This window comes from Pleurodeles waltl, chromosome 3_1, assembly GCF_031143425.1.
Source record: "Pleurodeles waltl isolate 20211129_DDA chromosome 3_1, aPleWal1.hap1.20221129, whole genome shotgun sequence".
Lineage (NCBI taxonomy): Eukaryota > Metazoa > Chordata > Amphibia > Caudata > Salamandridae > Pleurodeles > Pleurodeles waltl.
In genome coordinates, this window is record NC_090440.1 from 1830506456 (window position 1) to 1830650634 (window position 144179).

The 144179-nt window shown below is 44.4% G+C and overlaps 1 protein-coding gene across 1 annotated transcript; it reads right to left on the reverse strand.

Annotated features, from left to right (window-relative positions):
* Nucleotides 1-27061: 27061 nt before the first annotated feature.
* On the reverse strand, nt 27062-96660 carry NAB1 (NGFI-A binding protein 1). The gene is made up of 8 exons (XM_069225889.1): nt 96404-96660; nt 83800-84638; nt 74487-74620; nt 63194-63245; nt 43865-43984; nt 36250-36415; nt 33808-33957; nt 27062-32665 (listed from the first exon to the last, which is right to left on the reverse strand). Exons 2-8 carry the CDS (start codon nt 84616-84618, stop codon nt 32574-32576), a joined length of 1533 nt encoding a protein of 510 aa, XP_069081990.1. The 5' UTR covers nt 84619-84638; nt 96404-96660; the 3' UTR covers nt 27062-32573.
* Between the last annotated feature and the right edge of the window lie 47519 nt (nt 96661-144179).

Below are 144179 nucleotides of genomic sequence, written 5' to 3' on the forward strand. Positions count from 1 at the left end.
CGATGGCGGTCGGCAGCCTCAGTGACAGTGATTGAACAGTGAATGTCTGTCCTTTTGGTGCTCCTGTTTGGTGGTTGCTGCAGCGGTCACTTTATTGTGCTGCCCAGCTGGCTGTTGGTCCTCAAACTCTTTCTTTTTCCCTCTGACCACTCATTCCTCTAATGGAATTGGATGCTACCAGGCTATCCTCGGACCACTGGGATGAGTTAACGGACACCTGAATGCTCCCACCTTCTGGGAGCCGTTGTAGGGTATTGGATGGGTGTGATCCTGAAGTCTGACCCGTTTGAGAGGTCGACATAGGAGGTATATTGTGTTTTAGTATGTTGACTGTTGTCGATACAGCTTTAAGTTCCCTCACGTGTCACTACACCGCACTCTCATCTTCTGTCCATGCTTGATGTTACAGATTCGCATCTACATGCCACATGCAAGACTCTAAATCATCACATGCCATCAGCAATAAACTGTCTTGATACACTTGTGGGTTAAATGGTGCACATAAAATGCGCCAGACATCTGCTTACTAGCGGCGTCACACTATTCTCCAAGAGATTTACCTCACTGCTGATTCTAAGTCTCGACTGAACGCGGGGTGGATTGGGGAAAGTCACCTTGCTCACTATTCCCCTTATGCTCGTGGGGTTGCAATCCTAATCCATAAAGGGCTCCCATTGCGCACAAGGGAAGCAATTTGTGACCCATTGGCTATCTGGGGTGTTGTTTGATCACCGCTTCAGGTTACTGTCAGTTTGTAGCCCCAATGTTGTTAGTCCGAAATTTTTCACCAACGCGTGGCGACTGGTGGGTAGGCTTGGGACAGGCACTTTACTCTGGGAGGGCGATTTCAATGTTGTGCTTGACCCAACGATTGCCCGCCAATAGTGACATGCGACCTCCACACCCTTCTGCAGCGAGAGTGCTCGACAACATCCTTACGTACGATAAGCTGCAAGGTTTATGGTGCACTAAGCATGATGGCCACAGGAAAGGCATGTGTTTCAACACCACACACAACAGCTGGTCCTGCATAGATATGTGGATAGACACCAAAGATGCAGACCACTGGACCAGCGCAATAAAGCACCACCCGCACACACTCTTTGATCATTCACCTGTGTTTTATGTGTATACCTGGAGGCAGTCATTCACCTGGCGCCTTCCAGGAGGAGCCCTGCAAGACCAGGTATTTAGAGATGAAGTACGGGGGGCTATATTTGACTGCTTTGCCAAAAATAAGTCTCCTGGAACTCGTTAGGAGGCATTCAAAGTGGTTATCAGGGGGGTTTGTCTAGCAAAACAACATGGTATCCTCCAGGTGTTGCGCCGGGACCTGGCTAATCTGGAGCAGCAGCTTAGGGTCCTAGAAGAGCAGTGTTACGTGTTTGGGGATGTAACGCTTCTTGCTGAGGCTAGGGATATACTCAGTCAGGTTGATGAAGCAGCGCAATGTGAAGTATGTTATTTGGGGAAGGCTATGAGAACTAGACGATATGGGGAGGGGGACAGTGCTGGGAGATGATGGGATGTGCCTTCTACACCTCATTATACTCCTCCACTGACTCAACGGATGCAGAGACATACACATACTATTTTGAGACGCTCTGCCTTCTATGGCTAGAGGGTGAACATAGACAATATTTAGACTCCCTCTTTACAGAGGAAGATATTATTCAAGTCATTAATCTCCCAGGTGATAATGTGGCGGATCTAGATAAACTGACGACCGTTTTTATAAGCAATTCACAAACTTTCTGGCACAGCATCTCTTTGAAATGTGTTCGGCATCCATTGAGAGCGGCCTGCTGCACCCCAAGCAAAAATTGTCAATGTGTTCAAACCTGGTAAAGACCCCAGCAAATGTGACTCATATTGACCACTGTCCCTGATTAATATTGATAATAAAAGTTTAGCAAAATTGACTGCCTCTAGACTGCTCCCCTTGCTGCCAACTGTCGTCCTGCCAGACCAATCTGGATTTGTCCCTGGCAGATCCACTTCATATAACCTGCGGACATATTTCACAATGGCGCAATCAATTGATTCTTATTGTCATGCAGTGGCAATTTTCTTAGATGCTATTAAAGCGTTTGACTCCCTAGAGTGGTCCTTCCTCTTCACGCTCCTGGCCCATCTTGACCTTAGTCCCAAATGTATTTTCCTAATTAGGCTCCTATACACAGAGCCCTCAGCTAGGCTGGGTATCAGTGGCTCCATCACCGAACCCTTTCCAATATCTAGAGGCACCCCACAAGGTTGCCCTATTTTGCTGCTCCCGTTTGCGGTGGCGATGGAGCTCTGAGAGGTGCGACTTAGACAACATCATCATCACCGGGGCCTCCGTTTTAGATCGCTTGCGAGCCTGGTATCTATGTATGCGGAGAACTTGACACTATCTTTGCGAGCTGCAAATTAATTTGGAACCCATCATACAAAAATTCCTCCGCTTTGAGAGGCTGCTAAAAAGAATTACAATAATCAAGGTGGCTAAGAACAGTGGCCTGATCCAATGAGTTTGGGGGTGGGGGTGTGTGGATAGCCAAATAATTTTTCTAAGCAGCCTTATTAGGAAAAAGTAATAAGAGGGAGAGTATTAGCTTTATAAATCATGTAGCCGCTCCTCAATCTCACAAACCTTAGGTTAAGTATTTGTGCTAAGAGTGGTACACTGTTGCCTGTACCAAACCTTTAAATTATCTCTGTGTTTGCAATGTTCCATGTGCTTGTAATTATCCCTAGGTTTGACTAAAAGGCCTCATGTTTTTGTTCCACATGTTTGTTCAAGTGTTGCTTCAATGATGACCTTTTTTCTGTTATTGTAATTATTCACTTGCTCGATAATTATCCATATGCCTGGAGACAGGGAGGTTCCAATCAGGTAGTTTCCAGAGTGATTCATGTTCCACCAATATGGGGACTTTCCCGAGACTTTCCAGAGTGATTCACCCTTCTAGAAAGTACTATCTATCTATAAATACCCTAGTCAGACGTTTGGCTTTATTTCCCGATAAAGAACCCTTATCCTCCCACCTTTCCACTCTCCTAGATCAATGCCTCCTCTTCTCCCTGATGCAAGTCTACTAGTCTGACCCAGTGACATCTGCGCCCCCGCAGACATCTCTGAGCAGGTCATCGACTTCTCTGATCCTCACATTCCAGACAAGACCTACAGTAAGCAACATTGGGGAATCCTCTTCGCCGCAGCAGCCGTTCAGGAACCGGCCTGTTGATCATTCCCTCATGTGAGGGTGTAATCTGCAATGAAAGGAAGGACAAAGCAAAAGAAGAGAAAACAAGGTTAGTACACTATTCTTTGTTTCTTGTTCGCAACAATTCTACAAAAATAAAAACTTCAAGACTTGTGAATAATCTTGGCATAAGACTCCCACGCTGTCTGGTGGGAGTTCAGGAGACAATTTGCAAACTTTGAAAGAGAAAAAGAGAATTCAAAATAAGAAAAGGAAGAGCAGTCACAGAACGAGAGCATATGACGTAATATGCTGCCAGGAAAAAAAAAGAACTATTATCCAAAGCTCACGAAAGGAGTGGGAACTTCTATCCCACAAGAACTAAAGCAGTACATATTTTCTGTGTTGGTATAGGCATCCCTGAGTGTATGTAATTGCATTGCTCAAATGTTATTTGAACTAACTATGTAAATGAGTGCTAATGCTAATATAGTGTATGTGTTCCGTTAGCTGACTGTCCTGCACACCCCGAAAGAAGACACTTGAGGCCTTCCTGAACAGGTTAGCGAGCTAGACGCCACTCAGAGGGCACAAGCCTTTGTTTATTTTGTTTTGTCCCGACCGACCCCCTTCCCTCCTAGGACAGTGCCTTATTTGAAGTTATCATTCCTTGTTTGGGCATTGTATTGGGATAGTAGGGTCCAATATCGTCTCTGCGGACAAGTTCTCCAGGTGAGTGGCTTGATACCAGGTTCTTCACAGATTTAGCAGGTGAAGGAGGTTCAAGCCAGGAGGAAAGCAAGAATGAATGGGGGGGGGTGAGGGGGGTTACCTAGAGAGGACTAAGAGAGTCCGAGTAACTCCGTCTTGTTGAAATTAAACTTTCAAGTGTTGAGTTTCAGCCAAGAAGCAAAGGAGGACATACACTGAAGGAAATTGTCCAAGGGGGCAGGCCCTGTTTTGTCCAGGGCTATAATAAGCTATGTGCCATCAGCATAATTCATGCAAGTGAACCTGAAGGACAATCATATGGGACAAATGGGGGATGTCAGCGTTAGACAGAGTCGACTAAAAGAAGACCCATGTAGGAAGCCCTGTGCTACCAGTTTATAAGTCACACATAAGAAGGAAGGAACACAGCTTTATACCCATCTTTAAGGTAGGTTTTGCATGACTGTAATACAGATCACCCAATCCTGACTTCCACCAAGTTAAAGATGGAATGGGAAACAGCATCAATAGCTACAGACAAATCAAGATGAACTAAGTCAGTGCGATTGGACTTGCCCACTAGCGTCCTTAGATGATTCAAACCCGAAACCAGGGCAGTTTCAGTACTGTGTTGAGTCTAGAACCAGACTGAATAGGGTCTAATAGGTGGTTCTGTTCCCAGAAGCTGGAAATCTGTTGAGTAATATACTTCCCTAAGATTAGGATGAAAATTAGAAATGTCGGATTGGTCAGCATTAGGTTTCTTTAACAGTGGAACAATGAGAGCCTTTTCCATTTGCTAGAGACAAAGGCATTAATGAGTGAGCTGTTACACACCTCCAACAAAGATTGTAACAGTGCAAATGTTTCCAATTTCCAATATTCAAGAGGAATTGGATCAAATGGAAAGCCGGTTTTAATAGACCAAGCGAGAGAGTCAAACAGTTCCACAGTTATGCATGCAAGGTGATCCAGGGAAGAGGTAGACTCAGCTATAGCTTCTGAAGAAACTGGAAGATGGTCAGAAAGTTTAGCACCAAGCAAAGAACGAGAAAGTGACAAACAACCATTTGCACAAGTCAGCCTTACGACCAGAATGGCTGACAGAGTCACATATGGAATTAACATTCTCCTCAATATAACTGGAGAATTTGTCAGTGAGGGACTGGGAATGGACAAAAGCGGAGGGTGCACAATTGGAAGAAGGCTAGGACTTTACCATTGTAAAGATTTTCTATGTGATGTTTTCAGCTGCCAAAATTGTATTAGCTTGAGCAGTAAATACTAATTTTTTTATAGTTGGGAAGGGTCCATTCAAATTTAGCTTCAGCTTTAGAAGAACAATCTCAACACCAAATGAGCTCCAATATTTTGCAGCCTCTTTTAGCGGTCATTAGATTCTCAGTGTACCGGGGGCGGAAGGCTTTAGGAGCTTCCAGATATGCTTCTTTAAAGGTAGGAAGGTATTTAGGGCCATATCGACCCACTGAGAGTAATGATGGTAGTCATTCATCATAATTCAAGATTTTGTGGTTTCGCCATCTCAATGAGATTACAGGCTAACTCAGTACTTTGAAATTTGCTTTAAGGGTGTTAAACTTGTAGAATCTTAGCTGTGAATGATCCACATGGTGGCTACCCTCTGTAATAAAATTAGCTGAGCTAATGGCTTCTACATTTTTGTTCACTTTTTTCCTGCACTTTTCAACAACACAAACAGACATGTATTTATTTAACCATGATGAAATCACTATCCAACAATATTAATTTTGTCTTTGTGCTCCCACTCTGTAAAGCACAGCTCACGATAGATAATGACCTCTTGCTGCTGTTGGGACAACAAATTAGCTTATAGTACATTAACAGCTGAACCTAAATTACTTACTTTTGGTTGAGTTCAGTACACCACTATTTTCAAAGCATAGATTTTCAAACTATGATTCGTTCTGCAGTAACAAATCAGACAGACAGCTGTAATTTAGGCAATGGATAGACTAAGCAGAGTAGGCTAAGTGGACATCTCAGCCTGGATTGAATTACATAGCTTGGTACAAACATAAGCTCCAGGAGTATTTCCCCTGACACTCAAGCTATCATGATGCCCCACACCATGAATTTTGACTGAAACAATGGGATAGCACCCACAACGAAAGATAATTATTCATCAGGTATGTAAAATAAAGATTGCAAGATGCCTGCTCTGTTCCCTCTCAAATAACGCAAAAAATACACATATCAGCAGCAACAGCTTCACCGCTACATGATCAGATTGAGCAGGACAGCGTCACATCCAGGTGTTCCCACATTGGACATACTGCAACCCCCCACTTCCCCACCAACCAGACATAATTGTCCACCTGTAATTATTGACAATTTATCTGCTACAATGTCCCACTTGCGGCATTTGTGGGCTATATAAAATTAGATAATATGACATCTTAATGATGAATACATTTGAGTTTTTCCTCACATCTCTGGTGAGTGAGATGCAGTGTTGAAACCAACCTTTCTGTTCATACAACTGCAAAAAATGTCATAATATTGAGGTTTAGACTATCGACTTCCACCTATATATAATCCACAATATTGAGTACAAACATATTGTCAAGGTAGGCATATATGGGGCTAGACATAGCTGAGTTACAGTGTTAGATGTGGGAAGACACTAGACCCCTCCCCCCCCCACACACACACACACATCCAACTCTCAGCCCAAGTTTAGTGTGGCCAAACACTTTCACTATCTTGAAAACGCTCAAAGTGCATAGGGTTGGACCAGAGAACTTTTACCCCATTAAGACGTGTCCAGGAGCCATTTATACCCATTAGCTCATGCTAGTGTTCTGCTTTCCCTCTTATCTCATAACCGAGCTTACAGAACCTCTCTGGAATGCACTTCTGAGTTTAAAGAAGACATTTATTGTTATTAATTCCCCACCCACCAGGTTCCTCAGAGATGAAATTAGTAGATTGGAAGCACACGTTCAAAAGTAGTCGCAGCAGTGAAAGCAAAATATATCAAAGTACTTCTCAGTTGCAATGCACACAGCAAATATAGGTGATTATATCATAGCATAACTTCAAAGCAAAGCATAAAAGTCAAAATTCATCACCATATGGGCAAGGCGGTAGGGCCTATATTCAGCTTCATCTTTCTGGGGTCTGCAAGTTGATGACTCCGGTCAACTGCGAGAAAGAGAATTTCTACCCAAACGGGAAACAGGCAACTGACGTCTAGTTCCTGTCTGAAGTCAAGCAGATTCAATCTACCTCTCTGTAGCCCAAAGTCATCCTTAAAAGCAAACTCAGTGTGAGAACCGAAAAAACCTGGAGAGTGGCCAATTCTCCCGAGCCCCCGCTCTCAGACTGGATTGCGAGGTAAACACAAAATCTATGTGCTCTTATCAGCTAAGGTCTGGTGTGAAGAAAACAGCTTGGTCCATCTTGTGGAAAAACACAGCTTGGAAAAACACAGCTCATCTGCAATGTCTCAACTGCAATGTCTAACCCCACGTTAAAGCCCATAGGCAGCTAATCTAAATATCAAATGTAATATCTAATGTCATGTCAAATCCAATAGGCAGCTAAACTGAATACAGAATGTAATGGCTAATGTCATGTCAAAGCCAATAGGCAGATAAACTGAATATCTAATGCCATGTCAAAGCCAATAGGCAACTAAACTGAATACAGAATGTAATGCCTAATGCCATGTCAAAGCCAATAGGCAGCTAAACTGAACAAAACATAGGCCCTCATTACAACATTGGTGGTAAAAGCCGCTTACCGCCGTGCAGAAGACCGCCAACACACCGCCGCGGCCGCGGAATTCCGCCACAGCTCTTATGACCCACAGCACGAAATCCGCCAAAATTCAGACACCCACACAAGTACGCCACACCAAAGGTCAGTGATAAACTGGCGAAAACAAATCCTCCACCGTCACGCCAACAGAAATACGCCCACACTATCACGACACACGAATCCACGCAGCGGTCTTTCAACCGTGGTATTCCATTGGCGGGACACACCGCTGCGCTCAAAATACACACACTCTTACAAAACACAGCCACGTTGGACAATTCCAAATACACACACCTGATACACATACACACACCACTCCCACACACCCATTACAATATAAAACACACACCCACATCACCCACAAACCCCCATGACAACAAATTTCGAAAGAAGGCCAGAGAAAGAGCACCAGCAAGAACAACAGCATCCACAGGCACACAACACCATCACCCACACAACTTCCATGCACCTTACACAACACACCACTACATATCACCCCACATATCACCACACACTCCACCCCACACATCACCTACACCACCCCATGGCACAGCAAAGACACCCCAGGTTCTCAGAGGAGGAGCTCAGGGTCATGGTGGAGGAAATCGTCCGGGTAGAGCCACAGCTATTCGGAGCACAGGTGCAGCACACCTCCATTGCAAGGAAGATGGAGCTATGGCGAACAATAGTGGACAGGGTCAACGCAGTGGGACAGCACCCAAGAAATCGGGAGGACATCAGGAAGCGGTGGAACGACCTATGGGGGAAGGTGCATTCTGTGGTCTCAAGACACCACCTGGCGGTTCAGAGGACTGGCGGCGGACCCCCGCCTCCTCCCCCACAACTAACAACATGGGAGGAGCAGGCCTTGGCGATTCTGCATCCTGAGGGCCTCTCAGGAGTAGCTGGAGGAATGGACTCTGGTAAGACTAATCTTAACTATTACAACCCCCACCCTACCGGCATGCTATCACAGACCCCCACCCTCACCCTCACCCACAGCACCCCAACTCCTCACATATGTCCCATCATCACAAACCACCCATCCCAACACCAAGCCCTGCATGCAACAACAAAGCATGGACACACATCACTAAAGCATGCCCACTGCACATACCCATACAACCCTCTAAACCATACTCATACAAGGTCCCACACAGGAATGCAAACACTGGGGTACACGGTCACCCATCCATTGCACACCATGACACACACAGATGTAATAACCATCCTTTTATACCCCTGCAGGACCCCTACCCCACGTCACCCGACAGGAGGGTCCACACATGTCCACACCACCAACAGAAGAGGCCCACAGTGATGACAGCAGCTCTGTCCAGCTGCATCTAGATGACCAGCCCGGACCATCGGGGACCTCAGGACAGTCGGTTCCCATCACACAGTCACAGGCCACTACAGAGGTTCCACCCTCTGGAAACACCAGCACAGCACCCACCCAACGGGCCCATACCTCGGTCCCCAGGACACGTCAATCAGCAGTGTGTCCACCACTACAGGGAACCCAGGATAACCCACCACCCCAACAACAACAGGGACTTGGGGGCAGTGGTAGTGGGCACACGGTCCAGGGGACGGAGGCCCAGGAACACAGGGGAACTGGGAGGGCTGCTGTGCAACAGGGGGCGGACAGGCCAACGGAACCCACTCTCCACGAGGCCCTCTCCTCCATCATGGGAGCATACCACCACTCCCAGGACACGATGGCAACGGTACTGGCCAAGTTTCAGGAGACCCAGCGCCTGCAGGAGGAACAGTATATGGGCTTCAGGGAGGAACTCATAACCATCAGCTCCACCCTGGGCACCATCGTAGGGGTGCTGAAGGAGCTCGTGAACACCAGGAGGGACACTGTGGCACTACAAGGAGCCCCTGACACGAGCATGGACGATGAACTGCCCACCACCTCTGCCGGTGCTAGTGGACAGGATGCCCCACCACAGGACCACCACACCAGCACCCCACCCCCTGCACAGGGAGAACCACCCGCAAACGGTCCCTGAGATCCAGGACAAAGACAGAGCACGATGCCAAGACCCCCGCCAAGAAATTAGGCCACCCTGATTGTCATCCTACTGTCCCAGTTTGTCACCCTGTCCATACTTAAACTGCCCCAGCTCCACTTCCTATGCCCATTTGGGCAATGCACCTGTGAGACTAATAGACTGGACTCTGCATGGACATTCCTCAGCCATCACACCTCACCATTTCACTACCCCCTCCAATATTGAGCACTTAAATAAACACCCTTAAAGCACATAACAATCTGGAGTCTGTCTGTGAATTCAAAATAGTGTATTAGCAATTACAGTGACAAAATGGTCTTTCAAGTTTAATGTCAACATACCTATGTCACACAGCTCTAGTACATGAGGAATCTAAGCAGATGTCACACAGTGGGACCCACATCTGTGAAATCGTAAGGGAAAGTGACAACTCAGTGACCATACAATGGGTGAAAAGGACAGACAGTAGAGAGGTAGTAGTGTTAAAGTACATGTAGTAGGCAGGTCTGTACTCTTACCTGTGTCTCACTGGAAATACTGCTGGATCACTGAGTCCCTGTTGTGCATGTCTTCTTCCTCTGCTTCCTCGTCTTCACTGTCCACAGGCTCCACAGCTGCAACAACACCGCCATCTGGACCATCCTCCTGCAGAAAAGGCACCTGTTGTCGCAAAGCCAAGTTATGAAGCATACAGCAGGCCACGATGATCTGGCACACCTTCTTTGGTGAGTGGAATAGGTATCCACCTGTCATATGGAGGCACCTGAACCTGGCATTCAGGAGGCCGAAGGTCCGCTCGATCACCCTCCTAGTTCGCCATGGGCCTCATTGTAGCGTTCTTCTGCCCTTGTCCTGGGATTCCTCACTGGGGTCAGTAGCCATGACAGGTTGGGGTAACCAGAGTCACCTGCAAATGGTGATGGACAACTGTTAGACACGCACTAACCTAGAGGGATATCCCCAGACCCAGACAACCATTCCCACTGACTTGCTTCCAGGTGCTCACCTAATAGCCACACACGGTGCCTCTGGAGTTGACCCATCACATAAGGGATGCTGCTATTCCGCAGGATGTAGGCGTCATGCACTGAGCCAGGGAACTTGGCATTCACATGAGAGATGTACTGGTCTGCCAAACATACCATCTGTACATTCATAGAATGATAACTCTTCCGGTTTCTGTACACCTGTTCACTCCTGTGGGGGGGTACCAAAGCCACATGTGTCCCATCAATGACACCTGTGATGTTGGGGATGTGTCCCAGGCCATAGAAATCCCCTTTCACTGTAGGCAAATCTTCCACCTGAGGGAAAACGATGTAGCTCCGCATGTGTTTCAGAAGGGCAGACAACACTCTGGACAATACGTTTGAAAACATTGGCTGGGACATCCCTGATGCTATGGCCACTGTTGTTTGAAATGACCCACTTGCAAGGAAATGGAGCACTGAGAGCACCTGCACTTGAGGGGGGATTCCTGTGAAATGGCGGATTGCTGACATCAGGTCTGGCTCCAACTGGGTACAGAGTTCATGGATTGTGGCACGGTCAAGCCTGTATGTGATAATCAAATGTCGCTCCTCCATTGTCCACTCCATTCTGGGTGCCATGCCCCCTCCAGAACCAGTGGAGACTGTCATCCACTACCTCTGTCCTTAACAGGATGAAACACTCTGGGCACCATGCCCCCTCCAGAACCAGTGGAGACTGTCATCCACTTGTGAGACTGTGGCTTTGCACTCCCCAGGATGGAACAGTGGGCAACCCACCCACTGTAGAGACTTGAGAGACTGTGGCTTTGCACTCCCCAGGATGGAACAGTGGGGAAACCACCCACTGTAGAGACTTGCGAGACTGTGGCTTTGCACTCCCCAGGATGGAACAGTGGGCAACCCACCCACTGTAGAGACTTGAGAGACTGTTGCTTTGCACTCCCCAGGATGGAACAGTGGGCATGTGGCCCCCTCATGGATTTGGCGTCGTGCACTCTAGCGGCTGAGGTGCCCCCCCTTTCCCTCCCCCTGAGGTGCCTGTTTTATTGGTATCTGATGCCCCTGCAGTGTTCTCACCGTCATGGTCGGGGATCTTGTGTGGGCCTCGCCCATACCGTGTGATCCCAGTGTTCCACGGACTTTCTTAGTGCACTACCTGGACTACTATGCTTGGTATATATTTTGTACATGGTGTGTATATATATTTTTGCCTACTTGATTTTAATATATTACAATGCTTACGCTAATTTTCTATTGTCTTTGCATTCTTCCGGGGGGTTTAGGGGGTGTAACTGTGATGTATTGATATGCTTTTGTGTGTGTTGTAGTGGATGAGGGTGGGTGTGTTGCGTGTGTATGTCCCTGTTTTTTCCCTCCCCCCTCCCCTGTGTCGTAGGTGCAGTACTCACTGTGGTCTTCGCCGCCGGTGTTCATGCTCCTGGTAGAGGAGCAGGAAGACTATTGCAGGGAGAATTTGGAGTTCCGGGTCCATGGTGTCCTCGTTCCTCGCGGGGTGTGTAGAGGTGAGCGTTTTCCCTACGAAATTCATGTTTCCGCCGTGTTTTTATGCGCGTTGAATCCGCCCTAGAAAAGGTGGCGGATTGGCCTGTCATAATAGTGTGGGTGGTACATTGTCTCCCGCCTGTCTGTTGGCGGTGACCGCCGCGCTGTTTGTTTGTACCGCCGTGGCGGTCGGAGTGTTAAAGTGGCTGTCTTTGTTGGCGGTTTCCGCCACAGTCGTAATTGCAATTTTTTTTACCGCCGGCCTGTTGGCAGTCTTCCCGCCGCTTTAACACCGACCGCCAGGGTTGTAATGACCACCATAATGTGCTACTGGTGAACATTAAGCAACTAATATGCGCAGTGGTGAAACACAAAGTCATTGGTCAAACACAATTATTAGCATCAGAGCTAGGCATACATTTGCCATCTCCAGACACTCACATCAGAGCACTCCTGGACCTAAGGAAGATCAGAAGAGGACTGGACCTTCTGTATGCAACCTAAGAAGATCCCTGAAGGACTGGATCTGTTCTTGTCTGTATCCAGGATAAAGATGTGGACTTCAGGGGCTCATAAGGCATATGATTCACACTACAGGGATACAACAATATACAAACAACATTTCTTCCAACTGCCCATCTGATCAGTGGCAAGTGGACCTGGACTGGACCCTACTGTTGGCCTCTAACTGAGATCCTGCGAGTCAAAGAGCCTCCCCTGAAGTCCTGAGGGCTTCAGAAGTGTACCAGAGTGGTGGACTGAGATTTAAAAATCAAGTCAGAAAGTAAAATCTTTGACTAAGATGAACCTGGTTGGTTTATCGAACCACACTCCATTGCAGTTAGTGTCAAATTTTGCCTAGGTCCTGGTACATAGAGACCACTGATTATCGTTGGCACTTTATGTTTCTTGGCGCTATTCCTATGTAAAAGTTTAAGAATGCATATCTCTGGCTCCCTTACTGGACTTTTGTCATTTTATCAAATTTTACTTTATTTCTCTAATTTGGTGCAGTATTTTTATTATTTTGCATCTCTATTATTGTTTTTGAACTACATAAATGCTTTACATAATGGCCTAAATTAGGCATGATTGATCGGTGCCCCAGCTACCAAGAGGTTGAGCTCAGGTTAATTTAGAGACTTTGAGGGCTCACCCTGACAAGGTGTGGTTATAGATTTATAGCCCAATTTAGAGGGCTATATGGCCAGTAAAGGCCAGCTTCGGTGTTTTTTGTCTCCGTCCTTTAACAAGGGAGTGTTGTGTAGGCTCTCATTATTCTAATGAGGCTACTGGATTTGAGCAGGACAATCGCCTGCTGAGTGGAAGACTGAGTCTTACCCACTACAGTTGACGCCTGTCACCCCAATCCGGGTTTTGCTCCAGCTAACTAGCAGTGCTTCATCTCTACCCGAGAGCAGGGATGACTGGGCAGCTGAGCGCATGACACAATTGACTTCTCAAGGAAATCGTGGTTACTCAGGTCTCTTCCGTTTCTCTCTGTTACATTAGTCTCACATACACAATGTCAAACAGAGGCAGTATGTTTCAATAGGGTTTAAATGAAGCAACTGCATCTTAGATAACAAAGTATGTACTGCAATAACCAGGACGATACAGCAAGACAGAATTAGAATTGTGACAAGGAGAGTGAAACATAGAAATAACGCTACCATATTGTCACTAGAGTCAATAGACTAATCCCTAGCTAGGCTATAATAGAGCACAGCATGTTAAGCTCTAGTTCTGCCATTCAGGTTCCCCTGGGAAGACATCATCCCCCATACCTGAGCAAAGGACTGAAGTCTGCATAAGAAGCTGTAGCGAGGCGTTCAGCAATCAGCATACAGTTGTGGTCCTCTGGCTGGAATCTCCCTCTAACGTGTAAGGGACAGGGAAGTGTTTATATAATAAAACAGCTGATGTTCTGAGAAAATGTCTCTACATAAGGATATGTATTTTTCTATGAATATCAGAGACAAAACTTTTACCACGTTCACCTTACTACAGCCTTGAAAGAAGCACAGAGTGAACTAGAATGTCTTGTTTGAGAATGTAGTGCTGGCCTAAGCAAGAACAGCTAGATATAGAGAAATAAAACAAGACCGCAAAAGTGGCTATTGTTAAAATAATAAACAAAGCTGAATAAAATATATCTAGGTTAAAGTGCAAAGCGGCAGGCCTAGTGTGCTAAAATAACGTGCATGGAGCTATAACTAAAATGGCTACACAACACCCTCCCCTTGCCGGTCGAAGGTGGTTCAAAGCCTAAGTATATATAAAAGCTACTAAAACTCAACTTTAGATATATATAAAGAATGTTAATATTGACAAGTTAAAAGGACACTTGAGCATATATAAAAGGACAATTTAAAATGTTAACATGTGGCATAAAGAGGCCGAATTTCAAGAGTCAAAGTCATGTTGAAAGTTGCCAATCGAGTCCAAGACAATTGAAAACAGGAGATAGTCCACTTCGGCAGGAGTTAAAGGAGGAAAAGCATCGCCGAGAAGGACCAAGGAGCACTCGTGTTCCATAGCCTGAGCCTCAGCCAAGGCGGCAGCGCTCCGTGGTGTGCCCAGTAATGAGTTCAGAGCCGCATCCTCCAGGAAGAGCAACTCATAAGCAGCTTCCCGGAGCAAACGCACCCTCAATGCGCATGTCCGGTAATGAACCCTCAGCAAGAACATCAACAAATCAGAGTCCAATGAAAGCAAGCGCTGCGTAGAAAGACAAACTTTCAGTGCATGTTCGAACAAGCACCAGAGGCATTGAAACACAGGCTGCACACAATGTAAAACTGGTCTGAATGACAGAGACCAGTCACACTCCAATTCCTCCAGGAGTGTTGCTCTAAAGTACTGCATCATGTGTTCACGACACAGCTGCGCTGGTGGGAGCACTTTCATTCCTCCCTGTTTCGGCGGGACAGCCATTGCGCAGAAAAAGTAGCAATAGCAAAAGGCCACCTATTATATCAAAAGGTATTAGAAATCCCCCGAAAATACTGGAGAATATTGAGTGGACGGCTGATGGTATTAAACCAAATATGGAGAAGATGTGAACAAAACCAGAACCAACAGCCTTAAGGAAATTTCCGATTCCAGTAGTACTGGTCGCATTAAATATTCGTCCCATGAGTTCACCAAAGTGTCTCGGAAAGTTGCCACTTAAAAGGGACTGTATCTCAGCGGATGATCTTGCCACCTGAAGTGTGTAGGTCTCACATGCAGATGTGAGCGCCACATGCTTTTGGAACAATAAAGCCTTGAGTCTGCTCAACTTGTCAAAATTCACATGATAAGTAGCAATATGGTGCCGAATGTCAGCTACCTCTTTTAATCTAGTGGGAGGAAAAAGTACATTCCCACAGCATGTTACAATCCTAGAGACCGAAGCAACATAAACTATTCCGGCTCGCATCCCACAAGTCTTCACCACTGAGGAGAACATAGCTACCATTTGAAAGCACCTGGAATGTAGGTCTAATCAAGGGGACTGGAACTCCCTTCAGATAACAAGCCAGGTTTGCTGCTGACGCCTTACAAGCCCTGTGCAAGGACAGCTGTTTAAAAACCATTGAATGGCTGATAGAAGTCTTGCCTTCACCACCGCTAAGAAAGACCTCTTTCATGCCACTGAGACATTTATACGAGAAGGGCAGCTCCCACACGTCATGGATGTAACTATTTCCCAGCCTTTCATATCTGCCTACCGGAATGTGTTTTAGACAGGACGTGAATTGTAATGTTGAAATAGGCAGATTAATTACCTCATGTATTAACCATTCAGCATATGGTATTTCAGCCACAGTAAAGTACATTTCGTATTTGTCAATAATATGCGTAGATTTTCTATCGATGGCAATTTAAAATATGACTCAGCATTTTTAACATTGTGCCCAGAAAATTATGGAAACTTTTCAGAGTATGTTTTAGAACTCCCTTGTGGTGGTGTTGGACAATGTTCCCATTGTATGTAATTAAAAACAGTCTTTGGGGTACTTTCTTTGTGAATGAAATGGTGCCCATAATAATTATAGCAAAACATATCACCATAATTCTCTTTAGATTGGTAAACATCTTTGTTTTCAAATTCAGTGTAATACTGCAATTCAGTCATCATAGAATCAACTGTTTTCACATCCCAATCATCAGAAACTACTCTGGGTATTATCACATTGTTCACTGAAAGTTTAAACACATTTGGTATTTGAATGACCTTTGTCGGGCCTATATATCAAATATTACTTTATCCCAAACAATCCCATCAGGAATCGGTATAGCGGAAATGTTCACAAAAGACAAGTCTCTGCGGACCTTATGAGAAGAAAAATGTGGTTTTAAGACCTCATCCACCAGTTCAACTGTTGATCTTTCAGGAATAAAATGACCATGTATTAATAAAAAGAATGTTATGACAAACCCAGTCCAAAGGAGGAAAGCTAGTACAGCTAAAGAAAGCCACAGATAGTTCCATGGAAGAATAAAGTATTTTTTTAAGCCAGTTTATCAGCTTACGTGGGCTTGATAGTTCAGATGTAGTAGAGGCTAATGAGTCCGAAACGGTGTTGTTGATGTCAGCAAAGTATCCAGAAGCAGTTCCTGCAAAGGCTGGAGCCGTGTTTGTGGGTGGAGAACTGGTGGGTTTTTTCCACAGTGGTTCAGAATAAATGAAGCCATTTGTCTGTGTTGAAGTTCTGTCAAATCGATCAATTATTTCTTTATTGTTTGATGTCAGTGGAACCAAGGCAAGATCATTTTCCACCCTCCCCATGCTCAGAGAGATGTCAGTGTTGCTGCTTACAACTTGTAAAGGACCATCTTGACTAGTAGTGAGAGGGATTCGGGAACTACTGGCTGTTCCTCTTAGTCTGTTGCGCAGGATCGTCCACATGGTTTAACTTAACATTGTCGATAGATACAAAGCGGTTTTCTTTAGCACCAGCCAACGGTGGTAGAATGACAATTCTGGTACCGTGTGTTCCCAAAACTGGGACCGGTACACGATAAGGACCAAACTCTTTTTTCACAGCAACTTTTTCACGTACTAGATCCCCAACTATAGGAATCCAGCCAGTAGGCTTTACAGGTACATCCTTAATTCCTGTGGAGGCAGCACTGGCAGAAGCGTTGTAGTCATGGAACTGTTGCAATTCCTGTAAGACAGTGACACGTTCATTTATGTCAAAGGGTGTTTCTGCAGCCTCCACGCCAGGACCATCAAGATCTGGAACATACATTCAAGTTCTGAACAGGCACTCATATGAAGTACGACCCCAACAAGGAACTTTTAGGCAGATTGTTAAGTGCTCTCTGGACTCCATACAGGTGATTAAGCCAACTACGACTGTACCTAAAACTCTAGGTGTTAAGGACTGCTTTAAATCACGGTTTAGTCACTCCACTACACTATTTCCCTCTGGATGAAATGGAGGCGAGTACTGGAGTTGGACCCCTAATGAAGCCATAGTGTTTCTGAAAGTCCTTGAGGCGAAAGCAGGGCCCTGGTCCAAGTGGAAAGCTGCTACTGCATAAGTACTGATAGAGACTCGCAAATCTTTAATAACAGTCCGACCGTCGGCCAAGCGTTGTGGCCTCACCCATAGAAATCTGGAGCAAGAGTCAACAGCAACTAAAATGTATTTGCATGCACTATCCGGTGTTAGGGGACCACAGTGGTCCAAGTACACACATTGTAATGGTTTGTTTGAAATTAGACGGGGTGTCTGCGGTGGGCATTTAGCAGAGGAAACCTTAATTTGTTGGAAGATGTCACAATACAGGACATACTGCTTGGCCTCTTTGTACAGACCTGGCCACCAATAACGTGCTTGTAACAATGATATTGTAGCTGCCACACCAGCATGAGCAGATGCTACCCCCTCATGCGCTGCTTTAATCAATGCTGATCTTATGTCTTTGTTGGGAATTTCTCGAACCCCTACGTGTGGTATCTTAACCTCAGTGTTTAGGCAGCCTCCCATTCGGTAGGAACATTTAGCAGGAAATGCTTTTGGGTAGGGCGTACCTTCATCCGCAGCTTTCACTGCAGCCCATAGGTTATCGTCCGGTTTCGCACCTAAGCGGGTTACTGCATTAATAGTGGCCGTGGCTACTGCTGACTTTGCGGCTTCATCAGACAATGTTTTTCTAGCAACGTGTATTCCAACGCGCTGGTGTACAACTGTATGTACAACATGGACATTTGGTAGCGTTTCCTTCAGATCTGCTACTTTCCCCCACAGAAGTCTGTGTTTAATGGTGTTGCCTTTAGAATCTCTGAACCATTCTGGTGCCAGTAATGCAGGTATTAATTGAAGGACTGAACACAGTAGTACGAATCACAAACAATCAGTGTTAGCTACGCAAGATCTGTATGTTCCAGTCCCATCACCAGAGCCGTTAGCTCTGCTAATTGTGCTGTGCAATCCCCTAGGGTGTGCGTGAATGTATTGTTGGGGACAGAATTTACTATCCTCCATGTAGTCACTTACAACTGCGCAAGCATTGGAGTACTGATGCTTTGTGCCAATTGCAGGTTGCGCTGAGCCATCGGTATACATGACTCTTTGATACTGATCAATAGGCAGTGTGTTTGCTGGAACAGGGTATTCTAGTTCATATTGCAAAAATTCTTGAGTTTGTATTTTTGGGTCAAAAATATAGTCTACATCAGTGGCTGTCAAAGACGTTGCCCATTGAATCCAATGTGGAAGTAATGCTTTAGCGTTTGAAACGCTGGTTTTTGTGACAGCCTCAAGGGCCAGAATTGGGGAGACAGCAATAATTTGTTTGCCTTGGGCCAGAGGTCTTTCTTTAATGACAGCCATCTTTGGAAGTTGGGATTTTCTCAGTGGGAGCAAAGCGTTGTTCTGCTGCAGAGTACAAATGTGATTTGTATGCAATCGGGACTGTCTCACCCGCATTGAAAGTTACATAGGTGAAACCAATGGCACCAGCAATTACTCTGATCACCAAATGCGTTTTGTTGTCCCTCGTGTGTAAGTGTTGTACTGCAAGCATGTCTGTTTGCAAAGCTCTGAGAATGTGTGTGTTCAATTATCTAAATGTTACTTGAAAAGTCAGGATGTATTAAGTAATATAAAGGTTTTAAGCGTGATGCATAATCTGGAATATAAATTCTGTCAAGATTTAGGCAACCCAATAGAAACTGGAGTTTTTTAATGGTATTTGGAGGTTGTAATTGTGTGCATTTTTTCAAGAATTGTGGCGCTAGGCTCTTTCCTTCACTTGATAGCTCATATCCCAAAAACAGTAGGCTAAGGAAGGCTACTTTCTTTTTTTTTTTATTGAATTTGTAGCCAAACTTGGCTAATCCCACAACAATGCGGGTTACCCATCTTAAATATTGCAGTAATTCATCATCCGTGAGATCGATATCATCTACGTAGGACAATGCTTCAGGGTCATTGTCGTGCAGGATAGAAGTCACAAGAGCCACAAACAGTCCTGGACTGTTCTTGTGCCCCTGGGGTAAATGACAGAATTTTTTCGGGGCGCCTAGTGCGCTGAAACTTGTTAAGTCTCTACTCTCAGGCGCTATATTTTGGCAGAAGAAACCAGTGGAAATGTCCAGTGTTGTTTTATATTTTTTACGCACTATGTTGTTCATGAGTGCTGTGCTATGTGAGTTTTGTATAACATATGTCCGTGTATGACTGTTTAGGTGTCTGTAGTCTAAGACTATTCTGTATGAATGGTCTGGTTTAGCTACTGGGAATGAAGTATTTTTCACTGGTGAGGCGCAGTGTTCGATTACGCCCTGGTACTCAAGTTGTTTGAGGATTTCCCTCACTGGTGCTTTAGTATCATGTTTAATAGGATACTGAGGTTGAGGTTGGGGCTGGTTTTTAATAGGGATTACATGGCAGGGGGAATCTTTGTCCCATCCTACGTGGTTGCGACATAACGCGGGTGCCTGCGCCAATTCCCAATCAATGGTGTAGGATTCTGCGAGCTCCTCTGGAACAAGGGGCAAGAAAGAAGGTTTAATGACATCTTCCCCATATGGGCATGTATGGACAAATTCAGGTGGCCAATTCTATTCGTCCAACAAAATATCATATATATTCACAACGTGGTTCCAAATGATTGCGTCTAATGTATGTTTGCTGTCTCCTAACTGTAACGTTACTTTGTACACCCTGTCTGGCTTGGAGACACACATGTCCGCAGTTTCTACTTGTAGGAAGTCATCAGTTGCTTTCACCTCCAGATGCTCTAGAAGATTCCGGCGAACTATTATGACCTCTACCGCACTGTCTAGTAGCGCTAATGCCCACTTCTTGTTCTTCAATAGAGCCCTCTTCTTGAGTGGCATGTCGAACTGCAACTGCTGCCACTTTTTTCTTTTTAAATTGGGGAGGTTTCTCTTCCTTTTTAACAGAAACCTCTGCTGAGCGTTGTGATTCCTGTCTCAGTTTCACATATTCAGTTCTTTACTCTGACCGCCCACCTCTTTCACTGCGTTTTTCCGATGATGAGTCCTACAGGAATGAGATTGGCGTGCATCAGTATACTGATATCTGTCAGGCTTTTTTATATTATCTCTATTCCTGAGATTATATCCATTCTGTGAGGTCTCAGTATGTGGAGATTCTCCCTTTCTTTTTTAGGAGTTTGTTGTTTTTTGTCCCAGCGTTTCTTATTACCCTCAGGAGCTTGCTTGGTAAAATCTTTATTAGATTTACCCTGGAACTGTGGTGTTGTTGGCCTGGCCCCCAGACTATCTCGACCAACACTAGAGTAGGTCTCTGCGATAATCTTTGGCAGCTCACGTTCTTGAACCTGTGGAGGAACATCCCGGAGCCTCATGCGCACAGCTAATGCGACCGCTTCCCCTTTAAGGTTACTTAATATTATTGAGGATACCGTGGCAAAGTTGCCCTTTAATTGCATCCCCAAGTCCAGGGCCGGGGCAGCCCCGTATTCATCTTGAATTTGTTTCAACACGTCCGGTAAATTGGCAAGTGTCGGTGTACCGTGTGCCGTTGTATAGAGCATGGCAAATACTGTGCCCCATGTATTACAGTTATCTATTGTGGGAACCATCCCAAATGGCAAGCACATAGTTAGTATTCTGTGATTATCCTGAGGTTCCGTATGGGGAAATACTGCTACCAGCGTATTGATTTTTTGAGCTAACCAAAACTGAATTTCTTTGCGTTTAGCGGGTACCTTACCCATGATCGAACGTACAGTTGCAGGGTTAATGCCAGGTGTCACTGCATGTGGCTGCGCTGGTGCAGCACATGCTGGGTTTGTGTTTTATGTTTGTATTACAAACTGTACTAACCATCTGTATATTGCCATCAGCTCAGCATATAAGCGACAGACTTCGGCTGCTGTTAGATTCGCTGCAGCCGGGTGTGGTGAATAAGTGGCCAGAAAAAGCCAGGTAGGACCTAACCTAACGGGTGTGGGGTAGGGCGCCATCAAGGAAATTATTATGTTCTTCGTAAGATAATGGTATTTCTAAATATGCATATGCTCTGTATTGTGCAGGTACGTTTGCAAGTGTATAGTGATGAAATGTATTTGTGTTCCCATCAACTGCTGGAAATGAATAAAACAGTTCTGTTCTATAAGCTGCATGTGCATCAACAACAAATGTGACTGGACCCCCCTGGGCCGTTAGGCCATATGCCAGTAAATGTGCAGTAAGGGATGGTCTCATATTGACTGTAATTGCTACCTGTTGTGGATTTGCCATGTTAAATGGTCAATTAGTTTAGAGAGGGCACACCAAATGGAGATTATCCTTTTAGAGTTCAAGCTTGAACAACCTCCAGCGTCAGATAGGTGTTCCCTACTTAGCTGAGGAGGAAATCCTCAATACCACAGACGTCTCCGTATATAGTACTGAGGTATCATTGTATATAGTGAGACAGAGATACTCAGGAGGATCCTGAAAATTAGAGCATGACCAAACTTTGGCGGCGCCATGTCGCGTAGGCTCTCATTATTCTAATGAGACCACTGGATTTGAGTGGTAGAATCGCCTGCGTTGCGGGAGACTGAGTCTAACCCACTACAGGTGAAGCCTGTTGCCCCATTCCGGGTTTTGCTCCAGCTAACCAGCAGTGCCTCATCTCTACCCGAGAGCAGGGATGATTGGGCAGCTGAGCGCATGACACAATTGACTTCTCAAGGAAATCGTGGTTACTCAGGTCTCATCTGTTTCTCTCAGTTACATTAGTCTCACATACACAATGACAAACAGAGGCAGTATACGTTTCAATAGAGTTTTAATGAAGCGTCTGCACCTTAGATAACAAAGCATGTACTGCAATAACCAGGACGATACAGCAAGACAGAATTAGAATTGTGACAAGGAGAGTGAAGCATAGAAATAACGCTACCATATTGTCACTAGAGTCAATAGACCAGTGGTCTTCAAACTTTTTAATGCCGCGCCCCCCCCAGTTGAAAAATAAAAATCATTGGGCCCTCCTTCAGAATTTTTCACAATTATTTTAGAAAGATGCCAATGTTTAAATATGTCTAAATGTATTTAAACATTGCAGCTAAGTACTGTTACCTTTTTAAAACTGCAATAACATGCTTCTGCTCAAAACAAAGGCATGTTATCTGTATAATATTTATTTTGGCCAGAGTTTGGCGCCCCCCCTGGGATCACTTGAGGCCCCCCAAGGGGGGCCCGCCCCCCAGTTTGAAGACCTCTGCAATAGACTAATCCCTACCTAGGCTATAATAGAGCACATCATGTTAAGCTCTAGTTCTGCCCTTCAGGTTCCCCTGAGAAGACATAATCCCCCATACTTGAGCAAAGGCCTGAAGTCTGCATAAGCAGCTGTAGCAAGGCGTTCAGCAATCAGCATACAGTCGTGGTCCTCTGGCTGGAATCTCCCTCTAACATGTAAGGGACAGGGAAGTGTTTATATAATAAAACAGCTGATGTTCTGAGAAAATGTCCCAACATAAGGATGTGTGTTTTTCTATGAATACCAGAGACAAAACTTTTACCACGTTCACCGGTAATGTATCTTTCTGTAGCCTTGAAAGAAGCACAGAGTGAACAAGAATGTCTTGTTTGAGAACGTAGTGCTGGTCTAAGCAAGAAAAGCTAGAGAGAAATGAAACAAGACAGCAGAAGTGGCTATTGTTAAAATAATAAACAAAGCTGAATAAAATATATCTAGGTTAAAGTGCACACCGACAGGCCTAGTGTGCGAAAATAACGTACATGGAGCTTTAACTAAAATGGCTACACACGGTAGAAGGCCTTTAATGACCAATATAGCCTGCAATGATAGGCTATAAGAACATTCGGTCTCATGAGGGAAGAATTCTGTAATTAAAAAAACAACAAAGGCCTCTCGGAGTCCGATGGGGCTGAAAAGCCGTTGTTTTGAAGCCTTTGTTTCACAGCTGCTGCTGTGATTTTGAAACAGAGAACAGCTGCGCACAAGGCCATGGCTGCAAGTTGTTGAACATTAACAGGCTTTCTTTCAGCCGAGCCAGAGAGATAAGGGAAAGAGATAGGCAGGGGCTGTGTAATAGGACATTGTAATGTTGAGAGCAGCAGCCTACACCAGTTTATATAGGATATAGCTCCTTTGTCTTTAATGGAGCTCTCAACATTCCAGTCTTCTAATATTCCTTGAGGTGGGAAGTCATCCACCTCAAATGATAATCCTGTTTCCTACAGTGAAAGTATACTGGTAGTCAAAATTGTGGATTATATATATGTGAACGATATTATGGAAGAATACCATGAAAAAACAAATTACTGCAATGTTCTTACAACGTTAGTGTTAGACGTGACATGCCTTAGGGTGGTCACCCCTAACTTTTTGCCTGCCTCCCTCCACTTTTTGGACACTGTTTTTGCTGGCTTTTAGACTCTGCGCACTATACCACTGCTAACCAGTGCTAAAGTGCATATGCTCTCTCCCTTTTAACATGGTAACCTTGGATCATACCTGATTGGACTATTTAATTTACTTATAAGTCCCTAGTAATATGTACTATATGTGCCTAGGGCCTGTAGATTAAATGCTACTAGTGGGCCTGCAGCACTGGTTGTGCGACCCACTTAAGTAGCCCCTTTACCTTGTCTCAGGCCTGCCATTACAAGGCCTGTGTGTGCAGTTTCACTGTCACCTCGACTTGGCATTTAAAAGTACTTGCCAAGCCTAAACCTCCCCTTTCTCTACATATAAGTCACCTCTAATGTGTGCCCTAGGTAACCCCTACAGCCGGGTGCTGTGTGGGTGAAAGGCAGGACATGTACCTGTGTAGTTTACATGTCCTGGTAGTGTAAAACTCCTGAATTCGTTTTTATACTACTGTGAGGCCTGCTCCCTTCATAGGCTAACATTGGGGCTGCCCTCATACATTATTGAAGTGGTAGCTGCTGATCTGAAAGGAGTAGGAAGGTCATATTTAGTATGGCCAGAATGGTAATACAAAATCCTGCTGACTGGTGAAGTTGGATTTAATATTACTATTCTAGAAATGCCACTTTTAGAAAGTGGGCATTTCTTTGCACTTAAATCTTTCTGTGCCTTACAATCCACGTCTGGCTAGTATTAGTTGACAGCTCCTTGTGCATTCACTCAGACACACCCCAAACACAGGGTACTCAGCCTCACTTGCATACATCTGCATTTTGAATGGGTCTTCCTGGGCTGGGAGGGCTGAGGGCCTGCTCTCAAACAAAGGACTGCCACACCCCCTACTGGGACCCTGGCAGACAGGATTGAACTGAAAGGGGACCTGATGCACTTCTTAGCCACTCTTTGACGTCTCCCCCACTTCAAAGGCACATTTGGGTATAAAACCGGGCCTCTGCCCTACCACCTCATACACTTGCTGGAGAAGAAACCTAAACCAGAACCTTCATCCTGCCAAGAAGAACTGCCTGGCTGCCCAAAGGACTTACCTGACTGCTTTCTACAAAGGACTGCTGCCTTGCTGTTGGCCTGCTGCCGTGCTGAACTCTTGCTTTGCTGCTGAAGTGCTCTCCAAGGGCTTGGATAGAGCTTGCTTCCTGTTCCCTGAAGTCTCAGGACCAAAAAGACTTCCATCTTTCAACTGGACTCCTTGTGCGCCGAAAAATTTGACGCACTGCTTGCTCCGTGGTGAAAAATTCACTGCACGCCGATCCGGAAAGAAGCCGCTCGACCCCGCAAGGAAAAGATCGACGCAATGCCTGCAGTGCGACCGGAACTTCGACGCACGGCCAGCCTGGACAACGCCGCCCGACTTCCAGAGAGGAAATCGACTCGACGCCAGCCGTGAGGGAGAAAATTCCACGCACAGCCCACCGGAATGACGCGCAGCCGGATAACAAGCCCAGGATTCCAGGCACAGACCCAGGGACATCTGGGAATCCTGCGACCCACAGAGGAGACCTGTCTGCGCGCCGGAAGACGACGCACGTCTTCCCTGCGTGAAAAATAACGACGCAAGTCCGTGTGTGAAGGGGCGAAACCGACACACACACCATTTTTCCACGCATCTCCTCCTCTGCGGCCCTTTGCAGAGATTTTCCACTCCAACCCAGGTACTTTGTGCTTGAAAGAGACTTTGTTTGATTTTTAAAGACTTAAGACACTTTATATCGCTTTTCAGTGATATCTCTACAAATTCATATTGCATCTTTTATCGTTTTGACCTGCAAATATCCAGATAAATATTATATATTTTTTCTAAACACTGTGTGGTGTTTTTTTGTGGTGCTTTATTGTGTTATTGTATGATTTATTGCAAAAATACTTTATACATTGCCTTCTAAGTTAGGCCTGACTCCTCAGTGCCAAGCTACCAGAGGGTGGGCACATGATAATTTGGATTGTGTGTGACTTACCCTGACTAGAGTGAGGGTCCTTGCTTGGACAGGGGGTAACCTGACTGCCAACCAAAGACCCCATTTCTAACAGTTAGTATTAAAAAATGACCACCAAATGATTTAAAGGTTGTTCTGGAGGAATATGGTCATCACTCTGGTACCACAATCCAGGCCATCTTGACAGACTACAGGGGAGACGTAGGCTACACAGAGAATATCGAGGCAGAGGTTATCTATTTTATGCAAGCATTCAGTGATGCATTCTACAAGGAGTATGTATAAGATTAAAGAGAAATTGTGCAAAGAGTAAGAGAGAAATTACCAACAAGTGCACGCCTCAGCAAATCAATTCCTCGCAGCAAATAAAACAAGCATTTGCAATGCAGTGGGTCTCGCATTTGCTCCAGTTGGAGATATTAGCCTAACCGGACTTTTCTTGCCACATAAATTGAAAATGAAAAGTAATACAGTTTTACATAAGCATGCCGATTTAAAGTGCCACACCATGAGCATGAGCGTGAAGGAGCACACAAATGGAAACAGAAGTTCGCTTGCAGTCAAACGTATCAGCAAAAGTGCAATTATCCATGTAACAGGGTCGATGTTATGCAAAGCGCTCGACTACTGCGCAGTGAGATCAAGTTGCGTAGGAAATGAAAAGAAAAAGTAGTCCAGAAGCCATACGGAAAACATGGAGCCTTGTATGTTTTCAGTAGTTTACCGGTGCTCTCGAGGAGGGCTAAACACCGGAAAAGCCATGACGTATGCATGCCTTTCACAAATAAAATCAAGCAAATTTTAAAAGGCAAGTCCCCGAACCAATGAAAGTGATGGTCGTGACATGGGCATGGTTAAAAGCCCACAGAGAGATTACAATAGGGGCTAGAGTGCTTGCGCGCTCGACCTGAAAGAAATGTAAGAAAATGCAATCAGAGAAGCCGCTTGTTGAAGATTTTTAAAATCCATTTGTGTTTAGAATATTGACCACAAAACACACTATTCGAAAATATACATGTTGTACAATTTAATGTAAAACAAGTGCAATACATTAGTGTTTACAAAATAAATTCGACTGGATTTGTGAAGTTATTACTTTGAATATTTCTACACCCATAACAATTCTGTGAATGCTTTGAATATTTGGTCATCCCAGATTGAAAGAAGTGCCAGTATTGTCAATGACTAATCTCCTCATGTAGTTTCAAACTATCTACAGTACTAGGAGGGTTACATTCTGATTCTGTCTAACATATAGTTTTACAAAGCTGAACGTCTTCAATGCAAAGACATAGGAGGCTATCCATAGACTGTGATAAACAATTATAGTCAAAGAAAGATCTAACCTTCATCTGGAAATGATGACAGCACATCACAGCAGACATACACGCTCATCCAGTCTCTGTTACTACCAGAGATTCGTGAACCTGACTAGCTAGATCGTTCGTGAACAACACAACAATTCAATGAATTAACTATCAAAAAGGAATTTAATAGTATAAAAATTGTATTTCCTCGATAAGGCTTTCTTTCACAAGTCAGTACTAACTGTCAAATGTTTACAGTGATCTGAGACTACAGTGTATACATTTATTCTCACATTTGGACACCAATTGAAGTGTTTCACACACTATTACAAAAAATATATACAGCCACATGACAAGACTGGAAGCCTGCATGCCAACACAGTAAGCTGATTTACAATGAAGTTACAGTGAATAGAAGGGCGCAGGGTGGATTCTTTCATAGGCATGAAATCCAATGATATTGGAGTATGGTTTATTCTATGTAAAGAATTTTGTGGTGTTGTATTTTTCACAATTGATGATCTGTGTGAAAAATTCACACTTCTTTTAATTAAAAGGTGATGCACACCATGTCAGAACAACTGGTCAGTGAACACAGACATGGCACGAGACCACAGACACACTATACACAAACGGAAAAGGAAAAAAAAGCTAAGTTGGCATTTATGGTCTGTTTAAAACATGTTTTCCTTAACATCAAATGAACATTGAAAAACGTACTTCAAATATTATTTTTACTTAAAAAAATATTTAGTATATAACTCTACCGAGGAATCTACCCAACGTTACTATCCAAAATGTTTATTCAGATAACATGGTATCTGCAAGTGTGGAACATAAACTAAATACTAATTATTACAGAATAAACAGAAAACTTTGCAAAGTAAAGTGCATTTACTGTTTTGTACTTATGAGCATTTTTAACAATACCTGGCTACATAGCTTTGTAAAATTATGATGTACAGTTTGCAGCGTTCCAATCTGTTTCCTGTATTTCCAACAATAACCAATGATTCCTGTCTGTGCCTACATTTTGTTAGAATATACCACACAAGTATTCTTTCCATTCAGCAGTACAAACCCTTTCTTGTTACCCTCCACATTTTGTTCTGGTGGTTCGTGTAGATCAGTCGGGTTGCCTTCAGTTTTGTTTTTTGGTTCATGTAGTTATTCTGGCTCTTGGTGTTGCAGCCTGAAAGTATGCATTCACCCATACTACACTGCAACAACTAAAAACGAAGGCAAGAAAAAATTGGAAAAAGCACATCCATACTATTATGTATGCTCTGAGAAAATCTCAAGAACCCTCCACTAATCTGTTTATCCAGATTTAACTCCAGAATTTAGGCACAAGATGAGACTGGTGGTACACTAACTGGAGAAAAGAAAATCACATTTTAGTTTCCACAGAAGACTAGCATCACCGGACTCTTAAACCAGTACGCATTCTGATGACCTTTAGCGACAGGGGCCTCCGTCTGCACAAAATCATTTAAACGGTAAATACTTGCTGTAGCAAAAGTTGCCTTTTACCTAAAAATATGTGCTCTTTTATATTTGGACTATGCAGGTGGAAAGAGACAAAAAATGTAATCTCTAGAAAATGTATACACAAATAGTAATACTAATGCAGATGATTAGGATTTAGGCAACTGAACATATAGTTTAAAAATCCCCCTAAAAAATTAAAATATTTCAGTGTTTCTTCAGATTGAGCCAAGGAAAAGACATATCTAAACTTGAAAAAATATATTTTAAAATAAAATGCGCAGCCTTAATGAGCACAAGAAAAAAAGGAAGTCACATAGTTGCTGAAATAAATTGTATGGCAACAATTTTGTTTGAACTTTAGTATTATTGCTTTAGTTTCATAAAACGTAAAGATATTGCACACAAGTCCGCCAAATCCCCTGCATTAATAACTGGAGGCGTGGAATTAAGACAATGAACATGAAATACCCCTGAAAGTTTGTTCGACCAGACACAGGGCACCATGTTTTGTTTGCACCTTTTGGTTGAACGTACATCGAGGAAATCAATGTAAACCAGTGTTAAAAGGTTTGACCCTTGAACTCTGAAAAGTAATGAAATTAAATTGGAAGAGTAGTCAAAAAAATATGTCAGCGCTGGGTAATAACTCTTTTATGGTGAGATTCAAGTTTCTGGAAGGATAAAGAAAGATGTACCAAGTCACTGCAAGGTAAACATGATAAACCCTGAATATCTTCGATTATAATTCAAATTTGATGTTTCGTCCTCTAACTCTTTACTCAAAAAAATGCCATTATAAAGATAGCGACCCAGTTTTCAGGTATGTTCGTCCAAACTGTAATCTTAATTCCAAAAAAGAGAGAACATTCTTTGTTGCCATTCCACTTGCAAATTATATTCAATGTCAGATTAACAAGTACAACACATTCTAAATAGTAAACCTTGTGATCTGATAACTTTCAGGGCAGTGTTGAAATGTGTCTTAGATATTATGAAGATGTGAAGAAACGACTAAAGTTATTTTCCCAAGTACTCCCAACTATTGAGTCTTACAATGTCACGTTAGGGTTATGTTAAAGTTGTTTTGTAAAGTACAAGCACACCAGCGGACGTTTCTTTAACACTGTACTCACAAAGTTGATGTTTTGTTCATGGTTGGAGTGATGGAAGTTGCTAACTGGGAAATAGATATATTTTAATGAACCTTTTGAAAGAGATATGATCATTTGTGGCTTGACACAATATGGGGGTCCCGGGCAAATGTGTACTAAAGTATGAAAAAGCCCTGTTCGGTTCACAGTATTTAAATTAATGTGCAGTGATTAGAAGGCCTGCACCCTAGTTGGGAAAACAGGCAATGCATAATGGTTTCAAGACAATTAAGAGGAAAAATGGAAGCCGGTTAAAGATTGTGAGATCCTGTGGAAACTTGTCTCTTATTTCTCAGGCGCAATGAAAAATGGACAGTCTGGTTTTGAAGAGTCTATGACTGCTAAACAAGGAACTGAATACATCTTAAGTCAATGATGACTGTGTAATCTATAAGTAACATCAAGGGTAAAATGCACTAGACTTTGTGTGAATAAGAGTAATGGAAATGTGCTTCACATAGCGTACAAATTAAGACACATATTGGTCAGCTTGACAATTTAAAAATGAACTTCACCAGTGGTACCATTGTTACTAACTTCCACAGTGATTTAGAAAACATTGTCTTAGGCCTCACATCAGGTCATGAGTGGCAACGACGCAGAGAAAGGTACGCAGTCACGTCGTTGAGTGACGATGTGGTCTGGAACAGGGCTTCTGAGGACTTAAAACACTTGGGTCCAAGGCTGAATGTACCAGGTCTACTAATTCATATTGGATTGTTCAGTAGCATCAGTTATTTACCTGTATGGAGGGAAGAGTCATTGCCGCTCATGACCTGATATGAGGAGTTAATTTCATTTTCCTTTTCTTGCATTCATTCTGTCCTTGAAGATGATATTGAAATAGGAGGGGTGTAGAGGAGGGGTAGAGCGTCCCTGCCACGTTAAATAAACCTAATATATACCAGTGCAAGTTTGCAGAGTATATAAGAGATTCTTGCCTCCCTTGTTTCACCGCTTTGAAGTAATCACATTGTAGTGTGGTCCTGAAGAAGGTGACTGGACTATTAATTCCTTTTACACCGAAGCGTGTGTTGACCAATGCTTGGAGGGATTCCAGCTCACAACAGTGAAGCGGCTACAAATCAAAATTGTTTTTTTCTGTTGTATGATGTTTTGTATGCGTAGAATGGCTGGAATGGGATATGAATGGTGAGTATGAGAGGGAATGGTTTTGTATTTGTAGGAGTGAATTAATTTGAAATTGTATTTAGGGATTTTTTCTTTTGTTTGTTGTCTATTATATGTGGGTTGCTTCATAGTCTGTTTGTAAATAGTTTTACAGAGAAACATATTCAGTGAAATTATGTGAGATATTTTCAGTTTACATGTTATGGATATTGTTGGATCAGGTTATGTTAAAATGAAGTAAATAAATTAGTTTTCATAAATGAGGTTGCTCAAGATATCATTGCCCATTGGGGCTCAGAACTGATAGCATTTGTTTAGGCACATTAGAAGTAAAACAGGTCACGTGGGCCTTTGTTTTTAGTTAGTTTGGGGCGATTATTTGAAAATAACAACTACAACAAATGAATTTAATATTGCTCTAGATGGTATAATAAAATTTAAAGGCTCAATTCATGCACTGATCTCAGGACTCTAAAATATGCTGAAAGCACTGTCTTCAACAAAGAACACCAACTCCCCACTAAATTCTTACATAGGTGGAATGTAAAGAATATGGTCTCCTTTCTATCTGGAAGAAGACTAACATCACAGGTCAATATTGCACATGGGGAGAAGGTTATTTTCATGCACATAAGAGATTGACTATGAATAGTGATCTGTGGTTACATCCGTCCAATTATAAAGACTGATATAGACTCCACACGACATTGATGAGGCTTATTATGTTAATAAACACAGAATCTCAATAATATTGACCCCGAAATTGTAAATGAGAAATGAGATGGATGTGCTAGGTTCAATTTCTTTCTGCACAATTTCCTGAGGCAAAAAAACATCAGCAGAGGCCAGAAAAAATACATGTGCTTTACAGCTCCCTCAAAGTGAGAAGAGCAGATTTTAAATTATATTTTCAGGTTTATTTTACCATAATATGTACTAATCTTTGCTCACTGCAATACTATTGCAAACTAGGGTGTTAAGTCTGCCACATCAAGATCATCTTTCACACAGTCCCATTGACTTTTAGCTTAAAAATATGACATTATCCTCTACCCTAGACACATTTAAATTAGACACATAAATTTCAAGTAAAGTGAACTGTATCCACATCAGCTCAACCACTGAATACATGTCCCAACAGCAAAGTTTATATAAGTTACATAAAACATAATACATTCTTCAAATAATTAGAGGCTCACAATATTAATTTGTGAACCTTCCTAGATCACTAAAAAAAGACATATTAGGAATGCATAGCCATCAGCACCACTGTTCATCTTTTTTCAGCTGATAGCTAGGACAGTCTTGAGGCTTTGGCTACAAATTCTGTTTCACCTGAACGAGGCAACACTGGTCATTAAGGCTTGCAAGTTTGTTTTCGGTTTGGTGGTGAGGCCTGATGGCATTGATCAAAGCATAAGTATGCATTTATGGCTAGCTTCCATCTTCTGGCTCAGTCTTTATGACTGTCTTTTCAGTGATGTTAAAAGCGGAGTGTGGGTAATCTTTTAAAATCCCAAGGCATTCTGCAGAAAGATAAGAAAAAGAACAATTAATCCACTTGTGAGGTTTCAAAATAAATGCCATTGTTCCTGCTGCCCTGTTGGAACGGCTTTTGAAAACATACCCTGGCTCACTGGGCCCAATTCAGATACTGCATTTTGTCATTCGTAAAGCAGTACTACTCACATACTACAAAATGTAATTCACAAGCCAAGATGGAAAACTCAACATCGCATAGCTTAAATGCAGAGATCTCCGCCGCGATCTCTGCACATATAAGTATACTACTTTCTGGTAAATATGGGCAAGGCAGAGGGAGTGGTAAGAAAATGTGGAATAATTACTCAAAAAATAGGTGGGATTTATGGAACTTTACGGAGTTGTGTGGGAGGGAAATGCTAATACAGAACACATGCATGGGAGAGTAAGTCTATTATAATTCACACAATACACTTATAAAGTTACTACAGTCCTAAAAGAGTCATAACAGGCACATATGTAATGCAGTCTAGCCTTGCAGTAAGTTAAGCACCACACATGGCCAATACATGGTACTTTAACAAAAATGTTGTTAATTAAAAAGTATTTAAATTCATTAAATACCTAGTTTTTAATCAGGTTTCCTTAAACGTAAAGGAAAACAAAAATGTTAGTGTGGGTAATTTATTTTACATTTTTGTTTAAAAAATGGTATGTATTTATAAACCAACAGTATTTATATTATTTGATTAATTAACAAACATTTGATTTGATGGGGTAATGAGCTGCAACATTTTAGTGTATTAGTTTAATATGAATAATAAATAATCTTAAATTCATGGGACAGGTTTAGCTGGGGCTGGAGCTGCTAGCTAATATAGTGGAAAGTAGATTTTGGCAACTGGAAATTGGGCAATACCGTTTTCTGTTTCTATTTTAACAAAAACAGTCTATTAGAGGAAATCTCTAGGTGACCATCGGTACATGCTGGAAGGGCACACTGAAAGAGGGGATCATGCTATGTATTGATCACTGCAATTATTAGCAACAACACTATTAATAGCTATTGTTTTAACATTGTGTCTTTCACTGCGGTACTAAGGTTTGGCAGGTAGCAACTATTAAGGTATTGATCCTACTCAATTCAAATGCACTCAATATATGTATCGCATGTAATAACTCTCACCTGAGGATTGAGAGTTTGTCTCACTGCTGGAAAAAAACATGGTCAACTCATTGCATAATTGCTTCCCTAAGTGCTGCTCGCCATCTGACGGAATCTGTTGCAATTGTCTATTGTGATGATTTGTCACCCGCAGGTTCAGTGGCCTTTCACCTAAAAGCAATGTACGAGAAGAAAGTCAGATCACACTATTGACTGCTGTTCTTCAACAATTTTATAAGGTGTCCCATTTGGCCGGCATTTGTTTGTTTGCTAAGTGGTTTCCACGCCCTAGCTGCTGCTGGTTTACTGATTAAAAATTGACAGTTGGCCCTCCATGTAAAAGGGGACAACTCAGCATTTATTTTATTTTTTTAGGACAAATCCTCAAATCATGGGTGGGAAGGAAAGGTTGCTTTGCAAAAATAAAAATAAAAAGGCAATGCCCCTGATACATGGAGGGCATTTTAGAACTTGTCCTGCTCAGGACTATCTTTCTGGCAGTAACAGGCAAGAAAACAGAGAGAGGGTATGGCTAGGCTCCCGCATCACAAAAAGTGCAGACTTCGGCTTATACATAAAGCAAGGAAAGCAGACGGTGAGCGGAAGAGGCAATCACAAACTGTGGCTGTTCCATTATAACCCACCCCAAATGTGCCCATTTTCTTAACACATAGTTTTAAATAAGTAGCATCTATAGGCATTTTGTACACCAACGAACATTAGTGAATTAGTTTGGCCATGATGAGATGGCACCTTCACACGGTACTTTATTTTAATTAAAGCACGCCAATAATATTTATGGCACATTAAATAGTGAGCATGAGTAAATTATGATACCCAGGTGTGCAGTATTTATTGGGTGTGCTGAATATCTAATTTCCAATTTATGAACCCAGGAACTGAGGCATAATATGCAGAGGTAGCATTTGCTGCACTATAATCTTCATGATTTACATCTTTCCCAGTCACTGCCCTCAATAACTGCCATCATTTGCCAGAGAAAAACTGAAGAAGGTGCAGGTACTATCATGTGCAGTAAAAACTGCACCTGCCATAACTACCACATTATTCACAGTTCCAATTTCTTAACAAATTCCTGTTTGTTCAAGGATCACAATTTAGGGCCATATGTACAAACTACAGGAATTGCGATTTCCTAATTGCGATTCTTACCAAATCTCAGTCATAAAATCGCAATTCCCAATGTACAAAATAAAGATTTCCCAAATAGCTATTCCTAAATGGTTCGCACATAGACCTAGCCCATGAATATTAATGAGGTAGGTAGCAATTTGCTACCCATTAGGAATCAATGGCATCAGAGATGTTCAACAGACCACCATCACTGTGACTGCTTTTTAATACACTAACTTTTTTTTATTTTTTTTATGCAGCTCGTTTTTCTTAAATGAAAACAGGATGCATTTAAAAAAAAGGAAATTAAACTTTTGGGGCAGGCTCTGAAACTAAAACTTAAGGCGCAGGCATAGTGGTCTCTACTCCTTAGGAACCTTGATACACATTTAAAGTCTAAGCACAAAAGGAGCACCATAAATTCCCGAATGGCCACAAAAAGTAAACCCAGACAACATCTACCCTGGAAACAGGAGGAGCAGAAATTTTCCTCAAGATATTCTGCAGGACAATGAGGAAAATAATCCCCACCTATGCTTCTTAGCTTCCTTGTTTATATGTGTCTATTGTCTACTACAGATTATATAAATAGTAAAAACATCTTCAAAACTCCCCCTCGCTCCTGCCCCCAATAAACAATAACATCATCCTCCCATAAAAGGTTCTTTGAGAAGCACCAAAAAACTCAATAAAACAGCTTGTCTATATTAAACCTAGGCCCTGCATGGCCTCCCGGTCTGACATACACTCCCTGAGGCTAGCTGGTGGTACGAGCAGCCAAAGGCAAGGACCCGTACTGCGACCAAACCTACGGCGAATGGCTTAAGACTATGATCAGTGGGAGCTGGCCCTCCGTGGCTGATTAAGGGCAGGGCCTGGGAAATATTTTGCATGAATATATTACATGAATTTGACTAAAGGATACATTGCATTTAAAAATATACTGGAGGCTTGCACACGGACTATGTAAATTCTGAACTTGTTCCTCTAAATTGCATTTCCACAATTGCTCTCCTTCAACAGAAACACCTTAAGAAAAAAATAGAACGCTATTTTGCTCAGTATTCAGAACATTACATAGTGACGTTGTTTACCATCTACCACAATATCGAATCAGCCACTAGAACAAAAACAACTATTGTCCGGTACACAATTGAAAATTAACTACAAAGTACTGTTGGCCATGTCGACTTATCTGATATTTTCGACATTGTCAGATTTTATTACAAAAAGGATTACCCCTTCATGTCTTACTGAAACCAACCACTAGACATCATGAATCTTTTAAAAAAATATAATTAGACTTGAGTGACTAGCTTGCTTGAATACCTTGCCCATCTGAAGCGTCGGATGTCTGGCCACTGGGGCTGTGCTCTTCTGAGTTTTGGCCATAGATCCCTGCGGACTGGCGTCTTTCAGAGAACTGAAGCTTCTCCACTACAGAGGCATTCCGAAAAAACTCTATCTGCTTGGACATGAGTTTCTCAAGCTGTGCCTAGGAACAGACAAAAAACTTGTTTATGAGAGTGAACAAACGAAAACTGTGATAAATGATATGTCTAATGTACAAATATATTGGTTTTCCAAAAACAAAATATACCAACAAATAATGCATTTTCTGTCTTATATCTATGAATGGACAGAACTAGTTGGGAAAAGGTGGGTCTTCCACGACAATTATAATGCAAGGGGTATGTCGCTGAGATGCGTCAATATTCAGTGAATCATAACATTTCTATTTTACAGCAAATGTCCATTTAACCGGAACATCTAAGTAAAAAAGGAATCCCACATGTGCGCGCAAATGAGCAAATACCAATTTAATTAAAAACATAAACACCTGTTACACGTTATAATTCTTTCTATATTATTTCTAACAACATCCGTGAGAAATCCACCTTTCTACTGAAGCAGAAGTGGTTTATAAAGATAGGTAGTTTTGCACCTGAAATAGCTTAACACTCTGTCACTCTCGCCCATTGACAATGCCTAAAAAAAACTACCAAATGCATGCATAACATGTTTAATGCAACTGCCCCGTTTATTCAACAGCTTGTCCAAGGATAATATTTGTGCATCTTAATTTCTACTCTGTGTATGTTAGGAAGAAGGAGGCCTGAAATGTATCTATTAAAAGTATTTTGTTTAAATCTGGAAGACACCTCAAAAGCTACAGCGACAAAGATCAACAAACTCGAGGAGCGTTCAGTCAAATAACTTTTTTGTTAAAAGAGCAGGACATTACTGTGACTACCTGCAAATTGTAAGTTTTAACCCAGAAAATTTCTCACCTGGGTGTAGAATTACAATCCAGGAATGCATGGGACTCAAAACGGTCCGTTCACACTTGAGGCAGAACTTATGCAATGGTAAAAAACACAAACTATTGCCCGGTCTAACCAGTAGATGGCACAATTCTCCTTAGCATGCAAAGATATTTATTACACAGTTATGCTTCCGACGTTTAATTATGTTCTGTATAATAGTTGTTGAAAGTAGGAATCTCGAAGAGCAATACTTCTACTCTAGACGTTAGTTGCAGTTTTAACATCTGAGAATAGATGTATGTTTCTGTCTCGCAAGGCCTGGCCATGGGAATATCCAAAGCTGGGAGAATGGACGGGGTTGGGATACTATGGCCACATCAACGAAATAAATCATGACTGAAACTTTACTCAAAAACTATTCAACAGGCCACAGCTGCCTCCTGCAGAGTGCACGGAACAATTATTGTGGTTCTCGGCAACGTCCAGGCTGTTCCTAGTTTATAATTTTTCACAAAGTAGAATTCAGTTGAATCCGTAGGAGTCAGTCATTCTATCACACCCTGGGTGTCAGGCTCAGCTCTTCCCTGATTGGTGTGTTCCCTTGCCGAGGTTCACTCTTACTATGCTGTCCCTACTGGCACTTTCAGGGAGCCATTGATGGGGAACTTGATTCCTTAAATCTCTAGGTTGCTGCAGCTCTCTGCCTCAGTAACGACCTGGTCCTTCACTCTTGATCCAACCCGCACCCTTCCAGCGCCATTAAAATGTACACAGAAAGTGAAGGAAGCATCTCACTGCTGCACTTGCCATTCAAATGAATCACACTGCAAATATACACAACATAAGAGGGGCGTGAATTAGGGTGGGCGCAATGGTTGGAAAATAAAGTCAAGTGCGACTGCTTCCACCAATGAAATATAACTTGCTCCTGTACCACAGACATTATCTACCCAAAAGAGGCTGCCTGGGAAAGGAGCCATGATGTACCTTTATATATGAACACTCACTGGCCCAGACGACATCCTCCACCATCCACGACATTTTAAAAGGATGCATCAAAAAAGAAAACAAGAGCAAATGCATTTGCTAGAGTACTAACATGTAGTAACAAAAGGAATACAATTCTGGCCAACAAGGGCTGACTTGGTTGATATTAGGATACGTGTTAAATTTTGTGTGCAATTTTACATTTATTTTTTTGCACTTTTTATTGCTTTATAGATTGCAGTGGTGAAAGTTATGCCATAAAATTAAAATATAAAAGAAACTGAAACGATGTATTCGTCAAACCTCACTGAATAATGAAGTGCTCGGGAAATAAACATTGTTTATATTTTTACTTTGTGTTCTGATTTTGTATTCTGTGTAAATAAAATGACTTGACATGAGATGTCTTTGGATGCTGCGGTTTTTATTTCTGTTTGAGGTGCACAGGGTTTATTAAAGGTTGCTAGAGGGTGTTAGGTCATATGGGAAGAGATAAAGTAATGTAGTTTCTCATGTGCTCTTCCATCACAACACAAAACTACTTCTGCCCACCTCTCCAAAAGAACATTTATATAGAGTACCTACTGTCTCATCTACTAGGAAGAAAAATTAGCCTATTAAAATGTCTCAGTGTCAGCCTAACTATTCTCACCTATTATAGGCCTGGAATTAATTATTATTTCAGATCCGATCCTGGACTATCAGCCTTGACGGTGGTGAACAGGTGCATGTTCACATTTTTTGAACGTTGACATTTATGCATTATCTTTATTTCTGCAGTCTATATTTTTCACAATTTGTTTTAAGGGGGTCTCTATTTTCTACGTCGTATTTTCATATAGCACAAGAAAACATTTTACGAACTACCGAGAAACTTTAAAGAATTGGTTTTGTGCAATTAGGAGATCGTGGGATTTCAGCCGGTGCAGGCGCAATATTGCAGTCTCCTTTACCGTCAACTGGGACAATGAAAGGGAATGCACGACATATATATATATATACATATATATAACTGCTATCTGCTCAATCGCAGACATGCAGTTGGCTCAAACTCATTTGCATCTTGTAACGTTTCAAAACTATAACATGATTGGGGCATATAAAACAAACACATTGTTTTAAAAATGCAAATCCAGGCTGAAGTGTAACTTTACTTAAACAGATTGTTAATAATTATTGTTTTCTGGTGTAAATAAAATGCTGTCACGCACTTGTTTGCAAGAACCGGAAAGTAAGAAGACCACCGGGGACATAGAAGCATCAGACAGCTCGGTGCTACTCTAGGTGGGTAGAGTTGCAAGGTAATAAAGCCTATCAGTTGCAGATATTTATACCAACAAAGACATGGCAAGGCAGAAGAGGTAATGGCTGCGTGGGTTCAGCAAAGCTTTGATTTTTCATTGAATTATTAAAGGTGACCTAAAATACAGAATCTATGATTTTGCTATAAGTCAGGCAGGCGTCCACAGTGCTTGCAAACAGATCACAGCATAACGACTCCCATAAAATGCTGGCAGGCTCCATAAACAAGAAGCAAGTGCGGAGAGATCAGTAAATTCTCATGACCGAAAAAATGGCGGATGGGGGGGGAGGAGGAGGCGGCGTGGGGGGAAGGGTTTGGATACGAGGTTAAGAAAAAACATAGACTGACACTAAATCCAAGTTCATATTTATTGTAGATTAGTAAAATTTGTAATATACATAAACTGATTTCATTGTAAAATGGAAAACAAAAATACAAAAAATAAAAACACGAAAGACCACTGATTAGAGCAAAAACTAGAAGTGATTTAAACATGGGGAAAAATACCTGTCGGGAGACAAATCAATTAGCCTATTTCTAATTATCATAGTTATGAACTAAGTTCACAATATTCGGCATACTAAACAGCCTTTGTTGAGTCTAGTGATGTGTCAAATAAAAAAAAACGACAAAACAGCTAACAAGCTGTTCATCGACCCATTCAAAGCACCGCTGCAACACTGCACCTTTTTATGGTCCTTACAGAAAGGCGAAGGAAGCAAAATGTTAACCTTTCTTGCTTAGGAGGGTGCAAATGCAAATTCTGTGGGCTTTTGAGTCTAATTTTGCTCTGCAATCTACAGCATCTGCAGCAACATTACTCAGCGACTCTCCACCCGTCTTTCAATGCGGCAGTCGGGAGGAGCTGAAAGCGAAACTGCATATCTTTAGTTCAAGGGCTACTTTTTAAAGGATTTTGAAGTTAGAGCTGTAGGATTAAGCTGCAAAAGGAGTTGGCCAAAATGCAATCCCTTTTCAATTTCAGTACGTGTTTTATATTCTTCCTCTTTTCTTCTCGATTTAAACACAGTATATTCAAATTTTTGACTTCAGTCATTTCTACATATGCTAAAGTTCTATCAAGATTTTTTTAATCATGCCGCCTCACCCTGTATGCACCTGATGTCTGTTCTCAGAAGGTAACGGTGTCGCATCTGGTTAGTGCCTGGGTGGGAGACAACAGATAAATATTTATGTTCTGGAATTCCCCCCCCCCCCTGAACATGAGTTGATGATCTGAGGTGTATCATCTTTGCTTTCCAGTTCACTACTACACCGCATTTAAGTTCCGCTGCAAATAAGTAGCCTAATATGGGAATTGAGACTCAACCAATTTGACTTTATGAATATATTACACAGAAGAAGCAGACGGCCATAGAAAACCGCACCTGACCCAAAAATCCAAGATAAGTAATTTTTCAACCATCAGATATTACTTTTGTGTGTACTCACTCCTGGCACATGCTGCCAAGGTGCCACCCCTGAAACAGGGGATACAAATGCAAAATCAATTGGAGAGGTGCACCACGTCAAAATAACAGTCCAAACGTTCCATATGCATACGAATTTGTTGAAATTTCTCTTTATTTCCTTTTCTTAAAATCATTTCGTCCTGTATATGGGGTTTCTTCAGGGCAAAGTAATTCATTTAGTTTGCAATCCGTTAAGTCTTCTCCTATATGATCGCACCCCACATCAAGCAATAGCTGTGTGGTAGGTGCCAGACTGTATGCCCGATATTAGCACTCCCATTGGTGCTGGAAGCCACGGACATCCATCTCCCTCTTTTTCCGTTCAGCTAGAAATCAGAAAAAGAGGCAATTTGACAATATGCTCGTGTCATACTCGGAAAAGATGTGTAATGCTACAGTGAGCTATGCAGGGACTGTTACGGTTCTTTTGCCTAAAACACACTGTCTATTGTTAACTTTTTGGAAAACTATTTTTTTAAATGCATAGATTTACATTTTTTTTGTTTGCATGTAACAGGCCTCAAAGCACAGTCACTGTTAACAGGCAGACCAGTAGGAAGGAAGACAACGGGAGCCCCAACAGAAGTCTGGATTTATATCTGCTTTCAGTAGATAATGGATGTGAGTACCAATGAAAAAGGCGTACTTCTACTTGACCAAGGAAATGGAGAGTTTGTTGTGGGTGCCCGGCCTTAGGTTTCTAATTGGCCAGCATTAAACCAAGAGACAGCAAGGGTAGGAAGATGCCTGTTCATGGGGTGCGCCAGGAACTAGGTTAAACGTTTTTGTATCAAGCCCTTTGTTTAATTACGAGACACCAGAGAGACTTGAGAATATGGGAAAAGATGCGGTTATTACTTTTGAGGTCAAGAATAAGACGCGCCGCACAGATGTACGGTCTTTGGAAATGCTCTTTAAAAAGGCCACATATTGTTTTTCTGAAATCAATTCTAGAGGTCACCACGGCTGACCAGTCGGCTTCGGCAGCATTTGTGCTTGTGACCTGCCTATGGAAAAGACAACCAGACAGCAGGAACAGAAAAAGTGAAGGGAATGACACTGTTATACTGAAACAGTCTGAACTCTTCAATACAACTTAATTTTCTTGTGGGAAACTTTCCTGCAAATTGTAGGGAGGAGTGTAGAACATAAGTAGAACTTTAGGTTCACCGGCAAACTCTGGTATTCTGCCCCGACTAAGAACGTGAGTATCCAAATCTATTTTGCCCCATCGTGGTCCCTCCATTTCAGAGTGCAGCTTAAGTTGTGATTTCATTTCAAAATTACTTTGTGGTTTAATGAAAAGTTAGGGAATGCATAAAGCTTATTTCACAATCAATGCAGTAAAAAAGCATCACATACAAAGTCCAAGCAAAGAAAGACACACTATTCTTTCTGAGTTAAATATATTGCTAGACAGAAACGACGAGCTGAGGCATAATTAACATGAATATCAACTCTTGAACAGCAGACCTCAGATTCCAGTCGGGTGGCACACAACATATTCTGCTGTTTCTTTTTGAAGCCATAAACTTTTACCCTTCAAGAAGGACGGCGGTGTGGGAGATGACGACTCCAAAGAACTACTTTCAGAGCTCTACTGTCATCCAGTGAAGGATTTTTCAAAGAATCCTCTAACTGGCATTAACCTCTCACTTCTATCAACTCTCATACTACCACAACTGTGGTCCCAAAAAAAGAAATATTGCTGAAGGCCCGGTCCTATGTGGTCAACGGAAGTGAAGGGCGTGTCATAAAAATAAACTAAATTGTCCAAACATAAAAAGCAATTTTGACACTAGGCTCCAACAAACAAAGGAAATGTCAGAGTAGGGTTGATACAATGGCCATTCCCTTTAAATATTTCCCAGTAGAGTCAGAATCATTTGCTATAATTTTTTATTGTAACATAACTTCTTAAGTTGATTCTTGTCATTTTTGATAATATCAATTTACCAAAATTCTTTATCATTGCATAGCCTTTCTTCTTTGTCCAAATAGCCTTGCAAAGTTGAAAACCATTAGTTAGCAATGCTGTATAGTCTTTATTTAACTAATTTGGAAATGTTTTAAGAAACCACAGCGAGAAAAGGCAGAAGAACAAATGAATACCAGACAGCACTCAATCAAAACAACCGATCAGTGAAGAATTAATGAGTATCTTTAAATAGCAGAGCAGTTTTTCAAAATAAAAAGAATGAAAAAAGTTATCTCCTGTCGTGCTGTATTTTAAAGTTGCCACCCTGCCACACCTGTTTTAAAAAAAAAGGAAATTGTTTGGGTATTATAATACTACAATCGTTTTGATGTCACTGTGTGAAGGTAGGGAAACCATCTTTTGCATATATTTCTATATAAAGTTTCAACCGAGGTTGTAACATTTGCCATATTCAGAATGTTTCAAATCCTTCTCCTCTGCAGATCAATTTGTTGTGGGGTATCAATGTATGTGCAAAGGTCATACAACCTATTAACTGAATTCAGGCTACATTCTTTCTCGCCGTCAGTATCTCATGATCCAGGGGGGTTTCATCGCTCCATTAATGTCAAGCAACCAGACTGTCAGTGATGTGTCCTGAAAATGTACAAAATCTTCAGCACACTCTAATCAGAGCTACAATGTGATACCTTTTATGAAGAATACGTGCATTGTTTACCTACATAGCTGTGGATTTTACTCATTGCAGTTAAAAAATGAAATTTTAAAAGTTGTGTGTGTATGCATGAATAAAACACCCTGCGAATTAGGCCGAGTTTGACTAAATTTCAAGGCAGTGAAACTAATCTTTTCAATGACGGAAAAGGAAGTCACAAAAAACTGAGCCTGTATTAATCACACTGCTTAATCTTGCAAACATCACAGTCAGTGTCTTGAAATATATACTGTAAATATTTTCTTTTTTTTTTTCTTTTACCTGATAATTGTGAGCTGCAAGATCCTCCCCTTTCGCCTTTGCTAGGGCAAGTTGCTCTCGCAGCGCTTCATGTCGCTGTTGAAATGCTTGCAGTGCCTCTTGATAATCGGAAAATCCTTCCTGTTTATCAAAAGAATACCAGCTGATGTAATGCAACAGATTAGCATTAAAAATAAAAAATAAAATACTGAAAATTAAAATAATGCATAATATTTTAGTATCCGATTTATCCGTGAATATTTATTCCATGATTTTGAATAATTTCCCAAATTAATCAAGAAATGAAGTCTATCTAATCCAAATTTCCTTGCAGTTAGGCACCCCGATTAGGATGAAGATAGTCAGCTAGGAGAACACTATAGGCACAGATCCACAATGTTAAAAACAACTGTTTTGAAAAAAAACAAAAAAAAACAAAGCTAGAGTATCAATGCTTTCCCATATCATCACTGCTCTTTTGCCTTCCCAGGGCTCACATCATTCCTCCGTGCTGGGATGATGATCAGGAAGCCAAGCGATGCGAAATTATTTCAATAGGATCAGTGGGGCAACTTCCATTGTTATAAATTATAAATACACTTTTTAGAAGTTAGTGTGGGGAAAAAAAACTTTGCCCTATCCACATCACGCACGTTTACATGTGGGTAAATTGCTAGGGACAATACTGTTTACTTGCTTAGGGAAACGTGGGCACTCTGGCTTAATGGCCTTGAAACTCGCATCATGAAACCTTCCATCCACACAATGCCTCCTGTGCGCGTGGGTGAAGCACAAGCAACAGCAACTTTCAACTGCCCTGTTATTGCTGCTTCTTTGACTCCCACTGAGATGCTGATGCACTGCGCATAACGTTTTACAAAACCATAAAAGATAAAAGAGCACCTTTATGCACATTTGCAAAGAGAGTGTCTTGAAAGCTCTTTGTCAAGGTGCAATCTAGCTCGTGTTTCTTTTGTTTTTGGTGCTTTCACTTGCAAGGTTCTGGTTACCGGGATTTTGTGGAGCTGCTCTTTTGGGCAGATTCCTATGTGCATGATTCTGCTTGTCACTTGACTCCCATTAGTGCTTGCCCCTAAGGGGTAACCTGTATAAAGACCGCATAAATGCTGCTGTGTCTCCCCGAGGTAGGCCCTTGGCCCTCATGCTCCTCTTTTAAGGCATAAAGCCACAGGGCAAGGCCAGTTCGCTGTCCTTCATAGGAAGGAACTCAGAGTTGCTATGGGAGTTACAGGGTATTGGTGTGGAAAGCCTTCTCAATTGGTAAACTTATTCGGGGCAACTAACCCATACCAAATCTTTCAGGTACATTTAAGGGTAATTCAGACAGACATTCATATACATATGTCGCGCCGCGGCAGCACGTGGTCTGAAGACGCGCCGCATCCCCAGCCTGCTGTGCACATTACGAGGCCCCAAATTGGGCATGGGGCCTCATTCTTTCTTAGCGCGACGCGCTTCCAGGCAGGTCTGACCTCCCCCACTCACCTGTTATTCTTCTCTTCTTCTTTTCCTGTCTTTCATTGTGCCTTCCTTAATGTTTTTTTCCCTTTTCCCATATTACCCGTCTCTTCCCAGCATGCCTTTGTTCCCTACTCTCTATGGCTCCTATTCCACTATGTGTTTTTCCCTATTTAAGATGGTGTCCTTGTACTTCCTGTTGGTCGCTTCTTGTTTGTTGGTATTTAAGGGCTGTGATTCTTTCTCTCCTTGCACTGCAACACTTTCTGTTTGGGTGGTGTCTTTGCTCCTGCTTCCTCGTATTCGATACTGGCTAACGTCTGTTCCAATGTTTTTTCCTGTAGTTTTGCTCTTGTATTTACCTATTAATTTGCTCCATTTGCAGGAACCTTACATTTTTGGAGGTTTTTTCCCCTTTCAGGGTTTTTTTCCCTCTGGCACTACTTCTAAAGGACACGGCCTGCTCTTGGCGTTTCCATTGCCTGTAGCACCGTGGCTACCAGAAAGAGTCGCCCCTACCTGGGCCAAGGCCGAACATTCAGGAACAAGATCCTCGCCACTCGTTCTACGGACTCCAGGTTAAAGCAGCGTGTAAGTCGTGACAACATAGGCCTATTGGCTCCAACATTATAGAGATATGGGATAGTATGGTAAAAATGTTACCTGTGCTCCCTAGGGTTGTTTCTCTTGTGAAGGAGCCTTACCTTGTAGCTCTTGTGTCATTCTTAACTCTGGGTGCACCAATCAGCAAAGGAAATGAGGCAAGCAGTGCACACCTTGCATGTCCAAGGATCACAAAATACAATTCCCCCTTGTTAGAAATGGGGTCTTAGGTTGACAGTCAGGTTACCCTCTGTTCAAGCAAGAACCCTCACTCTAGTCAGGGTAAAAGAGAATCACCTTCAGCTAACCCCTGCTTACCTCCTTGGTAGCTTGGCAGAGCAGTAGGCTTAACTTCAGAGTGCTAGGTGTAAAGTATTTGTACCAACACACAGAGTAACTTAATGAAACCACTACAAAATGACACACCAGTTTAGAAAAAGATAAAATATTTATCTTAACAAAACAAGACCAAAACGACAAAAATCCACAAGTCAAGTTATCAATTAAAAAGCAAAAAGAGTCTTTATGTAGTTTAAAAACACACTAACACTGTTAGCATGAAAATGTACCTTGGGTGCTTCAAAAATAACCCAGCACGGGCGAGTGTGTGTCAAAAAGGGCTTGCGATGCTTTGATTTCACTCACGAGCAAGACTTTGCGTTGTTTCTTCTTTCGTCGGGTCGGGGCGCGTCGGTTCTTCTCCCCACAGGAGAGCGATGCGTCGATCCAGTCAGCACTGTCGGTCCGGGCAGGCCTTGCGTTGTTTTTACATGCCCAGCGGTGTTTGCATCAGAAATCCAGCCGCACGATGATCTGAAAACCACGCAGCGCGGGTTGCGATCTCCCAGCCTGTCAGCGATGCTGCGCATCGTTTCTTCAGCTCTGTGCGTTGATTCTTCAGTCGCGTTTCCGGCAAGCGTCGATGTTCAGCCACGGAGCTGGTGGCGAGTCGTTTCTTCAGCTGCAGATCGGAGTTGTGTCGATCTTTTCCCAGCACGGCGCTCTGTGCGTGGGATTTCTTCCTGTTAGGTTGCCAGCCTCTCCTTTCAGGGTCCCAGAAACTGGATGGGCACCACAGGGCAGAGTAGGAGTCTCTCCAGAGACTCCAGGTGCTGGCAGAGAGAAGTCTTTGCTGTCCCTGAGATTTCAAACAGGAGGCAAGCTCTAAATCAAGCCCTTGGAGATCTTCACAAGATGAAAGGCACACAAAGTCCAGTCTTTGCCCTCTTACTCTGGCACAAGCAGCAACTGCAGGATAGCTCCACAAAGCACAGTCACAGACAAGGCAGCTCTTCTTCCTCAGCTCTTCTCCAGGCAGAAGCTCTTCTTGGTTCCAGAAGGGTTCTAAAGTCTGTGGTTTTGGGTGCCCTTCTTCTACCCAATTTCTCCTTTGAAGTAGGCCTACTTCAAAGTAAAGTCTTCTTTGAATGTGAAATCCTGCCTTGCCCAGGTCAGGCCCCAGACACTCACCAGGGGGTTGGAGACTGCATTGTGTGAGGGCAGGCACAGCCCTTTCAGGTGTGAGTGACCACTCCTCCCCTTCCTCCTAGCACAGATGGCTCATCAGGAAATGCAGACTACACCACAGCTCCCTTTGTGTCACTGTCTAGTGTGAGGTGCAACCAGCCCAACTATCAAACTGACCCAGACAGGGAAAACACAAACAGGCAGAGTCACAGAGACGGTATAAGCAAGAAAATGCTCATTTTCTAAAAGTGCCATTTTAAAACACACAATCTCAAAATCAACTTTACTAAAAGATGTATTTTTAAATTGTGAGCTCAGAGACCCCAAACTTCACATGTCCATCTGCTCCCAAAGGGAATCTACACTTTAATCAGATTTAAAGGTAGCCCCCATGTTAACCTACGAGAGGGACAAGCCTTGCAACAGTGAAAAACGAATTTAGCAATATCACTGTCAGGACATGAAAACTCATTACTATGGGGGTCATTACAACATTGGCGGTAAAAGGTGCTTACCGCCGTACAGAAGACCGCCAATACACTGCCGCGGCTGCGGAATCCCACCACAGCTATTAGGACACACATCTCGGAATCCGCCGAAATACAGACACCCACACAACTCCGCCACACCAAAGGTCAGTGTTCAACAGGCGAAAACAAATCCTCCACCTCCACGCCAACAGAAACACGCCCATGCTATTACGACCCACGAATCCACGCGGCGGTCTTTCAACCGCGGTATTCCATTGGCGGTACACACCGCCGCGCTCAAAATGCACACACATCTCCAAAACACTGCCACATTGGACAATTCAAAATACACACACCTGATACACATACAAACAACACACACCCAATACAATATAAAACACACACCCACATCACCCACAAACCCCTACGACCAGAAATTTAGACGAAGGCCAGAGAGACAGCACAGCAAAGACAACCCCACCATACAGAGGCACACAACACCATCACCCACACAACATCCACGCACAAAACACCACCCACCACTACACATCACCACACACATCAACACTCACACCGCCCCACACATCACACACACCACCCCATGGCACGCCAAAGACACCCCTGCTTTTCCGAGGAGGAGCTCCGGGTCATGGTGGAGGAAATTGTCCGGGTAGAGCCACAGCTATTTGGCTCACAGGTGCAGCACACATCCATAGCCAGGAAGATGGAGCTATGGCGAAGAATAGTGGACAGGGTCAACGCTGTGGGACAGCACCCAAGAAATCGGGAGGACATCAGGAAGAGGTGGAACGACCTTCAGGGGAAGGTGCGTTCAACGGTCTCCAGGCACAACATCGCGGTTCAGCGGACTGGCGGCGGACCCCCACTTTCTCCCCCACAACTAACAACATGGGAGGAGCAAGTCTTGACCATCATGCATCCTGAGGGCCTCGGAGGAGTCGGTGGAGGAATGGACACTGGTAAGTCAAATATTAACTATCAGATCCCCCACCCTACCTGCATGCTATCACACACCCCCACCCTCACCTATCACCCCAACTCCTCACTAATATACTAATAACACAAACTACACATCCCAACACCAAGCCCTGCATGACACAACTAAGCATGGACACCCATCACCAAAGCATGGCCACTGCACATACCCATACAACCCCCTAACCATCATCACACAAGCCCCCACACAGGAATGCTTGCACTGGGGTACACGCACACCCACCCATTGCACACCATCACACACACACATGCAATAATCATGCTCTTATGCCCCTGCAGAATCACGAAGGACCGTCACCACACCGGAGGGTCCAGACAACTCCACTCCACCCACAGAGGAGGCCCACAGTGACGATAGCAGCTCTGGCCTACTGGAGCCTGATGACCAGCCCAGACCATCGTGGGCTTCGGGACAGTCGGTACCCCTTGCACAGGCACAGCCCAACACTGACCTTCCACCCTCTGGTAACACCAGCACAGCACCCACTCAGCGGGCCCAAATCTCCGTACCCAGGACAGGTCAATCAGCGGTGTGTCCACCACTACAGGGAACCCAGGATAACCCACCACCCCAACAACAACAGGGACCTGGGGGCAGTGGTAGTGGGCACACGGTCCAGGGGACGGAGGCACAGGAACACAGGGGAACTGGGAGGGCTGCTGTGCGACAGGGGGCGGACAGGCCAAGGGAACCTACTCTCCACGAGGCCCTATCCTCCATCATGGGAGCATACCACCACTCCCAGGAGACGATGGCGATGGTCCTGGTCAAGTTTCAGGAGACCCAGCGCCTGCAGGAGGACCAGTATTTGGGGTTCAGGGAGGAGCTCAGGACCATCAGCTCCACCTTGGGCACCATCGTAGGGGTGCTGAAGGACATACAGCAGATCATGAGGGACACCGTGGCACTCCAAGGGGCCCCTGACACTAGCATGGACGATGAACTGCCCACCACCTCCGCCGGCGCTAGTGGACAGGACGCCCGCCACAGGACCACCACACCAGCACCCCACCCCCTGCAGATGGACAACCACCACACAAGCGGTCCCTGAGAGCCAGGAACAGGACAGAGCAAGATGGCAAGACCCCCGCCAGGAAATGAGACCACCCTGATTGTCCCCCCACTGTCCCACTTTGTTACCCTGTCCATACTTAAACTGCCCCAGCTCCACTTCCTATGCCCATATGGGCAGTGCACCTGTGAGACTAATAGACTGGACTCTGCCATGGACATTCCTCCGCCATCACCCATCACCGTTTTACAACCCCCCTCCATTTTTGAGCACTTCAATAAACACCCTTGAAACACAAAACAATCTGGAGTCAGTCTATGATTTGGTAAAATGTAATATCTATGACAGTGTCAAAATGCGTTGTTAGATGTAAAGACAACATACCAATGTCACACATCAGAAGTCCTTGAAGGATGCAAGCAGATGACACATGTTGGTAACCACACCTGTAAAACAGTAATGGAAAGAAACAACTCAGTTACCAAATAATCCCATGAAATTACACACAGGATAGAGGAGGACGTGTGACAGTGAATGTAATGGTAAAAATGAAAATGTTCTCACCTGTGTGTCACTGGAAATATGGCTGTATGACTGACTCCCTGTTGTCGTTGTCTTATTCCTCAGCTTCCTCCTCATCACTGTCCACAGGCTCCACAGCTGCCACAACACCGTCATCTGGACCATCCTCCTGCAGAAAAGGCACCTGGCGTCGCAAAGCAAGATTGTGAAGCATCGAGCAGGCGATGATGATCTGGCACACCTTCTTCGGTGAGTAGAATAGGGAACCACCTGTCATATGGAGGCACCTGAACCTGGCCTTAAGGAGGCCGAAGATGCGTTCGATCACCCTCCTAGTCCGCCCATGGGCCTCATTGTAGCGTTCCTCTGCCCTGGTCCAGGGATTCCTCACTGGGGTCAATAGCTAGGACAGGTTGGGGTAACCAGAGTCCCCTAATAGCCACACATGGTGCCTCTGGAGTTGACCCATCATATCAGGGATGCTGCTATTCTGCAGGATGTAGGCGTCATGCACTGAGCCAGGGAACATAGCATTAACCTGGGAGATGTACTGGTCTGCCAAACATACCATCTGTACATTCATCGAATGAGAACTCTTCCTGTTCCTGTACACCTGTTCACTCCTGTGGGGGGGGACCAGAGCTACATGGGTCCCATCAATGGCACCTATGACGTTGCGGATATGTCCAAGGGCATAGAAGTCACCTTTCACTGTAGCCAAATCTTCCAACTCAGGGAAAATGATGTATCTCCTTACGTGTTTCAGCAGGGCAGACAACACTCTGGACAATACGTTGGAAAACATAGGCTGGGACATCCCTGATGCCATTGCCACTGTTGTCTGAAATGACCCACTTGCAAGGAAATGGAGCACTGACAGCACCTGCACGTCAGGGGGGATTCCAGTGGGATGGCGGATTGGTGACATCAGGTCTGGCTCCAACTGGGTACATAGTTCCTGGAATGTGGCACGGTCAAAACTGTAGGTGACGATTACATGTCGCTCCTCCATTGTCAACAGGTCCACCAGCGGTCGGTACACCGGAGGATTCCGCCATCTTCTCAAATGTCCCAGCTGACGGCGCCTAGGAAGGACAACAGCGACGTCAATTTTTTTCCAGGTATGTACCCACAGTTACACAGAAGAGTACACCAAACACAAAACCCTTCCTGTATGTGTGTTGAGTGTAGGCCTAGCTATGTGTGACGCAGAAGTAAATGAAGCCATGTGGGCCCCTGAAATGGCGGCTGCCTGACCTCTAAACTGGGACAATGGGATTGTGGGGTAACTGCGTTGGCGTTGCACACTGTCGCGGTAGGCGGTCGTAGACCGCGGCGCAATGCTGCATTGGCTAACATGGGACCCTATGGGTCCCAGGAGCCAATGAACAGGTGCGCCGGAGGTGATGATACGCACCACCGCGGACGTCACTGCCGCAGACGTGACCGCCATTTTCTATCTGTTCAATCACTAGATACCTGATCTTCGACAGGAGAGGACCTACACTGCAAGTGCTGCTGTGACCTCGGTCTGGAAGAGACAATGGCTGCTGCGTCTGGGGAAAGGGCCCCTGCCTTCACTGCTCAGGAGTTGGAGAAACTGGTAGACGGGGTCCTCCCCCAGTACACGCTACTCTACGGTCCTCCAGACCAACAGGTTAGTACACAGGGAGCACGTTGTATGGGCTAAGCCTGGGAGGAGAGGGCTGGTTGTAAGAGGGAAGGGGGCAGAGTTCAGGGAACATTAATGCATGTGAATGAATGGGCCACATGGCTAGAGTAGGGAGGGGGGCCACTCACATCGACGGAGCAGTTGGTAATGACTTCTCGTCTTCCCTTGTGCATGTCATGTAGGTCAGCGCCCACCAGAAGAAGGACATTTGGCGTGCCATCGCCAAGGACGTATGGACCCTGGGGGTCCACCAGAGACGGAGCACCCACTGCCGGAAAAGATGGGCGGACATTCGCCGCTGGAGCAAGAAGACGGCGGAGGCTCAGCTGGGGATGACCTCCCAACGTGGGAGGGGTGCCCGTCGCACCATGACCCCCCTGATGTTCAGGATCCTGGCGGTGGCATACCCGGAGTTGGATGGGCGCTTGAGGGCATAACAGCAGACACAAGGGGGTGAGTACACTCTAAAGCTGCGGACTTTGCGCGCAGTGGAGGGGTCTGGGTGGGGGAGGAGGCCTGTGGGTGTACCTAGGGCAGGCAGAAAAACGTAGACTAGGCCTCTCCGTAATGCAGGCCATGTGGCAACTCCACCCCACCGCAGTAGAGTGCAAAGTACAGGTATAGATGCCCCTGTGGCATCCATGTGTGCAGATGTCCACCATGGCCATGTAGGCCAGATCCCAGAAATTGCATCTGCAGAGGCCAGGAGCACAGCGTAGTGCAGGGGGCTGCTGTGTCGGTATTCTCCGCCAACGGTAGTGGTATTCCATGCACTCAACCTGTCTATCTTCTGTCTCCCCCCCCCTTATTGTGGTCTCCCTGTTCTTTTGTGCATCAGCATCATCAGGCGGAGGTACAGTTGCACCGGAGCACGAGGGAGCTGCATCCCACATGGCCATGGAGGGCCACACCACGGATCAGAATGCACCAGTGGGACGGAGGGCGAGGGGAGCTTCACGTCGGCCACCGGATCACCAACCAGCGACACGGACTCGTCCGCCGATGGGAGCTCCCTTGTGGTGGCGGCACCATCTGTGCGCCCCACTTCTACAGGTACAGCCGCCACCTCCCCTACCAGCACCGCCCTCCCAGCAGCCCCTCTGCGTTCGCCCTGTGCCCGCTCACCCAGGAGGGTGGGCATCACCTTCGCCCCAGGCACCTCAGGCCCTGCCCCAGTCACCCCTGCTGCCCTCAGTGAGGACGCCATTGACCTCCTCAGGTCACTCACTGTTGGGCAGTCTACCATTGTGAATGCCATCCAGGGTGTAGAAAGGGAATTGCAACACGGTAATGCATTCCTGGAGAGCATTCATTCTGGTCAGGCTGTCCTTCAGCGACCCCCCTGCAATCTCTGGCCTCAGCACTGATGGCAGCCATTGTCCCTGTGTCTAGCCTCCCCCCTCCAACCTCCTCCACCCAGACCCAATCCCCTGTACCCCAGCCCATCCCAAGCACACCTATAGACCAGCATGCACACAAGTCAACAAACAAGGGAAGCTCAGGCAAACATAGGCACCACACAACCCACAGGCACACACACAAGCATCACCCACATGCAGACACAGCAACATCCACTGCCTCCACTGTGTCCCCCCCCTCCTCTTCTCCTTCCTCCCTCCCAGTCTCGTCTACACTCTCACCTGCATGCACTACATCTACAGGCACCAGGACTTGCAACAGAACACCCAGCACCACACCCCGCTCACCTGCACTCACCACCTCCACTCCCATTTACACGTCCCCTGTGTCCTCTCCCAGTGTGTCTGTGACACCCCCTCCCAAAGTACACAAACGCATGCACCCACACACCATCCACCTCACGACAGCCTCCAGTACCTGCACCCAAAACACCTAAAGTGACACCTCCTACAACCACCTCCTCTTCCTCCACTCCCAGGCCCCCTCAAACTACCCATCCCAGTGTTCGTCAGAAACTGTCCCTCTGTAAAGTTTACCCCCCACTCCAATTCATCAGTCCCGTCGTGGCGCCTCAGCCAAAAAGCCTCCAATGCCAGTGGTGCCTGTTCAAGGTGTGTGGAGTGCACCGGCCACCAGGGCAGGCAGTATGACCCGGAGCCAAGGCACTGGCAACCCACCCCCTGTAAAGGCTCTGAAATTGGAAAGTGGCCGACGGGACCCTGTGAAGACTCCTGGAGGCAAAACAACTCACAGGGGTCCCAGGGGGATTGCAGAGTCAGCTGTGACTCCTCCAAAGGTGGGGAAGGGCCAGAGGAAGTCTGCACAGCCTGTTGTGAGCATCACGGCGGAGAAGGGCGGCATCCTTCCCGGCGGTCGGGATGCCACCGCCAGCACCGTCGTCACTGGTCCGGAGACCACCGCCAGAGTCAGTGCCCAGGAGGGCCCAAGTATCGTCACTGGTCAGGAGACCACCGCCGGAGTCAGTGCCCAGGAGGGCCCAAGGAGCGTCATTGGTCAGGAGACCACCGCCGGAGTCATTGCCCAGGAGGGCCCAAGTATCGTCACTGGTCAGGAGACCACCGCCAGAGTCATTGCCCAGGAGGGCCCAAGTATCGTCACTGGTCAGGAGACCACCGCCGGAGTCCGTGCCCAGGAGGGCCCAAGTATCGTCACTGGTCAGGAGACCACCGCCGGAGTCAGTGCCCAGGAGGGCCCAAGTATCGTCACTGATCAGGAGACCACTGCCAGAGTCAGTGCCCAGGGGGGCCCAAGTATCGTCACTGGTCAGGAGACCACCGCCACCGCCGGAGTCAGTGCCCAGGAGGGCCCAAGAATCGTCACTGGTCAGGAGACCACCGCCAGAGTCAGGGCCCAGGAGGGCCCAAGTATCGTCACTGGTCAGGAGACCACCGCCGGAGTCAGGGCCCAGGAGGGCCCAAGTATCGTCACTGGTCAGGAGACCACCGCCGGAGTCAGTGCCCAGGAGGGCCCCGGCTGCCACAGCCCCGCTGGGCAATGACGGAACGTCATGCCACACACCAATGCCCAGTCCAGGGAACGTCATGCCACACACCAATGCCCGTTCAAGAACCGCCATGGCAAAGCACCGCTGAACAGTCCAGAGACCACCATGGCAAAGCTCGGCTGAACAGTCCTGAACCGCCATGGCAAAGCACCGCTGAACAGTCCAGAGACCGCCATGGCAAAGCTCGGCTGAACAGTCCTGAACCGCCATGGCAAAGCACCGCTGAACAGTCCAGAGACCGCCATGGCAAAGCACCGTTGAACAGTCCAGAGACCGCCATGGCAAAGCACCGCTGAACAGGGCATGCACCAGGGAAGAATGAAAAGACCACCACATCAAGCATCGTCATCCCATGTGCAGCTGGGACAGTGACGGGACAGGAACTTTCACGGGTAGACTAATCCAGACTGGGCACCAGTCCCCCTCCAGAGCCAGTGGAGGCTGTTATCTACTTGAGAAACTGTGGCTTTGCACTTCCCAGGATGGAACAGTGGGCAAACCACCCACTGTAGAGACTTGAGAGACTGTGGCTTTGCACTCCCCAGGATGGAAGAGTGGGCAACCCACCCACTGTAGAGACTTGAGAGACTGTGGCTTTGCACTCCCCAGGATGGAAGAGTGGGCAACCCACCCACTGTAGAGACTTGAGAGACTGTGGCTTTGCACTCCCCAGGATACATCAATGGGCATGGAGCCCCGTCGTGGATCTGCCTTTGCACTCATCCGGCTGAGGTGCCCCCCCTTCCCTTCCCCCTGAGGTGCCTGTAGTATTTGTATCTGATGCCCCGGCAGTGTTCTCTCCGATTGTGGACAGGTATCTTTTGTGGGCCTCGCCCATGCATTTTTGGACTAGTGGTGCACGGACATTGATATGTGCATATCTGCACTACTTCTCGTAATGTATATATTTATGAATGATTTTATAATATATCTGTATATTTTTGAAACATGTATATTGATACATTACAATGTTTGAACTGATTTTGTTTTATCTTTGCATTCTTCCGGGGGGATTGTGGGTTGTTACTGTGATTTTTGTAAATGCATTGGTGTGTGTGTTGAAATATGCGAGGGTGGGGGTGTTTCGTGTGTGTCCCCCTAACTTTTGCCTCCCCCCCCCCCTATGTCGTAGGTGCAGTACTCACCGTTGTCTTCACCCGCGCCGGCGTTGCTCTTCGTAGATGAGTAGGAATACAAGGGCCGGTAGAATGTGTAATTCCGGCTCCATGGAGTCCTCCTTCCTCGTGGGATGTGTTCAGGTGAGCGTTTTCCCATTGCAGTAACTGTTTCTGCCGTGTTTTTATCCACGGTGAATCCGCTCCGGAAAAGGTGGCGGATTGGTAGGTTGTGATACTATGGGCGGTACATTGTCTTCCGCCTGTCTGTTGGCGGTGACCACCGCGCTGCTTGTCTGTACCGCCGTGGCGGGCGGTGTGTTCCAGTGGCTGTCTTTGTTGGCGGTTTCCACCAGGGTCATAATTCCCTTTTTTAGTCCGCCGGCCTTTTTGCGGTATTGCCGCACCTTTAACACCATCCGCGAGGGTTGTAATGACCCCCTATATGTCCTACTTTAACCATACACTGCACCCTGCCCTTGGGGCTACCTAGGGCCTACCTTAGGGGTGTCTGACATGTAATGAAAAGGGAAGGTTTAGGCCTGGCAAGTGGGTACACTTGCCAAGTCGAATTTACAGTTAAAACTGCACACACAGACACTGCAGTGGCAGGTCTGAGACAAGATTACAGAGCTACTTGTGTGGGTGGCACAACCAGTGCTGCAGGCCCACTAGTAGCATTTGATTTGCCCTGCAGGCCCTGGGCACCTCTGGTGCACTGTACTAGGGATTTACTAATAAATCAAATATGTCAATCATGGATAAGCCAATTACATACACATTTTGTAAAGGAGCACTTGCACTTTAGCACTGGTTAGCAGTGGTAAAGTGCCCAGAGTAACAAAAACAGCAAAATCCGAGTCCAGCATACATCTACAACCTGGGGAACAGAGGCAAAAAGTTAAGGGAGACCATTCCAAGGATGAAAAGTCTAACACCCCTAATGTCCAATTTGCAGTGTTCTGACAGAATTACCTACCTATGATGCCTACATCCAGTGTATCTGGGATAGTGTGGTAGGTCTGAAGTATGAAATCTTTAAGGGGGGACAGCACCGACCATAAAGAGCAGGGCACCGCCCACGCGCCCAATCCACTCACAGTGGCAATAATGTCACCAGCATGTTTTACTTATTCGCAGTTCTGTTGGGGGGGAGGAGGGTGGGCGGCGGGGGAGCTTTAATACCACCTGCCTGGATTGAGGCTATTATACCCTGAAGAATGGTAAAAGTATGGGGTAAGCCCAAGTAATCACTCACCCTTTGAGTAATCACTCAAAGGCTTGACCTTCTCCCAGTGCTCACTTAACTAGCGAGTGAGATCATCCTAAAATTCTGCCAAATCAAGCTAGGTCCTTCCAGGCTGGGCATTCCTTGGGAATGCAAAAACATTCCCTCTAGTTCAGTATTGACTGTCTTAACTCTGTAGACCATGAAGCCCTAGACACACCACCTGCTTAGCCAGTCACTGACAACAGATATACTGGCATTTGGTTGCTGCCATTTCTGCTCACAAGAATAACCTCACATTGACAGAAGATACCAGTCTGCAACTGCACCATCACAGAAGTGTCAACAGCACCGCCACCCTAAGGGGTCAACATGAGCATGCACACCTTGTGATTGCCTCTGTGTCAACAGCACCGCAACCCAAAGGGATCAACATGAGCGTGCACACCCTGTTGTTGTGTCTGTACACTGCAAGTTCCGCTAGGGAAACCGACAACCTCTATAGCCCTTTAAATAAATAAAAAAACATTGTTTTTTGCTAAAAACGCTCTTCGCAGGTAGCTCAACACTTCTCTACATTTATCTAAGTTCCCTTTCTTTTTTTGTATTACTTTTCCTTTTTTTGAGATCAACTACGCAAATTTGGTTTCTTTATTCATTCATCAGTATGTCCATACATACGTGCACAGTGGAGCTGGAGCTGTGGCATTTCTTTGGAATGGTTCAAAAGAAACACTGGTCCTAGAGTTTCCTTTTATGTGTTATGCAATTTGGGAGTTGAGTACCAGCCCCAGGTCCTCCAGTAATATTATTTATTGCTCCAACGTTTCCATAGAATTGTTTAATGTATGGCATAAAAATGACAAAGTGCAGAGAAATATGTCTCCAAATTATAACCATACATCTGGGTCATACTAAATCCTTCCTCAGGATTGATCAAACCTGTTGGGGCACTCTCTACATTCCCTACCTCTCAAAGTCTCTTCGCAGCTTTGGCTACAGTCCATGTCTGGTGGATCCAGACCTAGAATCGGCTGAACTTCTCAGGGATTCATTTTAAGTGCAAAAAGCCAATGTGACAAAGGAAAAGAAATCGGACACAAATGTTACATTTTCTACCATTCTGGATTTAGTAGACATTCAACATGCACGTTTAGCGACCAGAATATTCGTCCTTCAAAGCTGCACCAGTGTAATCAGAAGCTACACCAGAATGACCACTGCTTACCAGAACAGGACCAATCTGTTTTCCAACCCACACTTGAAGACTGTAGGCTATCCCAGCTTGCGGCTTTGTTTGCTGTGTGATGATTCTACTTCTTGAGTATCTGAAGGTGCACACGTAGCAAATAGAACTCCGAGGATGAAAAATGTAGAAGGGTACTCTTGCTAAGCTAAAGCTAAAGCAAGATACCATTCCACCGCCCAGAAAACATATAGGTGCAGGCTATGGAAGCAATTCTGTTGTTGCACTGATCTGGTGCCCAAGATATAATGGCTGATGAGACCTCTTAAGCCAGTGCCTAACTCCAACCCAGCTTCTATGAAGTCCTGCGTCAAAACATTCCCTGCTGCAGGATAAATTAGTTTGCTGTTGCCAACTATGCCCCTTATAACAAATAGATAAATCCTGTGGTGTTGAAAGCACAGGATCTGTCTGCATCCTAGCTGCACCTGCCCATCTTCTCCCTGCAGAAACGAGACACGCTCCGGGACAAATCTTCATTTAGTAGTCTTGCTTGCTTCAGCAGTTCCTAGAGTCAACTGAATAATTGGCAAATTAATATATGGATAGACAGACATTGGGCTGCCCTGAGATTACCCATTCACTACCTGAGACAGCTATCGGATCTTCCACAGGAAAATGGTTTCACATAATTTCTGAGAGAATTTGTAAGGGCAGGCATAGCAGACCCCGTTAACGTCATCCATATTGCCATAGGTTGCCTGTCATTTTATCTGTTTATATATTTAAAATTATAAAAGTAGAAAAATAATCACAAAGCCTTGTTCATGACTGGAAAGAAAGTTTGATATCAGTTGAGGGTGTGGAACATAGGAGACACTGGTGAAAAGGGAACATCTTGGGAACCTCAAGTCTTACTGATTTAACAGCTTTGTAGGGTGTCCCACATTGTCTTCCACGACTACAGAGCTGTACATCTTGAGCTACGATCCTGGTGAGGTGATGGGATTTATTCAGTACAAAGCTGACCTAAACAAAACAGTGGAGGAGGGAATACTGACACTACTACCAGTACAATCATTAAAGAAAACAGATCTGTAATGTTGGCTTCAGAGCTGCTTTTTAACCCTTCGACTCTTGAATCTGGATGATGTCAAAGCCCTGATTCTTGGTCTACCAGAATCCACACATCATACAGGCCACAGCACATATCATCCATGACATGAAGAAATATGATTGTGTCAGATTCATCCTTAGTGAACACCACTGACGCCCTCTGAGGGTTCATGGCATCTCCAAAATTAGCTATATCATTTGCAAAGCCATTACGACCAGCACTTCTGCCTATCTGACTAAAAAGTTCATAATCTCCAGTGGCTCTTTGCATTCCTGTAGCCATGTCACTATCAGACAGAGGCAAAGAAGTGTGCATATATGCAGCCAGGACAGTTTCAGACTGGATGAACAAACGTTTCAAAATGAAATGAAAACTATACAACATGCTTCTCCATCCATGCATCCATGGTCAGGGACCACATTCCAATCTCGCTAAGGACTGCCCCAGCTGTACTTCAATTTCCGAAAAAGCTGAGGATGTACCTTTTTAAAGAGCACTATGTTAAAATGCAGTAAAAGAATACTTCTGCTCCCAGAACCCAGATGTTTCTCTTGTCAATCGTTGACTATATCTTTGACCATGTACAGCACTCCTTGCGCTATACAAACACAACATACATATATTCATACATGCAACAGGAAGTCTGTTTTGAGTAAGGTATCTAGAGGAAAGGCAATCCTGATTTATGGCATATTTACCGAGAATGTATTTTTGTATCTTTTGCAAGACGTAAAGTACAAAGGTATGCTTGCTTTGAGGGATCTGTATATCCTACAATGGAAAATCTGGAAATCAGGTGTTATGGACAGTTACGTAACAGCAATTCAGAAGTTTTGAATTAGAGTCAGACAGATCCGGCTACAGAGAAAGTAAATACGTATTGGAGCTGTCATTTTATTTCCGTGCTCTGGACACAAGTCATGCAGAAGAAAGCAGGATAGCTGAAGGAAGTTACACGGCAGGTGTGCTAAAGTCAGAGTTAGGGCAGTTTTCTCAATTGACTCGTGGCAGAAAAAGAAACTGGGCCATAGTCAAGGAGTCAGACAGAGGGAGGAGATTGCCTAAGGGCTCGAGCTGCCACCTTTGGAACTCGGGGACCCAGGTTTGAATTACCAGACTCAACACTGTGATTCTGGGCAAATCACTTAATATCCGTGTACCAAAATATGTGTAAAATGTATTTGTGCTATCCCCACTTGACCTACGTGATCTTGTAAATCGTCTCCCGATCCCTCCTGTAATGTACAGTATTCCGCTGCTTCACGGGCATTATATTACTACCAATCCATACATACATTGATGTCTCTGAGGAGCCTGACATTGAAAGTCAAGACTGTCAACATTAGTTTAGATGGGAAGGTTGAGTTGAGAGTTTAAGCTTAAGTCTTTGGCAAACGAAACAAATTTTTGGTTGAAGTTTGAAGAAGAGAGTTAAGAGACACGCTGAAAAGAAGATTTCACCACGATGCGATGTATGGGTAGTTACACATCATGTCCATGTTAGTTTGGGTATTAATGAGTTAATCAAGTTCATTGAATAAGTACTTCTTATGTACGTTTTTCCTATCAAATTGTTACTATCTGGTGTTTTATTATAATCCTATTTCCAGTATCACATTGGAAAGTCCCTACCTACGTTCTCTTTTGACATTATCTCAGTTCTAAATTAATAAACAAAAGTCTTATGAGGAAGCAATAAGCATAGTACGTTGTTTCTAACAAAAGGGTAGTTATCTGCAGTCCCCTCTCAACATAGGAGATTGAATTACATACTCTAGCAAGGAGGCCTGATGTTACTTCTTCCTCTCCAGCCTATATAAAATTAGATATTCTATTTCAAGAAGAAGTCGCTTTTCTGTTTCAGCCTTTCTGAAAGGGCACCTCTCAAAGTGAATAGCAATTTAAAAGGTTCCATCTTACCTGTGAATGTGCTAATAATTCCATTTAGAAATGCCAATCGTGAAGAGGCAATTAGTGACATAGAGCAGACAGTTACTTTTCTTCAGACCACACAATATTAGTCAATGTACTCTAACAGGTCTAAAAAGAAGTACAGGCATATAAGGTCTGAAATTATGTCACATGGAAATTCGTGATTGCAGATGAAATTCTTAAGTAGTTGAAAGCATTCCACACGGTAACATCACCATAAACCGCTTCTTTAATGAATTCGAAGTAAGGTCAAGATGTAGGTAGGTTTCCTTTTGCGAGTTGCAAATTGCGAGTCCCAGCGACTCGCAATTTGCAAAGCGCAAAAGGAAATGCAGAAAGGTGTCTCAGACACCTTCTGCAACTCGCTATGGGGTCGCAAAGACCCACCTCATAAATATTTATGAGGTGGGTCTCAGTTTGCGACCCCATATCGAGTCTGGGCACTCACGGGGATGGTGGCCTGCTGGAGACAGCAGACCACCATGTCCGGGACTGCTTTTAAATAAAGCAGTTTTTTTTTCTCTTTGCAGCCCGTTTTCCTTAAAGGAAAACGAGCTGCAAATAGAAAAAATACCGAAACCTTTTTGTTTCGGTTTTTTTCAGAGTAGGCAGTGGTCCATAGGACCACTGCCTGCTCTGAAAAAATATTTTTGTGAGCATTCACAAAGGGGAAGGGGTCCCACGGGGACCCCTTCCCTTTTGTGAATGAGTTACCATCCACTTCAAGTGGATGGTAACTGCGAGTTGATTTGCGACCGCTTTCGTGGTCACAAATCAACTCTACATCGTGATGCGGTCGCAAATAGGAAGGGAACACCCCTTCCTATTTGCGAGTCGGAATCACATTTTGCGAGTCGGTACCGACTCGCAAAATGTGATTCTGCATCGCGGAAGGCCTTTTGCGCCTCGCAAACGGCGTTTTTCGCCAACGCCGTTTGCGAGGCACAAAAGGCTACCTACATCTGGCCCTAAATCTTTTAAAATAGTATACTCTAAACAAATAAATCCCATTTATATTTTTTGCCACGTGGAAACGACCTGAAAAGTATGGTAGAAAAATGCATTAATGGAGATTCACATTGGCAGAGCTCAAAGAGAGGCACACTATAGAACGTGCAAAGAATAAGTGTATATTCACAATGAATTACAGAAAAAAATCGGAGCCGACATCATTTCGTATATGTCTGCACAGCAACTGCGAGAGTACGTTAGCTGTCTTTGTGACTTATAAGGTAAGAGAGCTCTCCTTCGGTCCCTCCCTTAGTGTTGACTTTGCTTCCTCCCCATATCTCTCACATTCTCTTTTTGTGCACGCACTTTTTAAACATTTATGGCTTTTTCTGTACTCAAAAAGGCCACTGCCTATAAGAAAAGCGCTAACATTTGTATGTATTCCTTTTCCTAGGCATTTCAGGCTGAAGAAAATATGTAATATCTGCTGAATTACACAAAATGTGCTTTCAACCTCAGAACTCAGTTATAAACGGTGTGTTGAACTTGATAGGCAACTGATTTAGGCACTGTATTTTTGTCTCTAATGTATTCTGTAGATACTCGTAAGTTAACAATTTTTATAGCACATTACCTCCATTTTAATGCGCTTGGGAGACAGCTCCTCTCTTTCACCGCACTTAGACCTACAATTGAAAAATACATTGAGTCATAAAATTAGGTAGGACTAACGTGTAAACTTACGAATAAAGTTTGTAATAACGAGAAAGAGAAACAAAACAAGCCTTAATGCACCCAAATTATATTTATTGAGCCTGGAATGTTTTTTTTTATAAAACCAATGTTTATCGAATTAGACAATCATTTAAATCGTTGCATTTGAATATCTGTGGAGAGGTTCATGTCATTAAATCCTTCAGACTACGGACGTAAAGTTACAAAATTGTAAAAATTCCAAGGATGCAGTTTCATAAAAGACACCAACAGGTTACTCAGTCGGTAGTTCTACCCGTCCACAACGTTACTCAAGTCTGTAGTTCTACCCATCAGTTCCTACTACATGGATTCACCGTCAGACCTATATTAATCCACATAACCCTAGGACCCAATTTCATTGGACAGTGAAAGCTCAGATCTCATTTGTTTCCACTGTCATTACATGGACCTGAGGTCTCAGTTTCAACCACTCCCTCCTACCGATGCATATTTGTCCATAAGGACTATAGTGACTGGCAAGTAACTAGACTTTTCCCATTGCAGGTGGCATGCTGCGCTAACAGAACATGCTATGGGTGAACTAGATCAATTAGGTAGATCCTCCTAATAGGAACAGACCTCAATGGTGCCACTCAGTCACCTCAAAAAACCAATTCTATTGATTGTTGTCACATGATCAATTGAATCATTACACTGATCTGTCCGAATTGCTACTACCAGAGCTATAGTAGTAATTTGCCAGGTTGAAGTCATAGCAGGTCGAGGGTAATGACCAGGATGATATAATAGCTGCTGATGAGATGACATAAAGTGATGTCATCAACTACAGCTCCAGCCTTGCCATGAGCAGAATAAAGTCAAGTCAAAACCCAACAAAACAGGCGACGAGCAAGTTTTTAACCATACAGCTCTTGCCCATTACACATAGCATAGTATGAACGTCTGTTGCAAGGATTTTATGTGGCCCAAACTTGAGCTAATCTCTACAACTTTTCTTGCAAAAAGCATCCTGATGCTCAGTGTCAATTACATTAATACTGTGAAAATTGTACTCAAAGAATTGTAGTCAGGGTCCTATCTTTCAGGCCCTAGCCCGCAGAGAAGAATTCAAAGCCTCCTTTAGGCTACATTTAAGATATGTACCTTCCTAGCTAAATTAACATGCCATTGACAAGCAGTCAGCAGGGCATCTAATAGCTTGATCTTAAGTGGCCAAATGGTGGTCACATGCATGTTATCTGCTTATTTAGGTAGATACACAGAGTAACAGAGGAATAGTCAAAGCTATTAGAGGGGTCCATTAACGTAGCAAAAATTGAGGCAACTATAAAGGAACTCAACACCTGTAAGACACTGGCACCTGATGATCTCTGAGCGGAATGGTACTAGACATTCCCAGAATTATTACCAGATAGATTACTACAAGTGTACCAAGAAGTGCTCCACTGGATAACGTCATAATGGACAATGATACGTTGCATCACCTGGATATATATAATAACGAAATGCAAATAAAAATGTATTCAAAAAAGTGTACCAAGAAGTGCTTGATAGAGAGGCACTATCTTAAACGACGAGAGAAGCTATTATTGCACTTTTGAAACTGTGGAAAGTAAAATATTGAGAACGATCTTGGAGCAGCTACTAAAAATAGTAATTAAGGAATTAGTGTAGGTAGATCAAAACGGTTATATACCAGTCAGAAGAACCACAGTGAATATCAAACGGCTGTCAAAAGTGATTGAAGAAGTGGAGAGCAGTGAGACAGAGAATGGCCGTGTGACACTAAATACGGAGAAGATTTTTGTTATGGTAGTGTGGTGGTATCTGTTTAAAGCCCTCAAGGTAATTAATTTCAAACCCTGACAAATTCAATAAATATCATCCCTGTATGCAAAGCCACTCGCCAGGGCTAGGACTAATGATTAGTGTTTGAAATGGCCCTTCTGCAGGGTTATCCCCAGACTTTTTGCCTTCCTCCTTTTCTTTTTCTGACCTAATTTTTGCTGGTTTCTAGACTCTGCGCACTTTACCACTGCTAACCAGTGCTAAAGTGCATATGCTCTCTCCCTTTAAACATGGTAACATTGGAACATACCCAATTGGACTATTTAATTTACCTATAAGTCCCTAGTAATGTGCACTGTATGTGCCTAGGGCCTGTAGATTAAATGCTACTAGTGGGCCTGCAGCACTGGTTGTGCCACACACTTAAGTAGCCACTTCCCCTTGTCTCAGGCCTGCCACTGCAAGGCCTGTGTGTGCAGTTTCACTGCCACTTCGACTTGGCATTTAAAAGTACTTGCCAAGCCTAAAACTCCCCTTTTTCTACACATAAGTCACCCCTAATGTGTGCCCTAGGTAAACCCTAGAGCAGGGTGCTGTGTGGGTAAAAGGCAGGACATGTACCTGTGTAGTTTATATGTCCTGTTAAATTCATTTTTACACTACTGTGAGGCCTGCTCCCTTCATAGGCTAACATTGGGGCTGCCCTCCTACATTGTTGAGGTGGCAGCTGCTGATCTGAAAGGAGCAGGAAGGTCATATTTAGTATGGCCAGAATGGTAATATAAAATCCAGCTGACTGGTGAAGTCGGATTTAATATTACTATTCTAGAAAGGCCACTTTTAGAAAGTGAGCATTTCTTTGCACTTAAATCTAACTGTGCCTTACAATCCACGTCTGGCTACGTTTAGTTGACAGCTCCTTGTGCATTCACTCAGACTCACCCCAAACACAGGGTACTCAGCCTCACTTGCATACATCTGCATTTTGAATGGGTCTTCCTGGGCTGGGAGGGTGGAGGGCCTGCCCTCACACAAAGGACTGCCACACCCCCTACTGGGACCATGGCAGACAGGATTGAACTGAGTGGGGACCTGGTGCTCTTCTTAGCCACTCTTTGAAGTCTCCCCCACTTCAAAGGCACATTTGGGTATAAAACAGGGCCTCTGCCCTACCACCTCAGACACGTGCTGGAGAAGAAACCTGAACCAGAACCTGCATCCTGCCAAGAAGAACTGCCTGGCTGCCTAAAGGACTCATCTGACTGCTTTGTACAAAGGACTGCTGCCTTGCTGTTGCCCTGCTGCCTTGCTGAACTCTTGTCTGGCTGTAAAGGTGCTTGGATAGAGCTTGCCTCCTGTTCCTTGAAGTCTTAGGACCAAAAATACTTCTCTTTTTCATTTGGACTCTTCGTGCGCCGAAAATGTCGACGCACAGCTTGCTTCGCAGCGAGAAAATCGCCGCACACCGATGCTGATCGACGCGACACCTCCAGGGCGACCGGAACTTCGACGCACGGCCTCGCAAGGACAACGTCGCCCGACTTCCAGAGGGGAAATCGACGCGACGCCTGCTGTGAGACCGAGAATTCCACGCACAGCCTCCCGGAACGACTCGCAGCCGGAAAACAAGCCGAAGAATCCACGCACAGACCCCGGGACATCTGGTAATCCCGCGACCCACAGAAAGAGACTGTCCGCGCGCCGGAAAACGACGCACGACTTCCCCAAGTGAAAAATAACGACGCAAGTCCGTGTGTGCAGAGGAGAAATCGACGCACACACCATTTTTCCACGTATCTCTACTTCTGCGGCCCTTTGCAGAGATTTTCCACTTTAAACCAGGTACTTTGTGCTTGAAAGAGACTTTGTTTGCTTTTTAAAGACTTAAGACACTTCATATCACTTTTCAGTGATATCTCTACAATTTCACATTGCATCTTTATTCGTTTTGACCTACAATTATCCTGATAAATATTATATATTTTTCTAAACACTGTGTGGTGTATTTTTGTGGTGCTATATTGTGTTATTGTATGATTTATTGCACAAATACTTTACACATTGCCTTCTAAGTTAAGCCTGACTGCTCGTGCCAAGCTACCAGAGGGTGGGCACAGGATAATTTTGGATTGTCTGTGACTTACCATGACTAGAGTGGGGGTTCTTGCTTGGACAGAGGGTAACCTGACTGCCAACCAAAAACCCAATTTCTAACAATTAGGTATTGAAAGAGTGGGAGTTATAGCGGGACACAAAACAGGGGTGCCAACTGGGTCGTCACTTTTGTTTCCACTAGTCATGGAGGCTTAGGTCTGTGGACTACGTCAGTCACTAGATACTAGGACGATCAGGAGTTGGACCCAAAAGTACGTAGCGTTGCGATATGCAGACGACCTAACTGAACCAACCAGTAAACACCTTGAGAATACTAATGAGCATACTGGAGCAATTTAGAGAGCAGACGGGTTTATGCATAAACAAGGAAAAATCTGTGTTATTACTGCATCAAGTGCCGAAAGATAGGCTACCGAATGTTGACATTACAGAAGAAACAGATTAATTCGGGTGATTGGGCATTATGGTAACAAACTTTAAGTATACATGGTTTGAACTGAACTCAAATAAGTTGCTAGCAGGCATGCAGACAAAATATAGCTTACTGGTCATCAGTGACCTTGTCAACAACAGTAAGAACTGCAATACCAAAAATGCCTGTGCTTCCAAGATTCTTGTACCTATTTCAATGAAAAACGTACTCTATACCAGATATTACTCTTACAAACATGAAATCAGTCCTGATAAATGTAACATGGGGCAAGAAAAGAAGCAGCGTGTGTGTGCAAATACTACAGCGCCACTACGAAATAGGAGGCCAGAAAATTATTGAATAGGGCACCTATTATCAGGGAAACTTAGCTACAATTCACAGTAGACTGGTATGACATGGATAGTAGCAGTGCCTGTATGAGAGCAGGCAAACTAAGGTCCACTACTAATACAGGTGACACTGTGCCAGGGAGATGTTTTTGTCTAGATGGGGCAGGCTACTCCACTACCCCAAAGACAGCCATAGCAGACTTCAGATGGAGTGAAAGAGATTTAGGTATGAGCAGATGGAAGGACGGGGGACGTAAGGAGGCAGTGAACCTGTACAAGACAGGGATACTGATTACACTAGAGCAGGCTACGGAGTTTTTTCAGCTGGAAGTGGGACATCTCCTACATTCTAATGTTATGCAGAGCATAGCAAAGAAACTATAGGGAAAGGTATAGAGGTTCCGCCCAGATCACACACAAGTTACTGCTAAAAAAAAGACCAGGGCAAGAGAGTTATATTACAGTTGACTGTAGAATAGGCTTCTTAGATAAAAGCTGGGAGGAGGTACTTAAACTTAGACACACAGCTACCAGCAATGCCTGGTTTCGACTAATACAATTCCATTTTGTAAGTAGGACACATACTACCCCAGCAATGTTGTACAAAAACCGTCCAAAAAACGGTGGTGTCCCAAATGCTAACAATGGGAGGCCACTTATATTCACTTGACTTGAGATTATCCACAAAATATACATTTAGTGAGAGCAGGCGGTGGGTTGCTACTGTGAAGGGATACGAATAGGATTGCAGACAAGTCCACAGTTGTTTTTTCTGGGCATGGATGCCAGCTGCACCAACAGCAAAATAAAGATAAAAGTTAAGAAATTTCACTTTGTTATTAGTAAGGAAGCGACTGGCACTACACTGTTTAAGCCCCAAATCCTTGAGTATAGCTAACTGGTTCAGAGAAGTGAGGGAATGGTGCATGGCTGAAAAAACTCTAATGAAATTAATAAAGAGGAAAACATGGCTGCTATTTGGAAATGTGGTAATCGATAACCATTTCCACCGGATGACTGCTCACCCTGATCGCACAATGACAGTTGGGAGAATCCAACCGAAAGGACAAGAAATGAAATGATAAGGTGCGCCAAATACAAAAGAGCCCATATGTAATGTTGTAATAGCAGGGGTGTGGAATTTAATAAAGTATCTACTTGTCCATGGGACAGGTTGCTTCGTAAATCTACTTGTCCTGTGAATAAATCTACTTGACCCTTTGGTGCCATGTAGTGCGGCAACAAATTATGGCAGAAATCTCATTACAGAAGAGCTCTAATAGCCTCTCTGGCAATACCAGGCCTAGTACCATACTAGGGCTTGAATATTAGCAATTTCCTTATTTTCCCACCTTCCTGTAAATCTAGATACTGGGGCTGGAGGAAGCAGTGAGCAATAGTTTCAGGGTTGCAATGTCTTTGACTTTGTTCAAACCTACTAACTTGCACGTTTTAAGGATCTTCACCAGCTCTTCTCTAATCTTTTCCCATACTGAGAAAGGTTGGAAATTTACTCCTGACAAGGACAGAAGTAGAAGTTTTGTGTGGCTGGGAACAAGGTGGTTCTAAGGAAAGTGAACTTTTAAGCGCTCAAATGATTTTCGTTTGAGCAAATCTATACATGCATATTTGCTCCTGCTAAAATACAATTCATAAATATTTTCTCTGAGTACAATTTCCTCGTCTAATTCTGTAAATTCTTGTGAATTCATGAAAGCCTTAATTCTGCACTAATGCAAAGACATATACCGTGGGTGAACTTTTGTGACTTTAAGAATTGGGCCTTTATTAAGGTATGGCATTAACCTAGACCTTTTGTTTTGTTTTTCTATTTCTCCCTCTGTCCATCTACCGGCTGGCTTTACTGTGAGTTACAGCATTCTGCTCTTTCACAAGGAGCATATTAACACACAAAGTAGTTTTGTTCACTGCCAGGAACTACTGTGGCAGTGGGTGCTTTTTGAGACCAAAAAATATTTTAGCTTTTCACCAATGTTTGTTACAATTGTGAGAGCCAGGCAGCTCCCACAACAATAAAGTTTTACAAAAGCCAAGTAAAAACAAGACACATATTGACAAAAACAAAAGAGTGACCCCATTTTCAGATCAGTTGGCTTTGCCAATGCTGGTATATGGTATGTTTCCCATAATGTTGTTGAAATTGGTTACAATGATTTTCTTTTATGAATATTGTTTTGAAATACTAGCATGCATTAACATAATTTACTAAATGATGCTTCAAAGAAATGGTACCTAAAATTTCACAGTAATTTAGCAAAACATTTTTTCCTAGTTGCATTGTTTTTCTGAACATTTTATTTTGAATGCAAAGATTCATCAGTCCTGCGTACAGGCTTCTGCAAACATTTTTATCTAATCAGAGCATTCTGGGAGCACTATACATTGCCTCATTTTACTAAACCTTTTAAATGTGTCTGTAGATATTTTTTTTACTGGAACCACTGTCAGAGGTTGTAGTCCGAAAAAATACAAATTTGAACAGCATTAACATAGGAACACAAATATTACCTCAACTGGAAACAGTTTGCCCTCCCTGTAAACTGGCAGACAAAGGGTTTGGGCTACAGGGGGGTGGATCCAAAGGACAAAATAAATATGAAAAATTGTTGTTTTTGATCTCAAGCAACATGTCCTGGGTATTGGCCTATAGGAATTTCCCACCCCTGAAATAGGATGAATGTTTAGACGAATTGTTTGAAGGCATAATTATATGGAATGCTGGATGTATAAAACTATAGCAAGAGTTAATAAACAAAATGGGCAAGAAATACAAAAAAATCAATAAGGGGAACTAGAGATATGATTTTTTTTTTTTTAAGTTTAAAGTAGAAAAGGGCCAAGAGGCATAAAGTGACAACGACAGTCAATGGGCACGGTACACCAGAAATTAGATGCAATTTGATACTGACCATGATGGAGTGGATACACTAACCATGTTCGTCCTGGTCTAAGATTTTACCTTCTGACTTTAGTTCTTTAAATCCCAATCCACCACACCTGTACACTTCAAAAGAGCCCTATATGTCAGGGGAGGCGCTTTGAAACTCACAGGTATCAGGCACTGGGCAACAGCAGGGTGTAGTCCAGGACCAATTTCCACTGGTCAGCCGGGTGCTTGCAGGAAAAGGCATATTTGTACGTTGTTGTGTACCTGTATCTTTAACAGTAGACCAGCCTTATGAACCTTGGAATCCACTCTGGTCCTGGGTAGAGAGCATGCCCATTCCTACAGGGATTTTCGTGAGTCTTTTCTTCCTCAGGCCCAGAAGTGCTCTGTAGTGGATGCTTGGAAATTACACATTTATGTCAGATATAAATAGTGGATGGGCACACCTTAGCCAATGGGAAAACGTTATGGGGACAACCCTACCCACTTTAAGCACTTCTAAGATGGGAAACACATTTGGCCACACTAACCATATGCTTGGGCTTAGAGGGTTGGGGGTATGTGTGAGGAGCCACTGTAAGTCAAATGAAACCAGAAACAGAAGTCTGGGAGAACTAAAGTGGGGTTTCCAGCAACCAGACAGTAGATACACAAAAACTGGTTAGAAATCCTGTTTCCCTTCCTTTCATGTGTACCCCCAATCAATGTTATATGTAAACCCAAGCATGACTAGATTAAAGAGTAGTGGGGCGTCAACAAGTCGATGCCTGTGAACGTCTCTACTGCACATCATCTGCCTGGAAAGGCAACACATCGTTTTCTACTGTGGATCGGAACCTTATTGGAGGATTGAACGCTTGCACGTGATCATTTTCAGGATTCTAGCTAACACAGATGGCTGCGGTAGCCAGAACATACATGTGCTCTTTCTAAAGGAGATTAGCATCACCTCTAACATTTGACACTGATCTATATACTTTCCGTTTAATGTACTGACTGATGCTGAGAGTTTGAGATGTTCTCTACCCGTTATTTTCAAAATGTCATGGCTACAAGACCATAAGCCGGGTGTGCAGACTGAGATATTCTACCCTATACTGAATGTTAATTTTTGTTTTCATTGGGCGCTTTTAATTTTTATATAATATGACAGGGGCCACAAACAAGAGAGGGTGCACATTTAGCTGTGCTAGCAAAAGGAATGAAACATGAATTAGTACGGTGGTGAACTCACTGCACCTAGATAAGGCACATTTGCACTAATCAACAGTTTAACAGTAAAACTTGATTGGATTTAAAGATCCATTTAGTGCAGGTGTGGGTTCGCCAAGGAATGTTTGACAAATAACAGCAAATGATGAAGTTTAAATAGAAACTAGTTAATAATTCAAGGGTTAAAAGAGCACTCAGCAAGGGAGATGGCGATTTGGCCCTGTGGATGTTTGAGAAATTAGTGACAAATGATAGATTTTGCAGTACATTTGGCTAGTGATATTGGCACTTACATTTTGGAATATGAATGCAATTTAACAAGGTGGGATGGGGCATTTCTCCACTATTAACCCTTCTGATATTTAGGCACACATTTATGCAAGTTCTGCACAGGCTGCAGACCTCCTTAACAGCATGCAGCCCCTCAACCTCAAATATGTGTTGTGTGACTCAAAACAATAAACAGGGCACAGGCTAAATCTCTTTTTCAAATACAGTCTTTAAACTTCTAACAGGACTTTATAACCATATGCATGGCTTGACCATCCCTTCATCTTCACAAATTACTGAAACTTAATCCATTAGGCAACCACTTGAATTATTTTAAGGCATGTCTTAAATTCACCAACAAGTAGATCCATTGCAAACTACCACAAAGCCATCAAAAGAGCTTTTTTCACCAAACACATTTCCAGGCATCCAGGCAAATGAAAGAAATCTTTAGTGAACAGCCATGATGCCCTCAAAAACAACATATGAACATCTCAGCAACACTGTGAAGACCTAGTAGTGTATGTGAGTTCATAGCCCAGAAGAGTCTCACTACATATATCCCTTCTCAGCTACAATCAGCCTTCACTCTATTACCACATCCAAAAACTACTGAGGTCCTACATGTCACGACTCAATCTTGTGCCTTATGCATATGGGTATTACTGGTAGGCCTCATGTCATTCCTTCCACTCTGGCACCTTTCCATCTAGAAAACTCTATGACTCCCCCTCCCTTTTGGCCTGAACCATTGACCCTCCTGAGTGTGTTGCTATGCAGGATTTATAAAGTTTGCACTTGTAGATATTACCTGCCCTTTTAGGATAGGCATGTTTCCTCTGTAAACCATTAGGATGTACCATCATGCACTTGGGTTCCACTGTACTTGTTGTCAATTACCATTTGCACGTGCTGTCTGTTAAGCCATTCTCGTTTGTATGCATTACGTGATACTTCCCAGGTTCCTTTGGATGCTTCCACATGAGACACATGCCCTTCTAGAACACTCTTAGCTTCCGGTATAAATAGCCTCTCTGAATTTGCAATGGGGCTTGGCCTCGTACCTGTATCCAGACCCACACGAGTCTCCATCAAGTCCTGCTCAACTCACCTCCCAAGTCACCTGGATCTCCTGTGCTCATGTTCAGCGCAAGCTTTGTCCCGGCACTCATCTCCCAAGCCGCCCACATCATCCTCGCTTCGTTTCTGCACCATCTGCCAAGTCTTCCAGAAACCACCTGACATTCCAGTCTTCCAGATCCATTCTGATAACGCCAACATCCTGACTCTTGAGATCCCTCAGAGTCTCTCCTCCATGAGCTACGATTCCACCTCTTCTTAACTTCTTGCAACGACCCACCTGAGGCCTCCGAACCCCTGTATAGTGCTTACCAGGTTAAGTACCTGTTCCCAGGTTAGTGCACACTAATCTTTAGTAGCCTTTGCAGGCTTGTCTCTGTGCTTCTGCCTCTGGACTCTTTCTCTAAATCTTGATTTTCTGAATTGTTGCCCATGGAGTAGAGGCTATCTCCTGAATCAGCCTGTACCTAAAATTTTGACCTGACCATTATCATGTTTTCGGACATACCCTGGGAGTGTTTAGTACTCCAACTTTGTTTGCCCAAGAAGATCCTTGTCAAGCTCTAAAATCTGCAGAAACAAGTAGCCGGGCACCGCCCCAGTTCTGTTAGCCGGAACACATACATTCAGTCTTTTTCCGGCACCAAAATAGGGCAACGATTAAATTCAAGATCTTGTGCACTGTACCTGAAGCATACGTGGACAACGACCCAGCATACCTGCATAAAATGACATCTCACTCCCAGCCAAAGACGTTTGCTCAAGATCTGCAGATCAGATCAATAAGCCATCCACGCTGAGGGTGTGACTAAGGGGTAGATATTAGTAGCTACGAACTGAAAAATACCTGAAATGCTGCAAAGATGACTGAATTTCAACCCCAATGTGGCACAATGATTAGAATATAAGTTACAACACACTTCTCAGCAAATATTTGCTGTTGCATCAGTTTGCAACTAGAAGGCAGAAAAGATTACTTGACTGTGAACGAAGAACATTATTGGTGTAGCTAGAAATACAATAACAGACATGCTGGGAAGACAACATTGTTTTTCCCCCCTTCAAATCAGCTTACTTGGTAGCCCTGTATGTGTACTTGTAGGTGACATCGCGTGAGATCTGCCGCGCTAGTGCGAAAAGCTCATCTCTTCTCGTCAGCAGCGCATTGTCTTTCACACACAGCTGAGCTGCTGCCTCATTAACTGTTAACTGAAAGTTAAACAAAAACATACCTTACTGGTTTCTCACGGACGGCACAGGTTTTGCATTCAATAAGCCAATTCTGGCTTCTTCAAAACTGAATTGAAAAATAAACTAGTGCTTACCTTTGTTAACAGCCATCCTCGTGGAGTCATCTCTCCACAGAACCAATATGGCAGTTCAAACTGGTTGTTTGAGGTCTGAGTCCTTCAGAACGTACTCAATAATCAGTTCACTGCAGGCTGTGATACAAAATGTACCATTTCTAGACAGTCTGCTGGAATACAGTTTCCTTCCCTACCAGTTTAGACACCGTTTTCATCCCAGACCCATAAACATTTACCGCTCTGTTCAGATCTAGCCAGCACAGCAGGGTGTGTAGAATCCACCCAAACTGTGAGGAGAGATGCCTTCTCTGCAGCAACACGTACTATAAGAGACAGAGATGCCATCACACCACAAGATCTGGTTGAGGCCATGTACTGCTAACTCAATTGGGAACAATGAGAATCACAGTTGCCCTGCACCCTTCAATTTGCCCAAGAAGATCAAAATTAGCTAAACAAAGGCACCCGGAACAGTGAATTCCAATTAATGATCAATGTGAATCCAAGAACAGTTCTTGTGGATACAGCACCATTAGAGAGCAGACAGGATTTCCTGGTACCAGCTGGTCGCAAAGTGCTCCACGAATGGAGACTACGAATACAAGACAATTGCACCCACCATCTCCTGAACTTCCAATCTGGCCTACGTTGTCTTCATTCGATCACTGCTGAGGGTCTGAACAAAGGCAGGAGAATACCATGTGGCAGTCTGTCAGCCACCCCATGAGAAAATCCACTGTGATCTTGGGGCTCACTGTAGTGAGTGCAACCCAAATCTGGCCTGGACATGATGAAGATGCAGGAATTCATGAACTTCAGAGGCATTAAGAAAGAAACAGATAGTCGATAGGGATCTAGCCTGAAAGTAACACTCCCTCAATGTCCCAGTCTCCTCTCTAGCGAGTTGAATGCTTTCAGCAAGTGCAAGAAAATCATATGCTCCCCGTATGTGACCTACTATCACTCCAATAATCTGAATCCAGAGAAGAGAACACAGTAGGACCTATTGAAGGTAGATTACAATCCTCCTCTAGTAGTACTTGCACAATTTCAACCAGGATCACCAACTAACATTTTACCTTCTGTAAAACGTTTATGAGCAGGATGATGTGATGGATGGGCCCTTCAGGACAGCAGCAATGTAGAGGGTACTTTAATGTCCTTTATTCCCATAAATGGTCGTTCTCTATAGATACATTCAGAAGGAACGCTGACAATTTGTTAGTCAAAATGGTGTTGTGTAAAGAGGGAGGAGTGAAGAGGAAGAGTGATTGTAGAAGCAATACAATCCAATTGGAGGCAACACCCCTCCAAAAATTACCAGAACCTCCTGGGGCAGGCATCCCAGGAGCCTGCCTCCAGGTGAGGTGGACTGAAAGGAGTCCTTATCAAATAGCTTTTGAACCTGTTTTGCAGAACATATTGCAGTCTCAATTGTGATGCAAACTCCGGAGGCCCTGTTATCACTGGTTATTTATGTAATTAATTATTTATTTATTTATAACTCCCACTGTCATACAAGACTTTTATGGCACTATGAGAAGCCACTTGCAAAGAGCAGAGTAAAGAATCAATCAATGGAAAAGGAGAGTCTTAAAAAAGAGTGGTGGCCGGTTACTTTCCAGAAGACAAGAGAGACTGTTTTAGCACTTAGGGACTAGGCGATCTAAGGAATGCCCTCCATACAAGTTTGTACTTGGGGATCTGAAGAAGCCGTAGAGAGCAAATATGCTGGGTGCATGTGGGCCTGTAATAATAGAATGTGTCTCAGAGAACATCCTAGGAAGATCTTATGTAGGTAAATGATGTTCAACTGGGCCCTACCTTTTAATGGGAGCCCCAACTGTAGAGTTGTGAATACAATGTAAGTGGTAGACTTAGAGACCTCTGCAGTAATCTAGGTGAGCTAGATAACAGAGAGATACACTGGCATGGATGGATCTGACAAAAACGGCAGCACCTTACTCAGAATTTTAAGAGGAAGCACCAGGATTTGGTCTGTCAATGACAGATTTGATTTCAACAAAGCTCCCAGCAACTTACCTTTGGGGGAAGGATGTAGACCTGCCCAGCAAAGGGGGCCAGATGGAACCTTGCCAACAGGATTTGTTTGGCACTAAAAGCTGCTCGTTAATGATCTAGAGGCATACTGATCAAGTATAACAAGGATGTATCATCTCCATACATTAATCATTGAGGTACTGCCTTGATGTTTATGTAGGCATAGCAGCATACTCATTAACACATTAAACAAGTGCAGTGAAAGAGAACATCCCTGTTGGCTTTAAAACAATGTGGGTGATGCTGAATGCCTCCCATGTAAATTTGGACCTTTTAAACTGGGAAGTCATGGTTTGTCTACAATTGATAGCCTGAAGCCTTTAGCTGTGGCCACAAAGATCTATAATTTCTTAATGCAAATACAGTGATTTTACTCTAAACATGTGATCCCCATCAAACAGTGTAGTTTAACAGTTCACTCTAGATTTTGTCTGAAATGTCCAAGAGCAAGCAATCGAGTCCCCTGTGTCAAAGTTAGTCCTGTGTATGTGCCTAACAGTGAACTTTGCACCAAGACTCCCCTGGCTGAAAGCAGGGATGTATCTGGTGGTCCCAGCCTGGTAGCACCCAAGATTTTATATCCCACGGCAAGAATATGGAAAAGGTTTAAATCCTCTATTGGGAGGTACCCTATTGCGGTAGGTCCGGACATCTAAGTGTCCAATGACTGCCACGAAAGGGAGCTTTGTCCCATACAGCACAACAATACTTTGACAGTACTTCACAAAATGGAATAACTCCCTCCTTGTATCGTACTCAAGTATATGAAGGAGTCAATCAGCTTTCTACTGGATAGCAGGCCCAGAAACATTTTGTGGCTCACTGACCTCACATGAACTGTCACAATCAAAGCAAGCTCATTTTACTCGACAGAGAACTCAAACTCAGGTGAGGTATCATAGTAGCTGGCATTTAGAAAATCTATGTAATTCTCAACTGAGAACTGGCATAAAAATGTGCATCTCATTCTCTTTGTCATCACCAGGGTTATCTCAGTGTATGAGCTGTGTAGCGTACCTTGGAAAACAGACTCAAAACTGTGATTAAATAGATGTCCCAGGGTTTTCCCCCCAAACAGTATCTCAAGTAGTAACTAGTCCCCAATGAAGGAGCAAGCAATTCGTTATGATCGATGTATAACCAGACAAAGTTTGTTTTCTTGTATTTTAATTCAATGCCCGGGGGGGCGGGTGTCTTCAGTTTCATAAAGTTTATGCTGCATGCTGTGCGATTGCGCTCAAAATCTTTTTTATCTAGATAGTGCGGTTTGGTGGCATAGTTTCAGACTAAGACACTAAAAATTAAAAGTACATTCAACTCTGCAGAGATGTTTCAATGTTTCTAGTGATGTGAAAACTCGACTTCATCTGACGTGCAAGAAAAGTCAGGTACCTTGATGTGCTTATGCACAACAGTAGATTCATTAGATTAATTCATGAATTTGAGCTAAGTCTACACACACACACACACACACAAACACACATACTAAATAAATGTTTGTTGTTAAAAAAAAAAACTGCTTTCACATAGGAAACTGTGCGTACCTAATGATAGTATACTACACATGTATTTTGTCACTGCAGACATCAGGACACAGACAATTACATGTTCTGTGAACACTGTGACTAAACTAGACCAGTACTTTGCAACGTACCTGAATATAGTTTAATGAAGACTGATGAAAAGCACACCAAACAATAAAAACAGGTGCACCACAGTTTTAGAACGCCTAAAAGGACATATTCAGCCTTTGTTCCACACTATTCTATCCTTGCAATATTAAGCAAAAATGTTTTAAAGGCCCTGCATTATATGCAAACTGTTAGAATTGATTTTTTCTTTTTAATACTCGATATTTTCACTTCTGAAGTAATCTGTTTATAAAATCCAATTTGAGGGGCTTTCCAGACTCCAAGATGGCTGCCCCTCAGGGGAGCTCTGGACCGTTTCCCAATGCCAGGATTCGGGTCTAATGAAGAGAGACCTCAGCCAGGAGAAGTAGCCCCTACCCCAACTCCCACTTTGAGAGTTTGGCCGGTCTCAGTCTGCTGCATGAGTGACACCAAACACCAGAGGAATGCATTAGGCCAAACCTCAAAACAGTAGTGGGTGAAGTACGATGCTATAGTGAGTAAAGTACGTAGCTGCTGCCCATAGGGACAAAAGCAGATGCTCCGGACGGAATAGAGCGCTGGAGGCTCTTGGTTGAAATCCCTAGGAGAAAAGATGCTATGGGGAGTTCTAGTGACTGGAAGCAACGAAGGCATCGAAGAGTGGAGATGAACCAAACACTGGGAACTAGGCAAATGTGCTCACTGAGCATACAACCCTGGCAATCTAGGCCTAACAGCATGTAGAGCGGTAAGAAGAAGTGTGTGCATGTTGAAGAGGCACAAGAACAGGTGCTGAGCACATATTGACTGAAGATATTTGCCACTGAGCACAAGCAACACGTTACGGAGAGGTTGGACCTGTGTTCTCCAACGAGTAGCTTAGATTCTACTAATAGCTCCCCAGCTACTGGTGAGTAGCTCCCAAATGTGTAATTCAATCTAGTAAATGAAAAGCTCTTGTTTGGTTAATTTAGGTACGCTTTTAAAATTGAAAATAACTATTTAAAAGTAAAATGTGTGTATCTGCAGAACTGATAGGCTGATGTTTGCAGGAAAAAATATATTTAAGACGGATATTCAAATAGTAATTCATGCTGTGTTGTGGAGTCTCATTACTAATGTTCTTTCTTATGTACCTTATTGCAGATATCACTGCTATGAATAGAAGAGGTTTTCAAAATTGAACTTGATAAACTTTTTTTCTAAAAATGTATTTATGGTGACCTTGCCTGATACAGCAAAGCGCCCACTGCTAGTAATCCTTCATGTAATTGCCAGTAATTACATTTTGTCTGAAGTGGTCATCTTTTTAAGAGTGACATTTTGTGTTCATAGCCTGGGGTGAATTTTATTGAAAATACGTAGCTCTTTGCTGGAAATGGTCCTCTCTACAGGGTCACCCCCAAACTTTTTTTTACTTCATCCTCATTCTTTTTGCTGGATCTTTGCGTGTTGGCCCTAGGACTCTGTGCACTTAACCACTGCTAATCAGTGCTAACGTGCATGTGCTCATTCTCCTAAACATTGTTTGATTGGCATATACCCGATTGACATATTTAATTTATTTGTTAAGTCCCTTGTAGAGTGGTAAACCACAGACCAACGGCCTGCACATTAAATTCTACCAGTGGGCCTGCATCACTTGTTGTGCCACCCACTTAAGTAGGACCTTAAAACTTGTCTCAGGCCTGCCACTGCAGCCTGAAGTCAGTGTCTCATTTCCATGTTGACTTGGCATTTAAAACCCCTTGCCAAGCCTTAACTTCCCCTTTTATTTCATATAGGTCACCCCTAAGGTAGGCCATTGGTAGCCCATAGGGCAGGGTGTTGTGTAATTAAAAGGGAGGACATGCACCTTTTTTGTGAAAAACTCCCAAATTCATTTTCTTACTACTGTGAGGCCTACCCCTCCCATAGGATTCCTTATTAAAATTAATACGTTGTAATTCCTAAACCAGAGGAGGTAGATATCTCATGTTTGGAATCTATGAACTTGTAATGATAAACCCTTTTAATGGAAAAATCTGATTCATCCTTACAAGTATGAAAATCCCACTTTTAGAAAGTTGGCACTCTGTGCCTGCAGCCTGCCTTAGGTCACATGACTGGGTGTAACTGACATTACTTTGTGACTTCACCCCAGATAGTCACACAATAGTGGGATTAGCAGAGTCTGAATGGGCCATTAACTGATTTGATGGGGGTGCAGAGCTAAGCGCATCCCCACTAACACAAGAATAGGCTGGACTTCACACAATAGGCTTAACAACCCAGTATTATCGGTGCAGCCAGTTAGAAGCTAGGTCAGGGGAGGCAGGAAACTCCTGGAATGTCAGAGAACCCTTCTGGAAACTTCTACCAACTTCTAGGAGCAGGGCACCAGGGTATAAAAGTAGGGCGCTCAAACCTGCTCCTCAGTTCACTACTGGACCTACAGAAGGACTCTCAGAGGGCTGCCTGCTGCTGTGACCTGCTGTTGTATCTGGAAGGACTGCTTTGTTGCCTGGAGCCTGTATGAACCTTCAGAGGCTAGCCCTGCTGCAGAGCCTTCGTCTCCACCTGCACCCAGGACTTCATGACTCCAAGGGCTAGTTTAGCCAGTCTCCTGCTCAAAGCCACAGAGATCTACCAGGCTCCCACCATCTTTAACTTTAGCCCCCTCCTGGACCCAGCCTTTGTGAGTCCTAAACCCCCCAACAGGTCTCCAATCAATCCTGGACCTTTGATTGGGGTGTTATAGATTCCCAGATGACCAATTTCCAAAAGTGAGGACTAACTTTTGCCAAAAATTGCTCTGAGAACCAGTAGGAGACCAGGACTATCCTGCTCACCTATCCGTCAGAGGTGCATCGCCGGTCGAATTGACTTCAGGGCTTCACCCACTACATTCTTCCCCACAGCAGCAAATGCTCTTCAGAGGTCCTCCGCAAAAAAAGGGGCATCCAACCTTGTGGAACTGTCTTCAGCTACAGCCTCCTGCTTCGTCCAGCTGGAGATTTTCAACTTCCATCTCGACAGCTAAGTCTGAAGGTAAAAATCTTCCCCTCGACTTCGCTCCATGGCTATCCGACGATGACACCCCCTCCTCAGACACTCCTGAAGCCTAGTCCAGTTGAACTTCTATCTTCTCAGAGACTTTTTCTTCAAAAATGTTTTATTTTACGTCCGAAGGTAAGCGCTGGCCCAATCCACTCCGTGTATCCAACCCGCGCTCCATCACGGTCAGCCTTAACTTTTGACTTTGCCCTGGTCTTGCGCGACCAAATATACCAGGTTGGTGCTTTTTGTCTTTAAGCTCTATTTTACACTTAAAACTTTCAAAATTCATAACTATGGTTCTACTAATTGGATTTAGATGGTTTTGGTGTCAAATAATTTATTAAAATGCATTTTCACTGTGTTGCTTTTTATGTGCTGCATACATACTTAAGACATTGCCTCTAGGTTTAGCCTGAAGCTACCCAAGGTTAAGCACAGGGTAAATCAGTGACTTTTTGTGGTTCATCCTTCAAGGGATTATGGCTTGACCAGATCTCACAACCCAGTCAAAGAACAACCCAATTTCCCATACTCTAATTATAGAAAAGGTTGGAAAATCCTGAGTTGCACTTTTCCTCACCAATCAAGCAAGATATTAAGAAGTTGGACTTTTCCTCACCAATGTCTTCCACCTTTAGAAAGGTTCATGGAGATGATGCAAAACCATTTGTCAGGTGTAGCCTATCCGTATCCAGGAAAGAGCTGCCGGGTGCCTCCAAAAGGAGCACGCATAGGATGTATGTGATGGACGTGGGCACTGGATTCCAGGATGCCCTTGACTGTCAGGTAGGTGAACAGAAGAGGCTGACACTGGCCATCCTGGGATAGTGCATACATGTCAGACGTGCACTGGCGAAGGTGAAGGAGTCAAAGTGCTTACACACCAGTGGCACTTGAAATGGAAACACTGGTCTAGAAGCAATAGTGGCTGAAGTGAGGAGTCTGGAAAAACGAAGGGTAATGGCTAGCATAAAAGGAATAAAAAGTATACGACTCTAAAGTGCACATTGTACCAGAGCTCAACCTGGGATATCTGCCAAATAAGTAAGACTAACAAACAGCTGATAATCAAAGGATTCATTGAGCTGTGCTTGCCAGACTCTTTGTTTTTCCCAGCAAAGCTCAGGATCCAAGAAGGGTAGGTCCTTGGGTTTACACAGCCATAAATGACTAGTGTTAAAAGGCAGTTTGCATTCATGATGAAGAGGGTGAAGTAACCCTCCAAGTTCCCCTCAGGTCTAGGGGTCAATACTTTTATTGCTGTGACCTCAAATCCTGACTGTAGATCTGGAAGGATAGTGGGACCTGTTCTGTGACAGAGAATCTGTAGTGAGGCCCACTGTGGCGTTCATAAGGATAACAGGGGATTAATAAGTGACATTCATCCCTGCAACACCCCACTGACCCACAACACACACCGATCCCTCCTTCATCATTTTACTCACCATCTGGCATTTCATCTTGACAGGAGCAGTTTACCTACCTATTATGTTACCAAAATGTTAACATGAAAATAATTATGTCTTTGCTGTCAAAAAGATACTTTAACAGATTAACTGATTACTGATCAGTGACTTTCTTATGGTGCATTGAAACTGCTATTTTGTGCTATCTGAATAATAAAAAGAATTAAACTGTAAATACATTACCATTAAATGAGAATACAACATTCATGAAAATAAAATAACACACAGTTCAAAATACTTCCCTAGAGTAAACTTGTATAAGGGCTACTGATGATCAATTTACAGGCCGAAATGGTCAATAATGTAGTTTGTACACATTCATAGAAATGAGTGTCAACAAAACATTAGACTGTGACAATTAATATGGGAAAAGACACATCTAGTGCACTTTTGAACCTATGATGCATCACTGGGTCTAGCATATTTGACTTTTCCTTTCAAGTTTAGTTTCTTCTCCTCCTCCATCCAGTGGAAGAGTCCATCGTATGGTCCACTTCAATGCTCTAAGTGGAGAGTGGGGGTGTGACAAGTGTTTTACTATTTGTATTAGCTAACATGCAAGAATCAGCTAAAAGAGCAGATCACTGACAGAATATCAGAAACAAAAATATTGTGTGGACAAAATATAGAGAACCAAAATATCGAGAAGGTAATTGCAAATAGGTAAGTATAAGATTTACTATTCATAACTTCACATCTACTTACCTTGAAGATAAATATATTGTCAAGATCTAGATGTTGAATTATATACAGTAAAACTTTGACTACCTATAGAAGCTTACATTCACACTATTTTCGTGCTCAATATTCTTGGCACAATATTTGGTCCAACAATATTTTTGTTTCTGATATTCTGTCAAACACTTAAAAGAGTGGAAAAAGAAAGAAAATCTCATTTTTACCTCATGAAGGGTAAGGTGTTTTCCATCCTTTCTCTTGGAGTCAAACCGTCCATATATTGCACTGTACTTCCGGATCTCCTCTTCCTTGTGAGGGTCGTCCTCGCTCATCTCAAAGATATGACCAATCATTTTTGCCAATTTCTTGTTGGTCTTTAAGAGTTCCTTGACCTCATTCATGTCACTTTTTGGTAAGGTGGGTGCTAAGCGCTCCACACATTCTGAAACTGAAAGGGCAGCAGCGGCATCCAGGGCTTCATTGTTTTCTTTGGGTGAAGCGGGGGATCCCAGGTCGGCGGGTGAGAGGCTGTGCTCACTCTCTGTTGTGTGGTGCCCTTGCCAAAGTCTCCCCTCGCTGCCACTCTGCAGAGGGGAGTTACCCACCCCATCAGATTTTCCTGAACCAACACTTTGCACACAGGTTGTGGCAGCACACTTCGGCATCTTTAAATGAGGTTCTCTGGAACTGCTGTTCCTCTCATAGCTACTACAAGGTATTCCCAACAAAGAAGGGGAGGTCTCTGGCAGTTTATATATTGGAATGCTGCTGACAGGTAGGGAAGTGAGAGGCTGGTTGAAGAGACCGGGATTCGTAACCCAGTCCCTCAAGGCCTTCTGCAATCTGCGGACGTGCAGAGGCTTGCTGGCCATGCCCACAAGTGCCATTATCTCCAAGAATTCCTCTTCTCCTGCTTCACAGAGCTGTTGGACATCATCGCCTCCTTGCTGAATGAAGGCTTCAAAGTAGGACAGGAGATTGGCTCGCTGTAGTATTCGGTAGAGCTGCAACTCACCTAAGGTTCTAGGTAGACAAGACGCCATTGTGGACCTCCTGAAGCAAACTGCAATTACAAGAGTAGAAAGGTTAAACCATGTAATCAATGCGATGGACAGCATTAGTCAACTTACCAAAAAATTAATCCAATACTACACTCTACAGCCACTGTTATAAGAGTACCTCCATGTGTGTGCAATTTCTTAGCACCCGGGCATGGCAGTTTCACAAATGCTGCTAGTCAAAACAACAAATTCACTACATGTGTAATGCCAGATACAACTATTCATTATGATATTTTTTAGTGTAACACTCTCTCTAAACTGCTTCTCTTTTTAATTTCTTTTGTTAAATAAAATTCCAATTAAAACAAGAATTGCACTCTTAGTTTTGCTGCCTATCTACTTACATGAATGGCAAAAATGAGAATAAAAGTGGGTGCACAGCTCCATGTCTGTAGGTCAAAAGTGCAAGAAAGCAAACTAAAGACCAATAAGAGCACATGGCTTATAGTGATCACCCTGCAAGCCACCATTATTTAATAAACTGGATCTAAAATTGTTTCCGAGACAGTATAAACGTCTCTCGTCTTTTCGGGTATGGACGTTTCCTGTAAAAATGTAACAATTACATGATTATATGTTGTCCTTTCTTGTGGCAAAATTGTTACATGGACATGGGTTTTTGCAATTTTAATTGTTACACTACACATACATAGCAATAATGGTTCTTAACCTTTTGACTTCTGTAGACCCCTATGGAATCACTAATGGATGATAGGGATCAGGTGTAAGCAAAGTAATTTTCATAATTTGAACCTCAAAACAATACACAAAAATAAAAGAAACAAGCATACTTTAAATAGACAAAATATTAAATATTTTATTTACAAACTAAAAACATACAAAAAATAGAAATTTAAATGGCAAAGTTGGAGCTTTTAGTTTTATATCTAAAAGACACATTAATGAGATGAAACTTCAGCATACTCCTTTGTCTTTGTTGCTCCTAATGCATGGTCTCTTTTTGTTGGTGCATTCCAACGAATTACTTGAGGCCCCAATTATCCATACTACACTCTCTAATGCTGTTCCTGCACTGCTCTCATGCTAAGGATACCAACTTAATTTTCAGCCTGCAATTTCAAATCGTAACACATTTACAAAGTGTTTTAAAATTTTAATTTTGCTTTCACCTCTTTACATATTTTATTAATCTGCTAATATTATATAGTTTTCTGAACAGTGGTGGATCCCTGAGCAGGCGTCCCAAACCCCAGGTTAAGAACCAATGACCTAAAGAAAATGTAAATTAACCACTGAATTAGAATTACAATAACAGTATATTGTAAATCACACAATAAGTAGAGTTTATATAAATGTATCTGCTCACTATTCCATGAATACCTGTAAAGGTATGGCAAGACATGAAGTCTGATTTAGATATTGGCAGACAAGTTACTCAGTCACAACGGTGACGGATATCCTGTCTGCTGAAGTCTAAGTCCTGTAGGATACAATGGGATTTAGATTTTGGCGAACCAGAAATCCGTCAATGTTGTGATGGAGTAACTCATCTGCCAATACCTACATCAGGCCCTTATTCTGTATGAAAGTATTTCTAAGCTGATAATGTGTTAGTGTTTGTACTTTGCTTGGTCAAGGAATGTGAATTTACATTTACAAACCCCCCTTTCATCTCCCATAAAAAATGGTAACTGTCTGTAAAAGTATCTTAAGTAGAATTTTCTTCCTTTGGGGGAGTTAGCAAGACAGTTTTGAAACTCATAAAATTAGCATAATTTGATCGTATTCCTACAGATAACTTGGGTTCTTCTCGCCGTAGAAACAGCTATTTGGACAGTCAGGAAGGAAGGAAGCTGGCATTCAGGAATACTATTCTCTTGTGACTTCCTGTTGCTCTGGACCTGTCTAAGAAGCTTTGAAGGAACCCTTCCCAGAATAAGAAAATAATGTCACATCAGTGGGAATGATGCCTCCAACATGAGTCAAGCTTTTAAGTGGGGTAATGATCAAGGGATGCGTCTTCTTACCCTACCATCTACCTCAAAAAGACTTGGACGGACTGTATTTTATCAAGGTATACAATAATTAATCCAAAGAAGGTTATAACATAGATACATGTCTGCTTCTCAGAGAATACAGCAGCCATAGCATTACAAGCAATAGTTTGTTTGCACTTAACTCTGTCTGAACTGTACTGATAGTGAAGATGTGTTGATGGGTCCTTTCCAGCCATAGGAGAACAAGTATTTTTCTGAATTGACAAAGAATATTCAGATCGCCTCAGAAAGTGGGGTAAAATGAATAAATAGGCTGTAACAACCTGAAAAACATTTAACAAGAAAAAGGCAATAGCACCAGAGACTCCTCTATCATTGGCTTTGAATGTTATGGTTGAGTCGACTGGTGGGAATAAAAAGGATATATATGGCTGACCTCCATTTAGCAGCTCTAACTTTCCTAACTGCACTGCTCCAAGCAAAATGGGAAAGTTTGTGAAAATACCATCTTGTCTGCCAGGTTTGCCAACTTCAAGGGGAAAATACTGCATTCAACAGCCTTGGGAAACTGCAGTTAATTCGCATTTTGCGTGAAGTCGAGCAAGCATCACATTGCTCATTGATTAACCACATGCAACGTTTTAAGAAACGTGAAACCTGTAGAGGAACCACTTTTCTATCACCATGATTCCTATCACAGTGGATCTTTCAGCATAACTTCCCCTGCTGTTATTTTACAGTTTACCAAAACATTTCAGGAAGTTCTGCTGTTCGCCCATGACCATATTCTACTCATCTGGCAGTGCCCAAAGACAAAATGAAAACCTTCCTAATCAAGGAGGCATTTCTAGCCCTCTACAAAACTTACAGAACTTCTTCACTCCCATCCAAGTAAAAAGTCCTCGAAAATTTTAAAGCCCCTCACAGGTCACCAGGGCCTGTCAGGCTCTGTTCATCCTGTGCGGAAGTAGGGGTTTTGATTACACCTCAAATGTACACCTAGCCTCAATAACCACGACAGCACTACAAAGTGGCCACCACCACAGGCCAGTGCCGAACAAATCACTTAAATAAATAAAGTAAGAGAAATCTGCTTAAGCTCAGCAACAGATGTCGGGATAAGAGCACCACTGGTCATCATGCACGACACCAAACCACTACCCACATTGGCCACACAAATTCAGCAGGCTTCCAAACACTCCATACTTTGTGCCGTGCCACACCTGCCAAAGCACTTCGGGGCCTTGTCAGGGATGTGAAGTGCTATACAAAAGCCAACTACAACATTACAAAGGGTTATTAGACAAGGCGTAGACCTTCCCTGGTGAAGTTTCATTTATAATGTGTACTTTTAAAAAGGTAATTTCAGTTGTCAAAAACAATAAAACAAAATCATAATTAAAGATGCTGTGACAAACCATCTTTCACACACTTTGCACACCGATCTTGGCTAGATGCGCCATCCTTAGTATTGCATTTTATTCTTTCCCGCTCCATTCAGCTCACTGTAGCCGGAAGTGACAGCTACAAATGTGGGGCAATTGTGCTGTGCTGGAGGAGTCATAGCCACATATGCCAGCTAATAAAAGCAGAACAGCAACTGACGCACGCAGATTGTGTGGGCGTGGAGGGAAAGCTGTGCTGCACGTAGGGGAAAGACTAGCTGCCTTTGCACAAATCGATCTATTAGTAGCAACCTATTATACAGTACCAAACAAGAAAGCTTCATCACGAAACAGCAAGCCCAGAGCCAATCTAAGTTCATGCATTCCTGTCAAATGTAGGGATCCTCAGCAAAGCTAATCAGCTGTACTTTTGTTTTCATGGGGAATTATATTCAAAAGCAGAAGAATAAAGTTATATGATCAACAATTTTTTATTTACATAACTTCAACAGTCAATTTAAATGAGAATATTTTACAAAATAGATAGAACGTCCATTAACACAGCGATGTGACAGTGTATGGGGCCAGTAAACGTTTACTGACTCACAAACAAATAATGAATCACAATTTGAAAGGAACATGTTAAGGGTGTCTCTTCCAAATTGAAATTCTGATCTGTAGGCATCAATAGTTTGCAACTGGGATTCTGGTTGCAAAAACAAATTATAAGTTGCTGACTCCCAAGTTTGGGGGGAAGAGGGGCTGTAAGGGGATGCAACTCGTTCGCAAATGGAAAGGTCTCTCTTTGGACCCCTTCGCATTTGTGAGTTGGGGTGGCAGCTTCAGAGGGGATAGGCAGTAGTACAATTGTTCATTGTGAACTCTTACTGATTTTTTTTTTTTAATTAGCTCTATTTTTAAAGAAATTGAGATGTTGGTTGTCTGCTGGCCCTTGAAGCCAACTGGCTTGATGATTATAGAATTGTGATCTGCCTAATTAATATGTACTAGACAGGTACGTATGTGACCCACTACAATTCAGCACTTTGTAAATCGACCTATTACAGGTTAGTTTACAAAAAAGATACTGGTCACAAAAAGAAGTCTCATAACTAAAGGCCATTTTTTGCAAACAGTACCTTAATACATCTTGCCTAAGTGCACAATCCTCAAAACGTGGAAACGCATTCATTGTTCTGTATAAAAACTGATCTGATACATCCTTTTTTACATTATGGAAAGAAACATGAGCATTGTAACTACAAAAATAGATTATCTTGTGGCGACCAAAATGTATCTGACATAAAATTCGGATTCAGTGTTTAATACATTTTGTTTCAACATATGTAAAGAATTGAAAATGAGATTTTTGGCAAATCCAGTTTTACTCTGGTTTGTACCTGATTTTTTTTGTAATTCCCCTTCAAATGATCTGGGTCCTCTGGAGGGTATTGGCCCACAAAAACCCATTACTGTTGAACAAGGTAGGTGTGTCAAAAACTCTTTCCGCTCTCTGTCGTAGCAGCAAAGGTTGCAGAGGTGGTTGGAGGGGAACAAACTTAATTCACCCTCTCATTGGAGAGTGGAGATGGGCAAAATAACTCTCCCGACTAAGACACACCCATTCACCGCCTTTAGGTAAGGCACACAATTATCCTTGATCAAATTGTTTGGGTCATATGTGCAATTATTGTAATGCTAACACTATTTTCCTGAATCTGACTGGTCATAGCATGGGTTTAATACATCAGATCAACCTCGTGAGTCAATCTACTGCTCCTATTGCTTCTGATTCTTTGCCAGGAGGCTCATTAGCCATCCTTCAATGAATACGTTTTTTGGATGCTACCACACCAGTACTACTTCATCTTCTCTGTGCCTGGTAATGATTATAAATATGTTAGCCTTCATTTTTGAAGGTGTACAGCAAAAATGTATTTTTAGTTTTCATAAAATTATGTTTTAGAACTTCTAGGTGGGAAATAATACACGGATATTGGAAGAACAGTGGGGATAGGGCAGAAAGGGAAACACTTCAATTTCCTATCCTGCCCTGCAAAACACGGATTCCACCTGTTGAATGATAGAGGAGTGCAAGTTAGTGTAAGCATGGCGCATTGACCTTCTACTATTGGTGCGCCAGAGCTAAGGACCTGAAAGGGGGAATCCCTGTCCCTAGAAATCAGTTCGCAAGCGGGGAGGATGGGTGGGCGTTAAGGAATCTGCAACTAGAATATGTCTCTACCAGATATTTCGTTACCGAAGGTAAGTAACTTGTACATCTGATAGAGACTTCTAGTTGCAGATTCCTTACCTTACAATAGATACACAAGCAATGCCATCCTCGGTGGTGGGCTCGGAACTAAGATCATACTAGAAAGTCCTGCAGGACCGAACGACCAAAGTAGCCGTCCAGACGGACCTGACTGTCCAGGCAGTAATGTTTAGCAAACGTGTGCAGGGATGCCCACGTAGCTGCCTGACAGATATCCAGGACAGGAACTGCGCGTGCTAATGCAGTGGATGCAGCAGTGGCCCTGGTAGAATGAGCCTGCAAGCCTTCAGGAGGTTGCTTTTTCGCCAAGCATAGCACATTTTGATGCACAGAAGCACCCATCGAGAGATGGTACGTTTCTGCACCACTTGCCCTTTCTTCGCACCCACATAGCCAACAAAGAGTTGATCGTCCACCAGGAAGTCTTCAGTACCATTGAGGTAGAACCCAAACACTCTTTTTGGGTCCAGACGGTGGAGTCTCTCCTCCTCATGGGAAGGATGAGGGGGTGCATAGAAGGTAGGCAAAGTGATGGGCTGGCCTACATGAAACGGTGTAACCACCTCAGGAAGGAAGGAAGCTCTAGTACGTAACACCACTTTGTCAGGGTGTACGGACAAGTACGGAGGCTTTGAAGAAAGGGCCTGAAGCTCACTCACCCTGCGAGCAGAGGTGATGGCAATAAGAAAGACAGTTTTGAATGTGAGGAGCCGTAAGGGACAATTATGCATAGGCTCAAAGGGAGTACACATCAAGAAAGTAAGCACAAGATTAAGATCCCACTGAGGCATGATGAAGGGACTGGGAGGAAATAAGTGGGTGAGCCCCTTTAAGAACCTACTCACAAGAGGAGATTTAAAGAGTGAGGGCTGATCAGGAAGCCTAAGAAAGGCGGAAATGGCAGACAGATACCCCTTAAGAGTGCCCAATGCAGAGCCATGCTGGGCTAAGGAAAGAATGAATAGAAGAACCTCTGAAAGAGGGGCAGATAGGGGGTCAACAGATTTGTTGGTGCATCATGCCACGACAGGTGTATACAGTTTTAGTCGAGGGACGCCTGGCTGCCAAGATAGCATTGCGTACTTTGGGTGGAAGGGCAAATGCCGACAACCGTTGCCGCTCAATCTCCACGCATGAAGGCGGAGGTTGGACAGGTTCAGGTGGAGGACCGTCCCCTGCTGCTGCGACAGAAGATCCGCCCGAAGGGGCAGTCTGAGTGGAGGATCAATGAACATGCTCAGTAGCTCGGGATACCACACTCTTCGAGCCCAGTCCGGAGCCACCAAGATAACTTGGGCCCAGTCACTCTTGATCTTCTTGAGAACTCTAGGCAGAAGAGGGATAGGCGGAAAGGCGGAAACAAGGCCGGAGTTCCACTCAGGACGAAAAGCGTCTCCGAGCGAGTACCGCCTTGGAAACTCCAACGTGCAAAATAGCTGACATTGCGTGTTCTCTGCGGAGGCGAACAGATCTAACCAAGGCTCTCCCCACATGAGAAAGAGACCTTGCGCCACCTCCGGATGGAGACGACATTCGTGATCGACAGTGAGTCGGAGGCTAAGTTAGTCTGCTCTGGCGTTGAGAGAGCCCGCCAGATGTTGAACCATCAGGGTAATGCCCTGATGTTCCAGCCATGTCCAGAGGCATAGTGCCTCCTGACATAGGGTCCAGGTGCCTCCTGACATAGGGTCCAGGAACCTACCCCGCCTTGTTTGTTGGAGTACCACATGGCGGTAGTGTTGTCCGTGAACACCTGTACCACTTTCCCTTTGAGAGAAGGAAGGAATGCTTTCAACGCAAGTCTGATCACTCGGAGCTCCGCGAGGGCGGCGTCTATGTACTACTCCCGACGTCATCACAGCGACCATGCCGCCTATGACGCCTGTGGAGTCGACCAACGCCACCTACCGGCACACAAGGGTATTGCTGGAAGAAAAAATCTCCGGATCCAGTCTGACGCCTGGGGGAAAATTCTAAGGTAAGGAATCTGCAACTAGAAGTCTTTCTCAGATATGATCTCAAATGATAGATTCCAAACATACAGTAGCTGTCCCAGCCAACGGCTGCAGTAGGTGAGGAGCGGGGACAGACGCGCGGATGAGGTTTTCGCAGGGCGTATATGTACGTATGTGCCATTGTCTTCAAAACTAGAAAAGAGACTTAGAAATTGTAATATGCTGAGATGAGACTACTGCATGAAAGAATATATTAAGTACTTTGCACATGGTTACTTCAGAGGAAAGTGCACAAAAGCCAGATACCACAAGATCAAGTAACGAGTGGGGTTAAGGTAGCCAATAGGCAGAGAGGGGCTACTGGGACCCATAGTGCCCATAGACCCACCAGTGCCATATCACGTATTGTACTGGTAATAGGTTTATCACACATTTAGTATATGTAACATGCATGATAGAGCTCTTCAATACTTTCGGACGAGGCTAGAGGTCCTCTCTCATGGTAGCACTATCTCAAAACAGTAAAGTATATAGTCATGCCCTTTCTTGGTCTTGCCAGCAACTATGGTTTAGTTTAATTCTGATTGTATATATTTTCGAGAGGTTTAGTACATTGTGCTTTTTCCTCTTCTAGGGGCCTTCTGTTATTTTGTTTGTGTAATGTTCCTTCCTTCTCCTCCATTTCTTTGGCACATTACTATCAGCCCATTTGTTTCTTCTTAAGGCAAATTAGAAAAGGTAAGGGTGCATTGAGAAAAGACTACCCTCACCATCCATCCCTCAGAGAAGCAACATAAGTAAGAGCTATAACTGACACCAATGGGCTGACCTAAGTATGACACATTTTAGGAGAGGGTCAGTCTCAGGAATCACCTGATTTGATTTCTAGGTCGAGAAGTCACCCTCAGTTGAGACGGAAGCACCAAAACCCACATCACATCAAATACACAGCTTTGGAGGTTTCCTGTACGGGTTTGCCTTAAGACCTCACTCTAGTACAGGTTCAATGGCAAGCCATTAAGTTAATTCAGTGAGTTAAGGAGTCACTGTGAGATTTGTGTGAAACCCTAGATCCTAGTTTACATTTTGACAAATTTTCTCAGATTTCTATCCTTTCAAGGTCAACAAAATAAGTTAAAATTAGTAATAGGAAAACGTGTAATTAGCACTCGTAACTGGGTAAATTGTGGAAACACGCCAGTATAAAGCACACATTATTGCTGGTATTAATACATCAGGGTACATACTTTATCAAAAGTCTTGCTAGGCCAAATCTTGTAAATAACGTAATGACTTGATTAACCAAACAAAAACACTGGTCTCTTTTCTGGTCCCGGTATTTTATGTTTCTCAAAACAAAAACACATCTAACTGATGAGTCAATAAAATGTAATGAGATGTGCACGACAGAAATAACTACGTTGACACCAATATAACCAAACATAAAATGAAAAAATCAAAGAAGTGCACAATATATTTTCTAGAGCCGTTTCTCAGGCTAACCACTTTAAACACAGGTTTATATACCTTTAACAGTTGTTCTGAAGTGCAACTCCATCAAATGTAAACTTGCAAGTGTCACGTGCATTTTTCCATATGCCTGCAGAGGTTTTAAGTGCAGACGTTCAACACTACCCACTAAATTAATTTCAGGAAAACGGTTCCTCATACAATAAATTAAAAAACAATATCAGGTCTGAAATAAGTCATTCTATGATACTCGAGACAGAAAGTGTATCTAGCACCCAAACTAGGTCACCTCTACTCAGGGGTAAGATCATACACACACTTCTGTGCAACATTTTCATAAGCAAAGCAAACAATGGAATGATGTATGGTTACTTTCCAACTGCAGCTGAAGCACGCCTACTCCCAAATCCCTCTTGCTGTGGAGTTCTCTGGGAATCACCCACGCACCAGGCACGGATCCACCACCCTCTCCCGGAGGGCAAAAGGCAGGAAGAAACTCATCAGTCCAGAAACACACACACACAAAGCAGCTAGACTCCTCTCACTTAAAAAAATAATCAGATTTCCACACAACCATGCACAACTGTATCCGACTGCTTAAGTATCAGTGCACTATTTTTACAGAGGTACCACATATTCTAGCGCTAGTCATAAGGCCATCATTACAGAACTCCAACTAGACAATCAGGGGACACGTCCTGATTATGTTGCAGCTTATTACTGAAGTCTGTAGTGCACAAAAATAGCAACAATCTTCACTGGAGGGCTGACCTTCCTGTTATGGATAAATTTAAGCGAGTGCCTGTCCTTGGTGAAATACAAAGAGTAAGGAAGCTACCACAGTGCTTGAGAACAAACACTAAGAACAAGCACTGACAAAGCCAATAGGTGCGAGCATGCCAATATGGTGCAATGGTTAATTTGTTATTGCAGACATGCAACAAAAATATAAAGAAGAAAAAAAAAAAAGAACTGTGCCGATGTCTAAACTGTCAGTCGAGTGCTTCTGACAAAAGTTAAACTGTAAAAATTAAGCATCACATATAATTTAATAGAATAGTGAGGCGTTTAATACTGACCGTACTTACCGTGCAGCGTTCATAGTATCATCTGAATATGACTGCATCCCCAAATGTGCCAGCGCCAAATTCAAAACGGAGGCAGCATTTTGTGTAGAATGCTCTCTCCAGTTTGCCTTCCGAGCCCCCACCCTACTCCTCCAGAATAGGTCCTTAACGTTGACACGTTCGCAGCACAAAATCGAGAGAAATACCAACAATACTTCACACACCACAAAAAGCGGAAATAACTAAAAACAAATGAACTGTTACTAAGTTACTGCATCAGTCACGTGGACAGTCTTGGTTACATGTGAATTTGAAGTATGGTACGTCAGAATTAAAAAAAAGGAGCGCAACACTATTCATTCCGATGAGGAATCGCTCTTTCAAGTCCTAGCCTTTCATTTCGCGCCAGAGCGCACGATGGTACTTGTAGTTAAATGAATTCGCTGGTCTTTCTTATAAAATTGAAAGGTGAGTACAAGAATGGAACACTTATGTCTTCGAGACATGGAGTCATGTGGTACCCCAAAAAGACGCGTGACAACAGCACGTCAAGGGTACTGCACGCTTGGCACATTACTATTTGTACGCAATGGCGTGCTCCATTTAGTAATGCGTCTGATGGTTACGTTTAAAGTACCTTATCTCTTGTAAACTTTTAAACAATATTGTGTAGTCAGGTGCACAATCCAAATACGTATGTGTATGACAAACTGAAACTGTACAATGCGCTGTACAATGCTATGCAACACCGTGAAGTACAGAAGTATATAAATAGTACTTTGAAGTGTGCGCTGCAGAGTACATGCAGGTGCATAGTGCTTTGAAATGCGCAGCAAAGACTGCACGCAGGTGTAAACTGATGTGAAGCGCTTTCGCCGGAACAGTACATGATGACAGCGGAATAAAGCGTACGCATCATGCGACTGTACAGTGTTACGAAGCCTTTCCTGCAGAACAATGGATGTGCAACGGACGTGAAGCGGACAGTGCAAAAACAAATAGTTATATTAAGTGTGCAATGTCAAGGACCTAAACGTATACAGAACCAAGAGCTGGAAGAGCGCATGCAGTCACGTAGCAGTATTAAGTCGAATATGAATGTATGTCGTGTTGGGAAGTGTACAGCGCAGAATTCAAGCTGGTGCGATAAATCGTGAAGCACATCAAATAAAGTGTGTTTTAAATGAACAGTGTGCAGTACGCTCCTTACATATTAAACTGTGAAAGAAATCATGCATTGCACATGAGGGTGCACCCGGTTGTGAAAAGTACAATTCAAAACACATGCAGTTGTCACGTGCACTCTGCAGAGCAGTGCAGTTGCGAGAACATGAGCGTTATACAGTTTAAGTTGTACAGTGCGAAGTTACCAGATAGTGAGGTGAAGCTTTTAGAGTAGGCCAACGCATAAGTGCACAGCAGAACAATGCAGTCACTCGTAATTGAACTGTAGAGTGCACAGTTCTGCTGCCCCGTGAACAGTAGGATGCCCTATAATTTCTTTGCATTATGGTGAAGCGTACAATATTTCTTTTACGCCTGAAGGAATGATACATTGACAAAAACAAAAGTTCAGAAGTCCCCTAAAGTACCAAACATGAGTGAGAGCCATATACCGGAGCCGTGAAGTGGCCAGCACTGAGGGGGTGCAACTTACCCCAAGCGGCGGTGGCTGCCTTGTTCGTTCACTCAGTGCCAACAGCACCCCCTGACAGCAGGGCAGACACTCTACCCATCCGGTGCCCAGAGGGGTGGGCACTCTTGGCGGCCAGGAACTCCTGTCCCCTTCGGCCCAGGACCCGCCTGTGCTGGAGCCGGGCAGCCTTGCAGCTGTGGGTGGGAGTGTGGTACTGCTGGGTGCGGACGGCAGCTTCTCTCCCTCCCTTCCTCCTCCTCCGCACCCACCCGCCCTCCTCCCTCTGCCGCTCGGATTGGGATCTTCCGCTCCGAGCGCGGCTGTCTCCCTCCCACCCTCCCACACATAGGCCTGTGACGCAGATCCTGCGTGGGAGGGCGGCTGGGCGTGGGCGACAGGCAGCGGCCTGGAATACCGAGCCCGGCGCTCACAGGCGCACCGGGGAGAGGGAGGGGGCGAACGAGGGCAGGGCAGGCTACCAGGGGAGGGAGCGGGAGGAGATGAGATCTGGGAGGACCGGCAACCAAGGGAGGGAGCGAGCAGGGGTGAGACATTGCTGGTCTTGAGTCTGACAGGCAGGGAATGGTAGACGCGAGGGAGGGCCGGGTAAGAGTCTGACAGGAAGGGAAGAGCGGCAGATGAGAGGGAGAGGAACGGGTTTACAGAAGGGAAATAGAAGTAGGTAGACGAAAGAAAGAACAGAGGGTGGGAACACGTTGCAGGAGGTGAAGGAGGGAAGAACTAGGTGGATGCTAAAGAAGATGAAAAACAAATTAAAGGAGGTGGGGAAGGACAGACTGAGAGGTAAAGTGGAGAGAAAAGGAGACGAATTAATAGATGAGGGTGAGCGGGAAAGACAGGAGGAAAAGAGGATGAAGACTAAACAAGCTTTTACAATGCAATGGGTCTCGCGTTTGCTCGAGTTAGAGCTGTTAGCGTTGTAAATTCCTAACTGGACTTTTCTTGCCACATAAATTGAAAATGAAAAGTAAAAGAGTTGACAGAAGCAAGCCGATTCAAAGCGCCACGGCCGCCATGAGCATTAGCGCAAGAGTTATTGGCTCCCTGCATGAAAGTCTAGAAAGTATAGTGGCAGGGATCAAAGGCAAACTGGAGGAGGGGCCATCACACACTGTAACAGGAGGAAGCATGACTTAGTGTGATGGCCAACAAAAAAGTTCACTTAGTGAAATCGCCTGGAAGGGAACTCAGCACACAAAGGAGGGACGTTTCACAAAATGCACCAATAAAAATGAAGCATTTGCAAGCACAACAAAGAATGAATAGCAAGAGTTGCTGTGGTTAAAACCCACACTGAGATTAGAACAGGCCAGAGCGCTTGCACGCTCGACCCTAAAAATTACAGCCTTGTTATCAATAGTGCAGCGGGTGTAGTGGTAATAAAGACCATGATTTAAAGGGCCCCACTGCAACTTAGGTATGGCTACTATTTAATTATTTACTATCCATCTGTCCAAGGTGGGAGTGGGGTGTTAGTGAGGCCATTTTTTTCATGCTTGCTTTGGAACCCAGGGCCCCGTTACTAAGTAACTTCAGCCATGGTATTCAGGGCCGTGTATTGTAAGAGAAGCTAATAATGTGCTGATGTTATATGCAAATTCATGTCATTTGGAATGGCGTCTGATTTGTGATGTGTGTTTCCTGGTTTCATTCAGCTTCCATGGAACTGTAACATCGAGTAAGTGCCCGCATCTAGTTCTGGGGGAGGTTGTGTGCACGGACACTCCTGTGAGTAATCTGCACCTATGTAGAAGATCACCTGTACCAGTTTTACCAATCTAAGGAGGGGGGATGCATTGGTACAATGCATATGTCAAAAGAACAGCTATGGGTACGTTTGCATCCACTATTGGTCATGTGTTGTGTTTAATGCAAGGTAAATATGGAGCCTGTAGCCAATCATAAAGATTGTTTTTAGCTTGCGATTGATGAGTCTGTCTACCTGTGCTTTTGGTGTTTCCTAACAAGCTTCCACATGAGAGGGGCATTTCAGAAACTAACTGGGCCTAAGGATTTCCACCTGCTCATCAGAAGTGGGCGCAGAACAGATATTGAGCAGCCCGCGGTCCCTCTGTATCTGTCAAATTCCACTGCCAGGTTCTTCGGATTCTGCTGCAAAAGACGGCAGAACAACCTGGACAAAAGGAGAAAACGCAATACAAGCTGTAGAAGTGATTCGGCTAAGTTAAGTTTGTAAGGTTCGTTCAGGCTGACCATTACTTAGCCAACATTTTTTCCCATATAAATTTTGCGCACGTGCCCGTGTGTTTTCTCTTCTTTTATCCTTTGCACAGACATTAATCAAAGTGTCACTCGAAGCCGCATTCTCTGTGTACCATTCTGGTGCAGCGTGCAAGGGCAGATGGGCTGTGGTTCAAAGAAAAGCAGCTTTCGCTCGCGTTACTACAGTAGTAGCCAGAACCACAAAATCTTTTGGAAAGCGCAATATACGCATGGGTTCTTTGTAGCAAAAGCCTCTTGCGGGAAGCACAAAAGCTTAGAGGTGAAACATTTGCTCGCACAAAGACAGTTTTCAGCGTGGCTGCTGCAAACACACTTCTGGTTCAGGTTTGTGAACACTGAGTATCGACTTCTATGGAGAGAAACAGTAGCCCCAGCTCGCTGCAGTGGGTTGGGGGGATTATTCAGGTCGAGGGTTGGAGTGGGGATTACTTTTTCGGGGATGAGAGAGGGGTAGTGGGGACCCGGCTCGCCTCCGGGTGTGGCCTAGACGAGGCTACACACGACAGACGGGAGATCCATTCAGAGGATTGTGGTGATGGACAGGGGTGCCCCCCGACACCAGAGTGGCATGTGGGGAAGTGAAGGGAGAGCACTGCTCGGTGTGAGGTGACATGGCGTATGGGAGTACCATTTTAGTGGAAGAATGAGTATGGGAGACAGAATGATCGTGGTCGTTTTGGATTATTTGAGGACACTGTGATGATGGGGTTCCCTTGCTCTTGGGGTTAGTGGGAGCTCAGCCATACAAACGGTCACACGGTGTTATCCAGCTGGCCTGCTCCTTTTGCCGTGCATTCTTTGATTGGCATGGCAGTCCTGGCCCCAAATCCCGTGGGTGAACGGGGGCTGGGAGCACCACTGGGGTCCAGAGCATGAACAGCTGGATGGGACGCTTGGGTAAAGAAGGCAAAAAAATAAATTATTAACAAGCCAAAGTCGTAGACAACATTTTGCTAAGAAATTGGAATATTTGCTACTGAAATTATTAGGTCTAGTGTAAGGGATTTTTCCCTCTGGTTCAAACAGTCAAGTTAAAAAAAGACATACGTCAATGGATATATTATTGTATAATATTTCTAATATGTTTATATTGTTAGACCACTTTTGTTGTTTTTTTAGTTACTACGGTTTTTATTTTAAAGCTGTGCATGGTTAATGTTGCATGTGTGCGTGCTGTGCATTTTTTCTACCATGCGAGTATCATTTATTAGTGAACTGTTTTAGTTATAATACTGGCAGCAGTGTTATAAAGGTTACACATGTTGCAGTTACGATTTAAAAACCTCACCGATAATCGTCCTGGACGTCGGTCCCTCAAAACATTCGATTTCTCTGGAAAAAATACGCCAGCGATGTTAGAACGTAGACAGGTCTCTTTGAAAATCTGACTCTCTTGATCAAGAGAGGAACTTCACCAACTTTTTCGTTCACTCTGAGCTTTTGGGAAGTTTGTTAAACTCCATTAGTTGCTTGTCCTAATGTGGGGATCCGCCAAAGAATATGCGCTCGACCCTAATAAGAGTTCCGGAAAACTACAGATAAATAATTCAGAGTGTAAGCAAACTGTACTTTGCCGGTGCTCCTCTGTCAAAAACGGAAGTGAGGTATCGGCTTTGCAAACCTGTGAGGAGACAGCAAAGAGGAGGGACACTGCAGCGAACCTATGATAAGCAGGAGGCGGGAGCAAAGTCCTTTATTCAAAACAACAGGTCTTCCAGACAGCGCATGCGCGCTGCCTAGGCTCGACCTAAAAAGGAAGAATTTAGCGTTGCTAGATGTTAAGACCCGTCTCAAATCCAAAACTATCCAAGTCCAGATTCAGCCTAATGTGCCCAAAACCAGCCCAAAGTTGCCACTCAAATTACTCTTTAGGGCAGTGGTGTCGGATAGTCTGTGACATTCGGGGTCGGGGTAGGGAAAAGGGGTTTGAATACAATTTCCCAACAAAAAAGGCAAGACAGTGGGATTCAAAGTGGAGGCGTGAGATCACCAATGTTCAGGATAGACTGTTCCCATGAGGAGCAAGGTCCGTATTAATTGGCAAAAGGTGGGCCTCTATCTAGGGTGGCATAGTTGGTGAAAAACGATGGGTTTGAATGCTATCCTGAGCAATTGCAGCTGGTTAGACTACTTGCAGGCATTAATCCCATCACCTTTTGGGTGTTTGATAGACAGTAGAATGCCTTGAATCTTGAGGCTAGTGGATCTTTCCAACCCTCCTACTGCCAATGTCTGTGAATTCCAAAACATAGTAAATATTTATCGATTCTATGGGTGGAGATTTACTACTTATTTTGTAAACTGGTAGATATATATATATACATATTTAAGAACCTGATCCAAAAAATGAACAACTTAAAACTTATGAGTGAAATGAGAACAACAAGAAAAGCCAGCACATACAAAGCAGACCTGACTCAGAGCCCCCAGTCTCAAAAACAAAACCAAGGATCCATTTGAGGGCTGTCGCACCCCAAACACCTCAGCTGAAGCCACACCCATGCCCGTCACACCTGGGCCTGGTAGTTCTCCCTGGAAAGCCACGATTACAGACACATACAACACAACAGCCTGGAGTCCCTGTCATGGGATCACTTACTTTAAATGTATTTCCACTTCAAGCACTCTTTTTCATCTCTACTACAAGAAGCCTTATTGGTGGAGTTGTCAAATCCGTGCATGTGGGCTGAGCCTCATGTTTCTAGTCCTTGCCTTTACAAATAATTTGATCAAATGATTGACGGCCCCACTTGTTAAACCCAACTCGTAAATAGAAAATGGTATGTAGGCAAATTAATAAAGGGAGCCAAGCCATTAATCTGGCTTGGCGCTACGAGTGTGTGCACAAGCCGAGCGCTTCACACATTTGGCATGTATATCTTGCAACAGATAAAATTATGATACAATCTTTAAAAAACATGTAAAAAGTGTACTTTAGCATGTGGAAGTATTTCATCTTAACATCAGTTTATAGTACTGCATATGTCATACACAAGAGGGACAAGAAGGTTTGTTGCGGTCCAGTGCACAGTCTCCCACTGTAATCAAGAGCATGAATACAAGACTACACTGTTCCGAGATAACTGACTCCACACTGCCAACTAGGTGGGAGTCACTAGGTCATCAAACACCCTGGTTGATTGGGAACAAGCACCCTTGCTCATCAATAAGTGACGTGCTTCATCATCGAGTGTTGCTCCTCGCCAGGCTGGTGCTGCAATTTCTGCGTGCCCCGCTAAGGGGCTGTTTGCTGAAGATCTTTTGACCATATATGCTGGATGAAAGTGAAGCGTGTGAAGGACTGAAAAACGTGAAATTAAAATTGACTGTTAATTTGACGTTGAAAAAAGTTGAGCCTGTGTCAAGGTTAAATACAAAGAAGGAATGTCCCAGACAGAATGATCTGGCTTCCTTGCAATTAAAGGTACATGGGTGATCCCTCAACTCACATAATCCAGGAAGGGGCAAAAAGGTCTGTGTGTGGGAATTACCTGCACTACAGAAAGGATGGTCAACATGTCTCTCACCTCTTTTTGTTATAAGGCTCACTTGGCGATTCGTCAGGACCTTAAAAAAAACCCTAGTCCTCACTAAACAGAGTATGAGTGCTCATCTTTAAAGAGAATAATATGACCTATCTAATTCTAAATGGTGATTGTACGTCTAGCGGTGATGACCTTTAAAATCAAAAGAACATACAAGTATAAATCATAATGATTGTGGACATATGTATACTTACAAACTGTGTCCGCATGAACACACATTGGTGAATTCGGTGAAAAGTGAAATGCCAAACTCATGCCATTAATGTATGGGGTGCGCCTAGTGCAGGTAAGCTATGTTTAGAAAGCATGCAATGCTGGTTAGTGGTTTGGGCAATCTCTTGCCCTCCTAGATTCAGGAGCATGCCCCTTGGGATAACATGGATGCTACTGCTTCCAAACACAAACACTCTAGCGGAGATGAAATTTAGACACTACACTACATGAAATTTAAAGTAAGAAGTCTATTGAGAATATATCACAAAAACCAGAATGGACTAAAAGTGGAGTAAGTAGATGGGGCAGGTCTGTATATACATATTCCCCCTTGGCTTTTCATTCATACTCTTAACATGGAAAAACTACCATTTCAAGATGGCCTCCAGGCAAGCCTCCTGACAGTCCTCTGTCTAGCTCACTTTAGACGCAGCTGTGCCCGCTCATGATAATGGCCATTCCTGCGGTCTTTGCTTAAAAGCCTGACATCCATAACACTCCAGTGTCTTCAGGTGCATGGATGACGAGTAGGTTGAGCGGACCCCTGCCATCGAGACCACAGTAAGTACTCAGAAGGTTTTGAGGAGTTTGGATGGGGGTCTACTTTGAAGCAATATATTTGTATCGCTTGAAGGAGCTGTCACAATTTTGACCTGCATTTGTATACCATTCTGGCCTGTTTTATTGCTACCAATCTTTGGAGGCTGACTGAAAGAGAAACACTTGAGCCGCTTGTGGGAGCTGTCATAAGTACCTTGTTTTGAGAAGTTTGATGAAGGGTTGATCTGAAGCAAAACATTTGTACCGCTTGCGGGAGCTGTCATTATTATGACCCGCATTTGCATACCATATGTGGCAGTTTTTTTTTGCTACCAGTTTAGAAAAGCTGCCTTAAAGCGATATACTAATGCCGCTTGCGAGGGCTGTCATAAGTATCTTCCGCTTTTATACATTCTGCAGACATTTTTTATCACTAATAACTCTGCATTTAATTAATACCAGATTCACTACTTTTTGTTAAATGTTGTCCATGGTTGAATCCATAGTGGTATTTAACAATGGATAATATCCATAGTGTAGCCTGAAGGCGACATATGCATAAACAATGATAATTGTTTCTTCCACTGAGCCCATCAGTTGACATACGCTTACAGCATCTAATAATTGACGGGAGCTGTGACACTTTCCTCCCTGACTTTAATGTCATGTATGAATGTTGTTATTGATTATTCAACAGTTTCGGACACTGGCGGAAGTTGTTTTATCTCTCCTCATGGTTCATTTTTCTTAGGGAGGTTCTGTGTGAATGTTGGCTCCACACTTACCACTAGATAATAGAGGTACTGTTTAACCTTCTTTATGAGACTGTTGACCACACCACTCCATAAGATTACCCTCTGTGGAGGGGCCAGAATGCAAGATCATACTTACACCACTTTTATTCCCCCCCATCCCTTTGTCTTTTGTGATATTGTCTCAACAGACTGCTTACTTTAAATTTTATTTAGTGAGGTGTCTAAATGTAATCTCCCCTAGAGCGTTAGTGCCTGGAAGCAGTAGCATCCATGTTATCCCAAGGGGCCGGTTCCTGAATCTAGGCGGGTAAGAGACTTCTCAACCACTAACCAGCATTGCACACTTTCTAAAAATAGGCTTCCTGAGCTAGACGCCCCCCCTTACATTGATGGCATGAGTTTGGCATGTCACTTTTCGCTGAATTCACCAACGTGTGTGCATGTGGACAAAGTTGGTAAATATACATGATATGTCCACAGTCATTTTGATTTATACTTGTTATATATTCTTTTAAATCTACAGGTCATCACTACTAGATGGACAATCATCTATTAGATGTAGATAGGTCATAGTCTCTTTAAATAGATGAGCATTCATATTCTTGTGAGGACTAGGGTTTCTTTAGGTCCAGACAAATCTCCACGTTATCCTTAGAGGCAAGAAACATGTTGACCATCCTTTCTCTAGTGTAGGCAATTCCACACACAGACCTTTTGGCCCCTTCTCAGATTGTGTGGGTTGAGGGATCACCCATTCACCTTTAATTGCAAGGAAACCAGATCATTATGTCTGGGCTAGTCCTTCTTTGTTTTTAACCTTGACATAGATTCCACATTTTCAAAGTAAAATTTACCAGTTTGGCACCTATAGTCAATTTTAAGTTTACGTTTTCCAGTCCTCCACACCCTTCACTTTCATCTGGCATTTTACGTTCAAAAGGTCTCTGGCAAAGAGATCCTTTGCAGGCCTGTCAGGCATTACAACGTCGTCCTGCCAGGAGCAATGCCCGATGATGAAGCATGTCACCGATTGTTGAATGAGGCCACTTGTTCCAAATCAACCAGGACTTTTGATGACCTAGGGCCATATGTACTAAAGCATTTTCCCATAGACACACAATGGGTAAAACCCTTTGATACATCTAGCCCCTAGTGACTCCCTACCTCGTTGGCAGTGTGGAGTCATTTATCTCAGAACAGTATACTCTTTTATTCATGCTTTATAGTACAGCATAGACAGACATTTAATAAAAGTGATAGGTTTTAGGAACATTCATGTCTCATTATGCAACAGCAATGCCATTAGTGAACTAAAAGGCAATTCAGTAGTTATGTAAACCTTAACGCGGCCTAGATTCTTATGGAGCAACATTACAGTTTATTTAATTAAAGTTAAAAGCTGCTTGTACACTGCACATCCTGAACTCAAGTGTTTACAACGGTGCTCATATATGCAAAGCAGAAAGAGGTTCTGTGAAATAAAGTATGTGCTTAGGATCCATAATTTGAACATACAGAGAAAGCTGTATTGATTCCAGGTTATCTGATTTCACATTTGAAATTCAGCTACCAAATGAGTGTCTCTCTCTCGTTTACATCAAGGGTGACTGTTTTATCTTTCATGCTTGGCTCACAATGAGGAAAACTGACACTGAGATAGCAGACCATATTCAGGGTCCCCAGACCAACTACTAATCCAAGAATGTATTTATTTGGGGGATGCCACAGCCTAAGCACCCTCATCAGGAAACTACCTCCCTGGTGCGGGTCACGACCAGTGGCCGACACCAAGGAGGGGGTTAATAAATCCTCGGGTGCGTCACACCTGAGGATTTTTTTTTTCTCTCCCCGGGAGACACGGAAGCCCCTCAGAAAACACCCCCCACCCACCCCCCCACCCCCGGGGCATGTTTTTGTTTTAAAAAAAGGTAGGTGTCCCGGGGCGGGGGGGGGGGGGGGGGTGCGCGATCGTGCCCCCCAGGGGCTAAAAATGGACAGGGGGCAATTTTGTTAAAAGTTGTTGTAGGGTTTACCTGGGGGGCATTTTGGCCCCAAGGAAACCATACAACAACAAAAAAAAATATAGATCTATATATATATATATATATATATATATATAGATAGATCTATCTATAGATATAGCTATGTAGATAGATATATATATAGAGATAGATCTATATATATATATATATATATATATATATATATATATATCACTTTTGTCAATACGTGTGTGGTTTCCATGGGGGCTGCGATCGGCACCCAGGAAAACCAGACCCACATATAAAAGTTATATATATATATATATATATATATTTGCCACCAGTTGTCTTGCAGTTGCAGCTTGCGTCTTCAAAGCAATGCACATACTTCAACTGACGCATTTCAGCTGTAGCTTTTAGGCAGCAATAAAAAAGTCAAGTAAGTATTGTGATTATGTTTCTGCTACAAAAGGGTCAGACTTGTCTAGTGGCAGTTTTAGTGCCATAAAGAAGCGCAGAAGGTTTAAATGCCTACTGCAAAGAGCAAATCTGTATTTTATGTAAATAGCTGAGTACATTAGTAAAGTCAGCCATTACCTGCGCTATAATACAAATGAAATGTATGTGCGGGGTGGAGGGCGGCTATGGAGAGATGAAGGGCACTTTTGCTGGGTGGTAATGAGGGAATCCGAGGAGGAGGAAGTGGGAGCACCAATAATGATTGTTGGACTGGGCGCAGGAGGTGCTAAAGACTGTGACGAATGGTATGTGACAAAATGTTTTTTGAGTGTCTTGAAAGAACGTGCTGATTGAGGGAAAAAGCGCAGGTAAGGTGGCCTCTACTGTTGCACGTATCTCACACATACCATTGATTTTGTGACTGTCTACGTAGGCTAGTGTTTTAGAACAACAGTTTAGCCAATAGCAGAGATGGCATCTTGATGGATGACTGCTGCCGTCACTCGGGTTATAGAGGACAGCTCTGACATAGGATCAGAGACTGAGACATCAGATACTGAGACAGCATCTGAGAGATAGGACATTGGCGCAGACTCTGGGAGTGATTTTTCATTCGGAGGAGTCCCATTCGATAACTCCTCTTCCAGTAAATTATGAGGGAGGTGATGAGGACAGTCCTGCTGTCCCTTCGCAAGCACAGTCTGTGCAACGGGGTAATAGTGGGTTAGCCCAACCCAGAGAGCAGGTGAATGCTGTGGCAAGCAGAAAGAGAGAGTGCTCTCTTGGGAGCTCCCCAATTTAGTTCAGCCCCAAATTCCACCGCCCAAATCGTATTGTGGAGACATCAAAATTATCTATTTGCAAAACAAACTGGTTTTGTAAGGTAGGCACCTGTGTTTTTGGTCCTGGGTTCGGCGGCCATATAGAGAAACACACTAAACCCAAACATTTCTGGAAACTAGACATTCGGGGGAGTCCACAGAGGTGTGACTTGTGTGGATTCCCCAAAGTTTTCTTACTCAGAATACCCTGCAAAGCTGAAATGTTGAATAAAAACTCTATTTTTCTCGCATTTCTGTCACACAAACTACAGGAATATGCTGGGATCCACAAAATTCCTACCACCCAGTTATTCCTCACCTGTCCTGATAAAAACACTACCCCACTTGAGTGCCTACACCTAGTGCCTGCGTCAGGAATGGATCACCCCAGGGTCAACAGCTGCCTCATGTAAGGACCAACATTGACCGTTGTGTGATCTATTCCTGTCGCGGGCACCAGGCCTACCCACACAAGTGAGGTACCATTTTTATCGGGCGACTTGGGGGAACGCTGGGTGGAAGGAAATTTGTGGCTCCTCTCTGATTCCAGAACTTTCTGTCACCAAAATGTGAGGAAAATGTGTTTTTTTAGCCACATTTTGAGGTTTGCAAAGGATTCTGGGTAACAGAACCTGGTCAGAGCCCCACAAGTCACCCCATCTTGGATTCCCCTAGGTCTCTAGTTTTAAAAAATGCACAGGTTTGGTAGGTTTCCCTAGGTGCAGGCTGAGCTAGAGGCCAAAATCTACAGGTAGGCACTCTGCAAAAAACACCTCTGTTTTCTGTCAAAAAATGGGATGTGTCCACGTTGTGTTTTGGGGCATATCCTGTCGCGGGCGCTAGGCCTACCCACACAAGTGAGGTATCAGGTTTATCGGGAGACTTGGGGGAACGCTGGGTGGAAGGACATTTGTGGCTCCTCTCAGATTCCAGAATTTTCTGTCAACGAAATGTGAGGAAAATTTGTTTTTTTCGCCAAATTTTGAGGTTTGCAAAGGATTCTGGGTAACAGAACCTGGTCAGAGTCCCACAAGTCACCCCATATTGGATTCCCCTAGGTGTCTAGTTTTCAAAAATGCCAAGGTTTGCTAGGTTTCCCTAGGTGCCGGCTGAGCTAGAGGCCAAAATCTACAGCTAGGCACTTTGCAAAAAACACGTCAGATTTCAATGTAAAAATGTGATGTGTCCATGTTGCATTTCCTGTCGCGAGCATTAGGCCTACCCACGCAAGTGAGGTACCATTTTTATCGGGAGACTTGGGGGAACACAGAATAGCAAAACAAGTGTTATTGCCCCTTGTCTTTCTCTACATTTTGTCCTTCCAAATGTAAGACAGTGTGTAAAAAAGACATCTATTTGAGAAATGGCCTGTAATTCACATGCTAGTATGGGCACCCCGGAATTCAGAGATGTGCAAATAACCACTACTTCTCAACACCTTATCTTATGCCCATTTTGGAAATACAAAGGTTTTTTTTATACCTATTTTTCACTCTTTATATTTCAGCAAATTAATTGCTGTATACCCGGTATAGAATGAAAACCCATTGCAAGGTGCACCTCATTTATTGGCTCTGGGTACCTAGGGATCTTGATGACCTACAAGCCCTATATATCCTCGCAACCGGAAGAGTCCAGCACACGTAACGGTATATTGCTTTGAAAAATCTGACATTGCAGGAAAAAGTTACAGAGTAAAACGTGGAGAAAAATGGCTGTTTTTTTCAGCTCACTTTCAGTATTTTTTTATTTCAACTGTTATTTTCTGTAGGAAAACCTTGTAGGATCTACACAAATGACCCCTTTCTGAATTCAGAATTTTGTCTACTTTTCAGAAGTGTTTAGCTGTCCGGGATCCAGCATTGGTTTCACACCCATTCCTGTCACTAAATGGAAGGAGGCTGAAAGCACCAAAAATAGTAAAAATGGGGTATGTCCCAGTAAAATGCCAAAACTGTGTTGAAAAATGTGGTTTTCTGATTCTAATCTGCCTGTTCCTGAAAGGTGGGAAGATGGTGATTTTAGCACCAGAAACCCTTTGTTGATGCCATTTTCAGGGAAAAAACTACAAGCCTTCTTCAGCAGCCCTTTTTTGAAAAAAAACAAAATTTTCACTGTATTTTGGCTAATTTCTTGGTCTCCTCCAGGGGAAACCACAAACTCTGGGTACCATTAGAATCCCTAGGATGTTGGAAAAAAAGGACGCAAAGTTGGCATGGATAGCTTATGTGGACAAAAAGTTACAAAGGCCTAAGCGCAAACTACCCCAAATAGCCAAAAAAGGGCTCAGCACTGGGGGGGGGAAGGCCCAGCAGCTAAGAGGTTAAGCATAATTCTAATTTCTGATCAAACTGCGTATCATGGGAGGAGGTTCAGTGGGCAAATATGCACTTATGCAATCGTGTACAAAATCTACAACTACTCATGTTTAAGAATAGTCCCCATTGTCATCTCCTAAGTGGCAGTCTGTCACCACAAAGCCAAACCTGAACTTGGCATTCATGATTGTACTCCCCAAATAAAGACTAAGGGTGGGAACGTAAAAACTCTTTAAGCAGTGTAGCGCCAAAAACAGGGCTTTGAAGGAATCTTTCATGATTAATGGCATACAATGATACACTTATAGAGAATAAGCATGACTTGTTTGGCAAGTCTCAAATTTTATATGTGACATTAGAAACTTCTTCTACATGGTATTTATGACAGTATGGAACAGCAGTACAAAAAAACATTGTGGCAGGCAATTTGAAAAGCAGTTTTCATGCAAAACAAGTGTGTCTAAATGTGAAAGAATGTGTGAAAACTGTAAAAGACTGCAAGTAGTAAAAGCACCTGCCCGGCAGCTGCAAGGTTCGCTGCAGTAAGAGGAAAGGCCCACACCTCTGCACTTAAAATGTATTGCAAAGGCCAGTCATTTGCGCTAACTAATCCCCTTCCCTCCAGTTCTACAACATAACCACTTATTCTGAAAGTAAAAGTTACGCAGGACTTGTGTTTCTGCCTTCCTAGCAAAGATTTGACTAGTCATCCCACTCTTGAAAGAAGTAAATGGATTTGTTTTAGGTCTAAATTAATGTAAAGATATTTGTAGCAGAAAGGAAAAAGAACTCTTTCCTAATATTTTCAGCGATATCCTTCACCAACACTGCAACAGTAACACTCACTCAACTCTGCTGTAACTGTTTTCATTCTTCTTGTCCCAAAACACTCCATACCTTGCTTTATTAGTTCCACCTTCTCTCATACCAGCCCTGACCGGAGCATTCTCATCCGACTACGTGTCCTTTACACTTGTCACCCACCCAGGGCTTTAAGTGAGACAGGTGCTAAAACAAGCTTAGAAATGTGTCCCTATTGCATCTGATACTTAAGTTGTAAGTTTATATATGCAAAAGCTTATATAAAGTTCTTAGAAGTTATTGTAAAAAGCTTTAGGTAATCCATGTCAGCAAAGCAGTCTCTTTTTATCTTTCAAGTTTTTGTCAACATCAGGACAGTGCGATCTCTACGGGCGACGTAATGCAATAAACTAACTCTTATGAAATGTAATAATTCATTCATTATGTATTAATGCAGTATGTTAACCTTTTGCATTGCAGAGATTCATGTTGAAACATCTTTAATACTGTTTCAAATGTATTGCGCATTTTCAAGGCTTTGCTGCAGTATTACAGGATGTGGTTAGGGTGTGGTCCCTATTCTAAGCCTTTCTAGAATCCCTTCCTGCAACCTGGCTGGGTGTGGCACGTGGGCGGGGTCTGGGTCTATTTAAGGGACCCAGCCCAGCTCCACGTGATCACTATTCAGAGGTCCCGGTGCAGAACAGCAGCATTTTCCTGAGCTCCTGTTCCGAAGGCCTACCTAGGATTTCCAGGCCCTGTCTTCATTTCCTTTGGTGATCTTCAAGCAGGGCAGTAAGCCAGAGGTCGGGTTAGGACCCCAACTCCGTTTTCAGAAATACTCGAGTTTTGGGCCTTTTGGTTACATCGCATGAGCAATGTTTTTCTTGGCATTTAACTCTTGCAGTTCGGATCGACAGTGTGGGCGATCGTATCTTGGCATTTAACTCTTGTTGGTTGAATCAGCAACAGAGTGCTCGATTCATTCTTGGCATTTAACTCTTGCAGTTCGGATCGGCAGTGTGCGCGATCGTATTTTGGCATTTAAACCTTGATGGTTGAATCGGCAACAGTGTGCACAATTCATTCTTGGCATTTAACTTTCACAGTTCGGATCGGCAGTGTGCGCAATCATATTCTGGCATTTAAACCTTGATGGTTGAATCGGCAACAGTGTGCACAATTCATTCTTGGCATTTAACTTTCACAGTTCGGATCGGCAGAGTGCACGATCATATCCTGGCATTGAAACCTTTGTGGTTGAATCGGCCGCAGTGTGCGAGATTCATTTTTGGCAATTAAAACTTGCAACTCAGATCGGCAGAGTGCGCGATCGTATTTTGACATTTGGATCCTGATGGTTGAATCAATGGCAGAGTGCGAAAGTCATTCTTGGCATTCAACCCTTGTGTTTCAGATCGGCAGAAAGCACGATCATTTCTAGACATTGAAATCTTGATGCACAGTTTGGATATTTAAAATGCATAATAATTCTTAAGCAATTGAATCCTGAAGATCTAGACAAAAGTGTGTCCTTGCAGTATCATTCATGAGTTTATCACAGTTTATTCCTAAAAACCAATGTGTGCATTGATTACTGTTATAGTGTGCCTTTGCAGTATCATTCATCAACCTAACGCATATTATTCCTGAAAACTAGTGTGTTTATTGATCACTGTTATTAAGTAGTTTCTATTCAAAGAATAACTTGAGTTAGTTCAAGGTTCAGAGCCTCAGACTGTATTCTAAAGAAACGCTGTTATGAAAACTTGCATAATCCTTATTTATTTTCCAGGTACTCAGAGCTAATAAGGTTATGATATATAAAGACTCTTGATCATTCATGTTATCAGTCCATAGCTATCCTGAACAAAGCTTATGAAAGTCAAAGTGTATAATCTGATTATTGTGTTCTTAACTTTTCCTTCCACAGGTCTGCTTCCACGCTGTACCCAACCTAAAACCCCTTCCCCCACTTGGCCATTCTTTAACACTGTGCTATAACGGCTAGTGGAGTTTGGAGCTGCCAAGAGGTGGACATATTGGGAACAGGCGCAAACCCCGAGGATCCGGACTCCCTGACAGAATAGTGAGCCCACAAATTTGTAATCCTCCTGGTTTGCGCTAGGTTGTCAATATGGCCACATTGGATGAGCTAGTCAAAGTAATTACGCAGCTCCAATCGGATGTAGTAGCATCTAAAGATATAGCAACTAGTCTAGTTGAGAGAGTGAGTCAGTTTCAAGACAGAGTAGAAAAGAAGGAGCAAGGTCCTCTGGGTGCGGGTTAGTTCGGTCCTCCTACTCAAGGTTCAGGAGGAAATCCTCCAAGTGACATTTCCCTCACAGTTCCCTCAGCCATCCCTTTGGCTCCTCCAGAAAGATTTTCAGGTGATCCTCAGAAAGCACAATCCTTTTTGACTCAAGTAGAATTGCATTTCACCTGTCGACCAAACACCTTCCCTGATGCCCAATCCCGGGTGGCCTTCCTGCTATCCTATTTGACTGGAGACGCGGCCACTTGGGCAATTCCTCTTGTGCGTAAAGACAGTCCACGGCTTTATAACTGAAGAAACTTTGTCCGGGAATTTGAAGGAGTGTTTGATCGAAGAACTGTCACTTTATCCGCAGACAGAGAACTGCTAGAATTGCGACAAGGCAATAAAGACTTGGTTTCGTACTTGGCTAGCTTTAATCGTTTGATAGCAGAAACATCTTGGCCTGAAGAAAAACAAGCAGCCCTGTTTTATCAAGGACTCAAAGATGAGTTAAAAGACATTCTTGCTCAGATCGATCCTCAACCCATGGATTGTCAAGACTTGATAAATCTTGTTTTAAGACTAGACCATCGGCTTTCTGAACAACAAGGAACACCCAAAAAGACTGAGAAACATTCCTGGCGTGTTCATGAACGCAGAGAATCACAAGTTCAGAAAGAGCATAATCATGAACCAATGGAAATTGGAACCATCAGGCGGCCCTTGACCAAAGAAGAAAAAGATCTACGTAGAAAGAACGGTCAATGCCTATACTGTGGTAGAAAAGGTCACTTCATTAGAGAATGTACAGTAACACCAAAAGGCAAACAAATCTCCACCAAGAAAGTGGCAGCTAACGTACAAATGGAGCCGGAAAACTAGAACACCCAAGGTGTAAAGAAGGGTTGCTCTTGGGTGTAACTATGGACACTTCACAGTCAAAACATCTCAAACTAGACTTAGAAGTGCTAGTAAAAAAGAAGAGTTATCTAAAGAAAGCCCTAGTCGACTCAGGGGCTACCGGCAACTTTATCAATGCACAACTGGTTCAAACATGGGGGATCCCATGTAAGAAAAAGAAAACACCAGAACTAGTACAAGCCGTAGATGGAAAGCTCCTAGATGGAGGTCCAGTGACTCTACAGACCCTCCCCTTATCTGTGATCTGCAAAGGGGGGAATCAAGATACCAAACACATAGAAAAATGTATCTTTGACATCATCCATGCGCCTCAGTATGGGATCATCCTTGGCATGCCGTGGTTAAATCACCATAACCCTGTGATAGACTGGCAAGAGAGAAAAATCATGTTCTCGACACTCATGTGCAAAGAAAAGTGTCTACAGACAATGAGAGTCACAGTTCCTCACAAAACTCACATAGCCACAGCCGCTGAAAAAAATGTAACGTTCCCCAGGCAGTATTCATCTTTTTTAGACGTCTTTGATGAAAAAGAAGCAGAAACCTTGCCACCTCATAGACCCTATGACTGTCAAATTGATCTGACTCCTGGTGCTATACTCCCTAGTTGTCGTGTGTACACCCTGTCAGAACACGAAAACCAACACCTAAGAAAATACTTAGACCAATTTCTAGCTAATGGATTCATTCGTCCCTCTAAGTCTCCTGCAGCATCTCCTCTTTTTTTTGTGCCAAAGGTTAATGGGGATCTTCGAACCTGTATAGACTACAGAGGATTGAATAAAATCACAGTAAAAAACAAATACCCATTATCCTTGATTCCTGTGTTGTTGGATCAAGTTAAAAAGGCCAAAATCTACACCAAGTTACACCTAAGAGGTGCTTACCACTTAGTCAGAATGAGAGAAGGCGACGAATGGAAGACTGCTTTTAAAACTCAATATGGTCTATTTGAATACACAGTCATGCCCTTTGGACTTTGTAATGCACCAGCAGCGTTCCATTTTTTTTTTTTAATGATGTCCTCAGAGAATTTCTAGATATATTTGCAATAGTCTATATCGATGATATTCTAATCTATTCAGATAACGAAGTCGAGCATGTACAACATGTCAAGAAGATTCTCACTGTTCTTCGAAAACATCATCTATATTGCAAATTAAGTAAATGTGAATTTCATGTTACCACTGTTGAATTTTTAGGGGTCATGTTTACCCCTAAAGACACAGTCATGGCAGAAAGAAAAGTACAGCCAGTATCTGATTGGCCAATTCCAAAGACTGTGCAAGATGTTCAATGCTTCCTAGGCTTTGGGAACTTCTATCACGGGTTCATAGATCATTTCTCACAGACGGTGGCACCAATAACCAAGCTATTATGAAAGAACCATTTGTATGGTGCCCATAAGCTGACAAAGCTTTTTCCACCTTAAAGGAAGCTTTCTCCACTGCCCCAGTCTTGACTCACCCAGACGCTGAACGTCCGTTTGTAGTGGAAGCAGATGCTTCAGATGTGGCAATTGGCGCCGTGCTATCACGACGCAGTAAAGATACTGGTCAGCTACACCCCGTAGCCTACATGTCTCGAAAACTAAACGAAGCTGAACGAAACTATGTCATCGCTGAGAAAGAGCTTTTAGCAATCCGTGATGCCTTTAAAGAGTGGAGACACTATTTACTAGGTGCCAAGTGCACTATCACAGTATACACAGATCATCGCAATCTTCAGTTCATGAGCTCAGCTAGACTTTTGACTCCTCGACAATTGCGTTGGATGTTATTTTTTGCTGAGTTTGATTTTGTGGTAACCTTCCGTCCGGTAAAGACAATCGTAAAGCGGATGCCTTGTCCAGACAAGATTCCACCATGTTACCCGCAATTCAGTCTCCATGAGCTATCATTGCCCCAGACAAAATCCTCTGTACCATCAAACCCGAAGACTTTTTCAAAGAGATTCGTAACTCTTTCACCATTGAGAAATGGCAGAACTGGGCTCAAGCAGATCCCAAAAGATCAATCAAACAAGGCCTACCTTTTCATGATGCATGTTTATTTGTTCCAACTACCAAGTTACGCAAACTAGTGTTTCACTGTTTACATGTTATACCTATGGCAGGTCATCCAGGTATTCCTAAGACTCTTGAACCAATACAACAATACTTTTGGTGGCCTACTTTGACTAAAGACGTCAAGCAAATGGTAGATAATTGCGAAGTTTGTGCTCGTATCAAGACAAGTCACTCAAAACCAAAAGGGTTGTTACATCCTCTCCCAACTCCACTCTGACCTTGGGAACACATATCATTAGACTTTATTACAGGACTGCCAGTTGTTTAATCTAACTCAGTAATCCTGGTGGTAGTAGATAGTCTCACTAAGTATACACTTTTCATTGCTTGCAGGAAATTGCCTACCTCCAGTGAATTGGCAACAGTACTTTTGAATCAAGTGGTCTGTTATCACGGATTACCAAAAGTGATCCTCTCCGATCGAGGATCACAATTTGCCTCTAACTTCTGGAAGACATGGTGCAAAACACTACAAGTTACATCCACACTATCTACTAGTCATCATCCTCAAACAGATGGCCAAACTGAGAGACTCAATCAGACATTGAAACAATATCTGCGTGCTTACGCTGAGAAAGCTCTTCATTCTCGGAAATCAATGCTTTGGTTAGCCGAACTGGCCTATAACAACTCGTATCATACTTCTACTGGTGCAACGCCCTTTTTTGGCCTATTTGGCTACCATTCGGCTACATTGCCAATCACAATTCCACAAGAAAGCTCACTTACACCAGCGGTGTCAGAAACAATACGACAACTCCATCAAACCCAGAAACAAATCCATCAACACCTAGATAAAGCAAAACAAACGTATAAAAAATATTATGACAAAAAACATTGTAAAGGACCACAATATAAGCCAGGAGACAGAGTGTGGCTTTCCACACGCCATATTGATTTCAAGAAAAAACATATGTTTAATCCCAAATATATAGGTCCTTACACAGTCATTCAGCAGATCAATCCAGTAACATATAAGCTGCAGTTACCAAAATCACTATGTATTCATCCAGTATTTCATACTTCTCTCCTGAAAAGAGCAGTCCAAAAAACCTGCTCACAACCAGCTCCAGTTCTAGTACAGGGAGAATTGGAATACGAAGTAAAACAGGTTCTAGATTCAAAACTTAGAGGTCGTAATCTCTGGTATTTAATATCTTGGAAAGGTTACGGTCCTGAAGACAATTCATGGGTCGCTGCATCTGACATTCATGCTCCAAGACTAGTGCGACGTTTTCATCGCCTAAACCCAGACAAACCAGGCCCTTGAGCGCGTTCGGGAGGGGGAAGTACTGTCAACATCAGGACAGTGAGCGCTCTACGGGCGACGTAAGGCAATAAACTAACTCTTATGAAATGTAATAATTCATGCATTATGTATTTATGCAGTATGTTAACCTTTTGCATTGCAGAGATTTATGTTGAAATATCTTTAATGCTGTTTGCAATGTATTGCGCATTTTCAAGGCTTTGCTGCAGTATTACAGGGGTTAGGGTGTGGTCCCTATTCTAAGCCTTTCTAGAATCTCTTCCTGCAGCCTGGCTGGGTGTGGCACGTGGGCGGGGCCTGGGCCTCTTTAAGGGACCCAGCCCAGCTCCACGTGCTCACTATTCAGAGGTCCCAGTGCAGAGCAGCAGCATTTTCCTGAGCTCCTGTTCCGAAGGCCTACCTAGGATTTCCAGGCCCTGTCTTCATTTCCTTTGGTGATCTTCAAGCAGGGGGGTAAGGCGGAGGTCGGGTTAGGCCCCGACTCAGTTTTCAGAAATACTTGAGTTTTGGGCATTTTGGTTACATCGAGTGAGTGATGTTTTTCTTGCCATTTAACTCTTGCAGTTCGGATCGGCAGTGTGCGCGATTGTATCTTGGCATTTAACTCTTGATGGTTGAATCAACAACAGAGTGCTCGATTCATTCTTGGCATTTAGCTCTTGCAGTTTGGATCGGCAGTGTGCGCAATCGTATTCTGGCATTTAAGCCTTGGTGGTTGAATCGGCAACAGTGTGCACGATTCATTCTTGGCGTTTAACTTTCACAGTTCGGATCGGCAGAGTGCACGATCGTATCCTGGCATTTAAACCTTGATGGTTGAATCGGCAGCAGTGTGCACGATTCATTCTTGGCATTTAACTTTCACAGTTCAGATCGGCAGAGTGCGCGATCGTATCCTGGCATTTAAACCTTGGTGGTTGAATCAGCAGCAGTGTGCGCAATTCATTCTTGGCATTTAACTTTCACAGTTCAGATCAGCAGAGTGCGCGATCATATCTTGGCATTGAAACCTTGGTGGTTGAATCGGCCGCAGTGTGCGCGATTCATTTTTGGCAATTAAAACTTGCAACTCAGATCAGCAGAGTGCGCAATCATATTTTGACATTTGGATCCTGATGGTTGAATCAATGGCAGAGTGCGTTTAACCCTTGTGTTTCAGATCGGCAGAAAGCGCGATCATTTCTAGACATTGAAATTTTGATGCACAGTTTTGTTATTTAAAGTGTATAATAATTCTTAAGCAATTGAATCCTGAAGATCTAGACAAAAGTGTGTCCTTGCAGTATCATTCATGAGTTTATCACAGTTTATTCCTAAAAACCAATGTGTGCATTGATTACTGTTATAGTGTGCCTTTGCAGTATCATTCATCAACCTAACGCATATTATTCCTGAAAACTAATGTGTTTACTGATCACTTTTATTAAGTAGTTTCTATTCAAAGAATAACTTGAGTTAGTTCAAGGTTCAGAACCTCTGATTGTACTCTAAAGAAACGCTCTTATGAAAGCTTGCATAATCCTTATTTATTTTCCAGGTACTCAGATCTAATAAGGTTATGATATATAAAGACTCTTGATCATTCATGTTATCAGTCCATAGCTATCCTGAACAAAGCTTATGAAAGCCAAAGTGTATAATCTGATTATTGTGTTCTTAACTTTTCCTTCCACAGGTCTCCTTCCACGCTGTTCCCAACCTAAAACCCTTTCCCCCACTTGGCCATTCTTTAACTCTGTGCTATAACGGCTAGTAGAGTTTGGAGCTGCCAAGAGATGGACATATTGGGAACAGGCGCAAACCCAGAGGATCCGGACTCCCTGACAGTTTTACTTCATTCTACTCTACGCACACGTCTCAGCAATGCAGGAATCCGCAACAGAGCCCTGGACTGGGTCACCTCCTTTCTCACCGGCAGAACCCAGAGAGTCCGCCTCCACCCATTCTGCTCCAAAGCCACCAAAATCATCTTCGGCGTACCCCAGTGTTCGTCCCTCAGCCCGACCCTCTTCAACATCTACATGGCCCACTTGCTAACATCGCCCGATCTCACAACCTCAACATCATCTCATACGCTGACAACACTCAGCTGATCCTCTCCCTCACCAAGCACTCCGCCAAGACCAACCTCCACGAAGGAATGAAGGCTATCGCCGAATGGATGAAGAACAGCTGCCTCAAACTCAATTCTGACAAGATGAAAGTCCTCATCTTCGGCTCCATACCCTCCGCATGGGATGACTCCTGGTGGCCTGCCACTCTCGGATCTGCTCCGACTCCCACCGACCACGCATGCAACCTAGGATTCATCCTGGACTCCTCATTATCCTTGACCCAGCAAGTCAATGCCATCCCCTCCTCCTGCTTCAACACCTTCTGCATGCTCCGAAAGATCTACAAATGGATCCCCACCAAAACCAGAAGAACAGTCACCCCAGGCCTCGTAAGCAGCAAACTGGAATACGGCAATGCCCTTTACGCAGGAACCACAACCAAACTCCAGAAAAGGCTGCAACGCATCCAGAACGTCTCTGCACGCCTCATCCTGGACATCCCCCGCCACATCACAGGCCATTGGAGAGATCTGCACTGGCTCCCCGTCAACAAGAGAATCACCTTCAAACTCCTCACCCATGCTTACAAGGCACTGCACAACACCGGACCAGAATACCTCAACAGATGGCTCTCCTTCTACACCCCTACCCAACAACTCCGCTCCGCCCACCTCGCCCTCGCAACCGTCCCACGCATCTGCAGAACTACAACCGGCGGAAGATTATTCTCGCACCTCGCCGCTAAGACGTGTAACTCTCTTCCCACCCACCTGCGTCAAACCAAAGACCTTACTTCAGAAGACTTCTCAAGACCTGGCTGCTCGAGCAGTAGCAGAAAGCCCCCCCCGCCCCACCTCAGCGCCTTGAGACTCTCACAGGTGAGTAGTGCGCTTTACAAATTCCTTGAATGATTGATTCATTCACTGACTCTCCTTAGGAGTATTTGGTTTTCCCAGATATTGTTCTTCTGAAGTTTTACTGTCATGCAACATATGACTCTTTCATATTGTTAGCCAAGCGGCAGCTACGTGTCTGAGTGAGTTCAGGTTATGGATGGGTATGCACAACATGGCAGAATAGAGAAACATAAGGCTAAAGGTAGTGCAAGTTTCTCACAGTGTCTGCCAGGGGATCATTAAGATATTTAAACTACATGCATAGCCAACCCTTGGTCTCACTGCAGACCTCACAGAGGGAAAGGCAGCACTGTGTGCGTGCAGCCGAAGACTGAGTCACAGCCAGTTGATGGTAGAGTTATAATTTTCCTATTCTCTCCACAGCTTTCTGAAATTCTCCATCTGCATTATCTCACTTGTCCTCTTTCCTGTTCAACACCAGATTTTCACTCCCTCCTTCAGTACGCATTTTTTTCATCAGTGCAGGAAATGAGGGGATCCAGTCGGATCTTGGATCCAGCAGGTATTACTGAGCCAAATCTGCATCAGCGAAATCTGCTAAATTTGTCCCGGTGTAATTTGCCAATATCAGGACGTATTCAGTAACATGAGTATGTTTTCCGCTTTCCTTTCAAAGCAGCAACCTCCGCGGGTGACGGGGGATGCGGCTTTCTGTTATTTTTACTTCCAGCTGGGTGTAACACAAAGTCCTCACTTAAAGGGCAATCATCTCTCCCTTTGGTGGAGTCTAACCCTGACTGAGAGCGATCTAGGGCCTAACGCACAGATGCCAATGCAGTAGGGAGAAAAAAGGTTCTCAGTTTGTTATCACTTCAGAATGAGTCATGCAAGTGTGCAAATCAATGTACAGAGAATGTTACATAAAATTGTGAGGATTACAAAATTTACAAGTAACACATCATCCATACTGGTGGGCATTATCTAGTAGTGGGAGCACTTGGGCTGGAGGAACACAACGTCAGGATTGAAAACATCCCAGAGTGATTGGGGTTGTCTATGATAATAACACTTTATTACCACCCAAAAACACTTCTAGTGACAGATTGAGAAAAACATTAAGGTTCTAAACTTGTGCCTCGCAGTTTAGATGCAGCTCCTTGATGCTGGTTCATCACTCAATGTGCGACATTTTAGGAGTTTAAAGTAACGAAACAATCTCTGTACACCAGCAGTAACAAACTGAGCTAGCCACATAAAATACAAAGCTGTGGTCTGCATGTTGTGCTTTGCAGCAGGTACATTAATCCTCTGTCCTACTTTCTGATGAGTCAGAACTGCAGCTATACAAAACACGCCATTAACCACCAGTTTTACCTTACCTTTGTCATCCCTTGAAAACGTCTGGGTACAGGCGAACTCAGGCTCAGCATCAAGCTGTGCAGACCAACTAGCTGAGCTTGGCTGTCCTCAAAGACAGTACTTTAAAGAGCACTTTTTAAAAGCAGAGGGCGGGGGGGGGAAGCTCGCTTAAAACAGAACCATCATTGGTAGCACCTTCACGTGTTAAATTAAATTGAAGGCCATGTGGACAGTGTGAATAATATACTATGAGGCGCGCGTCTGCACCTCGTGTGAGCCTGTGTCACTATTCTCGACTATGCTGATGCCGCCTCAAGGCTGAAGATGGGGGGGCTAGCCTGCAGGCTCAGGTGGGCCCGAGCCAGACATTAAGAGAGGTAGGCAGCATATAGTTAAGTGGGACAGGCCACGTGATCTCTGACTAACTGGCACGGTCCGACTCAAGTGTGCACATTAAGAGGGGACCTAATCACATCAAAAAAAGGCTCCAGTCAAGCCCACAATTTAAACACCAGCCAGTGTTTTTTTGTGCAGTAAATAGCCTAATCTGAACACTGGAAGAAAGATGAGGGTGAGAGAGATGACGGACTACTACAAGAATTAACAGAAAAAATGATGTGAGGGAGGAAAATGCAAAACAAGGTGAAGTAGGTTATGAAAGTAACATTATCGCGCAGTGGGAGGAAGGAGTGGTGGCAGGGAAGGACAGAGTGGTAAGCTGAAGGAAAGGACACAATTCGCGGTGTGAGTGGGCAGAGGGAAATTGGGATGAGAACTGGAGGGGAAAGCTAGATGAATGGTGGTGTCAAGCAAGCCGAAGGGTTCCAGTGAAGAAATGATGAGAGTGTGAAAGAGAAAAATAAGTGCAGGAAAGCGAAAGATGGGAAAGAAAAGTGAAGGTCAGAAAAGCATCACGTGCTACAGCATTACTCAGCATGACAGACTGTTGCCAATTGAGCAGTAATATTTGGTTGCTGTTCAAGAAGCTAGTGTTGCTGATCAGTGTTCTATTAAAGATACTCTGGTAACACAGGAAGTACCTATTAGTTTGGCAGATGGGGGTTGCTCTATAGCCTAGGGTGACACCCATTGTGCCAGTGTTCCAAAACATAGCAGGGTTCTGTATACAGTAAAGATTTTTGTGGGTATGCCAGGGTAGCATCTAATATGGCACAGGATTTACACATTTCTCAGAGAAAAATATTGATAATTTGTTCAGAATGTGAGATTCTAGAAGGACCAGGAGATGTTACTTGAATGGGAATTTTAGTAACATTTTTATTGAAGGTGGTAATGGCGCATTTGGACTCTTGCTCCAAGACGAGACTGCTGGTTTAGGGATGACAGCACCTTTGTTTGTAGGTGACTAAGCCACTCCTACAACAAGTTGCAACTGTTGGCCTAACCCTACCGGCTCACAAGCAGTACCTACCCAAAACTCATACAGCAAAGGTGATTTCTGGCAGCCTTACGTATGGACTCTAGAGAAGACCTTTCAGGGAATTCGTGGTGGAACGGAAGTTACCTTTTTCTCTTATTAGCAACAAGTCTCAGTCACACACGGGCAATGAAGGAGATGCAGGAGAGTTTTCAAAATATTTATTGAAAAGACTGCAATAAAATGCATGTGCTGCAGTGATTAGGATAATGAACAGTAAAAGAAGCAGAACTGTGAAGATGAGAGTTGTAAGTATAAACCCCCAACCATCTTACAATAAACATGAGATATGCAATTCTTAGCATAGAAAGCCTAATCTCTACCCTAGTGAGAACTAGGTATGATAAACCTAATCTGCCAGTACCATGCCCACAAGAAGTGCCCCTCAACCCTCGTTACCTTGGAATGAGGTTTCTAGGTCAGACTCCGTGGTGACACAAAGGCTGAGTTCTGCAGCAAGGTGACGTGCAGCACAGATGGCATCTGGAAAGAACCCCTCTAATGACCTTGTCCGTGTGAGATGTATTTATACCGATCATGTAGGATCCCGGACAAAGGTATGTTCCTAAACAACTGACAAGGAGACAGACTTGGTGATGTCAATTATATAAGCAAACCCCAACAAGTGCACATTATTTTCTTATCACACGTGAGTGAGAAAGGGACATGATAACAATACCTACGAACATCACTGATTATGACACTGATAATGAAAAATTCTTAGAGTGGCACTGATAATGCAAATCAAAATATTTTTTATAAAATAGAAACACTCACTGCCATCTCTGAAGAAAAAATAAAATAAATGAAATAAAACAGAGCAAGCTAAGTAGGTTAAAAGTCACTAGGTGACGGGGGCATGGGCTTGCAAGCCAAAGTCTAAGCTAGCCTCCTGAGTCCTAATAAAAACTAAAACTACACCCTCCCCATTGTCAAAGCAAGAATGCTAACTCACTAGCGAGGGTGCATGAGTCCGAACTAAAATACTCTGAGCTAAAATGTCTAAAATGGAATTAAAAACTACACTAACAACATACTAAGAGATAAAGGTGGTCATTACAACCCTGGCGGACGGTGTTAAAGCGGCGGTAAGACCGCCAACAGGCCGGCGGAAAAAAATTGAATTACGACAGTGGCGGAAACCGCCAACAAAGACATCCACTTTAACACTCCGACCGCCACGGTGATACAAACAAACAGCATGGCGGTCACCGCCAATAGACAGGCGGAGGACAATGTACTGCCCACAGTATCACAACCTACCAATCCGCCACCTTTTCCGGGGCGGATTCACCGCGAACAAAAACACGGTAGAAACAGGACTTCAAAGGGAAAACGATCACCTCTACACACCCCACGAGGAACCAGGACGCCATGGAACCAGAGCTTCTCATTTTCTCTGCCCTTATCTTCTTGCTCCTCTACCAGGAGCATGAACGCCGGCGGCGAAGACCACGGTGAGTACTGCACCTACGACACAGGGGAGGGGGGAGGGAAAAAACAGGGACACACACACGCAACATGCAACACTCCCACCCCCACCCTCTACAACACACACACTAATACATGTTGATACATTACAGTTACACCCCCCAAATCCCCCGGAAGAATGCAAAGACAAAAGGAAATAAGTGTAACCATTGTAATATATTAAAATCCAGTACGCAAAAATATATATACACTATAAACAAATATATACACCAAGAATAGTAGTCCAGGTATTGCTCCATTGAAGTCCGTGGAACACTGGGCCCACACGGCATGGGCGAGGCCCACACTCAATACCCAAACATGAAGGAGAGAACACTGCAGGGGCATCAGATAGCAGGCACCTCAGGGGGAAGGGAAAGGGGGGCACCTCAGCCGGTTGAGTGCACGACGCCAAATCCACGAGGGGGCCCCATGCCCACTGTTCAATCCTGGGGAGTGCAAAGCCAAAGTCTCTCAAGCCTCTACAGTGGGTGGTTTGCCCACTGTTCAATCCTGGGGAGTGCAAAGCCACAGTCTCTCAAGTCTCTACAGTGGGTGGTTTGCCCACTGTTCAATCCTGGGGAGTGCAATGCCACAGTCTCACAAGTGGATAACAGTCTCCACTGGTTCTGGAGGGGGCTTTGTGCCCAGAGTGCTTCATCCTGCCAAGGACAGAGGTAGTGGATAACAGTCTCCACTGGTTCTGGAGGGGGCTTTGTGCCCAGAGTGCTTCATCCTGCCAAGGACAGAGGTCGTGGATGTATCTCTCCACTGGTTCTGGAGGGGGCTTTGTGCCCAGAGTGTTTCATCCTGCCAAGGACAGAGGTAGTGGATGTATCTCTCCACTGGTTCTGGAGGGGGCTTTGTGCCCAGAGTGCTTCATCCTGCCAAGGACAGAGGTAGTTAATGCCTTTCTCCACTGGTTCTGGAGGGGGCTTTGTGCCCAGAGTGCTTCATCCTGCCAAGGACTGTGTGAGTGTATGTATCTCTCCACTGGTTCTGGAGGGGGCTTTGTGACCAGAGTGCTTCATCCTGCCAAGGACAGAGGTAGTGGATGTATCTCTCCACTGGTTCTAGAGGGGGCTTTGTGCCCATAGTGCTTCATCCTGCTCGTGGCGGACTCAGTAGCGTCAGTGCCCTTGGCGCTCATGGGCCAGCGGTGCTTGTGGCGGTGGTGTCCTGTTCAGCGGTGCTTGTGGCAGCGGTGTCCCGTTCAGCGGTGCTTGTGGCGGGGGTGTCCTTGGCAGCGGTGCTTGTGGCGGCGGTGTCCTTGGCAGCGGTGCTTGTGGCGGCGGTATCCTGTTCAACGGTGCTTCTGGCGGCGGTGTCCTGTTCAGCAGTGCTTGTGGCGGGGGTGTCATTGGCAGCGGTGCTTGTGGCGGTGGTGTCCTGTTCAGCGGTGCTTGTGGCGGAGGTGTCCTGTTCAGTGGTGCTTGTTGCGGCGGGGTCCTTGGCAGTGACTCAGCTGCTGGCGGTCCTGTCTGGGCCAGCGGGGCTGGTGCTGGTGGTGCTGTGTGGCCCAGCAGGGCTGGTGCAGACGGTCCTGTCTGGCACAGCGGGGCTGGTGCTGGCGGTGCTGTGTGGCCCAGCGGGGCTGGTGCTGGCGGTCCTGTCTGGCCCAGCGGGGCTGGTGCTGGCGGTGCTCTGTGGCCCAGAGGGTCTGGTGCTGGCGGTGCTGTGTGGTCCAGCGGGGCTGGTGCTGGCAGTCCTGTCTGGCCCAGTGGGGCTGATGGCGGTGGCCTCCTGGCCAGCGGGGCTGATGGCGGTGGCCTCCTGGGCAGCGGTGCTTGTGGCGGCGGTGTCCTGTTCAGCGGTGCTTGTGGCGGCGGTGTCCTGTTCAGCGGTGCTTGTGGCGGGGTGTCCTTGGCAGCGGTGCTTGTGGCAGCGGTGTCCTGTTCAGCGGTGCTTGTGGCGGCGGTGTCCTGTTCAGCGGTGCTTGTGGCGGCGGTGTCCTGTTCAGCAGTGCTTGTTGCGGCGGGGACCTTGGCAGTGACTCTGCTGCTAGTGGTCCTGTCTGGGCCAGCGGGGCTGGTGCTGGCGGTGCTGTGTGGCCCAGCAGGGCTGTTGCTGGCGGTCCTGTCTAGCCCAGCGGGGCTGGTGCTGGCGGTGCTGTGTGGCCCAGCGGGGCTGGGGCTGGCGGTCCTGTCTGGCCCATAGGGGATGGTGCTGGGGTGCTCTCTGGCTCAGCGGGGCTGGTGCTGGCGGTGCTGTGTTGTCCAGCAGGGATGGTGCTGGCGGTCCTGTCTGGCACTGCGGGGCTGATGGCGGTGGCCTCCTGGCCAGCGGGGCTGATGGCTGATGGCGGTGGCCTCCTGGGCAGTGGGGATGATGGTGGTGGCCTCTGCCAGTGGGGCTGATGGCGGTGGCCTCCTGGCCTGCGGGGCTGATGGCGGTGGCCTCCTAGGCAGCGGGGATGATGGCAGTGGCCTCCTGGGTAGCGGGGATGATGTCGGTCTTCTCCGCCGTGATGCTCTTCCCAGACTTGCCGGGTTTCTTGTGTCCCTTCCCCACCTTGGAAGGTGTCGCAGCTGACTCCACACTCCCACCTGTACCCCTGGGAGCGGCTTTGGTGGCTGGAGTCTTCCCCCGCTCCCGCCGGGCACTGGCCAACTTTTGACGCTTGACAGGTGGGGGACTGTCCGTGCTGTGGCTCCTTGCCACACTGGCTGCCCTGCTGCATGGTGCACTCCAGAATCCGGTGACTACTGGCACCACTAGTTCCGGAGATGTTGTGGCTGAGGTGCTAGGTTGGGACCTGGAGAGTCGGGCCCTAGGAGACTGACGGGGTGCAGGAGGTGAGGGAAAGAGGTCAAGGGTGGACAGGAAAAGTTTCTTGGGAACACTGGGACGGGTAGCTGGAGGGGGTTTGGGAGTGGAGGAAGAGGTTGTGGTTGTAAGAGGTGTACGTTTGGTGACTTTGGGTGAAGGTGCATGCGCTGGAGGCTGTCGTGAGGTGGATGGCTGTTGGGTGGGTGTGTGCCTGCGTTTGTGTACCTTGGGAGGTGGCGTCACAGACACACTGGGAGAGGACACAGGGGACGTGTGAATGGTGGTGAGGGTGGTGACTGCACATGAGCGGGGTGTGGTGGTGTGTGTGCTGGTGATGGAAGTAGTGGCTGTAGATGTAGTGCATGCAGGTGTGAGTGGAGATGAGACTGGGAGGGAGGAGGGAGACGAGGAGGAGCGGGACACAGTGGAGGCAGTGGATGTTGGTGTGTCTGCATGTGTGTGATGCTTGCATGAGTGCCTGTGGGATATGTGGTGCTTATGTTTGCCAGAGCTTCCCTTGTGTGTTGAGGTGTGTGCATGCTGGTCTGCTGGTGTTCTTGGGGTAGGCTGAGGTACAGGGGTGTGGGTCTGGGTGGAGGAAGTAGGGGGGGGAGGCTAGAGACAGGGACAATAGCTGCCATCAGTGCTAAGGCCACAGTCTGAAAAGCTCGCTGAAGGGCTGTCTGAAAAGAATGAATGCCCTTCAGGAATGCATTTGTTTGTTGCAACTGCCTCTCTACACCCTGGATGGCATTCAAAATGGTAGACTGCCCAACAGTGAGGGACCTGAGGAGGTCAATGGCCTCCTCACTGAGGGCAGCAGGGATGACTGGGGCAGGGCCTGAGGTGCCTGGGGCGAAGGTGATGCCCACCCTCGTGGGTGAGAGGGCAAGGGGCAAAGGCTGAGGGGCTGCTGGGAGGGCGGTGCTGGTAGGGCAGGTGGCGGCTGTACCTGTAGATGCAGGGGGCACAGATGTGGCCACCACCACAAGGGAGCTCCCATCAGAGGACGAGTCCGTATCACTGGTGTCAGCTCCTGTCCCCGCCGTGGAGCTCCCCTCGCCCTCCGTCCCACTGGTGAATTCCGAGTCTGTAGTCTCGCCCTCCAGGGCCATGTGGGATGCAGCTCCCTCCTGCTCCGGTGCCACTGCTCCTCCACCTGATGATGCTAATGCACACAAGAACAGGGAGACCACAAAAAGGGGGGGGAACGACAGAAGAAAGACATGTTGAGTGCATGCATTACCGCTACCGTTGGTGGACACAACTGACACAGAAGCCCCCTGCACTACGCCACGCACTTGGGGTCCACTGTTCAATCCCTGGGACATGGCCTACAAGGCTATGGCCGACATCTGCACACATGGATGTCACAGGAGCCTGACTAGGTGTAGTTGGCACTGTACACAGGTGGGGTGGGGTGCCACAGGGTCTGCCAGAAGAAGGGGACCTAACTAGCACACTCTCCCTGGCCTAGGGAAACTCAGAGCCCACCTCCCCCACCCAGACACCTCCACTGCGCGAAGAATCGGCTGAATGAGAGTGTACTCACCCCCTTGTGGCTGCTGCGATGCCCTCAAGCGCCCATCCATCTCTGTGTACGCCACCACCAGGATCCTGAACATCAGGGGGGTCATGGTGCGACGGGCACCCCTCCCACTTTGGGAGGCCATCCCCAGCTGGGCCTCCGCCGTCTTCTTGCTCCAGCGGCGAATTTCCTCCCATCTCTTACGGCAGTGGGTGCTCCGTCTGTGATAGATCCCCAGGGTCAGGACGTCCTTGGCGATGGCACGCCAGATGTCCTCCTTCTCCTGGTGGGTGCTGACCTACATGAATTGTACAGGGGAGAAAGAAAAGTTATTACCAACTGCACTGTCACAGTCGTTGGCCCCCATCTCTACCCTTGCCATGTGGCACATGCACTCACCGTCATTTCATGCACGCCTCAATCTCCCCCTCCCCATCTTTCATCCACCCTACTCCACACAGGCATAGCCCATACAGCATGCTTCCAGTGTACTTACCTGTTTGTCTGGAGGACCGTAGAGGGGCGTGTACTGGGGGAGGACCCCATCCACTAGTTTGTCCAAATCCTCCGATGTGAAGGCAGGGGCCCTTTCCCCAGACGCACTAGCCATTGTCTCTTCCAGACTGAGGTCACAGCAGCACTTGCAGTGTAGGTCCTCTCCTGTCGATGATCAGGTATCGAGTGATTGAAAAGATAGAAAATGGCGGGCATGTCCGCGCCGGTGCGTACCGTCACCGCTGGCGTACATCGTCATTGGCTCCTGGGACCCATAGGGTCCAATGTTAACCAATGCAGAATTGCACCGCCGTCTTCGACTGCCTACCGCGACGGTGTACAACACCAGCGCAGTTACCTCACATCCCATTGTCCCACTTTACAGGTCAGGCAGCTGCCATTTCAGGGGCCCACATGGCTTAATTTTTAACTGCGTCACACATACCTAGGCCTTGCCTCAACACTCATACATGCAAATTTCGGATTATGAATCGTGTTCTGCGTAAGCTGTGGGTACGTACCTCTGAGTTGGTTGACTCTGTGTTCGCTGTTGTCCTTCATAGGCACCGTCCGCTGGGACATGTGAGGAGATGGCGGCATCCTCCGGTGTACAGACCGCTGGTGGACCTGTCGATAATTGAGGAAAGATATGTGATCATCACCTACAGGCTTGATCGTGCCACAATCCTGGAACTGTGTGCCCAGTTGGAGCCAGACCTGATGTCAACTATCTGCCATCCCACAGGAATCCCCCCTCTAGTGCAGGTGCTGTCAGTACTCCATTTCCTGGCAAGTGGGTCTTTTCAAACAACAGTGGCCATAGCATCAGGGATGTTCCAGCCTATGTTTTCCAACGTGTTGTCCAGAGTGTTGTCTGCCCTGCTGAAACACATGCGGAGCTACATCATTTTCCCTCAGGTGGAGGATATGCCTACAGTGAAAGATGATTTCTATGCCCTGGGACATATCCCCAACCTCATAGGTGCCATTGATGGGACACATTTGGCTTTGGTACCCCCACCGCAGGAGTGAACAGGTGTACAGAAACCGGAAGAGTTATCATTCGATTAATGTGCAGATGGTGTGTTTAGCAGAACAGTACATCTCCCATATGAATGCCAAATTCCCTGGCTCAGTGCATGACGCTTACATCCTGCGGAATAGCAGCATCCCTTATGTGATGGGGCAACTCCAGAGGCACCGTGTGTGGCTATTAGGTGAGCACCTGGAAGCAAGTCAGTGGGAATGGTTTTCTGGGTCTGGGGATATCCCTACAGGTTAGTGTGTGTCTAACAGTTGTCCCTCGCCATTTGCAGGTGACTCTGGTTACCCCAACCTGTCATGGCTACTGACCCCAGTGAGGAATCCCAGGAAAAGGGCAGAGGAACGCTACAATGAGGCCCATGGGTGAACTCGGAGGATTATAGAGCGGACTTTCGGCCTCCATATGACAGGTGGATCCCTATTCTACTCACCAAAGAAGGTGTGCCAGATCATCGTGGCCTGCTGTATGCTTCACAACTTAGCTTTGCAATGACAGGTGCCTTTTCTGCAGGAAAATGGTCCAGATGGAGGTTTTTTGGCAGCTGTGGAGCCTGTGCACAGTGAAGACGAGGAAGCAGAAGAAGAAGAGGACATCGACAACAGGAACTCGGTGATCCTGCAATACTTCCAGTGAGACACAGGTAAGAATACAAACCTGCCTACTACATGTACTTTAACACTACTACCTCTCTGCTGTCTGTCGTTTTCACCCAGTGTATGGTCACTGAGTTGTCACTTTCCCTTACGATTTCACAGATGTGGGTCCCACTGTGTGACATCTGCTTTGCTTCCTCATGGACTAGAGCTGTGTGACATAGGTATGGTGACATTACAATTGAAAGAGCATTTTGACACTGTAATTGCTAATTGTTGGACTTTTGCTTATGCAGGGTCATCCCCAGTCTTTTTTGCCTCCTGCCTCCTATTTTTTTCTGACCTGTTGCTGTTGGCTTTTCAACTCTGAGCACTTTACCACTGCTAACCAGTGCTAAAGTGCATATGCTCTCCTGTTTAAATTGTATGTAAGTGGTTTATCCATGATTGGCATATTTGAATTACTAGTAAGTCCCTAGTAAGGTGCACTAGAGGTGCCAGGGCCTGTAAATCAAATGCTACTAGTGGGCCTGCAGCACTGGTTGTGCCACCCACATAAGTAGCTCTGTAATCATGTCTCAGACCTGCCCCTGCAGTGTCTGTATGTGTATTTTTACACTGTAAATTCGACTTGGCAAGTGTACCCACCTGCCAGGCCTAAACCTTCCCTTTCCTTACATGTAAGGCACCCCTAAGGTAGGCCCTAGGTAGCCCCAAGGGCAGGGTGCAGTGTATGGATAAGGTAGGACATATAGTAATGTGGTTTATATGTCCTGACAGTGAAATACTGCCAATTTCGTTTTCACTGTTGCAAGGTCTGTCTCTCTCTCATAGGATAATATGGGGGCTACCTTTAAATATGATTAAAGTGTAGATTCCCCTAGAGAGTAGATGGACATGTGGAGTTTGGGATCCCTGAACTCACAATTTAAAAATACATCTTTTAGTAAAGTTGATTTTAAGATTGTGCGTTTGGAAATGCCACTTTTAGAAAGTGAGCATTTTCTTGCTTAAACCATTCTGTGACTCTGCCTGGTTTGTGGATTCCCTGTCTGGGTCAGTCTGACAGTTGGGTTGTTTTTCACCTCACACCAGACAGTGACACAAAGGGAGCTGGGGTGTGATCTGCATTTCCTGATTAGCCATCTCTGCTAGGAGGGAGGGGTGGAGTGGTCACTCTCATCTGAAAGGACTGTGCCTGCCTCTGACAATGCTGTCTCCAGCCCCCTGGTGTGTGTCTGAGGCCTTGCCTGGGCAAGGCAGGATTTCACAAGAAGGTGTGAGTCCCCTTTGAAGAAAGGTGACTTCAAAGACTAAAATGGGTATAAGAAGGGCACCCAAACTTACAAACTTTAGAAACACTTCTGGAACCAAGAGGAACCTCTGCCTGGAGAAGAGCTGATAGCTGAGGAAAACGTGCTGCCCTGCCTGTGACTGTGCTTTGTGGAGCTTTCCTGCAGTGCTGCTTCTGCCAGAGTAAGAGGGCAAAGACTGGACTTTGTGTGCCTTCCATCTTGAAGAAGAAATCTCCAAGGGCTTGATGTAGAGCTTGCCTCCTGTTGTTGAAGTCTCAGGGATAGCAAAGACTTCTTCCTGCCAGCACCTGGAGTCTCTGGAGAGACCCCTACTCTGCTCTGTGGTGCCCTTCCAGTTCCTGGGACCCTGAAAGGAGAGGCTGGCAGCCTAAGGACAAAAATACACGCACCGAGCGCCGTGCGGAGAAAAGATCGACGCGAATCCGATCGCGGCTGAGAAAACGACGCGACGCCGGTTCCGCAGCTGAGAAACGACGCCGCAGGAAACGCGACCGAAAAACCGACGCCCGGAGCAGGAGAAACGACGCGCAGCATCGCTGACGGAGGCTGAGAGATCGCACCCTGCGCCGCGGGACTTTCGGATCGTCGTGTGGCTGGCTTTTTCAACGCGCACCGCCGTGCCGAGTTGTTTTCGACGCACACAGCCGTGCAGGGTTACTTTCGACGCACACCGCCCGTGCGGGGTTATTTTTGACGCAAACCAGGTACATTTTCACGCTAGCAGCGCTAGTGTGGTGTTACAACTACCTAAAGACTCTTTTTATTTTAAACCTTTAAAAAATCATAACTTGACTTGTGTATGTTGGATTTTTGTCGTTTTGGTATTGTTTTGTCTAGATAAATATTTCCTATTTTTCTAAACTGGTGTTGTGTCATTTTGTAGTGTTTTCATTAAGTTACTGTGTGTGTTGGTACAAATACGTTACACCTAGCACTCTGAGGTTAAGCCTACTGCTCGGCCAAGCTACCAAGGGGGTAAGCAGGGGTTAGCTGAGGGTGATTCTCTTTTATCCTAACTAGAGTGAGGGTCCTTGCTTGAACAGGGGGTAACCAGACTGTCAACCAAAGACCCCATTTCTAACACTAATACACTATTTCGAAATCACAGACAGACTCCAGATTGTTTTGTGCTTTAAGGGTGTTTATTTAAGTGCTAAATATTGGAGGGTGCTGTAAAATGGTGAGGGGTTATGGTGGAGGTATGTCCATGGCAGAGTCCAGTCTATTAGTCTCACAGGTGCATTGCTCAAACGAGCATATGAAGTGTAGCTGGGGCAGTTTGAGGATGGACAGGGTGACAAGGTGGGACAGAAGGATGACAATCAGGGTTGTCTCATTTCTTGGCGGGGGTCTTGGCATCGTTCTCTGTCTTTGTCCTGGATCTCACGGACCGTTCGCGGGGTGGTTCTCCCTCTGCAGGGGGCGGGGTGCTGGTGTGGTGGTCCTGTGGCGGTGCCTCCTGTCCACTAGTGCCAGCGGAGGTGGTGGGCAGTTCATCGTCCAGGCTAGTGTCAGGGGCCCCTTGTTGTGCCACAGTGTCCCTCCTGGTGTTGAGGACTTCCTTCAGCACCCCTACGATGGTGCCGAGGGTGGAATTGATGGATCTGAGTTCCTCCCTGAAGCCCAAATACTGTTCCTCCTGCAGCTGCTGGGTCTCCTGAAACTTGGCCAGTACTTTTGCCATCGTCTCCTGGGAATGGTGGTAGGCTCCCATGATGTTGGAGAGGGCCTCGTGGAGAGTAGGTTCCCTGGGTCTGTCCTCCCCCTGTCGCCCAGCAGCCATCCCAGTTCCCCTGTGTTCCTGGGCCTCTGTCCCCTGGACCGTGTGCCCACTACCACTGCCCCCAGGTCCCTGTTGTTGTTGGGGTGGTGGGTTAGCCTGGGTTCCCTGTAGTGGTGGACACACTGCTGATTGACGTGTCATGGGGACAGAGGTATGGGCCCGCTGGGTGTGTGCTGTGCTGATGTTTCCAAAGGGGGAAGCTCTGTGGTGGCCTGTGATTGTGTCAGGGGAACCGACTGTCCCGAGGTCCCAGATGGGCCGGGCTGGTCATCTAGATCCAGTTGGACAGAGCTGCTGTCATCACTGTGGGCCTCTTCCGTTGGTGGTGTGGACATGTGCGGACCCTCCTGTCCGGTGACGTTGGGTAGGGATCCTGCAGGGATATAAAAGGATGTTTATTGCATCTGTGTGTGCCATGGTGTGCAATGGGTGGGTGACCGTGTACCCCGTGCTTACATTCCTGTGTGGGACCTTGTGTGATGGTGGTTTAGGGGGGTGTATGGGTATGTGCAGTGGCCATGCTTTGGTGATGGGTGTCCATGGTTTGTTGTTACATGCAGGGCTTGGTGTTGGGATGTGTGGTTTGTGATATTGGGACATTTGTGAGGAGTTGGAGTGATAGGGGTGAGGGGGAGGGTGGGGGTATGTGATGGCATGCAGGTAGGGTTGGGGATATAGTAGTAACGCATTGCCTTACCAGAGTCCATTCCTCCATCTACTCCTGTGAGGCCCTCAGGATGCAGAATCGCCAAGACTTGCTCCTCCCATGTTGTTAGTTGTGGGGGAGTAGGTGGGGGTCCACCGCCAGTCTGCTGAACTGCAAGGTGGTGTCTTGATACCACGGAACGCACCTTCCCCCATAGGTCGTTCCACCTCTTCCTGATGTCATCCCTATTTCTTGGGTGCTGTCCCACTTCGTTAACCCTGTCCACTATTCTTCGCCATAGCTTCATCTTCCTAGCTATGGAGGTGTGCTGCACCTGTGATCCGAATAGCTGTGGCTCTACCCGGACGATTTCCTCCACCATGACCCTGAGCTCCTCCTCAGAGAACCTGGGGTGTCTTTGCCGTGCCATGGGGTGGTGTGGGTGATGTGTGGGGTGGTGTGTGTAGTGATAAGTGGGGTGATATTTAGTGGTGTGTTGAGTGAGGTGCGTGGAAGTTATGTGGGTGATGGTATTGTGTGCCTGTGGATGCTTGTTAGTAGTTTGTAGTGTCTCTCTCTGGCCTTTCGGTATTTTGGTCGTAGGGGTTTGTGGGTGATGTGGGTGTGTGTTTTATATTGTAATGGGTGTGTGGGATTGGTGTGTGTATGTGTATCAGGTGTTTGTATTTTGAATTGTCCAATGTAGCAGTGTTTTGTAAATGTGTGTGTATTTGGAGCACGGCTGTGTGTACCGCCAATGGAATACTGCGGTTAAAGACCGCCGCGTGGATTCGTGGGTCGTGATAGTGTGGGCGTATTTCTGTTGGCGTGACAGTAGAGGTTTTGTTTTCGCCAGTTTATCACTGACCTTTGGTGTGGCGGACTTCTGTGGGTGTCTCAATTTTGGCGGATTACGAGCAGTGGGTCATAATGACCGTGGCGGAATTCCGCTGCCGCGGCGGTGTGATGGCGGTCTTCTGCACGGCGGTAGGCGGCTTTTACCGCCAATGTTGTAATGAGGGCCAAAATGTCAACCATGACAAGCACAGCAGGCCAAATGCGAGCTGAATTAGAAAGGCAATTTGGTGCAAAAGTGTAAAATTTTTAACAAGGCCAATGGTCAAATCATTCAACAATAATCATGGTCTTGAAGAATGTCTCCGAAGTCATCAAATGGGAGTGTGTCAAGGAAGGACTCCACATTGTCAGATGTTAGATTCATCACAGGATTGGCAGACGGACCCACGGAACAGAAGTGCACAGATGCCGTAGATGCAGGACCACCCGCGTAGGCAGCACCATTTATAATGCCAGACGTCGTTGGTGCCAAATAGTTCACAAGCAGTGGCTCATAAGTGCCCTTGCGAATCAACATCAGTCTTACCAGGCATGACCGTGAATGAACACTCATCTGCAACATCAGCAGTTCTTGTCCACAGGAGACACTGGCTGAACAGCAAGACACACCAATGGCAGACACTCGAAGAGGTGCCAGGTGCAATGAAAGACAGGTTGCACGCATCACAGGACTGGTCAGAATGACAATGATCAATCATGCTCCAGTTCTTCCAACAACGGAGTACCAAAGAACTGTACCATGCAGTCACAACACAGCTGGGCTGGTGGTAGCTCCATCCCCTCTGCTTAGCTAAGAAACCACAATCACTACGTATTAGGAATAGCAGTAGCACTATTCCGTCAATCAGTGCTAAAGTCACAGGAAATACACCAAAAATCTCGAAAAGCGTTAGTGTATAGCAGAAGGAATGACTCCGAAGCTGTTCTGGAAGGTGGAAGCAAATCCAGACCCAGCAGCCTTAAAGAAGTGTACAATCCCTGCAGTGCTCGAGGCATTGAAAATTCTGCAGACTAGCTCTCCAAAGTGCTTTGGAAATTTGGTATTTAATAAAGATTCTATTTCGGCTGATGATCTCACTATCTGAAGAGCATACATCTCCTTGTCTGATGTCAACGCCACTTGTTTTTTTAATAATACCACCTTTAGTCTGCTCAACTTGTCAAAATTTACATTAGTAGTATCAATGTGAGGCCACATTTCTGCTACTCTTGTGTGGGGGTAATAAACCATGTCCACAACAAGTTCCAATTTGAGAGACTGAAATTGCGCAGGCAATTCCTGGTCTCATTCCGCAGCAACTCTGATCGTTCAGGACCACATAACTTCCATTCTAAAGCATATGAAATGCTGGATGAATCAAAGGGTCAGGAGTACCCTTCAGAAAGCATGCCAAGTTCACAACCTCTGGATGCAAAAGCTATGAATGGCATCTGGTTGCAGATCATTGAATGACTAATAGTAGTCTCACCTTTGCCTCCGCTCAGAAAGAATTCTGGTTCACCATTCAGACACTTGAACTCTAAAGACAACTCCCACTCTTCCTTTATATAGCTATCTCCTAGTTGCTCATATATTCCCACAGCAAAATGTTTCAAACATTTTGTCAAGCAAAACATGGAAATTGGCATATTTATAACCCCATGTACTACCCATACTGTTGATGGTGTCTGTGCTACGGTGAAAGGCAGCTTTTCTAACTTCTCAATGTTAAGCATAGTTTAACCCGCTTCCTTTTTAGCCATTATCTGTTGCTCCTTGGAAAAATTAAAAGTAGCAAACAAGTTGATGTGTTTCCATGGGACATGGCCATTTTTCAGAATCTGCAAATCCAACCCAACTGCATGATGGAACACAGCTGCCTTTGCCCATGTTGTAAAAGAGACGTAATTCTTAATGATATCAATCACAGGTGACACAATATTATTAAGCATATATTCTGTTGGACAGAATGTTCATGCCATTTTCAACAATAGCTAAAGCCTTTTCCATATTTTGCTTATCTATCTGCCTTAAAAGTGCAGCTGCCATCATTTGAGAAAGTTTTCAGATCTCATTACATATGGCATACAGGAATCATTTATAGTGATGCTTTCTTGGACCTAGCAAGAAATCCTGAATGTTTCCTTCCTCTGATAGGATACTTAGATGTTCTTTAACTGCTGCTAAGGTGTTAGTATTTAACCATTGTTGGCACAGTTTCCCCATACTGTATGTAGTAACAATACCAGAGTGTTGACTCGAGACATAGCGAGAATCTGACCAGCTAATCTTGAAACCCCATGAGGAATTAACAAAACGTGCCTGACATCAATTTGTGTCCAAAGGCCACAATAACCACCCGCCGGGACTTGAAAGTGGGGAATTATAGAAACCATTCTGAACCCAAGCATTTAATTCTTCCTCAGTGACATTTAGAAATGTTTGCCAATTGGTGAAATTGGCTGGTGTGGGGATACTGGGTACATTCATTTCTTTTATTTTTGCTAACCCTAAACAGGATGTTAGTTCAACTGTGGCATTTAATTTAAAAATATAATTTGGACAAGAATAGGGAATGCTCTAAACAAAGCTTCCCTACCCTGAATTTGCAGATCTTGTGTTCCCCATACACTTGTCACATCAATAGTGCTCTTCCGGTATTCATAATCTTCAACAGCAAGTCAGGAAACAAGGGAATTTGAATACATTAATTTGGTGTTGGTTAGCAAAATCATCCTCATTTTAGAAGGTGGTAATTTAAAATAATATGAATCTCCATTTGTAGTGTCATGCCCAGAGAAATAAGCAAATTTGTCTATATATGTTTTGGGGCTCCCCACAGGTGGAGATGAACCATGTTCCTACTGAGTGTAATTAAATACTGATCTATGTTTAGTTGCTCGGTGCAGAAAGTAATGATGATAACAGAACATTTCCCCATAATTCTCTGTGTTCATGCACACATCTTCACTTTCAAATACAGTGTAATCCTGCAATTTAGCAAGCATAGAATCAACTGTTTTAACATCCCAGTCATCATAAACAACAACAGGTGTAATTACTTCAGTCAATGAAATTTTGAATACATAAGGAATTTGGGTAACCTCACTAGACCCACATATATCAAATGGAACTTTATCCTAAACAATCCCACCCAGAATTGGTACTGCTGAAATGTTCACAATGGGCAAGTCTCTACGGACCTTATGTGAGGAAAGGTATGGTGTTAAAACTTCATCCACTTGCTCAACATCAGAGCGTTCAGGAAGATAATGACCATTTATCAAGAGAAAGAAAACAGTCACAAAACCAATCCATAAAAAAAGGCAAGCAATGTCAGTATTATACACAGATAATTCCATGGATAAACCAAATAGTTATTTTTTAAGCCATGCATACAATTTATATGTCTTTGAAACAGTTTCAGTTGCAGGGGCAGAGGAAGTTGAAGAAAAATCATCAGGGTCGATGAAGTAACCGGAAGCAGTCTCTGCAAACACAGGAGCCGGTGCATTGTTGGTGGATGGATCCACTTTTCGTGGAGGTTCATAGCAGACAATGTAATCAGTTTGCGTTACATTGGAGTAATAGACAGCCACATCTTGGACAGTTCTTGACCATGAAGTGGTAACAAGAATCAGCAAAAGCTCATTCTCCGCCATTCCCGTGCTCAAGGGGGCATTTGTAGCATTGTTGCACATGCTGGTATATTTAGAAGCATTGTTGTTTCTTCTTTGAAGAGTTATATCCTGTTGGGTAGTGAGAGGGATCCAGGAACTACCCAAGGGGTCTTGGGGTCTGCTGTGCAGGATTGACCACATGGTGCAATTTGATGTTGTCAATGTAGACAAATCTGTTCTCTTTGTAGGCTGGCAGTGGATGTATACTGACAGTTCTCGTGCCTTGGATCCCCAGGACTGGAACCAGTGCTCTGTAAGATGGGCCAAATTCCTTCTTCACAGCAATCTTCTCACGAACCAGATCCTCAACTTTAGGAATCCAGCCTGTGGATGCTGTTGGTAAATCCCTTATTCCTAGGGTTGCAGCACTGGCGGATGAGTTACCATTACAAAATTGTTGAAGCTCCTGTAAGACAGTGAGACATTTATTTATGTCAAAGGGTATGTCTTCCGCCACCATACCAGGGCCATCTAGATCTGGGACATACATAGGTATCTCAAAGAGAACCTCATAAGTAGTGCGTCCCCCCAAGGACTGACTTTTGTAGATTAATCCGGACCCCATATAGGTGATGAAGCCAATTGTGGCTTGAACCTAATACTCTTGCTGTTAAGGACTGCTTTAGGTCACAATTACTCTTCTCCACAAAAGAATTTCCCTCGGGATGATATGGGGAAGAGTAATGGAGTTCAACACCCATCTTCCTCATGGTGTCCCTCAATGCCCTAGATGCAAAAGCAGGGCCCTTGTCCGAGTGGAATGCTGCAACCGCATATCTACTGATAAAGACCACCAAGACTTTTATAACAGTTCGAGTGTCAGCCGACCAGGATCTAGATCAAGAATCATCAGCGACTAAGATGTATTTGTATGTACCATCAGGTTGTAAGGGACCACAATGGTCAAGGTACACACATTTTAGTGGCCTATTTGACACTAAGAGGGATGTCTGCGGTGGGTGTTTGATGTTGGAGCCCTTTATTTGCTGGGAAATGTCACAGCAAAGGACATATTGCTTGGTCTGTTTGTATAGACCCGACCACCAGAAGCAATTTTGTGAGTGATATTGTGGCTGCAACACCAGCATGAGCAGATGCAACACCCTCATGTGCTGCTTTGATGAGATCTAATCTCTGATCTTGGTTGGGGATCACTCGATTTCCCACCCCAGGAATTGTCACAAAGGCAACATTCTGTGCACTGATATAGTAGGAATATTTTAAAGGGTATGCTTTTGGAAGAGGCTTGCCTTCAACTGAAGCTTTCCCCACAGCCTGAATTTCAGTATCCAATCTTATGTGAGAACGAGTCACTGCAGCAACAGAAGCCAAAGCTACTGCTGATTTGGCTGCTTTATCAGCCAACGTGTTTCCAATAATGTTTACTCCTACACATTGATGTCCCAGAGTATATACTACATGAGCATCTGGTAGCTAATTCTTAAGATCAGCCACCCTCGCCCAGAGAGTTCTGTGTTTTATGGTGTTCTCCTTTGAGACTCCAAACCCATTCAACCACCAATGATTGAGATAATCATTATATGCCTGGACACAGTAGTACAGATCAAACACAATCAATGTGAGCTGTTCTGGATCCGTATGTTCTAGTGCTAAGATAAGAACTTTAATCTCAGCCATCTAAGTGGTGCAATCCCTCAGGGTCTGCTTGTAGGTATGTTTAGGGGGGAATAGACCATCCTTCATCACTCGTCTCACGGCTGCGCAAGCGACTGAGTAATAATGTTTTGTACCAACAGCTGGTTGTGCTGAACCATCAGTATAGATGACAGTTTGATATCTGTCAAGTGGCAAAATGTTAAGAGGTGAGGGGTACTCCTATTCATATTGGAGAAATCCTTGTTTTTGAAGTTTTGGGTCAAAGATGTAGTCAATATCAGTGGCAGTCTGGGAGGTTGCCCATTGAAGCTTTGACGACAGCCTCTAAGGCTGGCACCGGGGTAACAACAATAATGCATTTCTCTTGGGCAAGTGGCCTCTCCTTAATTACAGACATCTGTACCGCAGTGAGAATGTTTACTGAAGGTGCAAAGCGTTGTTCTGCATTGTGGTATAAATGTAATTTGTATGCTATGGGCACTGTGTCACCCTCATTAAAGGTGACAAAGGTGAACCCGATGGCACCAGCAATTATTCTGATGACCAAATTTGTTTTGTTGTCACATGTGTGTAAGTGTTTTGCTTCTAGCATGTCTTGCAGCAATCGTCTAAGGATGCACGTGTGTTCAACTGCCCAGTGTCTGCTTGAGAAATCTGGGCGAATTAAATCATAGATTGGTTATATGCGTTGTGCATAATCTGGAATGTAAATTCTACCAAAGTTAAAGAAACCAAGTAGTGACTGTAATTTCTTGATGGTATTTGGTGGTTGAAGTTGAGCACATTTTTCTAAAAAGTGCGGGGCCATGTTCTTGTCCTCATCTGATAGCTTGTATCCCAGGAACCATACACTGAGAAAAGCTACTTTAGTTTTCTTAAAATTTAATTTGGAGCCAAGGGCTGTGATCGCTAAAATGATCCAATCGACCCTGGCTAGATGAATGTTGTGGTCGTCATCTGTGAGATAGATGTTACCCACATAGGACAACACCTCTGGATCAATAGCTCTGGGCGGTTCTTATAGCCCTGGGGCAAACAGCAAAAACATGTTTGTGAGCCAAATAAGAATGCACTCAGGTCCTCACTTTCAGGCATTAAGTTTTGGCAGAAAAAAACATTGGACATATCCAAGGTTGTTTTGTAGTTTTTACACACTATGTTGTTAATTAGTGAGGTGCTGTGTGAATTTTGTATTGCATATGTGCCTGTGTAATTGTTTAGGTGTCTGTAATTTAAGACTATTCTATATGAATGGTCTGTTTTTGCAAAGGAGAATAAAGGGTTATTCATTGAAGAGACACATGGTTCTATTACTCCCTTGGTACTCGAGCTGAGTGTGGATCTCTCTCACTGGAGCTTTAGCCTCATGTTTAACAGGTTATTGGGGCTGAGGCTGGGGTATAGACCTAATAGGTAATACATGGTAGAGAGAATCCTTATCCCACCATATGTGGTTGCGGTATAGTGCAGGTGCCTGTACCAAAACCCAGTCAACAGCGTAGGCTTCTTTTACCGCATCCGGAACAATATCTGAAAAAGAAGGCAAAATGACATCTTCCCATGTGGGAGCTTGCAGACGTACTCAGGTGGCCAATCTCTTTCTGCCAATAGGATATCACAATTAAGTTCTTCCCAAAAAATTACACTAATAGTGCTCTCTATGTCTCCCCCAATTTGGATATTTAAATCTTAAATCTGGTCGGGTGGGAGAACGCGCCTGTCCGCAGTCTCAACTACAAAAAAGTCATAGTTGCTGTGACATCCAGATGATGTTACAGACTCTGGTGACATATTGTAACTTCTGCCGCACTGTCCAGAAGGGTCACTGCCTACATCTTGTTCCTCAGCAGTGTTCTCAAGTTTGCTGGCATGTTTTATTGAAATCACGGCCACCTTTTTCTTTTTAAATTGGGCATTTGTTGTGGGGATTTGTCTCATTTCTTGTCTAAAGACCGCTGTGTGTCTTTCTTCTGTTTCATGTAGTCAGTACATTGCTCTGACTGGCTCACTCTCTCACTAGTAAGCAACAAATTTTAGTCACACACATGTAATGAAGGAGATACAGGAGATATTTCAATATATTTATTGAAAAGACTGCAATCTGCGATAAAATGTATGAGCTTCAATGACCAGGATAATAAACAGTAAAAGAAGCAGATTTGCGAAGATGAGAGTTGTGAAGAAAAAAACCCTATCATCTTAACATGAGATATACAATTTTTAGCATTGAAAGCCTAATCTCTACCCTAGTGAGAGCTAAGTATGATAAACCCAGTCTGACAGTACCATGTCCATGAGAAGCGCTCCCCAGCCCTCGTTACCTTGTAATGAGGTCTTTAGGTCAGGCTCCGTGGTGACACAAAGGCTGAGTTCTGCAGCAAGGTGAAGTGCGGCATAAATGGCATCTGGAAGGAACCACTCTAATGACCTTGCCTGTGTGAGATGTATTTATACAGATCATGTAGGATCCCTGACATAGGTATGTTCCCAAACAACTCATAAGGAGGTAGACTTTTGGCAGCAATTATATAAACAAACCCCAAGTGCTCATTATGTTCCTATGATATGTGAGTGAAAAAGTGACATGATGACAATACCTACGTACATCACTGATCATGATGCTAATAATGACACCTTCTCAGAGTGACACTGATAATGCAAATTAAAACATTTTTATAAAATATAAAAAATGGCTGCCACCTTAGAAGAAATAATAAAATAAATGAAATACAACAGAGCAGGCTCATTAGGTTAAAAGTCGCTAGGTGGCGGTGGCACAGGCTTGCAAGCCAAAGTTTAAGTTGCTCTCAGGCTGTTAGCAGCATGAGAGCGGCATCATCATTGGCCTTAGCGTCCTGGTTTTGTACTCCCAGCCAGTCTGGGAGCCTGTGCCTGCTGTCTCCAACCCCACAACATAGCTCGGGTTGGAGAGAGCTCTGCGCATGTGGGCTTGGCCGTCTTAAGATGGCCAGCCAAACCCACATGCGCACTGAGGGGAGTGCACACCACTCCCCCTCCCTGCCTGTTATCCCCATGTACCGCCCCCTTGAAAAATAATACAATAATAAACATGGTTTATAATCGTTTTATTTTTCAGGTTTTGCAGCTGCTTGGGGGGAGGGGTGACGCATAGTGGAATAGCCGCCACTGGGTAAATGACTTCAATTGACAAAATGATCATCTCTAAATAGCCCTGGACCCACCAAGAACAGGCCTCACAGACTCTGTTAGATTTGTTATAATATCTAACATTGAGGAAATTCTTGTTTGTTGTGTTATTATGATCAAGAGCTTGTATTGTATGTTATAATATACAACAGCCTACTATAATACCTTGTGTAACATGATTTTGTGGCAATATTAGTATAAATTGAATTCTATAGTCTACAGATTTTGTAATGTTTATTGTGTGAAAATATGTCTGACATTGCGTATGTCGTAAGTGGGAGTTATCTGTGTGATATTATAGCATACTCCTTAGATGCTGGAGATGGTAGTTTGAGGATTGTGTTGTAGTGTTTCATGTTGTTTTCCTTTGAAATATGAGTTCCTTCTCTGTCTATTTTTTAAGGATATAAATCTTTAATTTGTACATTTCATACTGTGTTTTGGTGTGTCAACATTTGTATGACACTGGTAAAAGAAAGTAGGAGTGGCAATTAAGGTTAGGATAATATGGCAGGGATGAGATATTAGGTGATAGGTATATCTTAAGTTGTGACTTTATAGATTTTGTTCTGTAGCGACTGTTTATGCCATCAGCAGCAACATTGCTGCAAATTTTGTTTTTATAAGGAGCTTAGCCGTTTTTAAAGAAATATATAGCTTTCGGAAACTTTTAGCTGTGAAAAAATTTCCACTACAGCTTATTTGCTGTTGCAAACATTGTGCTGGGCCAACTATCTTTCATTTTTATCACCTGCCAGTTTTTGGAGGAAGATGATGATAGGCTGGAACAGATGGCTGCAAAGACAGGGCCATGTTTGCAGTTGCAAAAAGACTCAGTGCTAGCTGCCACCTATCCTATCCCAGGTTTCCTTGTGCTGAAAAATTTTGCTGGCCATATAAGAGTGGGACATCTTATACATGCCTTT

Excerpts from the sequence above, each read along its gene's own strand:
- NAB1 (XM_069225889.1), bottom strand. The coding sequence starts at position 84,618 with ATGGCGTCTTGTCTACCTAGAACCTTAGGTGAGTTGCAGCTCTACCGA. Across the intron at positions 33,958-36,249 it reads CGACGCTTCAGATGGGCAAG|GTGAAAGGCCACTGAACCTG; the intron begins GTATTCAAGCAA and ends CATTGCTTTTAG. Across the intron at positions 32,666-33,807 it reads GACAAACTCTCAATCCTCAG|AATGCCTTGGGATTTTAAAA; the intron begins GTGAGAGTTATT and ends ATCTTTCTGCAG.